We start from the raw sequence: 127913 nt of genomic DNA on the forward strand, positions 1-127913 counted from the left end.
TGCTGTCCCCAAACACAACCCCACCGCCAGGCCTCTGCACCGTGGTTCCATTTCCCTGGAATACTCTTCCTCCCAGTGCCAGATACCTACACGCTTGCTCCCCAGTTTCACTCAGGCCTCTGCTTCAAGAGAGCATGTCACCACTGCAGAGAAGCCCCGGCCGACCTCCCAACCTCCCAACCTCCCAACCTAACCCAGCCACCACCCCCAGCTCTTCACTCTCTAACCCCTGCCCTGCCTTGCTGTCCTTCAGGGCACCTCTGACCACCTGACAGTCCATTCTTCTTTGTTAACCATCTGTCTCCCCCACTAGAATGTGCCACCCCTGGGAGCAGGAGCTTCATCCTGGATCCCGAGGACTAGAACAATGCCCACAACATGGTAGGTACTCAGAAGAATGAAGAAAGGAATCTGGCGCTAAAGCCCTGGCTCTTCTCACTGCCCCAGGACAACCAAGCAAAGAAGACGGATCACTGCATTGAACACACCCCCCTCGGAAATCTGCGCCCCCCGCCCCCCGCCCCCAAGCACGCTCTGAGCGCCGGATCTGAGCCACGGATCACTTTGAATTGTACGTATTTGTGAATGACGATACCTCCCTACCAGAATGGGAGCTCCGGAAGCCCTGAGCCATATGTAGCCCATGACATCTGGCACAGAGTTTGAACAGCATTATGTAAGTCTTTTGTTCACTGGCCAAAGAAGATGAATTTCAAAACCAATGGCAGAAGTTTAATTTCTCTGTTCTTAAACGTAGCAAAGAAACCACCTTCCATTCTGCTACCCTGAAAAATGCCTCAGCCCCATTCCTAAGGAACCAAGCCACAGTCAACCCTTGGAATGCCTTGGGTTCTGAGCTGTGCCAGGGAAAGCTCCTTGCAGAATGGAATTTGCCAACGGAGCCCAGAAAACCTGTGTGAACAGCAGGCAAACTTAAAGGAGCACTTAGTGAAATTGCTTCCTGTTATCTCAGAGAGAAATAGTAGCATGAGAGGCTGGCTTAAGGAGAAAACGCTGGAGTGCAAGAAATAGGGCTGGGCGTCACCCCCGCCCCCGACAAACACCCCCAAAAGCCTCCGAGGGCTGCCCCTCTATCTACAGGCTGTGCCTTGGAGTTGAACCCCTTCTCACTCTCCACTCCCAGCACTCCAGGCCTCGGGTTCCCCAGCATGAGCCCCGTGTCTCGTTCACGCTGTTGCCTTCGTCTGGCATGTCCTTCCCTCCTCTCAGGCAAGTGAAACCCTACCCAATATTCAGGAGCACCGCTCAAATGTGACCTCCTCTGTGAAGTCTTCCTCCACCTCTCCTGTCCTGTCACTCCTTCCTCTGACAGAAAACACTCCGTCCGGAGCTGTGGGTGTCAGCACCGATCCAACCATCTGATCCATCTAAGTGTCAAACCTAAGAAGACAACAGGACATGCCCTCAGGGAACTTATTGTCTAGTGGGGGAGACCAACGCAAAGAAATACATTCATTGCAAGTTGGGGAAAGGGCTAAGAAGGAAGCACGGTTTATTTAGTGAGAGACACCACACAGCCAGGTGGAGATGGGGGGAAACCAGAATGGATGGTTGGGGAAGGCTTCTTGGAAGAGATGACGTTAAACTGGTACCTGATCAATGAGTACGAGTGAGCCAAGCAAAGAGTGGAGAGAAATTTCCAGAGAGAGGGCACAGCACATGTGAAGGTGTCACGGCATGAAAGCGCTTGGCATAACCCAGAACCAAAAGGAGGCCCGGGAGAGCAGCGGGAGGAGAGGAGGCCGGCCTTCTCGGAGGTCCTAACCACTCTGAATCACCGTCCTTCGGTGTTTTTGTCTCTCCCCGCCTCAGAAGGGCTGGAGAGCATTTCACTCCTCTCTGTCTCCCGTGCAGAGCAAGACACCTGGCACTCAACAAGCATTCAACAAGTTCCTGTGGGCTGCACTGTCCCCAGCCACGCGGGTGAGCCACCTCGCTCTCTGCCCGTTGCCCCGCCCCAAAAGCCAGTCCCCCGTCAGCTCGCCTAACCGAAGCACCCGGGGACGGTTTACCACAGGCTGCTGATAGAAACAGAGGATGAAACAGGAGCAGCTGTGAGAGCTACAGTTACGTCCTTGATAAATGCCACCGACAACCCAGTTGGCAGATGTGACCACCGCATAGTCCTTGGAGACCAGATTCTCAGGGTAAAATTCAATCAGATGGCAACTCTAGTACAAAAGGACCTGCCAAAATCACGCGCCCCGAGACAAAATACCAGTGTGAAGTTCAAAACAGTTTCCAAGGTCAACTGTTTTTATTCACAGTACTTCTGATGATGAAATGTATGGGTTTTCTCCCTCCACCCGATAATTAAGTCTCTGATTCTCCAGACACCAAGTGGGTGTCCTACAATTCAATTCAGTACTGACACTAACTCCCAGTATTTAAGGACTCGGTCCCACAAGACTGCCCCCACTTCAGATGCTAGTCCAAAGTCCCAGGTTGCCACCTGTACCTCTGACCAACCAGCTGTAACTGTCGAGGGTTTCCACAGTCCTGTCCTCAGGTTAAATAATTACTAGAATGAATGGCTCACAGAACTCAGGAAAGCACTGTAGCTACTATTACCGGTTTACTATAAAGGATGCAACTCAGGAACATCCAAATGGAAGAAATGCATAGTGCAAGGTTGGGGAAAGAACACGGAGCCTCCGTGCCCTTTTCGGGCATGCCATCCTCCCAGCACCTTCGTGCATTCGCCAACCTGGAAGCGCTCCAAACCCCCATCGTTTAGGGGCTTTTATGGAGGTTCCATTAGGTAGGCACGATTGATTGAATCATTGACTATTGGTGATTAACTCAATCTACAGTTCCTCTCCCCTCCCTGGAGATCAGGTTCCTCTGGCAACCAGCCTCCATCCTGAAGCTATCCATGGGTCACTTTATTAGCATAAGCTCAGGTATGGTTGAAAGGGGCTTGTTAGGAATACCAAAAGGTACTCTTATCACTCAGGAAATTTCAAGAGTTGTAGAAGTTTTGGGGGGATAAAGACCCTACATATTTCTTACTACATCACACAAGGTTTGAGTAGTTTCTTGATTTTTTTTTTTTTTTTAAACAACCCGGAAGATAAGAAGACAACTTGGTGAGTCAGCAGGAATTTCCAAGTTGCCCGGCAACCCTGCCCTGTACCTCCCCTGATATTTAGCCCCTGACCCACCCAGATTTCTGCCACTTTCAAGAACATACTCATAATTCTTCAAATCACACTCTGAACCCTTGCTTTCTGGCTAATGAGTTTTGATCTGTTCTCAACCAATAATTATACAAGCTAAGCTAATCTAACTCATTTTGGAAAGAAAGGGGGCTATAGGGATATTACACATAGTTTGAGGCCATCTTATGAAGAGTTAAGAATCATTTGCCTGATCACATAGGCCACCATCTTCTCTGTGCTCTTTACATTTCTTGTTGGTATATATATTTTTAAAGTCCTCTACTAAATTCTATTCTATAGTAGTTCTCCATGCTTCCCCCTAGTGAGGGTAAAAAAGGACTGCAGATAACTTCCTGTGAAATTCTACTTGTCTGTTACACGAGGCCTTCACAAACGTTGTTCCCTCTTTAAACAAATTCCCTTCCTTACTTTCTTGTCCAGATAACTCCTTGTCCTCTAAATCTCACTTTATGCCATTACTCCAGAAAGCCCTTCCCTTCTTTACTCGCCCAATCTAAATTAGGCCCCTATTACTCTCTCATAATGTCTTATAATATCACTTCACGGCATTTGTCATGATTTGTAATTATACTTTTGTGTGCATTAGGTTACCATTTACCCTGCCTCCCTCCCCATTAAAGCACAAGCTCCATGCAGGCAGGGACCATGTTGCTCACATCTCTATATCCAGTGCCCAGAACAGCATGGCACATAGTAGGTACTCAACATGTATTTGTTAAGTGATTAGCAGATTTTCTATAGAGGCCTAGGGTTTTCTAAACATAATATGCCCAGTACTAGCTTCTAGTTTCTTAGGATACAAATTGTTCATGGTGTCTTCTGAACACAGGGTCCTGTCACAGCAATAACCATATTTTATTATTTTTATTATTTTTTGGCCATACCGCGTGGCTTGTGGGCTCTTAGTTCCCCAACCAGGGATTGAACCCGGACCACGGCAGTGAAAGCATGGAGTCCTAATCACTGGACCACCAGGGAATTTCTAATAACCACATTTTAAAATGTCTGCTCTCATCCACATACTTGAGTACTTGTTGCTTTAAATGTAATGCTAATCCTCCACAATGGCCCTGCCAGGTGGGGATTACTGGCCCTATTTTACAGACAAGGACCCCAAGGTTCAGAGAGGTAAACTAAATTCCTCATAGTCACACAGCTAGTAAGCAGAGGCACAACCAGGATTCAAGCCCAGCTCGGAGTCCACGGTCTGAGCTCCTTCTACTGAGTCCCCACTCCTCAGACAGGGTACATGACCCCCAGGGGGACACGCCAGCAGGCCTGAGCATATGAGAAACCGTAAGACCAACAAGTGGCCCACTTCTGGTATTTTTTCTCTTGATGGTAAATAACATGAAATATTTCTGTGTTAAAAAAAGATATAGGGAGCTTCCCTGGTGGCGCAGTGGTTGAGAATCTGCCTGCCAATGCAGGGGACACGGGTTCGAGCCCTGGTCTGGGAAGATCCCACATGCCGCGGAGCGACTGGGCCCGTGAGCCACAATTACTGAGCCTGCGCGTCTGGAGCCTGTGCTCCGCAACAGGAGAGGCCACGATAGTGAGAGGCCCACGCACCGCGATGAGGAGTGGCCCCCGCTTGCCACAACTAGAGAAAGCCCTCGCACAGAAACAAGGACCCAACACAGCCAAAAATAAATTAATTAATTAATTAAAAAAATAATAATCTGTTAAAAAAAAAGATATACATTTTAAAGTATAATATGTAATAAATTTAAAGAAACATAAAAAACAAAACACAGAAATTAAAAGAAATTTCATGCCTGTCTCAGGAACCTTCATGGAAAAACACGAGAAGCACTCGTCACTCTTTCTTCATTTCATGTCCCTTTACCTCATTGCTATATTTTTAAAATGCCAACATTCCAACTCAATCTTCATTTTCCATTCCCACCCTCCTTTCACTAGAAAAATTCAAATGTTTAAAGAAATTGGCAGTGTGTCAGCCACAGGCAAGTCATTTTCAAAAACGTTAGTCATTTATGAGGACACCTTTTTGTAAGTACAATAAATCTGATTGATTTTTATTACACATCTTAGTTTAGAATCACTTTTACATTCCTAGACAAAGAGATGATACAAATAAATATCAGTTGTAAAATTAGAGCCCCAAGTATTGGCATATTCTTTGTCTAAAGGTAGCCAAAGAGAAGGTCAAGATCAATATTAACTCCAAGGAGCCATAAAGCCCACCGCCTCCTGCCTGCCCCAGGATCACTCCTTTCATAATTAACCTCAAAAGCATTTCATTCAAGAAAAAAGGGTGGGGAGAAGGGGGGCAGATTTCTGAACAGTACAAGACAAAACCTTGCATGACAGACAATAGCCAGGCCCACTCTTCTTATCCAGGTCCCTTTGAGCATTCCGATTATAGCTTTTAGAGAATATTAATAGCCCCCTTTTCGTCCACTGATGGCGCTGAGATGGCCCAAGGCGTTGTTAGCAGTGAGTCTCGACCTCAAGTGGGAAATGTGAGGCAGAACTGATATCCCACGTTAACAGGGAATCGACGCTTCTCAGAAACCTGGCAACGATTCTACATTCAGTGAAGGAGGACTTAACAAGAGTCAGACAGAAGTGGGGCATGGCCCACGCCTGAGCTGCAGAACTCTCTGACGCCCTTGGTCGTGGAGGTGCGGGTGGTGAGATTCAAGCAGCATGCAGGCATTCGACGGAGGACAATCCAATATTAGGGCGGAGTCTTAAGAAAGTGCTTCATGCCTATGATTTGTGGCCTTGGGTTCTGAATTCAGGGGCCTGGGAGACATGGGATTTGAAATCTGAAGCCAGATACATTCCTACCAATCAGAGCAAAAGGGGACCTCACTGAAGGGGGTTGCACACTCCGTCAAACTCCTTCTCTCAGATGAGCCTCTTAGATCCTGTTAGACTTGCTGCCAGACTTCATTAGCTGCTGCTGACTTGAAGGCCCTCAGATGGCTTGGAACATTCTAGCATGACTACAGACATGAAAACCAGGTCCCTCAGTCGACTTGGTAGGCCTACACATTTGGCTCAATTCAGAGCCCAAAGCAGCAGCTTTCCGGTGGCAGCATGACATTCCACTGTCTACTCTATTCGAATATTTCTTGGATCCATTTTGAGAGAAGAAAAGCACCGGAGACTGCTCCGGGACGGGACGGCTTCACCTCCACCCAGGTGTTCTTCTACATCGTTTCACAGACCACCAGATGAACACAGCCAAGTACAAGGCAAGCCTGTTTTCATAATCCTGCCTGTCAACTTGGCTTTCTTCTTTTGCCTTCTTAGAAAAGTTCTATGGTCACTCAACCACCTGTGGTCAGAATAGCCACCTCGAGACATCAGTATTCAGCTACAGTGTTATCTGCAATTTTCAGTTCTCAGATTTGCCAGATGGATATGTTCAGCCTAGAGAATTCAGACTAGCTTCGAGGAAATGTGGTGCAAGAGACAGGTGTAACCGGCAGGTCACCATCTTAGGCTACCCACCTCATTATATGGTTCCTGTTCAAACAGGTGAATTCTTAGTAAATAATAAAGAAGCAGAGTTCGATCCCGAGAAAGATGAGGGATGCCTCCATTATGCTCTGGGAATTGCTGAAAAGGGCCCTGGGTTCAGAAAGAATGGTTATAAAAAGGAGACAAGCTGTCAGACGAAAGAGCTCCATTTGTAGAGCACTAAGACATTGCACTTGGTACCTCCTCTTTCCCACGGGTTCTGATCCAGAAATGTGCCCTGGGAACTGAGCAGCTGAGTTAAAGTATAACTCAAGGCCCACCTGAGTCGCCACCTTCCCGAGGCACCGTGCCAGCAAGGTGCGCCGGTGTGGCTGACTGGGGACGCATATTGTCCCCTCAGGCTTGGCTTGTAGACTCAGACACCCACGTGGGAGCTTCCAGCCTGGATTAATCATTCAACGGGCCGTTAATACAGACAAAGGCAACAACTGCACGGTAGCATATTTCTAAAGTCGGGCAAGTTCTTGGTCTCTCTCTTACAAACACACACGGACACACTGGAAGAACACAGGCACCCTTGTGCTTGCACACCTGCACGCACTTATGAGCTTCTCTTAAGGGGAAATGAGTAACATTCACCTAATGACCAACGTAAAATGAAGCTTTGAGTTTCAATAATACAAAGAACTAAAACTTACAAACCAAACTAGTATATGTAAACGGAAATTCCTAACTCTCTCCTCTGAGCCTATTCGATCGCACAGCCACACCTCGCCACCACCTTTGGCTCTGCCTGAGAAGAGCCACAGTTCTAGGATTAGGTGAGTTTTCTGCTGAAGGCAGGCAAGATTCCTCTGCTTCCATCTGTTATGTCTTCCCTTGCCAATGCACCAAGCCTCTTGACTCTTGACCTGCCTAGTCATCCCAATGCTCTCTATGCAAATATAGAACAAAACGGGGGATGCAAAAGTGCCACTATGTGTCTCGTCCCCCCAGCTCTCGTCCCATCAGAGAAGGCAGAGCCAGCCTCCCTTCTCCCACAGAACAGGCCCACTGCAGAGCATGCTCTGGAGGCAGAGGATGGGCCCAGGCAGGGACGCTCAGAGTATGCGTGAATGGGGAAAATGGTGACAAATGAAGAGTAAAGTGACACGGTGTATGGACATGGCATCAACTTACAGGTTTACGTCTTTGACAAGATGGTCATGGTTTTGAGGTTTTAAAGAAGCTGTTTCCCTAAACTCTCCAAGGAGGCAAAGGGAATGTTATTTCTATTGCCTCTGACATTGAATCCTTCTGGAGCAGAAGTCGGTAGCTTCCTTGGTAAACATTTGCTCCTTCAGCAGATCCCAAAGGGAGATCCACTTCTTACTGAGGGGCATGGACCGTGCCCCTCGGAGGCTTGGCTCCAAATGAGATTTCTCATTTCTACCTACAAAAACAAGCACCTGTTCAAGTTCTAGGGCTTTCGCTTTCCAACCTCAGTATCATTTTATCCTGAGCCTCCAAAGACTTGGCCCTGCAGAGGTGACTCCTGATTCTGCCCTACTGTTCAACAAGAAGGGAGCCCAGTGTAAAGAACAGGCTAGAAAGGAGAGGGGAGAGGGTGGGAGGGCAAGGGAAGGGAGAGGAGAAGGAGGCAAGGGAGAAGGGAAGCAAGGTCACTGGTCATTCTCTTGCTTTCCACTTCGGCTGTCGCACTTTACCTTACCCATGCATTTCTGAGATGCTAATTAAAGGACGGTTCCCAGAGGAGCTGAGTGCCAGATTATGACCAGCATGTTTCAACCAGATTAAGTTGGTTAATCTGCAAAGAGGCCATCGCTTCTCCCCAGGGGAATGGTTCTGAGTTTGGGCTCGAGTCCTCTCTGCAGGTTTTTGCTTGTCTCTTCTCTCAGAAGGCAAACGCTGTTCATACCCTGGGAGAGGAGGAAGTGGGTTTACTTTGGAACCAGCCCCCGAGACTGTGGATAAAGCTGAGATGCGGGGGTTCCTGAGGAAGAGGAGGAGGATCCCGACTTCCTTCCACTTTTAGGCCTGCAAAAGTCAAGCACATATGTACATTACACATCCCGTCTCTGACACAGATCAGATTCCTTTCCCATCAAATGCCATTACATCTCAGGGTGGCCTTGCCTCAGGGGACTTTCAATTGTAAAACCACCAGAGACTGGCACAGCCTGCCCCTCTTCAATGGCCAACACAACCTGCCAACGGAGGAGTGCGATCTCAGGGGAGGGACTCTGATTCTCAGCAATTGTTATTCCATTAAAATCATATTTTGACTGTCTTCTCCAAACTGGTAAAAAATACTAAGTTTGCAAGTAGAATTCACTCCTTTTTTGGTTTTCCACTCAATTATTTTCCTTAAACTTCAAATCCAGAATTTAATAAGATAGAATTTCTAATTTAGCACCAAATTAAATCCTTGGTCATTTAAACTGAGGCTCAGAGCCTGGGTTGTGGATTCAGATAGACCTAGGTTAACTCTGGCTCTGCCACTTACTTCCATGATAAACAAGCACTTTTGCCACCCTCTCCCCTCATTTGTCCTTGTTCAAACATGTTCTGTTCAAACATAGGTCACCAAAAGCCACTCACCTGGCCTTGGGTTTCTTATTTGCAGTGCTTTCAAAGGATGATGCATCCACCTGTATCTCATCTTCATCCTGCAGAGCCGCATCCAATGCAGCCTGGACTTTGGGGGCAATGGCGGGCCCCTCGTAGTCTCTGGTGGTCCGGCTGGGCATGTCCAGCTCCAGCAGCACGATGTTTTCTGCCTGCAGAAGCAGAGCCAAGACCAGCTAGGATGGCCTCCAATCACACAAAGAGAGTTCAAGCAATCTAAACCCAAGAACAGAACCGCAAATTTCATGCTACTCAAAGCCGACCAAGGGCCTGCCTGGAAGAAGTGATGTAGTTTTATAACTTTTTTCCTGGTGCAATTACAGATGATTTTTTATTTTCTTCTCTATGCTTTTCTCTATTTTCCTTTTTAAAACAACAACAACAACAACAACAACAGTGAACATGTATTCTATCCTAAGGGGAATAATCAGGGGAAAAGAATAAATTAAGTAAAACCCATTTATTGTAGACAACGTGAAAATACAAAAAGATACGCAGAAGAAAACAGTAGTCACCAATAATCTCCCCACCTACGGCAGCTTTGATGAACTTTTTGGTTGCAGAGGGAAGGAGGCAGGTATGGTGTATATATGTGGAGGGTGTGTGTGTGGCAGTATACGTGCTTATTACCACATTTTAAAAATCAGACTGGGCCCTGCCTCATAACTGGCCTTGGAGATGGATTCCCTCACTTGATATCCGGTGGTGGGCCTTTACCTAGCTCCTAAATACCAAGTTGAGTGTGAAGAGGGAAGAACACCCATGGTTCCACATCTTCCCCTCTAGCTCCTCCCACGCAGTGGAGGTCAAGCCCCAGGGCCCCAGAGGGGGCACGAGGGGCCCCAGCTGGGAGAAGGTGGGGGAAAGAATGGCGTGGCTCCACTGATCAATTTTACATGTTGAAAAAAAAAAAAATTTTATATGTTGAGATGCGGCGTAACATTTCTCTTAATGGAGCTGGTCCATTGCTAAAAATCATCTGAGAGCCACTGCTTTAAATTCTACCTTTAGATCAAGGTAAGCCCCCTGGAAACCCACATATTTGATTTGTAGGCTTTAAAATCATGTTTTTGGCTTAAGACATGAAATAACCGGCAAGGTATGCACTCTCTGAAACTGCTAGAAAAAAGTTTCTGAGGATTCTGTGTGACACGTCACTCATCTTCCACTACATAAAGCCACACCTAATACATCTTTTTTGCTTTTGTTTTCTTTATGTAAAATAACTCAATGCCAGGAAGAACAGTGCCTGAGGAGCTAACTAATCCTAATCTGTTTTGCTCTGGCTGCTAAGGGAGATTCAAAAACATTTAAAAATTTTTAAGTGAAAATCTTTCATTGTAATACAGGGAATTCCCTGGCGGTCCAGTGGTTAGGACTTGGTGCTTTCATTGCTGTGGTCCAGGTTCGATCCCTGGTCGGGGAACTACGATCCCATAAGCCACGTAGTGCGGCCTAAATAGATAAATAAATAAAAGTCATACCAGTTCCCCATTGATAGTTAGAAAATACAGATAAGCAAAAACAAGAAATTTTAAAATGAGTTCACTTCCATTAACCAGCGACAACCAGTTCACATTTTGATCTACTTCGCACCAGATTTTTTAATTCATATATACACTTCCAGTACCAATTGCTCTATAACTTAAAAACACACGTGTCTCCTGATTCATCCACTTACCAGCTACCTGACCTTTAAGCCACAGGACTGACTGAACAGAGTAGGTGAGAGGGCTCAATCAGAGAAAGCAGCAAAGTGCTGAGTACAGCGCCTGGCACACAGCAAGTGCTTATCAACAGAAGCCTGTACAGTATTTTTATTGTAAAATACGTTTGGGTCATTAAATAGTCATCAATTATGTCACTTCAAATAACTACTTGACTCACATACATTACGTTAAATGGAAGGACCGTCAGCTCTTTAACGCATTTCCATCTCCTGTTACTAGACGTCTACTTTCTTTCCCAACTCCCCGCGAGGCCATTCTGAAGCTCATTATTGGCTACATGGACAGTATGTTTGGACTCTCCTCCTTCCCTCCTGATTTGCTAAATCTCATTCTCTTTTACCTTTTTATTTACTATCATTTGTTATTTATTAATTATATTTATATATTATTTGTTATAATTGTTATTATTAATATAACTGTCCTCAGGTCCCTCTGGAAAGAGGATACAAACTGTGACTTTGCAGACCGGTGCCTAAGGGTTTACATAAATCTAATCTCTTCTAAGAGAGAGGAGAGAGAAACGCGAGTACAATCTTCTCACCCTATATCGAGCCTCTGGACGAATCATCATGGACATTCTTGCGTGCTGGCTCAATGGTCTCTTGTATCCCACAGCTGATACTGGCCGCTTCATCATCTGTTGATTCCTGGAAAGGGACTGTGGTGGTCAAAGCCCTGGCTGGCGCGTGTTCCACAGCCCCAGGATCGGTACTGTGGAACAGAAAACTGAGCCTTCTTTAGCTAGAACCTGAAGCAAGAAACTCCCCGGACTGATGGCTGACATGTAAACGGGGCAGGAGCTGCTTCTATTTTCTGCTGGAGTGGCTTTCTGATTCAAGTGTGAGCATCACGCATCTCTTAAGCTGGAAGGGCCCTGAGTCATTCTCCAGTTCTTAGACAGCAGGCACGAAGCCTAGCTGTAGACACTCTCCACCCCCACAGCCTTGGCAGACATCTCCCATCTTTCCAGCGGAATCCAGATGCAGACTGAGAATCCTTCTCCACATTGCCAGACTGACACGTAAGAGAACACCTATGTACCGCCCCTCCCTTGGCCCAGCACGTTTCACTTGACAGCTGGGGGAGCTGAAAAGCAGGAACTTGGGAAAGGTCATTAGTTCACTGTGATAAAGTCTCCCAATTCCTAATACCATACTCATCACCAAACTTTTACCTCATGGACTTATGGCAGCCACAAAGACCTGCAATTGGTTCCAAGTTTAAATGGATCAAACTGTGTTCTTACCATACCTCTCTGGCCAAGCCCAGCTTATCAACATTCTTTCCCTCCTCCCCACCTTAAAGTCTACTTGAAGTCATTTGTGACTTACTCCAGTCTGGTTATAGGATGTAATTTCCAATGATCTTCCTCTTCATCAAAGAAGGATCTATTCATAATTTTACTTTTTTCTTCCAGAGGGATGAAGTTTTCTATAATAAGATGCCTGTTAAGAGCACACATACACGGGTGAATAGATGGAGAAAGAATACGAATGGGGTGTTGGCTATCTGGTCCCACGTGAAGTAAGTAATAGGTAAGGGTCAAGTCACTCAGCAAACATTTGCTGAGCAGGCACTGTGGGCCTAGCATCATACAAAGAGCTGGGGTACAGACATGAATGACACTTGGTTCTGCCTGAGATAAACACTCTCAGGTATGCTGACAGGTCTGTCCTAGGAATATGGAAAGCTCACTTAGGCCCAAGGAGTAGCAGCTTGAGGAGGTGAAAGGACTAAAGAGGAAGGCAATGCCTGGGCTATGCTGGAGTGAACACGTGCTAAGTGAAGTATTTTGGGAGGGCCACTGGTACTGCTAAGCCAGCTCGTTAACTTCCAAAATGCTGAAAACAGATTAGAAATTAAACTGCCTTCCTCCAATCCTATGCATTGTTGCCCAAGGTGGAGAACTCCACATTCTAACCACCAGAACAAAGAGCAGAACGAGATGGATTTCAGTCCCTTAGACCCCTGAGAATGGAGACCATTCCTGAGAAGAGTCTCTGCCTAAGAAGCACCCAGGGAACATGGCAAACAGTGAAACTGGAACCCACTGGGTTGTGTCTCTCCATGGTGATGACAATCTCCTGCCCCCTCTCTGTGTTCACTCTTTCAAAACCTCAGGACAGAACAATGCCAAAGGGGTGTTAACGTGGGAGGGACACAAAACAAACACCACAGAGGTGTAGGGTGCTATGAGAAACAGGCTGACTCGCTGTTTATTCAAAAGATATTAATTAGAGGGACTTCCCTGGTGGCTCAGTGGTTAAGAATCCGACTGCCAATGCAGGGGATACTGGTTCGAGCCCTGGTTCAGGAAGATCCCACATGCTGCAGAGCAACTAAGCCCGTGCACCACAACTACTGAGCCTACGCTCTAGAGCCTGCAAGCCACAACTACTGAGCCCGTGCGCCACAACTACTGAGCCCGTGCGCCACAACTACTGAAGCCCACGCACCTAGAGCCCGTGCTCTGCAACAAGAGAAGCCACCGCAATGAGAAGCTCACGCACCACACCGAAGACTAGGCCCCACTCCCTGCAACTAGAGAAAGCCCGAGTGCAGCAACAAACACCCAACACAGCCAAAAATATATATATAATAATAATAATAATTTTTTAAAAAGATATTAATAAGAGACATAGCAATGAAAATGGCTTCCTTAAAGACAAAAATATTTTGGAGAGAAGAAATTTTCTCTTTATTTGATATTTAAGAAACTATTTTTTATAACATATATATATATTTTTTTCTTTCTGATTTTAAAGGTCCTATTTATACATTAGAAAATGTAAGAAATACAATTACACACAATTTCACCACCCAGAGATACTCTTATTATTTTGGCATATTTTGTTCTGACCTTTTTTCTAGGTGTACATGCCTAGAAAGAGGACTGACACATACATTTAATTTTAAGGGCTCCTTTCCAAATTTAAAACTTAATCATTAAAAGAATCTCTTTGAAAAGTTCCTCTTTTTTTTTTTTTTTTTTTTGGCCACGCCTCGCGGCATGTAGGATCTTAGTTCCCCGACCAGGGACTGAACCTGTGTCTCCTGGAGTGGAAACGTGTAGTCTTAACCACTGGACCACCAGGGAAGTCCCCTGGAAAGTTCCTCTTTAAAGAAAACTTCGAGCAAATGTGGTGGAAGGACCGATATTAAAAAAACATCATTTTGCAAAACCCCTAATGAAATAATGCAGCCAGACAAAGATCATTGCTGAAACCATTAGCTCAGTGGTTCTCAAGCCAGGCTGCACATCAATAGCAGTTACAATAGTTTAGCCAAACCTCATGAGAGATCAACGGTTCTCAAAGTGTGTTCACCAAACCAGCAGGAGCAACAGCTGGTACTTGTTGTGAATGCAAATGCTCAGGTCCCACCCCAGACATACTGAATCAGATTCTCTGGGTGTGGGGCCCAGCAATCTGCATTTAACAAGCCCTTCGGATGATCTGGTGCCTGCTGAAAGTTTAAGGACCACTGCCCTAGACCAATGAAATTAGAATCTCTTAGCGGGGACACAAGCATCACTATTTTTAAAAACTCCTCAGGTGATTTCGGTGCGCAGCCAAGGTTGAGCACTCACTTTCAGTTAAAGAGAAGTAAGGGAGATAGAGCCACAAGTTAAATGGCACTGTGAAGAAGCAGACTGACAAATCCAGAACGTGGGATGTTTCTTTAGGCTATCTGCCCTAGCCTTTTCAACAAGTCAACTATGAAAAACAGTTTTTAACAGGGAAAAGGATTGCTCCAGATTAAAATAAGCTTAAGAGACATAATAACCAAATGCAATATATGGTTCTTATGTAGACCTTAATATTAATAAACCAAGAAAATCTGAATACGGACAGGGTACGAGAGAAACAATGTTAATTTTGTTAGGTGGAAAGATACCATTACATACGCAAAAATCTATTTTATTTCTTCTACACTACACTAGCAATAAACATTCTGAAAATAAAATTAAGAAAACAATTCCATATACAATAGCATCAAAAAAATAAAATACTTAGGTATAAATCTAACAAAAGAGGTGCAAAGACTGCACTGAAAACTATAAACATTCTTGACAGAAATTAAAGAAGATTTACATAAATGTAAAGACATCCCATGTTCATGGATCAGAATACTTAATACTGTTAAGATGACAATACTCTCCAAATTGATCTATACGGTCAACACAGTCCCTATCAAAATCTCAGCTGGCTTTTTTTGCAAAAATTGAAAAGCCAATCTTAAAGTTTATATGGAAATGTAAGGGACCCTGAATAGCCACAAAGAATCTTGAAAAAGAACAACAAAGTTGGAAGACTCACATTTCCTCATTTCAAAACTTACTACAAAGCTACAGTAATCAAGACAGTGCGGTACTGGCATAAGGACAGACATACAGCTCAATCAAACAATACTGAGAATTCAGAAATAAACCCTTACATTTATGGTCAACTGACTTTCAACAAGGGTGCAAAGACAATGAGAGAAGAGCCTTTGCAACAAATGGTGCTGGAACAACTGGATATCCACATATAAAAGAATGCATTTGGAACCATACCTCAGACTATACAAGAAATTAACTAAAAATGGATCACAGACCTAAATGTAAGACCTAAAACTGTAAGACTCTTGGATAACCTAAGAGAATTGAAAACCTAAGTCCACAATAAAACTTGTATACAAATGTTCATAGCAGCATTATTCATTACAACTAAAAGGTAGAAACAACCCAAATGTCCATCAACTAATGAATGGAAAAAATGTGGAATATCCATACAATACCATATTGTTCAGCCATTAAAAAGAATGAAGTGCTAACATGCTACAACATGGATGACCCCTGAAAGCATGTTAATTGAAAGAAACCAGTCACAAAAGACCACATATTGTATAATTCCATTTATATGAAAGGTCGAGAATAGGCAAATTTATGGAGACAGAAAGTAGACCAGTAGTTATCAGGCTGGGGGAGGCGGTAATGAGGAGTGACTGATAATTGGTACAGGGTTTCTTTGGGTGGGGGCCGGGGGCACACACAGATGTTCTAAAATTAGATTGTGGTGATGACTTTACAACCCTGTAAATGTATTTTTTTAAAATGACTTGTAGGGGGGTTGCCTGGTGGCTTAGTGGTTAGGATTTCGGGCTTTCAGTGCCGTGGCCCAGGTTCAATCCCTAGTCAGGAAACTGAGATCCCACAAGCCACGCAGCATGGCCGGAAAAACAAATGACTTGTATACTTTAAACAGGTGAATTGTATGATATGTGAATTATACCTCAATAAAGCTTTTTTTAAGAAAAGCACTGTGGTCATGTATGTAGGTATATAGGAATAAGATAACATGAGGTAAGATTTGCTTTAAAATATTTTTATGAAAGATAGAGGACAAAAGATTGTTTATCATGGAATCTGGGTGATGGGTATTTGGCTGTTCATTATACCATTCAGAAAATTCTAGTTAATAAAAGATTCCCTTTTATCAATAGATAGAAGCCTTCTTTTTTTTTTTTAATAAATTTATTTATTTATTTATTTATTATTTATTTTTGGCTGTGTTGGGTCTTCGTTTCTGTGCGAGGGCTTTCTCCAGTTGTGGCGAGTGGGGGCCACTCTTCATCACGGTGCACGGGCCTCTCACTGTCACGGCCTCTCCCCTTGCGGAGCACAGGCTCCAGACGCGCAGGCTCAGTAGTTGTGGCACACGGGCTTAGTTGCTCCGCGGCATGTGGGATCTTCCCAGACCAGGGCTCGAACCCGTGTCCCCCGCACTGGCAGGCGGACTCTTAACCACTGCGCCACCAGGGAAGCCCAATAGAAGCCTTCTTTAAAGGCAGGAAGGTAGAGTGGAAAGGAACTTGGAGATCATCTGGTGAAGATGTTCAGTTAACAGATGGGACCCAGAGACAGAAAATAACTTTCTTTGGAATAAACAGAAGACAGACAAGGTGGCAGGAGATGGGGTGGAGAGAAGTAGGGCCCTGTCCTCAGGGGTGTGTTTCTTAGTGAACAAACAGCCACCCAGCAAGTGCTAGGGGAGCCCGGGAAGGTCCAGAGCTTACTTGAGCTTCAGCTCCCTGGTGAGCTCGTTCTGTGTCTGTTCCAGTTCCTGCCGCTCCTTGATGTGCTCTTCTTGGAGGTCATGGATCTCTGCCTTCACTGCCTGAAGCTTGGAGAAGAGCTGGAACCAACAGGAGAGGCAGGTGACGGGGGCAGCCCTCTAGACAACAGAGTTCTCCCTCTGCCCCAAGCCTCAAGGCACCTCTGCCTGGCCTCGCTCCTTTCATACCTTTTTGAGTTTCTTGGTCTTGATGTCCACCTCTTGCTGCAACGAGCTGTACGTCTCTTTCAGTTCCAAGGTCTCCTCGTCGCGGCTTTCCATCTGTTGCTGGATTTCTCTTTCTCGACGTTTCTGAGCAACATCACAAGATTGATCAGTGTGCCTAGAGACAAGGTCTAGACAAGAACATGGGGCTGGGTGCTCCAGATCAGGGTCTCCCGCCAGGAAGGGGTGACACACTTCAGTCCCGTTCCCTTTGAAGAGTCTAATACAAGAGATATTGGCTCCGTCGCATTAACACACCTCACCCCACCCCATTCTCTCCAAAAAGGAATGAAAAGTTACCTGCTCTGCAATTTCCTGCCGTTTCTGCTCCAGGATTTTCTGCTGTTCGTTTGTATGATCTACTATATTTTTTCCTCCAACAAGCAGCTTACTCTCCATGGCCTTTGTGAGGAAAAAGTAGAATCCATCTGATGAGTGGTCTCCCTCAGAACACAGCCCCTCACAGGGAAGCCCATGAAAGATAAAGAGCTCAGGACTGAGCCCAAGGGGATGAACTCTAGGGGAAAATATGGTGTGCTCAGCTGTACCCTTCCCATCACGGGTGGGGCTGAGGCGGCTTCAGTGGGGGCTTTATCTTGGAAACACTGAAGATACAGCTTCCCCAGACATACATGAACTTCAGCTTTCTTTTTAAAAAACACTTTTTTGGTTTGTTTGTACAAAGTATTTGACCCCACTAAGAACCTATGAAGCACCTCCTATGTGCTAGGTACTGAGGATGCAGCTGTAAATACAAATCACAAAGCTGAGAGTCCACTGAGGGCCACAGACAAGTAAGCAGCCTCTTACCCTATGCAGTCAGATCCCATCAGGAGGAAAAGACTGAGTAATAAGGGGAGAGGCACACTGGAGGGAGAGAATTCTGGCTTTTGGAGGGAGTCAGGGAAAGCTTCCTGTCCCAAGGAATTAGCTAAGAAAAAAAATTTTTTTCAGAGGGTAGGGTAGGGAGTGGTGATACATGAAGTTGGCAAAGCAATCAGGGGTCAACTCAAAAACCTCCAAGTCCCGTTAAGGGAGACTAAGCTTGACCCTGAGAACCGCAGGAACCACTGATGTGTCCTTTGAGCGTTAGGGTACAAAATCATATTTGTGTTTTAGAAACAAAACTCCCCTGCGACAGGAAGAATACCTGGAAAAGGGCAGGCTGGGTGGAAGGAGAACAGACAGGAGGCCGTTCTAAGGGTCCAGGCCTGGGCTAGGGCAGTAGTGGCTGGGGAGAGCAGAGTGGATGGGTCCAAGAGGGGCAGAATTCAGAGGCTTAAGGGGGAGGGAGCAGCAGGCAGCAATGGTAACTCTTCGGAGTCCGGCTCGACTGAGAAAAGGCAGGCAGGAGCAGGCTCTGGGTGGCCGTGGGCATCTCCGTGGAAACGTCCAGTAGGCAGAGGCTATCGGGCTGGGATATTAGGAGACAGCTCTGGGCTGACTATATAGACTGCAAGACTTCAGCATTTAGATGGTGGCTGAAGCCAGGGGAAGGATTTGCACCTGAAAAGCATGGACTCCAAAAACCCCACAACCTTGCTTTTAAGAAACTTATACCCCGGCTGCCATGTTTCAGGGAGCGCTTGAAATTTTCCTCTTCTCTCATAACGAAGGGGCTGGACTGATTACTAACCCTCCCCTCACCACACACACCCTTCTGGCTCTAAAATTCTTTTGTCCTGTGATTTTACAGCATCCAGGGATGGAGAAAGACAGATGTAATGTCATTCTCCCATAAATAAAACTTGTAAGAGGTACAGTGACCTTGAGGTGATGCTGAGTCTTGCCACACTTGGCTTCTGAGAGTTGCCCAAATATCCCAGGTTGTTTAAAGGGTCTAGGTGGTTCCTGGGCTTGAATAACAGATGTGATCTTAAAAAACAGCATGGAAATCAAACATGGGCACACCCAGTTACACAAGTGCAGGAGTGAGGAGGGGTGAAGTGACATAATGGAATCCCATAGTAAGCCCCTCCCTGGAACACAGTTACCTCCTAATTGTGTTGTATGTGACTCCATTTTCACACCAGGTCTTGACAGTCTTGGAAAGGACCCCTGCCTCTGAAGTAAAATAGGACCCAGCTCTGTGAAAGGGCTACTATGATGCCACAGATAAAGTACAGCTTCATATGGTAGGGGAAGGGGAAGCAAGAAAGAGATCACTTGTCATTTTTAAATTAATAAACATAGATACATTTTAGAGTAGAAGTTAAAGTTTACACAAATTCCATAAGATAGAACTTCAAAGGAATTTTGGGTTGTGGTCAAGCAGTGGTCTTCCTCAGATTTCCAGAGCTAGCTCTGCGCTCTCTTCTGCCATTAAAGCCCTATGGCAGCCCAGAGTCCAGGCACCTGATGGAATTGTACACTGTGGACAGAAAGAACACTCGACACAAGGGGCGCCTCCACGCTCTAGAATACAATTCAGCCATTGCCACACAGTGGTTGACTGCAAGGGAGCCTCTGGGCGGGGGGTGGTGACGGAACCGTTCTGTATCTTGCTTAATCAGAGACACAGCATATTAACACCACAAGGAGATCTCAGTGTATATCTACCAGATATACAGAAAGTCAAGTCTGCTAATCACAAGTGTTGGTAAGGATGAGGAACAACCAGGAGCCATACCCTTCTGGTAGAGGCTTCAATTCACAGGGCCACGTTAGAAAGTGACACGTCATTGTCTAGTGAAGTTGAAGCTACACGCACCCTAAGTCCTGATGGTGTCAGGCAAGAAACTCTCGCGCACACGTGTTCTCCTGGAGCCAAGTACAAGGAATTCAGGGCAAAAAAAAAAAAAAAAAAAGAAACAGAAACAACCCACACTATCAGGAGAATGGGATACCACGGAATTCTCAGAACAATTATAATGAATGAGTCACAGCTTCAGGCATCAATATGGGTAACTCTCATTAACATAACATTTAGCAAATAAAAGTAGATCGCAGTAGTGGGATTCCATTTATATAAAAGATAAAAATTATGTGAAACTAAAACTATCTTTTATGTAGAGATATATATACACATTTGGGAAAACTATAAAGAAAAGCAAGGAAAGAATAAACACCAAATCCAAGATAACAGTCACCTCTGAGCGGGCGGGGACACAAAGAGCTTGTAAAGCTATGGATGCTGTTCTATTTCTTATACTGGGCCGTGGCGGGGGAGGGGGTACATGGGTGTTAGTCTTATTGCTGTCAAAGAAAAATTGATTTTCTTCATCCAATTCAATTCAACGAATGTTCCTTGGACACTGGGTATCACAAACCCTAAAGAGACACCATCTTTCATATCATTTTTTTGATAAAACAAAAAGATTTGAAAGAAAAAAGACCACGCCTAAGGCAGGGTACAGTACCTTGATTTTGGCGCCCAGCATCTCGGCAGCATCCTTTTCCCGCCGCAGATCCTCCATCTTTTTCTCCTTCTCCTTCAGCAGCCTCATCTTCTCCTCTGCAACCAAGCTGTGGTCCTCTACAATGGCCCGCTTCTCGATCTCCAGTTTTTCTTGCTGTTCCCGCCAGTAATCATCCTTATCATCCCCTTCTTCCTCACCCTCTTCTCCCTCCTCCTCCTCCTCTTCCCCACCCCCACCACCGCCACCACCTTCCCTCCTCTTCTCTCGCCTCTTCCTTCTGCCAATGGACCGTTTTTCTAGCTGGGCCTTGAGCCGAGCAATCTCTTCCTGGAATTCTCGAAGGAGGGCATCCTTAGGGTCCTCATTGACCCTTGGCTTGTTCTTAATGTTCTTGGCACGGTTGGCGTATCTCAGAGTGGTTAGAGTCTCTTCTACGTTGTACGAGGCAGGCCCCACGTTGGCCACCATCACAGTTTTAGCGTTGCCACCGAGAGAATCTTGGAGGAGCCTGGTAAGCTTTGAGTCCCGATATGGGATGTGAGTGCTTTTGCCGTCCACCAGGGCAGAGATGACGTTACCCAAGGCTGAAAGGGACAGGTTGATCTTGGTCGCTTCCTTCAATCTTTCCCCTTGCGCACCGGTCTTGGCCTGCCGTTCGCTGCCAGCAAGATCTACAAGGTTCAATTTCCCTACCCGGATATGGTTTTCGCCATCGAGGCCCACCTCACTGCACTCAATGGTGATGACAAAAATTGCATGCGAACGGGAACTGTGCTCGTTCATGTTGGTAGCACCGACAGAACGGTTCTGGTTCCCCACATTCATCACGTGCTCTATTTCCTTCACGCTCTTGGTGACAAAGGAAGACAGGTCTTTCACGTACACTCCAGTGTCTGGCCTCTCCTTGAGCTCGAGCCTTTTGGTCTGATCCTTTGAGAGCAGATCTCGGATCTCCTCCTGGTAGATCTCTAAGTAAGAAGCCCTGACCAGGTACTGTTGATTCTGGGATCGAGAGATATGGGTGAAGATGTGATCAAACGAGTTAGGGATGACCCCTCTTTTTTCAGGGTCGCCCCGGACTCCTTCCATCGTGTAGGTTTTCCCAGTCCCGGTCTGTCCATAAGCAAAAATCGTCCCATTGAAACCCTGCAGGACGGAGTCCACCAGTGGTCGGAACGTCTCGTCGTAGAGTTCAAACTGCTTGGCGTTCCAGTCGTAGACGGCATCAAAGGTGAAGGTCTTGGGCATTTCATGGGCCACTCCCTTGGGGTTCTTCACCGACACCTGCCCCAGCTTCACGTCCACATCCACCACCTTGTCGTACGAAGCAGCCTTTTCCTTGCCATTCATGGGCCGACAGCGAACCACCACCCGGACTGACTCTGAGCTTTTCAACTTTGACATGATGAGCACTGACCAGGTCGATCTTAAGGGCTATGAATCCAAATTAAGTCTCACGATGCTAGGGTCCTAGGAAAAACAAAACAAAAGTAAGCAAGGACAGTACAGTTGTCACTGGGGGCTGCTGAAAAGCAGATGACACACCCAGGTCACCTCCATCTTGCCAACCTTCTGACAGCCGCACTTAATAACTTCACTACATTGGATATTTCCTCACGGGATCTTAACCAGCTGCAGTGGGAAAAATAAAAGCACTAGTCCACCTATAGTGTTAACTAGCTTGTCCTCCCTTCAACTGATATTTTATCTTATACTACAGGCTGAGGCAGCTGGAAACTTTATAAAAGCCTGGGTAATCTTACATGCTGTGGAACTACTACAACCTCTGCACAGAGCCATTTGGAACTATCTATCTAAATTTAAAATGCACGTCCCTTTTGATCTAGCAGCTGTATTTCTAAGAATTTATCCTACAGATAGAAGGATATCTGTGTTGTGGCATCATTTGTGGTAGCAACAGATTGCAGGCAACCCCAATTCCCATCAAGAGGGGACTGATTAAATAAATTTAATATATTTAATATATACAAATCCTGGAATCCTGGGCAGTTACTAAAAAGAATGTGCTAACCTAAACGCAATCCTAAAACAAGATATGTTGTTAAGTGAAAAACGCAGATGAGGAACAACGTGTATAGTACAGTTTACACACGCATGCTACAATGTAAGTATACATGTAAAAGTGGTAACAGTGGCAGCCTCCGCAGGGGAACTATGGGCCCCGATGACACTCAGAGGTCTAGAGAGAGAAAAATGACATCGACACTCAGAGGTCTAGAGAGAGAAAAACGACTTTTCACAGTACAATTGTTTGTACTGTTTGAATTTCCTATCTTGTACTGATAATACTTTTCCATTCTAAAATCATCAACTATGGCTTGTGCAAAATGTATTCAAATAAACAAGGATGTGGGGTAATACATTACAAAGAAAGCACTTATCCAATCAATAAATTTAATACAATTTGAATGCAAATAAGAAAATAGATGTTAAGAAATGTTTAAATAAAACCAAAAACAGAACTTGATTTGGTGCTGAAAAACTCAGGGAGCAGAAGAAAGTATGATTAAATGGGTCCTTTGGGAAGGGGTAGGGAGCAAGCAGATCAGAGCAAAGAGGTTATGTACAAGGACCTTAAACTCCCGAAAACCTCAGTGCAAGGGTTTTTAAAAAACAGGTAATTCACATGGTTCTTGACTCAAAAGGCCCTTTGGTGACAGATCTCTCTCCTTTACCTGTTCTCCAGCCACCCAGTTCCCTGCTTACAAGGTGAGTGTTATTAGATTTTTATCCTCCTGAACTAGTTTATGTATAACAAGCAAATATGTATTAATACATACTTACCCTTTCCCTTTTTACACAAGTGTAGTATGTTATACACAGTAATATGCAGTGTCCTGCATCTTGCTTTTTCTTCATTAAACAACCTATCTTGGAGTTTGTTCCCCTCAGTAAATGCAGAGCTGCCTTATTCTTTATGACAGCAGCAAAATATCCCTCTGTATGGAAGCATCATTATTTATTTAACCACTACTCTAGCACTTAAGCTGTTTCTGATATTTTACTGTGAAAAACCTAGGACCACACCCTTTCATGTGTGGGAAAATCTATCTGTAAGGATAAATTTCTAGAAGCGCAATTGCTGGATCACAGGATATACGCATTTGTAATTTTAGTAGATACTTGAACAGTAATAACAGGATCCTTTTTAGTTGTGAGAATGACCTATTCTTTGCCAACAAAAGGTGGGAAAATGTGAAGCAGGGATGGGCCACTCTAGGTATATATGCTGCAAGTTAATAAACACAGAGTCAATATGTTCCTCCGTTGGTCTTTCATAAAAACATTGTTCTGCCGCTAAGCGCATGGAAACATGACAAGTTACTTTTCATACTTCTTCTAGTTGTTATATTAATAAAATAATGTTGTCTAGAATGCAGAACCAGAAGACCTCTTACCCTCTCTTCACCCATTTTCTATAAAATCTGTAAAATAGGGGTAATTCTCCTTCGTTTTGGATGCTTGTGAGACTAAAAGCCACTTACAAAGGTGGAAGTACTTTGTGAACTAATATAAAGCTGGATTAAAATGAACTAATACAGTTTCATCCAAAACCCTTGTCACAGGGTCATTTCAGAGATTACTAGTGAGCCCTAATTTTATGCATTAAACATCTCTAACATTTTCTCTTATTCAATTTGTAGTCATCATCCTTAAAAAAAAAATCAGCTGAAATTGAGATCCAAATACCTAATCAGTATTCAATTAGAAGTAAATCTCAAGCCATTTAAAGAAAATTATGTAAAAGGCAGCCCTTCATTGATCACCTTCCAGATGCTACTAGAATTTTGCCAGATGTTTCGAACCAGATGTCAGAATGGCCAGTCTGTTTACTGCGTCTCCTTTTCTTTTCCAGGGGAATGGCCCCCCAAGCTACAGCTGTGGCCGATCCCTTGCCTGTGTCTCTCCCTCCATTTCAGCAGAGGCCTGCAAAAGCTGTCTAGGTGCCAGGCCCGAACCCAGCCCCCTGAGCCTCCTTTGGGGAGGCAGCAGCAGAGCAGGGGATAGTTAGACAAGACCTGAGACTTGAAGGAGTAAGAAACAGAAAGGGGTGGGTGGGGAACGGGTCACTGGAGAGGATCAATTCTTTTACATTACATACCCGGGAAGAGGCCGAGCTGTCCAGCTTTTACCTATCAAAACAATGTGGCCTCAAGCCTGTTTAATAAGAAAAGCCTGCGGCAGGCTTTCTTGCAGATCTTGATGTTCAGATGCTTCTGTTACAGCCGCATATATTTTTAAGCTCTCCAAAACAATAAAAACAAAGGAATGATAATGACCTACAATAATCTTAAAAATCTTTTAAAAAGAAGTAATTCCCAAAGCCTGAGTCCCCTTAATTAAATCTCCTTGATTTGGAACACAGAACAACATTTCTTTTCTGAACTCACAGAGCTCGGCTGAGCTAGTCATGTACTACTGACATATTATTTCAGGAAGATGGACTAATTTAATTTCCTGCCACCAGGGCTTAAAATCTCACCGTGGGTCCTCCTCAAAGGAGAGGGTTTTCTTGGAAGGATGCCCTGATTCTCTTTCTTTACTTTATTACCTTCCTTCTCCTTCTTCTGGTCAGTCTAATTACAGTGATAAATCTTTAAAGGAACTCATGGCATTGCCAGGAAAGAAGGAACCACAGGTCAGCAGTTCAGCATTTTTGTCCTGAATACTTTTTCTGCTAGAACTTGTCATCCCGATGTTAACAACCACCATTTGAATGGCTACTACACGAGAAAAACTGAGTCTTTCCCTAACTTCATCTCTTTTGTCCGCTGAGGAAATCAGTTGCACATTTCTCATGGCAGCCACTCTCTTCCAGAATCTTTGAGGACTTGCCTGGTGGCGCAGTGGTTAAGAATCCGCCTGCCAACGCAGCGGACACAGGTTTGAGCCCTGGTCTGGGAAGCAACGTGCCACGGAGCAACTAAGCCCGTGCGCCACAACTACTGAGCCCACGCACCTAGAGCCCCTACTCCGCAACGGGAGAGGCCACCGCAACGAGAAGCCCGCGCACTGCAGTGAAGAGCAGCCCCCACTCGCTGCAACTGGAGAAGGCCTGCGCGTAGCAACAAAGACCCAACACAGCCAAAAATAAATTAATTAATTAATTAATTTAGAAAAAAAAAGAATCTTACATGTTTGGATTCACGCACTCTCACCTTTGCTAGCTGTCATGGAGTCCACCTCAAATTCTAGAACCAGGTGCAGATTGGATGCTTAGTAACTACTGGCTTCCTATAGAGATTCTAGGATAGAGGTCACAGACTGGTCACATTCTACCTGCCCCCGCACGCCTCAACTAGAGAAAGCCTGCATGCAGCAACGAAGATGCAACGCAGCCAAAAATAAATAAATAAATTTTAAAAAAGAGAGAGAGCAGTGTTGTTAAAAACAAAAAACCTTCCAGCAATTCCACGTCTATATTTGTGTATGTCCTGGTGAAAAACCTTTGCACCTGTGCACAAGGAAACACAGACAAGGATGCTTCCTGCAGCACTGTTAAAATAGTAGAAAAAGAAAAAAAAAAAAAAAAAAGAAAAAAAAAATAGTAGAAAACTGGAAACAACCTAACCATCCATTTATAGAGGAATTGAAAAATAAAATATGGTATATTCATATTACAGATAGTATACTATTCAGTAGTTCAAAGGAATAAATTAGAGCAGGGGTCAGCAAATGACAGCCCACAGGCCAAATCCAGTCCATAGCCTGTTTTTGTAAATAAAGTTTTATTGGAACACAACCATACCCCTTTGTTTACATATCATCTATGTCTGCTTTAGCTATAAAATAGCACAGCTGAGTAGCTGCAGCAGACAGTATGGCCCACAGAACATAAAATATTTACCACCTGATCTTTCACCAAAAAAGTGTGCCAAACCTGAATTAGAGTTATATATATTTACATGGATAAATAAATAGGTTGAGTGGAAAAGCAAGCTGCAGAGTGACAATTATGACTAAAAACTTAGAAAACAATATGGTGCTCATGGATTTGCATTTATGTATACATAAGTATTCCCCAAAATGGGTAGAAGGATATACAACAATTTATGATAGTGGCTGCCCAAATTGGGCAGGGTGAAATGTAGAGAATGGGACAAGAAATGTGAAGAATTTTTCAATTTTATCTGTAATATTTTATCATTTCTCCTAAAGAAAGAGAGAAACAGGGAATGAGACTTGAAGCAACTAAGAGAAAATGTTTAATGACTATCAATTCTGTTTCCTATATTTTTCTCTGAATGTTTAAGATTTCTCGAAAAAGAAAAGAAAAAAGAAAACCAGCAATTTCACATTGAAACAAAAAAACCAGATTTTCTGCTTCTCTGGAATAATGGGAATATCTGACAGCCCAGGCCCCAAGTGGCAGCAATGGGAACTGAGTGACGGCTGCCCCTCTAATGGGCCCGGCCACCCAATCCTCCCCAGCCCACACTCCCTACTGTCTCACACCCAGCATGCTCTGCTCATTTATACTGCCTGCCTGGCTCCTGTAGGCATCCCTGCCCATGACCAAACTCATGTATACATGATCTAATTGAGAAAGGCCTGCCATGCTAGTCCACCTTTTTTTTTTCTTTTTAATATTTATGTATTTATGTATTTATTTATTTATTTGGCTGTGCTGGGTCTTAGTTGTGGCACGAGGGATCTCTGTTGCGGCATGCATGTGGGATCTAGTTCCCTGACCAGGGATCAAACCTGGGCCCGCTGCATTGGGAGCGTGGAGTCTTAACCACTGGACCACCAGGGAAGTCCTAGTCCATCTTTTAAAATGACATTTACCAAGGCTCTGTAATGACATGGAATATGCTTAGAATAAATGAAAAAGCAGTTTACAAAATTGAATGCATGCAATCACAATTGTATAAAAATAAGACACACATCAAAACATTAATAGGGGTCCACTTTGTGTGATGGGACTACATATAGGTGATTTCCCCCGCTCCTTCGACATTTCTATATTTTTCAAATTTTCTGTAACAAGCATGTGGTATCTTCAAACGGGAAAAAATAAAGGTCTGGCAATTCACCAGAAACATCCCTGCAAGGAGGAGCAATCTGCGGGCACACAAAGTGCATACTAATGCATCTTTAATCAATGCACTCCAATGCAATGTCGTCTAAGATCTGACCGAGCAACCAACCACCTGCCAACTGTCTGGCCTAGAGTTCAAGGACTCAGAGTGTCTGAAAGGCAGCCCAAACTATGGATCACAGGGGCCATCAGGAAAGCACTGCCATACTCAGGCAAGAAGATAGAAGTGACTCCCTATTAACCAGCCCAAACCAAGTCCCTGTGCAGGTTTCTCTCAGGGGAAGCAGCTGTTTATACTCTGTATCCAACTCATCACCATCAACACTACTTGTTTCTCAACTGTTGCTAATTGTTTTTTGGGTTTTTTGGGTTTTTTAAAATTATTTATTTATTTATTTATTTATTTATTTATTTATGGCTGTGTCGGGTCTTCATTTCTGTGCGAGGGTTTTCTCTAGTTGCGGCAAGTGGGGGCCACTCTTCATCGCAGTGCGCGGGCCTCTCATTATCGCGGCCTCTCTTGTTGTGGAGCACAGGCTCCAGACGCGCAGGCTCAGTAATTGTGGCTCACGGGCCTAGTTGCTCCGCGGCATGTGGGATCTTCCCCGACCAGGGCTCGAACCCGTGTCCCCTGCATTGGCAGGCAGATTCTCAACCACTGCGCCACCAGGGAAGCCCCTTGCTAACTGTTTTGAAGTATCAGGACTCCTTGTTTGCAAACCCTGAACCAACACCAAGAGAGCAAGTCCAACTCTGGGTCTCTGGTTCCCATGATGGCCAGTTATCAAAATGTGAATTACACAATTTTCAGAACAAGATTATTCATCTCCAGTTGAAAAAATAACATCCCTGTCTGGAGAACTTTTAAAAGGACATGGAATGTATGTTGAGGGACTAGTCCTATATTTGCTTCTATGTACATAAAATATATCTGAAGGGATATGCAAGAGCCAGATAACAACACTGGTTGCCTGTAGGGAAAAGAGCTGGGTGGCTGAAGGCCAAGAGTATAAGGGAGGCTTTGCAGTGTATATCCTTTTATACCTCTTGAATCATGTAAATATATTACCTAGTCAGAAAAATCAAATTAGGGGAGAAAAAAGATGGAAAAAATCTGTAAAATTAACTATATCCAGGTGTTAAAACTCATTTTCTCTTTTCATCTATCCACCATGAATATAATGTAATAAAATGTTTTAACGATGAACAAAGGGCCCTAGTAGTAAAACTACTTGTCTCAACTTCATGGTAAAGCTTCATAAAAGAGCTTCTATGAGGTCTACAGCAATGGAAATCCTTAACTTTCTAATGTCAATGTAGCATGTCACGTAGCCTCAGCCATAAAAGGCATTCAGAGCAAAGATGTCAAAATAACAGACTAATAAAATATATTCTGGGGACTTCCCTGGCGGTCCAGTGGTTTAGACTTCGCCTTCCAATGTAGAGGGTGCGGGTTCGATCCCTGGTTGGGGAGCTAAGATCCTACATGCCTCGCGGCCAAAAAGCCAAAACATAAAACAGAAGCAATACTGTAACAAATTCAATCAACACTTTAAAAATGGTCCACATCAAAAAATAAATAAATAAAATAAAATAAATTTATTTTAGTGTAATATAGTGTAATAACAGGCACTGTTTATAAACACAAGGTCATCTTTTTTTTGTAAGCCAAACAGTTGTGTGAACTGTCTAAACACTTTCAAACTGTCTCTTACAGCACATATGAGAGCCACAGAATCTCAAACTGGCACATATTATTTGAGGGCATCTGAGCAATCAATATCAAAACACTGAAATGCAATACTCAAAATATAATACTCCCTTGAAACGGCAACTCCATTTCTTGGAACTATTTTAAGGCCTTCAGTGAATAACTGAATACATGTGCAAGATGTATGTACACCTTTATGTTTATCTCAGCAGCATCTCTAACCACTTAAATACTCATTGATAAGGGATTGGTTAGATTATGACACATCTCTACAATGGGAAATTATGCAGTCATTAAGAATGGCAATATAGGGCTTCCCTGGTGGTGCAGTGGTTAAGAATTCTCCTGCCGATGCAGGGGAAACGGGTTCGAGCCCTGGTTCGGGAAGATCCCACATGCCGCGGAGCAGCTAAGCCCATGCGCCACAACTACTGAGCCTGGGCTCTGGAGCCTACGAGCCACAGCTACTGAAGCCCGTGCGCCTAGAGCCTGTGCTCTGCAACAAGAGAAGCCACCGCAATGAGAAGCCCGCGCACCGCAACTAAGAGTAGCCCCCACTCGCCGCAAGTAGAGAAAGCCCGCACGCAGCAACGAAGACCCAATGCAGCCAAAAATAAATAAAATAAAATAAAATAAAATAAAATAAAATAAAATAAATAAATTTATATAAAAAAAGCAGGCTACCAAACAGAAGACTTACTATGATGGGGTTTATGTTTACATGTGTACATGCACAAGTGCAGAGAAAGTTGTGAATGAGACAGTGTAAAGTCATGATTCAAAGCATGAACTTTAGTATTCAATGGGTCAGCATTTGAATTTCTGCTCTGCCACTTAGCTATAAAATCTTGAGAAAGTTACACTAAGTCATAGTTTCTTCTACAAAATGGGATTAATAACAACATCTACCATAAAGAACTGATCTAAGGATTATTAAATAAGCTAATAAATGTTAAATGGTTAGCCTAGTGCAAGATGTGTAATAAACACTCAAGAAAGGCAAGCAATATTGATCTCTGGGGGGTGAGCTTGCAAGTGATTGTTTTTGCTTTCTCTGGCCTTCTTGACAGGTGCATGTATTTTGTTTCCTACAATCAAGCAGGGGGATGGCAATAAAGCTATTTTTTCTTTCGGGGAAAAAAGTCTAGTAACTTGGTTTCAGCTTACACGTCTTAGGAAGACAGGCTACTTATCTGGAAAGAAACCTAGAAAGGTCACGGATAAGAAACATGAACAACTAAATGCCTGCTCTGAATTCAAACTGGCGCCCAGCACTCCCTGTCACTTGATGACCCCAACAGGCTAACAAAGAAAGCATTTAACTGATTAAGGGGGAAAAAGAGGCAAAGAAATCCTATTTTGTGAAACATTCATAACATACATTCATAAAAAATATATTCAGGGCTCCCTGGTGGCTCAGTGGTTAAGAATCTGCCTGCCAATGCAGGGGACACAGGTTTGAGCCCTGATCCAGGAAGATCCCACATGCTGCGGAGCAACTAAGCCCATGTGCCACAGCTACTGAGCCTGTGCTCCAGAGCCCGTGAGCCACAACTACTGAGCCCAAGAGCCACAGCTACTGAGCCCAGGTGCCACAACTACTGAAGCCCACACGCCTAGAGCCAGAGCTCCACAACAAGAGAAGCCACCACAATGAGAAGCCGGTGCACTGCAACGGAGAGTAGCCCCCGCTCTCAGCAACTAGGGAAAGCCCGCGCACCGCAACAAAGACCCAACCCAGCCAAAAATAAATTAAAAAAATAAATAAATTTATTTAAAAATATATATATATATTCAAGTCTAGAGGACGCTAATTCAGAATCAATGTGGGTCTGGGGCTTTGTTGTACTCAATAGTCACAACTCATAGTACATTAGGAACTTAATGTATATTCCTCTTCTAATCCTCAAAATCACCTTATGAGGAATAGGTATTAGCCCTATTTTAAAAATAAGGATGGGAGGCTCAGAGAAATTAACTGGCTCAAGGTCACACAGCAATTAAATGGAACAGTCAGGATTCAAAACCAGGTCTGTCTTATTGAAAAACCCTAAACTTATTTTAAACACACAAACACACACATGCGTATACACATGTGTATTAATATATGAATAGATTAATAAAACAATTCAAGTTGTACACACAGTGAACAGGTAAATCTTCCCCCTACCCCTGGGGAGATACTCGAAGCATATGCAAGCATTAATGTATCTATATTGCTTCCCTACCTTTTTTTGTTTTTAAACTCAAGTTTAAGTATAGTATCACCATTCTCTATCTTACTTTATAGATCTTGGGGGCCCCCCACACCCCCACCCCCATCCCCACCTTTTAAGTAGCTGTCTAAATGCCATGGTACAGTTCTCTTATAATGTATTTGATTAGTCCCCTGCTGAGGGAACCTCCGATAGTTTCTGGTCTTTGCTAGTGCAAACAATCCTGCAGTGAATATCCTGAACATATACATTTAGCTACACATGAGGGCTCTTCGTAGGAGCTATTCCTGGATGTGTAAACACTACACATGTTCCTTTTTGACAGAGGGCACCATCCTACCCACTTCCCAGGCTGTACCATTTATCCTCCCACCAACAGTGCACCGACTGCCCACACAACCCCAATATCCGGGGCTCGTGCTCTGAACCACCACGAAGCTATGAAGCTGGAAGAGCCTGCCTGTCAGGAACTTCTCATTCCATGTACTGATTTGGGAAAGAAACGAAACTGTTTCTCTGCTAAACATTTACACTCTGATGTCAGAGACTTAATCAACCAAATACAACATTTGGCCCTTGAGTAGGACCCTTTTTTGGATCTTGATTCAAACAAACCGATTGTTAAAAATGTATGAGACCATCAAGGAAATTTGAACATTCAGGAATGTTAAGGAACGATGATGTTAAGGAATGTTAAGGGATTATTGTTACATTTTTAGGCGTGAAAATGGTATTTTTTAAAGAAGGTTCTTACTCTTAGAGACACACACAAAAGCATTTTCATATAAAGTTTTTTTTTTAACATCTTTATTGGAGTATAATTGCTTTACATTGTTGTATTAGTTTCTGCTGTATAACAAAGTGAATCAGCTATATGCATACATATATCCCCATATCCCCTCCCTCTTGTGTCTCCATCCCACCCCTCTAGGTGGTCACGAAGCACCGAGCTGATCAACCTGTGCTATGCGGCTGCTTCCCACTATCATATAAAGTTATATGCTGTCTGGGACCAAAATAATCAGAGGTGAGGTGGGGTGAGGTGAATAAGAGGTTATAAGTGAAACAGAACTGCCATGTGCTGATAACTGCTGGAGCCGGGTAATGGGTCCATGGTTCATTACACTATTCTATTTTTATGTATGCTTGAGAGTTTCCAAGATGGGGGGGAAAAAAAAAAGATTGCCCTCTGACCAATGCCTTTTAACTGTTAAGAAAATTTTAATTGTGGTTAAAAAAAACCCCACATAATATAAAATGTACCCTCTTAACCGTTTCTAAGTGTACAGTTCAGTAATGATAACGATATTCACATTGTTGTGTAACAGATCTCTAGAACTTTTTCATCTTGCTAAACTGAAACTCTATACCTATCAAATAGCAACTTCCCATTTCCCTGTCTCCCCGACCCCTGGAAACCACCATTCTGCCTCAGGGTTCATCCATGTTGTAGCATGTGGCAAGATCTCTTTTTTTATGAGGCTAAATAACAACCTATTGTGTGTATATACCACATTATCTTTATCCATTGATCTGTCCACAGGCATCTGGGCTACTTGCACCTCTCATCTATTGTGAATATCGCTGTGGTTGATCACAGGTGTACTCAATGACTTGTCCTTTTAATCAGACTGCCATGCAGCTGGGTAGAGAGCCACAGCAAATTCTATATTTAAAAGAGGGAGGTGGCCTGGAATAACAAAAAAGAGATTCAGACACACCTGGGAATGAAACCCAGCCCAACCATTCCCAGCTCTGGGACTCCATGCAAGTTCCTTCAACCAGCTAAGCCTATATCCTCCTCTGCAAAATGGGACTACCACGAATGCCCTGCTCCTTGGGGCTGTGTGAGGATTAGAGGAGGACAAGCATGACAAGGCCTGGCCCACAGGAGGTGCTTCTGCCCTGACCCAATTTACAGGAGAAAAAAACCTGAGACTTGGAGAGAGAAGCAACATGGCAGACTGAGTTAATCAGCAGCAAAGTAAGCAGAAACCAGGGCTACCGGGCTCCAAAGTTCATGGCGTTTTTCCACACCAGCGTGTCCTAAATGTCAGTCATCTGATTGTCTCTTCACAATTTTTGCCATATCCATACACCACCTGTACCATTATTTAGTAAAAATTTTGCTTTAAATCTACTTTAACACTTTTTTTTTTTGTTAATTTATCTTTTTGGCCATGCTGCACGGCTTGCAGGATCTCAGTTCCCTGACCAGGGACTGAAGCCAGGCCACAGCAGTGAAAGCCCAGAATCCTAACCACTAGGCCACCAGGGAACTCCCAAATTTCTTTTTAACAGAAACTTCGTATGACTACCATGAATGGAAAACCAGTATCACTTGTTGTAAATAGAAGGTAACTGTGAAAATAAAGACAAACAACAATGTTACTCAATTCGAACTAGATACTGTAGCTTACCTAAGGCCAGAGGCCTGACCTCTCTTGGTTAGAAAGCCAGTAGAAGGGTGAGATAGGGAGGGTGGGAGGAAGGCTCAAGAGGGAGGGGATATGGGGATATATGTATGCATATGGCTGATTCACTTTGTTGTATAACAGAAACTAACACAGTATTGTGAAGCAGTTATACTCCAAAAAAGATGTATTAAAAAAAAAAAGAAAGTAAGAAAGCCAGTTTAGCATGTGTTAAGAAAGACTGGAACCAAACAAATACTCTCCTTGACATAGTCAAAAGAACCAAAAGAGTTTTGAAGGGAATAACTCTCACCGTGTCGTTCAACATAATTTAGGATGTTGTGTCTGAGTGTCAACTAGTCTCCTGTTCCACCTGGTTTAGCTCCAGAATCTAAGGCCATCCATGTCCCCAAATCAGAGTCCCGTTATCAAGATCCCTGGTGATTGGTGTGTACATTAATGTTGGAGAAGCTGCCCACATATGCTACCTTTATCGTAAACAGTTCCCAAAGTTGATCAAGCAGAATGTCCCATAAATCACAGAATTTGTTTCAGTAATATAACGAGTTAAATACATTAAAAAAAATCCCCTGCCTAAAGTCCACCAGAACTGTCATGGTTCACTGTCCAATTCCATAATGACATGCTCTCACAGCTCATTCAGTGCACAAAACTGATCATGTACATACAATATTACTGGTTAATGTCACCAGCCAACAGTCTGTTTAGAGAATGAAGGGTTTAAATATTAAAGGCTCAGGTTCTGGGTCCTACTCATAGGGAATTCTGTATCAAAAAGAAAAACAGATTAAGAAGAAGCAGCAAAGAAGGCGACAAAAACTATGAAAAGATACCTTATGGCTTGTGAATTATACCTCAATAAAGCTTTTTCTTTTTTTGAAGATATTTTTAGGGTCCTAATCAAATTTTAAGAAGGAAAATGTACAGTTCTCCTTTTCAACTTTTTAAAGTTCTAACTTTCCCCAAACTAATTTATTTAGAATTGTTCTCTTATGAGGCTGAGAGGGAAGCAAAGATATTCACTACAGCACTATATGTGATTATAAAAAGCCAGAAACAATGTCAATGCCCAATGCTAGGGAAAGTTTACTAGCTCATAATTACTAAACATGGAAAAATGGTTATGAAATGTTACGTGAACATTTCCAAATGCAAAATGGGAAATACACTTTGAGAGCAACTACCTAAATAGATAGCTGTGCAAGTGGACAAGTAAGCTGAAACTGAGTCAGGATACCCTTTGCACAGGCAATCCCTCTCCACCAAACTGCACTAATGTCTGCCTTTGCAACTTTATTTAGACACTACCTTGTTAAAAACATTATTTAAGGAGGCTGCCTTTATAATTAAAATTTTTTAACAATGAAAGGATCTAGTTTAAAGAAATCATCAGAAATGTAGACAAAAGTTTATGCAAAGATAATCTTCAAGATGTTCTCTGTAGTATTATTTATAGCATTTAAGTATTGAAACCAGCCTAAATGACAATGACTGGGGAAACAGGTAAGAACTGCACATTCATGAGATAAAATACATTTAGGAATATATTTTCCTTTGGACAGTAAGATGTTTTAACAGTAGTTATTTCTGAGTGAATCTTATTTATTAATCTTTTCAGGGTTTTCCTCAATGGAAATTATTTTTATAATTAAAAAAAAATTCTATTAAAAAATGCTGGCAATTGAAGAAGTAAGGAGGGAAAAATACCATATATTTCTTAGGCTAGAATCTGACCTGCTATTGCAGACAGTGCAAAACCAGTAACTATTTCCACCAAGAACTATCTTCTTGCTGTTATCTTAAGTAACTTGAGCTGACATTTTGTCTTACCTGGATGGAATCTTTTATGATTTACTAGCTAGATTTCTTTGCTTAGGTTATTGAAATGTGTTATAAAGTAATGATTACTGCAGTCCCCTAAGCTGTTGGAGACAGTACTATGAGCTTTAGTTTCTGTGTAATTTATGTCACACACAAAAGCCCCAAAGCAAGCCCTTCCTGAAACCACTGCTGAAAGGGATGTTAAGGACCCCAGAGTGGGTAACGGCATGGCCAGTCTCAGCTCCCAGTAGTCTATTACAATCTCTATTTCACTTGGACTCACTTCCATTTATACACTATGTTCAAATATGACAAAATGCAACTGCTGCAAATATCTTGCCAAAAACTTAAAAATAAAACCACACCCACCACAATTATCACTGGTGCTCTCTAATGCAAACTATGATTTAAATAAATCAGCATACTAAAGATAGATCTGCCTGTGTGTGAAGAGCTCAGTGTCTGCTATCAGTGTGACAAAGTGAGGAGACACAAAGTGTCACCAAGATTAACTGAAACCTTAAACAAGAACATCCCAAGCTGCAATGCAGATGTGTGATGCTGATAAGATGAGCTGATTGTAATGATCTCTGACTGCCAAGAAACAGCTCTAAAAGCCCCACCCAGGAAGGTCTGGGAGAAAGCCCTGCATGAAGTCACCAAGGAAGAGGAAAATATTACCCAACTCAAAGCTGTCTTTCAGGCAGCGCTGGAAGAGCCTTGGAAGATTATCCCACGTCCTTATTTTGCCTATACAGACACTGAGGGCCAGAGAGGCTGAGTTACTTGCCTCGGGTCACACAGCAAGTGGCAGAATTGCTATTAAAATTCATGCCTCCACCCAGATCCCACTGCCTTTTCACACCAGAATTTCCTGTAGTGACACAGGCCTTGACCAAGAAATCTTTCTAAGACTGCAGAGATAAGGGATGTTGAAGGGAAAATAATGAGCCCACATGGCAGACAGGGAAAACTGAGGCTCGACAAAATTGAATCTTTTACAGATTAAAAAAATGGGTAAAAATATTCTTTGGTGACAGAAGGTAGGGTAGTGGTCACCCTTCTGGAGGGAGGTGAGGAAGGCTTCTGGAGTGCTGGTAATGTTCTATATCTTGATCTGGGTGGTGGTATCATGGGTGAGTTCATTTTATGAAAATTCAACAAACTATACAGTTACAATCGTCTAATTTTTCTGCCTGTATCTTATCCTTCAATAAAAACATTACATTAAGGAAAGAAAAAAAAAAACTGAATCTTTTGCAATTAGTCAGCAGGTGGCATACGGCTTTAGCCACCCTCTCCTCACCGGTGCAGATGTTAATCACCAGAATCAAGAAACAGTTCAGGGCCGAATGACTCAGAACACAAGCTCTCAGTTCCTACCTGCTTCATGTTTCAGCCCTGAGTTAGAGCTAAGAAGGATGAGAGGTAGCCTATCTCACAAATCAGATTATCTGTTTGTTGCCTATCAGTGAAGTAATTGACACCCATAGTTATGTTAAAATACCTCAAGGGTTTTTCCCCTGATTTCTTCAAACATTCTATGAAGTCAGTTTCTTTCATCGGCCTTTAAAGTTAGTTACCCAGATACAGAAGAGAAAGAAAGGCTTTTGACAAGACGTCAGGGATGTACTGCCCACCTGAAAAACAGATGAACAAGTGAGTGGTAGGAAGAGCAATGGACTTGGAATCAGCAGACCTGGGTAAGTTATTTGACTTTTCTGTGCCTCTACTTTCCTCTTCTAGAAAATGGGATTCATAACAGTCCTCATGTTACAGGGTTGCTGTGAGGACTAAATGAGACAACATGTGTAAAGTGCTGAAAACAGCACTTGGTTCAATAAATGTTAGCTATTCCTATTACAGGTAGACCTCGGAGATACTGCAGGTTTGGTTCCAGACCACCATAATAAAGCAAATCTTGCAATAAAGCAGGTCACACAAATTTTTTGGTTTCCCAGCGCATATATAAGTAATGTTTACACTATACTGTAGTCTACTGAGTGTGCAAGAGTATTACGTCTAAAGAAACAATGTACATTAATTAATGTACACTAATTAAAAAATACTTTATTGCTAAAAAATGCATCATCTGACAACACAGGGTTGCCATAAACCTTCAAATTGTAAACAAAATGCAGTACTTGTGAAGCACAGTGAAAAAAAAGGTAAGCCTGTACTTTTATTATCATTATCTTTGGCAAGTCCTAGTTTTGCTACTTATTACCAAAGGAGTACATCTCAAGCTTTAATGTACTCAGGAAACACCTGGGGGTCTTGGTAAAATGCAGACTGGCTTATTATATCTAGACTTAGACTCTGCATTTCTAACAAGCTCTCAGGGCACATGGGTGCCTCAGTCATGCAGAACACACTTTGAGTGGCAAGGATCTACCGAACCCAGCACCTATCGGGTGCTTCATATTACTGACCTAAATGAATGACCCCTCAGTAGCTAAATGCTTCATCTGTAAACTGGGGATAATACATATGCCATGTGATCTCAACTGACTGAACATTAGTACACGAGAATGCACAGGAAAGAGCATTCTAAACTGCAAAGAAAGCTACACAAGCAGAGGTGGTAGGACTACCAGTCTTACTATTCGCGATGTTGAATTTACAACATTGTGAAACCTAAATTTACAGGGGCAATTATTAGCATACGTTAAAAGAAGGCTCGAATTCCCTTGCTAGAATTCTAGCAAGAACACAACAGCTTCTCCAGGGATTCCCAAATCAAAAGCTCTGAAACTTTAGAAATGTCATTTGATGGCCAAGAAAGAACCACTTTGGCAGGGAGAGTGTGGCCATTTGAGGCACTAAGCTTCAAGAGTGATTCCATTCTCTCTCACAGAGATGGCCAGCCTCCTCCCAGCCTTCATCAGCCAAGATCTCAAGTCAGGACAGCAATGCCAACAGCATGAGACAGATGGGCACTGCCCTGGCAAAGCCCACACCTGCCACTCCACAAGCTAGCAAAGAGCCAGACTTCGAGAAAAGCAGGGCTTCCGGATGTCCAAGGTGGAGGCTTCAAAAAGATGTACCTGGCTATCTTCCTGCAGTATAAGCAGGGATCTCCTCCCCAGAGGCTATAAGTATGATGTTTACACCTTGTGCCTCTCCTCCAAGGGTTCACAGGGAACCAGAGCTAATTCTTCCACACAGGGCACCTTACCAAAAAGTTCTCTCATTATTTTAGAGGCAGATGGCACCACCAACACCTACCTAATTGCTCAGGCCAAAAACCCAAGAGTCATCTCTGATTCCTCTAGCTCTTCCCCTCAACCACCATCCTGCTGGTTTCACCTCCATGACACATCCCCAATCCATCCTCTTGTACCATCTCCACTGTCACCACCCTAGAAAGCCACCATCACCCCTCACCCGGCCTCCTAACTACTCTCCTGGCTGCCATTCTTACACCCTTAAAATTCACTGGCCACAGGGGCCAAAGTGATTTTTTTAAAAAACAAAAAACAGATCACATCACTCCCCTTCTTAAAGCCTTCAGTGCCTTCCCATTGCTTTTGGAATAAAGTCCCACCTCCTCGCTCTAGCCCACAGGCCCTAGATGACCTGAGGCCTCACTCCCAGCCCAGCCCCACCTTGGCCATCTCACCATTCTCCCCTCCCCCCACCCCAGCCCACCTGCTCCAGCTGCTCTGAGCCTTCTTTCAGTTCCCAGAACTTACCAAGCTTATTCCCACCTCACAGCCTTTACCTTTGCTGTTCCTTCTGCCATATTCTCAAATGTTTGGCCCCTTTCTGGCAGCAAGTCTCAGCAAAAATGTCACCCCCTCAGAGTGGCCTTCTCAGACCACCCAATCAATTGGCAGCATCCCCATGGAGAAGTCACTCTCCATGACATCACTGTTTTATTGTTTGCACAGTACTTATTTCCATCCAAGTGACCTTGTTCATTTATTGGTCTATTTTTCTGCTGCTGCCACTAGAATGGAAGCTGCACGAGAGCAAGGACCTCACCTACCTCTCTACCATCACATCCCCAGGCTAGAACTGGGCCTGACACACACCAGGTGTTCAGCAAATGCTGAATGAATGAAACTGAGGCAATAGAGGTAAGAGCACTGAACTTGGAGTCAGAACGCCTGGAGGCCAGTGTGAAATGGGCCACCTACTAGCAGCCTGGCTTCTCTTACCTCAGGTCCCTTGACTGTAAAATGGGAATCTCAATCTGCACCTTCCCTTCCTTGCAGGGTTACCGATAGACGGAGTGAAGACACGTTTAAGCATTTTTGTAAACCATTAGGCACCATAAAGAGAGCACTGTATTATTAGCCAGCACAAAAGAAGGCTCTTTCTCAGGGATCCATAAATCAGTGGATAAAAGGGCTTAGAGAGCAAGCCAAGGCTTCTAGCCCAGGCACCCAACAGAAGCGTAAGGACACAAGAGATGTGAATCCGAAGCTTTACTCTGAGGAGGGGCAAACACAAGATATGGATTCATTTAAAGACATCAAATTCATTTCAAATGTTAGTAATATGCAAATTAAGCTCTGAGGTCCTTGAAGAATGTGGAGTTGGGGCTGATCTCCACATGCTCCACTGTGCTTGGCATAAAGGGATTTAGTAAACATTTACTGAACTGGGGGTCGGACTACCAAACCTGGCATCCTATCATCAGTTTTCATTTTTCTTTGCAACCCATTCTGGCATGGGATTACAGGTTCCTGGGGCAACCCTGTAATACTGACATTTATATAATACTATGACAGCTACTGTTTTATGCATGCAATGACCCTGTGAGGTTGACAGACCTGGTATCGTCAGCACATGCTTTAATTTATTCATTCACCAACCATAAATAGAATATAAAGTATAATACAGGTGCTATGTTAAGCCCAAATAACAATAGTTAATGTTTACCAAACATGCCAGGCACTTTACATGTATTAGGTGCAAATAAATCCTCATAACAGCCATATATAGTGGATACTATTATTAGCTCCCTTTTACAAATGATGAAACTATAGCACAAAGAGGTAAAGTAAATTGCTCAGTGGCATGCAGCTTGGAAGTGGCCGTCAAGATTTGAACCCAGGCAGCCTGATTCCATGCTTTTAAACCACTAGCATGCAATCAGAATTGTACAATAGCACCGAAAGGGCCTACCAGCTTACTCCTCTCACTTTAAAGAGGAGGGGGCATGGGGACAGAAAAGCCCCTCTTAAACATTCCAACTTTGTTTTGAGGTCCACACTTTGGATGGTATCTATTTAAATGGAGCTTTATGTAAGATCTTGTTTCCTTGCCAGTGGAAGAAAAGCCTCTAGCCAAAGCAGTCAGAAGGAACAAAAGAAGACCCTTGTGGCTTTGTAACAGCTACTGCTGAGAAATCAGAGATATCAGGGTATAGGGAAGAAAATACAGGATTTACCTGGCAATGTGTCCAGCTCCATCACTTAATAGGTATAAAATTCTTAGGCAAGTCATTCACTTTTTCTTAGCCTCAGTTTCCTCATCTTCGAAATGGGGATGACATCACCACCTACCTGGCAAAGTCTATGTGAAGATTAAATGAGATAATATACCTGAAAAGTGCTTCTTAATCATATACAGTTGACCCTCAGTATTTGTAGGGGATTCCAGGAGTCCCTTTGGATACCAAAATCCACGGATGCTCAAGTCCCTTATATATAAAGGTGAAGTACATACCTTCATTGAAAAAAAATCCACATCCACACAGTTCAAACCTGTGTTGTTCAAGGGCCAACCAGACTTGTAAACAGCTATTACTGTTTCAAGCACTTCTCAAAAGACATAAAGATATGAAGACATCTTTGTCTTCTGGAAGGGTCAACAAGGCCTAAGTAGAAAATAAAACCATAACCTCAAACAACTACGAGGACTTGACCCCAGGGTTTCCCCCACCAGGACTACTTTGCAGAAGTCCACACCACCTCTCTTTCTCTGAGCAGAATGGAGAAGTAAAACTGAGGGTGGGGGGGATGTCAACAGGGGGAGGAATATCCATATGAGCTGGTGAACTACACACCTAAATCCTAGCTGTCTCAAAGTCAACCCCTCCAGGAAGCCTTACCCAAACCACCCCTCATGCCTCATAATAGCTTGTTGAGCACTTACTATGTGCCAAACTACTTGACATACCCATCTTACTGGATTCCCACAGTGGTTCATTAACGCATTTCACAGATAAAGAAAAGAAGGCTCAAGGAGATTAACTTGCCCAAGGCCACACAGTTACTAAGTGGAGATGCACAGTCTCAAATTCAGACACTCGGACTTAAAGTTGGACTCTCGGTCCTTCTCCTCCCCATTTAGGGCACTTTCAACATACACGCCTCATAATCTTAACCACTCTGGGCAGCAAGTGTTAGGACCCCATTGGGCAAACAGGTCAACTGAAGCCAAGAGGGGAAGGGACTTGTCCAAGGTCACACAGCGAGCCAGGGGCAGCGCCGAGGTTTGGACCCCAAGCTTTCGCTTCCCCGCCTCCCTCCTGAGCTGGGTCCCAGACTCTGAGCCCTCGCGGCCGGGTCTGGGGGTCGGGCCGCACCCCCGCCCGGGGGAGGAGGGGCGAGGTCGCCCGGACTGCCTGAAGATGCCCAGGAGGCAGGGCAGAAGATGCTCCCGCTCCCGGAGCAGCAAAGCCAGTCGGTGGTGCTGCCCCGGGCCTTCGGGAAGATCCCAGGCGGCGGAAGGATCTGCCCTGCCCGGCGGTCGTTCGCATCGTCGCCGACTCACCTGCAGCCCGAGCCGAAAGCTGGCGGCGGCGGCAGCGGCGGCGGGGGCGGCTGCGAACCGTGGGCTCAGCCATTCCCCGCTGCCCCGGATGGGGAGAGACCGAGGCCGCTCACTTCCTTAGCAACCCGGCTCGGCGACCTACTTCCTTAGCAACCAGTGTCAATTTCAATAACTTTATTGAGACACGAGCGGCGGACATGGAGAGCCGGCAGAGCCAGGCGGGGAGGGGCCGGGCCAGGTATTGGCGCTTAGTAGGTATCCAACAGCCTTCTGTTCTTTCACCCATCTAAGGGGTTATGAGACGAGCGCGACATGGCCTGACAACCACCTGCTAGTATCTCGTCCCTCAGTTTCCCCATGTGTAAAATGGAACGCACTGGCTTACTTGCGCTATTTGACCTTTCCTAAAGCGCTTTCACATCTCAAATTGCTATTGAGATAGCTCCCATTTAGGGCCCACTCGGTCACTCAACCAAAAATTTAGGAATCATTCCTGCCCCTTCCCTCTCTTTCACTCCCCGCCCCCGGCCCCCACATCCAATCAGTCACCATGTCCCTTAGAGTACTCCTCAAATATTTCTCCTATCCACCTTTCTTCATCTCCAGGGCCACCACATCAGGCCAGGCGGAGTCCCCCTCATCTCTAGCCTGCCTGCCATCTCTGGGCTCTGCTTCTACTCTTTTGTCCAGCCCTGACCTGTCAATCTATTTTCCACAAGGTGGCCAAAATGATCATTTTAAAACATAAAACAGATCGTGTCACATTCTGCTTAACACCATTTAATGGACTCCCACTGCTTTTAAAGTCAAACCCAAAGCCCTTACTACTTTCTACAAAATCAATAAAACTCTGTTCCACCCCCATTAGCCTGGAAGGCCAGGTTCCATACCCGCTCCCCACAAGAACTTGACCTGCAGTTACCCACTATGCAGAAGCTCCTGAGAGCAGGATCCCTTTATTCATGGTTACATCTGCCACTCTTGGTCCATAGTAGGTGCTCAATAAATATGTGTTGAATGAATGAATGAATACCTGGGATGCTCTTCCCCACCCCCCAGCCCCTACTTTTGCCTAGTGTGGTAGATATTGCTACTTACTACCCCACATTTTTTTTTCTGGCTCCTGAACACACAACTAGACTACCTTTCCCAGCCTTAACCTGTGGTTCAGACCAAGTTCTGAATATGTGCCATTCTCAGGCCTAGCCCATAAAAACTTCTCATATAATTGTTCATACTGTCTCTGCTTTAATGTGAAGGACTTTAAAGGACTTTGCCTTGAAGTGAAGGACTCCAAGACCCTAGGAGATGGCTGAGTTGCAAGATGGAAGGAATCTGGATCAATGAGACACCCCTTAGAGGACAGCTGTCCAAACTGGACAAGAAAATAAACTTTTATTGGACTTTGCTATTGAGACGAGGAGGCTTTTTGTTACAGCAGTTAGCTGGCCCCAACTAAGATACCTGACTTTGAATCATCCCTTGGGTCCTCATTTACTTCCCTTCACCTGTTAACCCACCCTACTTTCCTACTCAGCATTATTCAATATAGTTAAGTCAATGAATCATGTTTACCCTATAATAACTACAAATTCTGTTTCTACTGAACCAAATAATGTGTGTTTATGTTTTATTTCTTCCACACCTTTTGGTATGTTTTGAGATTGGTAATTACCTCGATTTTTTTTCCCTTTTCCTTAGTTTTCTTTGTAGCTATTCTTATTTTTTTTCTAAATGATCAACAAATCCTTCTGTCTTGAACTTCTCTTAGAAGTTGTATTTAATGGACTGAGCTTCTAATTTTCTCATTGTTTTTCTCTTATTTTCCCTCTTTTCGGCTTTTTTGTTCTACTCTCTGGGAGATTTCCTCAACCTTAGCATCCATTTCTTCTATGGAAGGATTCTGGGCTCACCTTTCAGTCATCAGTATTCCTCTCTGCAGACACTGGTCAAAACTTCCTCCTCCTGTTAAGTCAGTTACTACTTACCCATCTGTCTCTGTCTGCCAAAAGTTTGCTGAAATCTCTGCACTGCTAATGTCTCCCTCCTGTTCTATCCAATTATGGGCTGATACATTTTTTTATTTCTTACTGTCATATAAGCAGGATTCAAGGAGAAAAAAATAAATACATGTCATGTATTCCAGGCCAATCAATACACCATGTTTAACTAGATGCCTTTATTACTTTAAATTTTAAAAAACAGGTACATAAAGGGGTATAAACAGCTAGTTCAGATAAAGGGTATAGAAAACATGGCTCTTAAACATATGAAAAGATGCTCTACTCACTCATATTAAAGGAAACGAAAATTGAAATAACGTTGAAATTTTTTTCACTTATCAGGAAGAAAAAAACTTTTATAAGGCACTGTTGATGAGAGTCTGGTCTTGATTCTGTCCTTAGTAAGCTGTATAAAACTGTGTAGATTAGTAGTAGTAGTGTAGATTTAGTAGAAGTGTAGGGCGATCAATTCATCCTTGTTTGCACAGAACTTTCCCTGTTTTCGAATCAGTCAGAAGTCCCATCTCCCAAGAAAACCTTAGCTGGGCAAACCAGGATGGTTGGTCACCCTAGTATGGGAGGGTAACACTTTGATATATTACCAGTATGTTTCCATTTTCCACCCAACTTAGACATTGAAATATTTATTTCTCAAGGAAGAGTTGTTTCAGGAGAAAGATAGGGAAAGGACTTTCTGAGTTCCAAAATCCTGGAGAGGGGACTCAGGACATGGAGGAAGTCTCGACAAGTCAGAGCAGGGCTTCCAACCTCCAATTCTGGAGATTTGCTAATTTGAGTTAGAAGAGATATAGTGAGAATGCAACAGCGGGGAAAGAGGCCAGTGGGGCTGGGACAAGGGGTCCTGATATGGAGAGATCATGTGAACCACAGCAGAGACCCCTTCCCCCAGAGCAAACTCCAGCCTAGAAACGATCTGATCTAATTCCAGTGAGCGCCATTGTGTCGGTTCATTATAAGCAACAGTAACCAACTCTGGCTGATGATAGCAGAAACAATTTACTAAATGAGAAGTTCAAAAATCATCAGGAAATTTCTAGAAGTGACCAGGAATGACAAGACCAGGTCACGTGAGACCACGTACTACTGAGCTAGTCTGGTGAGGACATCGGATGCCCAGTTTTCACCACAGACATCTGGCCATGAGCACTGTCTCAGCATCATTCTCACCCACCCTCCCCATGAGGATTCCCTGCAGTCCCAGCTTCTTTGTAACCCAAGCTCTGATTGGTCGAGTCTGACTCACATGTCCATCTCATACCTGCAGTGGAAGCTATAAAGGCAAACACCTGGCTTTTTGGCCTCTATGGTGGGAGAAGACCCTGCCTTCATTTACAAAGTGAGAATTCCTTGAACGTAAGAAAAAGGGGTTCTGTTGTTAGGCAAGAAAAAAAATCCCATTATAACCAGACATCCCTTTGCCAAGGAGCTCCATCCATCCTCCTCCTCCTCACTGTCACTCAGTGAGGACACCTCTCCTCAGCAGCAACCATGTCACCCAGTGGCCACCCAGCTGGAATGAAGCCCACTGTGTCATGAAATTTTGCTCAGTCCCCATCTGACTTACCCTGTGAGGGCATCCATTTTAATGGCCAGAAGCATCGTGAATACCCCATGACAGAGGAGAGCACTGGATACCTGGGGGTTTGGGGCAGAAGGGGAGTGAGGAAAGGAATCTGCTGGCACCTATCATGGGTGGGACAGAGTGGAGCCAGCTTGCAGTCTCCTCCCAAACCAGGAGAAAGACAAAACGCAGCCCAGAAACCCATGGATAATTTTATTTTGATCTCACCCAGGGAAGATAACTTCCGATGGACTCCCTACAGGTTTGACAAACGGCAGATGGCTGGCTCCCCATGCAAGAGTAAAATCACCAAATTTCCTTTCTTCTCTGACATTCTAGAGCAGCGCTATCCAACAGATCTTTCCACAGTGATGGAAATATTCTATATTTGATGGTGTCCAATACAGTAGCCATCAGCCATGTAGGGCTATTGAGCACTTGAGATGTGGCTGGTACTACCAAGGAATTGAATTTTGTTTATTCAATTTGAATTCATTTAAGTTTACATGGCCACAAGTGGCTAGTGGCTACCGTATTGGACAGCACAGCTCTGGGATATGAAAAATGACAAGCATGACTGTGGGGTCCAGATGATTTGGGGTTTGCATCCCAGCTCCGCCCCTCACCAGATAGCTGAGTGACCCAGTGCAAGTCACATGATCTCTCTCGGACTCAGTTTCCTCATCTGCGAAATGGGGCTATTAATGCTACTGCTCAGGTTTATTGTGAGGATTAATGGAGATATAGAGTGGGACAGTGCTTGGCACTTAGTAGGTGCTCCAAAAATGGTGAATCTCTTTCCCTCTTTTATTGGGTGAGGACCATGGTGTCCTCCAGGAAAACAATAGTTGCAGTGTAAAGAGTCCTACTGTTTAGGAGAGTTTGGGCTTGGAAATTTAATACCTATTGGGGAAGAGGCTTGGAAAGGGGTCGTGTAAAAAGACAGCAAAGGTAAGTGAAATGAGTCAGACAGAAAAAGACAAATACCATATAACCTCACTTATATGTGGATTCTAAACCAAACAAACAAACAGCAAAACAAAACAAGAACCAAGCTCTGGATATAGAGAAAGGATTGGTGGCTGCCTGAGGCAGGGGGTGGGGAGGTGGATGAAATGGGTGAAGGGAGTTAAATGGTACAAATTTCGAATTATAAAATGAATAAGTCATGGTGATGTAATGTAGAGCATGGTGACTATAGTTACTAATTCTGTGTTGCATATTGGAAAGTGGCTAGGAGAGTGGATCTTGAAAGTACTCATGACAAGATAAAAAATTTTGTAACTATACATGGTGACAGATGTTAACTGGACTTATTTGGTGATCATTTTGTAATATATATAAATATAGAATCATTACATTGCACATCTGAAATTCATATAATGTTATGTTAAGTATATCTCAGTGGAAAAAAAAAAAGAGAGACTGCAAAGTGAATGATTTATTACAATGCAAGGAGGTGGCATCCCAGAGCCCGTTTCAGGAAGAAACGAGATGCTGGGTTTGGACTGAGGCCAAGCACCTGAGACACACTTGATGGGCCTCGCTTGGCTGAGTGCCCAGGTTCAGTATGGATGAGATGCTGGGATCTGAGAGAGGCTCTAAGGGCCAAGAACCAAGCTAGTGCCTTCTAAATTCACATCTTGATGTTTTCTGAAGAAAGCCAGACAGACGTTGGCTGCTAATTGCTTCCTCCTCAGGCACTTAACTGGCTGGACAACCTCAGTGAACCTAGTTCAGTTTTCTGGATCTCATTTCCCTACTTGCCTCCTGCAGGGTTGCTGTGAGAATTCCCCCAGAGAATGGGTGGGAAACTGCTTTCCCAACTGTAAAGCACCGTAAATGGTGGGGGATGAAGAAACAACAATGATGATTAAAATCTCAGAGCCAGAAGGAGGTCGTAGAAGCCTGATGACAGAACCAGTACTAGAATCGACGTCCCAGGATGGGGTTTTGTCTTGTATCTGTCCTCTGTGTTTAGCACAGTGGCTGGCACATGGCAGCACACAACACATGTATTTAAAAACATATATTATCACCATTCACCTTTCAAATTGGCAGATTTTTAAAGCATAATACTCAGTGTTGGCAAGAAAGGAGAGAAGAGCCCTTTCATCCCACTGCTGATGGGATGAAATTGGCACAAATTGTAAGGAAAATTAACATGATGACTAAGAGCCATGTGAGTCAGCCCATACCACTTCTAGGAATCAATTCCAAGAAAATAATGAGAGATGCTCCTAAAGATGTTCATCCCAGCTTCACTTACAACAGGGGACTATTATATCCAACATTAGGGGAATGGATAGATAAACTAAGATATGTCAAAAAGAGGGAATATTATGTTGCCATTGAAAATGTTTTTTGAAGAGCATCGAATGATATGTGGGAATGCTCCAGAAAATATAATGAGGGGAAAAGTAGAATATCTATATACATTAGGAAAACTTTTAATGCTCCATGGTGGTCATCAAGAAACAGTCTCTTAGGCAATCAACAGAACGAAAAAGAAAACTTACAGAAAATATTTGCAAGTCATATATCTGATAAGGGGTTAATGTCCAGAACATATAAAGAACTCCTACAACTCAACAATAAAAGACAAATAACCCAATTAAAAATTGAGCAGGGACTTCCCTGGTGGCACAGTGGTTAAGAATCCGCCTGCCAATGCAGGGGACACAGGTTCAATCCCTGGTCTGGGAAGATCCCACTGCCACGGAGCAACTAAGCCCGTGCGCTCTACTACTGAGCCTTCACTCTGGAGCCCGTGTGCCACAACTACTGAGCCCACGTGCTGCAACTACTGAAGTCCGTGTGCCTAGAGCCTGTGCTCTGCAACAAGAGAAGCCACTGCAATGAGAAGCCCGCACACCAAAACGAAGAGTAGCCCCTGCTCACCACACCTAGAGAAAGCCTGCACGCAGCAATGAAGACCCAACATAGTAAAAAATAAATAATAATAAAAAAATAAAAATATTAAAAAAAAAAATCAGGCAAAGGACTTGAATAGACATTTCCTCAAAGAAGGTATACGAATGATCAACAGACACGTGAAAAGATGCTCAATGCCACTAATCATTAGTGAAATGCAAATCAAGACCACAAATTAAAGAATATAACAAGTGTTGGTCAAGATGTGGAGAAATTAGAATCGTTATGCATTGTTGGTGGAAATGTAAAATTGTGCAGCCTTTCTGGAAAACAGTATTGGGTTCCTCAAAAAATTAAAAATAGAATTAACATATGATCCAGCAATTTCACTTTTGGATACTTACCCAAAAGAACTGAAAGCAGGGTCACAAAGAGGTATTTGTACACCCACGTACATAGCAGCATTATTCACGATAGCCAAAAGGTGGAAGCACCCCAGGTGTCCATGGATGGATGAATGGATAAACAAAATACAGTATAAACATACAATAGAGGGGCTTCCCTGGTGGCGCAGTGGTTGGGAGTCCGCCTGCCAATGCAGGGGACACAGGTGTGAGTCCTGGTCCAGGAAGATCCCACATGCCACGGAGCAACTAAGCCCGTCCGCCACAACTACTGAGCCCACGTGCCACAACCACTGATGCCCATGCCTAGAGCCTGTGCTCTGCAACAAGAGAAGCCACCACAATGAGAAGTCCACGTAATGCAAGGAAGAGTAGCCCCCACTCACCACAACTAGAGAAAGCCCACGCGCGGCAACAAAGACCCAACGCAGCCAAAAATAGTAAATACGTAAATAAATAAATAAATAACATATAATATAATATAATAATATTATTTAGCCTTAAAAAGGAAGGAAATTCTGATACATGCTACAACACGGATGAACCTTGAGAACATTATGCTAAGTGAAGTAAGCCAGTGCAAAAAGGTAAGTACTGTATGATTCCACTTACATAAAGTAGTCAAAAATCAGAGAATGGTGGTTGTCAGGGGCTGGTGAGAGGGGAGAATGGGGAGTTGTTTGATGGGCACAGAGTTTCAGTTTCGCAAGATGAAGAGTTCTGTAGACTGGCTGCACAATAACATGAATGTACTTAACACTACTGAACTGTATATTTAAAAGGGTTAAGATGGTAAATTTTATGTTATGTATATTTTAACCACAGTTTTTTAAAAAAAGAAAAAACAAAGTGGCCTTTGGCTCTTTTCATCCTTCTCCACCGTCCCACGCAAGTTGTTTTCTTGTCCTTGCACTTGTCACCTTGTGGCAAGATGGCTGCTCCAGGCATCACACGCTTACGCCAGCATCTTGCGTGAGAAGAAGCAGGGGCAGAGGCTTCATCCCAATGAGGCTCTGTCTTTCCATCCAGGCGGGGTGAGGCAGCAAACTCACCACCCATGTTTCCTGGCCAGAAGTGGGCCACACGCACACTTCCAGCTGTGTCCAATAAAACCTTCTGCAGTGATGGAAATGTTCTATGTCTGTGCTGTCCAATACTGTAGCCACAGTCACGTGTGGCTTTTGAGGACTTGAAACGTGGCTAGTGCAGCTGAGGAACTACGTGCTAGATTTTATTTTAAAAATTTAATAAATTAATAAATTAATTTGAATTTTAAAAGCCACATGCGGGCAATTGTAACCAAATTAGACAGTGCAGCAATACAAGCTAGAAGGGGGATAAGATGAGCATGAGTGGCCCAGATCAGTCATGATTCCTCTCCCTGGACAGGCTGAACCTTCTCTGAGATTAAGGCAACTCCATCACTACCTACAAACAAAACTGGGGCTTCCCTGGTGGCGCAGTGGTTGGGAGTTCGCCTGCCAATGCAGGGGACGTGGGTTCGAGTCCTGGTCCGGGAAGACCCCACATGCCGCGGAACAGCTGAGTCGCTGCACCACAGCTGCTGAGCCTGTGCTCTGGAGCCTGCGCTCTGGAGCCGGAGCTCCGCAACAGGCGAGGCCACCGCAATGAGAGGCCCATGCACCACAGCAGGGAGTGGCCCCTGCTCGCCTCAACTAGAGAAAGCCCGGGTGCAGCAGCGGAGACCCAGTGCAGCCAAAAATAAAATAAATAAATAAATTAAAAAAAAAAAAACACCCAGAGCCTTTAAAAACAAAACAAAACAAAACTGAAGTTCTGTGAACAAGGGAGAAGGGTGTGTGTATTGAGTAGAAGACCAATAGTATCTGCTACAGGTATGCTACTCTATCTGATCACACATTTGGTTTAGAAATACGTGTGTGTGTGTGTGTGTGTAGGCATAGAAAAAGCTGGAGGGATACCCATCAAATATTTACAATGGTCATTACCTTTGGGTATTGGCATTATAGTTGATTATTTTCTTCTTAACACCTTTTCATATTTTCTAAATTTTATGTAGTAAGCAGGAATTATATTTATTGTGAAAACTAAGTAGCTGCCATTACACACTTATTAGAATGGCCAAAATCCAGAACACTGACAACACCAAATGCTGGTGAAGACAGGAATCAGTGGGAGCTCTCATTCATTGCTGGTGGGAATGCAAAATGAATGGTACAGCCACTTAGGAAGACAGTTTGGCAGTTTTTTACAAAACTAAACATACTCTTACCATACGATCCAGCAATCATGCTCCTTGGTATTTATCCAAAGGAACCGAAAAATTATGTCCACACAAAAACCTGCACACGGATGTTTAAAGCAGCTTTATTAATAATTGCCCAAACTTGGAAGCCACCAAAATGTCCTTCAGTAGGTGAATGAATAAATAAACTGTGGAATATCCAGACAATGGAATATTATTCAGCGCTGAAAAGAAATGCTCGGGACTTCCCTGGTGGTCCAATGGTTAAGAATCCGCCTACCAATACAGGGGATGCGAGTTCGATCCCTGGTCAGAGAACTAAGATCCCACATGTCATGGAGCAACTAAGCCCGTGCACTCTGGAGCCTGCATGCCACAACTAAAGAGCCTGCACGCTGCAGCTACTGAGCCTGTGCACCGCAACAAACGATCCTGCCTGCTTCAACTAAGACCCCATGCAGCCAAATAAATAAATATATATTTTTAAAAATAAATTCATTTATTTATTTATTTTTGGCTGCATTGGGTCTTTGTTGCTGTGCGCGGGCTTTCTCTAGTTGCGGCGAGCAGGGGCTACTCTTTGTTGCGATGCACGGGCTTCTCATTGCGGTGGCTTCTCTTGTTGCGGAGCATGGGCTCTAGGTGCGTGGGTTTCAGTAGTTGTGTTGCACTGGCTCAGTAGTTGTGGCTCATGGGCTCTAGAGAGCAGGCTCAGTAGTTGTGGTGCACGGGCTTAGTTGCTCCGTGGCATGTGGGATCTTCCCGGACCAGGGCTCAAACTCATGTCCCCTGCATTGGCAGGAAGATTCTTAACGACTGCGCCACCAGGCAAGTCCCTAAATAAATATTTTTTAAAAAAAGAAAAAGAAGTGCGCTATCAAGCCATGAAAAGACATGGAGGAAACTTAAATGTGTATTACTAGGTGAAAGAAGCCAATCTGAAAAGGCTACATAATGTATGATTCTAACTATGTGACATTCTGGAAAAGGCAAAAGTATGGAGACAGTAAAAATATCAGTGGCTGCCAGAGGTTAGTGGGGAGGGATGAATATGTAGAGCACAGAGTATTTTTAAAGAAGTGAACATACTCTATTATGACACTATAATGGCAGATATATGTCATTATACATTGTCCAAAACCATAGAATGTACAACAAGAGAGAACCCTACTGTAAACTATGGGCTTTGGGCAATAATGATGTGTCCATGTAGTTCATCAGTTGTAACAAATGTACCACTCTGGTGAGGGATGTTGATGGGGACAGGAGACAACTTTGCTGTGAACCTAAAAGCCTGCTCTAAAAAAAAAAAGTCTTAAAAAATAAACAAACTAAGTAGCTGTTGCGGTCTTAAAGGATATCATTGGCAACCCACCATCCTGGTCCTGGTGATTACAGCTCCTGGGGTGGCCACCACTTGTATGGTCATGAAGGTCTATCGCTTCCCTTTCCCTCCCATGAGCAGCAAGGCTATCTCTGGTGCCCTGGGAACAACCAGATTCAGGCTCTGCACAAAGATGGCATCCGACACAGGGGTGGCCAACCCATTAGAAAATCATTTAGTGAAAGATTGTGGGCAGGGCATCTCTTTAGGAGCAACAAGACACCTGAGGATGGCTAAGATGTAGCATTTGCACTGAGCTAGGATTCTGGAAGCAGGGGGAATCTTGGCTATACCAATTCTGTGTGACCTTGGATAACTTGCTTTCCCTCTCTGAGCCCCAGTTTCTTCATCTACAAATTGGGCGTGACTCCTGCTGTATGACCTTATAGAATTCCTGTGGGAGAGTTGATAATGAAGTGCTATAGTGAAATGCTTCATTACTTAATGGCCCTATGGGAGAAGCAGGGTGATTATTCTAAAGGGCAACTGAAGACTCCATATGAGGATTGGGGAGTGGGGGTAAGGGAGAATCACCAGGTTTGGAGCCAGGCAGATCTTGGTTTGGATCTCAGCTCTGCCACTGACGGTCATGAGGCCTTGAACAAGACACTTGATTGCTCACAGCCAGTGATGAGTATCGAGCCCAAGGAGCATGGTGTGATATCAAAGTTCAGGAACCTGAGAGTCAGTCAGACCTGAATGCAAGACCCAACTCTGCCATTTATCAGCTACATGTGATCTTCTGGCTTTTCCTGAGGAGAATCAGAAGTAAAGAAATTCAAAGGCACATTCTTGACCAGTAAGGAAAGTGGGATCAGGGGATGAAAAGAGAGGGAGCACATAGGTTAAGGAGGGAGACAGATAATCCACAGGTACAAAGTGGTGGCCTAAGGTAAGGAGACCATGGGGAAGGCCACGGGAGAGCTGAAAGGACATTTATGGAGCATTTACAATGAGTCAAGTACATCAATCCTTACAGTCCCCTATTATGAAGGTACTATTATCGTCCCCACCTTACAGGTAGGAAAACTTGCCAAGGTTACATTTTTGTCACATGAACGCAGAGCCCACACTCTATCCTCTGCCTATAGCCAGGTGGCCCCAGCTCATCCCTGCACTTCTCTCAAGTTCTCTGCAAATATTGGGGATGTCTCTATGGCAGCAAGACTTAAAAATAGCCTATTTTCCTCCTCCCCGGCAACTCCCAGATTTGTGGAGAGGAGACACAAACTCATACTGATTTGAGATGAGGCCTGGGAAAGCACATTCAGCACATCACTGACTAGCAAACAGTGATGATTTTCGGTTATCCCTGTCCCTACATCTGCAGATCTGCCCTGCCCGTAACTCTCCAGTGGCTCCCCTTCCCCCAGGCACATAGCTCCGAGGCTCCTCCCACCAACCCTGACAACCTCATTGTTGGCCGTATTTCCCATGTTTCTCTGGCTAGGTTCCATAAACCCACCGGCCTCTCTGTGCCTTTCTTCCAGAGGTCCTTCCCCCCTGGAATGCCCTCTCCCCCGGACCCCTCTTCCCATGCACATATGACAGATCTCTCTTCATATCTGTTCATCACCCTCGACCCCGCCCCAAAATAGGATCCTGCAAACTTCCTCTTTCAGCTGGGTTTTGTCTCAACCTTGCACGAAGGAAAATGCTGTTTGTGCTGGCACCTAAGAGGAAACTGTGAACTGCGCATCTAACAATTAAAACCAAAGTCCCCCTTGAAAACCTTGGAAGTTACCTCAACCACCCTTATCAAAAATTACCTTCATAGGGACTTCCCTGGTGGCGCAGTGGCTAAGAATCCGCCTGCCAATGCAGAGGACACGGGTTCGAACCTTGGTCCGGGAAGATCCCACATGCCACGGAGCAACTAAGCCCGTGCGCCACAGCTACTGAGCTTGCGCTCTAGAGCCTGTGAGCCACAACTACTGAGCCCGCGTGCTATAACTACTGAAGCCTGTGAGCCTAGAGCCTGTGCTCTGCAACAAGAGAAGCCACTGCAGTGAGAAGCCTGTGCACTGCAACGAAGAGTAGCCCCTGCTCGCCGCAACCAGAGAAAGCCTGCACGCAGCAACGAAGACCCAACGCAGTCAAATAAATAAAATAAATAAATAAATTTATAAAACAAACAAACAAAAAATTACCTTCATAGGCACAGCTGGGAACAGCGCATGGAAGCCTGAGAGAGGCCCTCATAATAGTTTAGTTATTTATTGCATTTATTTAGCACTGCATATTCATTTAGAAATATTTGTTTATTATTTATTATTTATAAATTCTTTATTTATTTATAGCTCTGCATTTATTGGGTGTTTCCTTATGCCAGGCACTATGGTAAATACTTTACAGTCTATCTTTCTCTTCACATATCTATGGCTTTAAGAGGTGGGAACTATTATTATCTCCATTTTACAGATGAGAACTGAGGCTTCAAACCATTACCCAGTAAGTGGCAGAACCAGAATCAGTCTGTTGTAATCCAGTTTCAAAGCCCATGACTTTGGTGTCTCTGGGCCCACAAACTGGTGAACTGTGGGAGCATCTGCCTGTAGTTGTGTTTTATCTGGCCTGCTCCATGTTTTAAAAAATAGAGAATTAACTGCCAACATATAAAGACTAGGAGATTTCTCATATCAGTTGGGATTTTCAGCTTCTCTTGAAATATCCAGGGAATTCCCTGGCGGTCCAGTGGTTAGGACTCCGCGCTCTCACTGCCGTGGCTCAGGTTCAATCCCTGGTCGGGGAACTAAGATCCCACAAGACATGCAGGGCGGCCAAAAAAAAAAAAAAGAAAGAAATATACAAAGACTTGGCCACACTTGGCCTGGGTTCCCACATGGCAATAATTGGCTGGGAGGAATAGCAACTGTCCCCCTTAAACAGGATGTGTGCATTCCACTTTGCCATATACTTCCCAGTCACCTGCAGACCTACCTCATTTATTTTTATTGCCTGCCTGGCCCTTGGAAGCATGTGAGTTTGTACTCCTGGGTCCACACTCTCTGATAGCTGTAATTTCCTTGCAGTGTAATGAGCTTCCCATCACTGGAGATGTGCAAACTGAGGCTAGCTGGCTGTTTGGTATGGGTGTTGGAAAGGGATTTCAAGAGGTAGTTGGGGAACTAGATCAGATAATGTATAAAATCCCCTCCAGCCCTGCAATGCCAAATATTTACTTAAGACTTTGCAGCATATATTGTTAAGAACTAACTTCCCCCTTGGTCTCAATTTACTGTTTTAAACTTTCCTTCCCTTCACCTTGGTTTCTTGATCTATTTATATATTTTAATCATATGATTATGCTATATCAATTCTAGTAAGCTTCCTCAAATCCTTTTTGGAACAAGGCATGGGGAACAAACAAATCCAGACATAAATATTTACATAAAGGGCTTGGTTCCAGATACTGAAAAGAAAAAAAAAGAAAAAAGAAAGAATTAAAAATTGTAACAGCAAGTTATCTCAGTTTCACTGAGATGTTTGGGCTCAAGGAGATAAGGACCTAGGACTCTGGGATGCAGCAGCTGTGAGCATGTGCCTAGGTGGTCCCAACCCACTATCTCAGGAAAGGCATTCTCAATGTTTTATTTTCCATTCTCTATTTAAAATAGATTAAAAAAATTTTTTTTAATTTATTTTATTTTTGGCTGCGTTGGGTCTTCGTTGTTGTGTGTGGGCTTTCTCTAGTTGCGGCGAGCAGGGGCTACTCTTCGTTGCGGCGCCCGGGCTTCTCATTGCGGTGGCTTCTCTTGTTGCGAAGCACGGGCTCTAGACATGCAGGCTTCAGTAGCTGTGGCACTTGGGCTCAGTAGTTGTGGCTTGTGAGCTCTAGAGCGCAGGCTCAGTAGTTGTGGCACACGGGCTTAGTTGCTCCGCAGCATGTGGGATCTTCCCGGACCAGGGCTCGAACCTGTGTCCCCTGCACTGGCAGGCAGATTCTTAACCACTGCACCACCAGGGAAGCTCTAAAATAGATTTTAAAATCATATAACTAATTGTGGCAGTTTAAAAAAATTGCTTCAGTTTCCTTAACATTTCTCCCGTCGAGAGGGATAATCTATGTCCTCTTTCCTTGAATCTGAGTAGGCTTGTGGATGATTTAACCAATAGAGTGTGGCAAAGTGACGCTTTGTGACTTCTGAGACTGGGTCATAAAAAGACATGCAGCTTTGCCTGGTTCTCTTGGAATATCTTCTCTCCAAGAGATATTCCTCCTGGGACACAGCTTCCATGCTATGAGAAAGACCAAGCCACCGCGTGGGCCCATTTGTAGGTGTTCCAGTCAGTGGTCCTACCTGAAGCCAACATCCCAGCCATCCAAGCCCAGGCACCACAAATGTAGTCACTCCCAGCTGTTTTCGTCCCCCAACTTAGGCCCTTAGACTCCTTGGAGCAGAGACAAACCAATTCTGCTATGCCCTGTCCACATTCCCAACCCATAGGATCTGTGAGCAGAATAAAAGGATTATTATTTTACACCACTAAATTTGGGGTGCTTTGCTACACAGCAACAGAAAATTTGAACGGCAAACCCAACAAATGATTCAAACTATAAAGAAAAATATAGTGTAAAAATGGTAAGTTCCCTTTCACAACATTTCATTCCGTCTCCCTTCCATAACACTGTTAACAGTGTCAAATGTATCCTTCCAGACCTTTTTCTATACATTTACATATATATATAATAGGAATATGTACATTTTGTGTTTCTTTATTAAGTGCAATTATATGAAAAGGCAACTTGCTTTTTTTCTATTAATAATATATTTCAGTGATCTCTTTAAATATACAAAAGAATTTGAATTGGTGATCTATTCACATACTGCGGTAGGCAGCGTGTAAGATGGCTCTCAGTGACACCCACTGTATTCAAATCCTTGTATAGTCCCTTCCCGCCCTGAACCGACAATGGCTTGTATGGTTAGAATAGGGTTAGAATAGGATATGGCAGAAATGTTGGTGTGTCACTTCTAGGGTTAGTTTTTTTGTTTGTTTTTTTTTTATAAATTTATTTATTTATTATTTATTTTTGGCTGTGTTGGGTCTTCGTTTCTGTGCGAGGGCTTTCTCTAGTTGCAGCGAGCGGGGGCCACTCTTCATCGCGGTGCGCAGGCCTTTCACTATCGCGGCCTCTCTTGTTGCGGAGCACAGGCTCCAGACGCGCAGGCTCAGTAGCTGTGGCTCACGGGCCCAGCTCCTCCGCGGCATGTGGGATCTTCCCAGACCAGGGCTCGAACCCGTGTCCCCTGCATTAGCAGGCAGATTCTCAACCACTGCACCACCAGGGAAGCCCTGAGGTTAGTTTTTAAAAGGCACTGAAGCTTCCATCTTGATCTCTTGGATCTGGGGAAAACAGCTGCCACATCAAGAGCAGCCCTATGGAAATGCCTACCTGGGGAATAATTGAGGCTTCCTGCCAATAGTCAGTGAGGAACTGAGGCCTCCTGCCAATAGCCATGTGAGTGCACCATCTTGGAAGGAGACCCTTCAGCCCTAGTCAAGACTTCAGCTGACTACAGCCCAGGCTGACATCTTGACTATAACTTCATGAGAGACCCTGAGGCAGAACCACTCAGCTAAGCTGATTCCAGATTCCTTATGCTCAGAAACTGGGTGAGGTAATAAATGTTTGTTGTTTTCAGCTGCTGAGTTTTAGGGTCATTTTTTCACACCAACAGATAACTAGTACAAGAGGTTTGAAATTTTTAAAAATAAGAAAAAGAATATAGCAAAAGCTCTTTGTCACTCCTACCTCTAAACACCTGGTCCCCCATCCTCTCCCATCTCCCCCAGCTAACTTATAGAAAGCCCTTGGGAAGCATTAGATTTATTATCTGGGATACAGAAGCAGATCTCTTCTTGGCTCCTCTTATAGATCATCTGACCCAAGAAAGGCTGCAGCAATATGGCATTCCCTTTCAGCAGCTGTAAAATCATGCCCTTCTTTCTCCACAGGAACTGGGCCTCTTCAGCCTTGATGCCACCTTTCCCTGCCAAGCCCTCAGTCTCCCACGAGCGTCCCCACATCCTATCTCAGGTCTGGGGGTGGGGGATTCCCCTCCTTGCACACCAGTGGAAAACATTACCTGGCCTTTTTCTTCAACCCATAGAAATCAGAAATCAACCACTCACCTCCCAACATGTAGTCTCAGCCTAGTCCCTGGGCTTCTGTGCCCACCCTTCATCTTGCCCCAGCCTGGCATCCTCACCCTGGACTGCCCAGTCTGCTCCCAAGATATCGCTCAGGCTGATCCCTCTGCCCTGAATGCTCCGCCCCCAACCCACCCTTCTGAAAAGAGCCACGTATCTTTGAGACTCAACCCAGGGGCCATCTCTGTGAAGCTTCCCCAAACATCCTCACACGCCTCCTTGCTTCCAACCCGGCCCCCCCCGTCAGTCCACGGTCCACTCGACAGCCAGGAGGATGGGCGCAAAACCTGAGGTACTGCTTACTTCCAGTGAGCTGGAGAAACCGTCTCCACCCTGCCTCTGCTGCTGAATGCAGCTCCAAACCCTGGACAGAAGGCATTGAGCAGCTCTTGAGGGCTCAGAAAAGTCAGCAGTAGCAGGCAGATTGGGGAAGACCAGCAATCAAAGTACCACCAAACTGGCAGTGAGTTTACACTTTTTTTCCCCCTCTGTATTCCTTGGGCTCTCTCAATGCAGTTCCAAACCTAGAAGTGGACATCAGCATGACAGAGAGAGTGTCAGGAGAAACCCTCTAGTTCTAGCTCCAGAAACAGGAAAGAGGTCTCCTAACACTCAGAAAGACTGGGCGGGGGTGGGGGGGTGGGGGTGGGGGTGGGATTCCTATTTCCTTTCTTTTCTCCGTTTTCTTGTGTCCTAGGCCCCAGGCCATCCATGGGGGCGGAGATGGTGGCAGGTGCCTCCAGGAGCCTGAAACTATGAGGAAAGGGAAACTTCCTCTCTAACTGGAGGAGCTGTGGTCCTGAGATGTTGGGATGAACCCCTACTGACTTTCAGTTGTGGGAAATGCACATCAGGGTCAGGTAAATAAAGTCCCAGGGAGACAGCACTGAGGGAGGAGTTTGGGAAAGTGGCCCTGTAAAGTTATCTATGGGCTTCTGGGCTCACCTGCTAGCGGCATATCAGTGGATCTCACCTAAACAGCTTACCACAGACTTTGAGAATTGAATCATGAGAGGCCTGAGCTCCAGACTGGCCCATGAGTGGCACGCAAACAGAGCAGATGCACATGGCACCGCTGAGGGTTTGAAAACAGGATTGGCACTGGAGCCAAACCCACTGAAGGCAGGTGGAGCTGAACCCACTTTGCCAACTGCCTGCTAAGACAAATATATCAATATCTCCATGAGATTTAAGTGAGACCCATTGCTCATAACATAATATTCAAAATGTCCAGGACAATTTACCTGCAATACAAAGAAGCAGGAAAGTCTCAACTCACATGGGAAAAGTCAATGAAAAGATGCCAACACCAAGATGTTGGAATGATCTGAAAAAGACCTTAAAGCAGCTGTTACAAAAATACTCCAAGGGGGAAAAAAAAAAAAAAACTCCAAGGAGAGAATGGGGAGTATTTAATGGGTATGGTTTTAGTTTGGAAAGAAGAAAAAGTTCTGGAGATGGGTAAGTGGTGATGGTTGCACAACAATGTGAGTATACTTAACGTCCCTGAACTATACTTAAACGTGGTTAAAGTGGTAAATCTTATGTATGCTTTACCATAATTAAAAAAAAATACTCCATGTAGTAAGGATGAAGATTCTGGGCTTTCTCTAGCTTTTTCATAATAGACTATCTCAAATGGAAATTTTAGAACTGAAACGTACAACAACTGAAATTAAAAACTCAATGGATGGGCTAAACAGCAGAATGGAGATGTCACAGGAAAAAAAAATATCTGTGGACTTGAAAGCACAGCAGTTGAAATTACCCAATCTGAACAACAGAAAAAAAATAAACAGGGTCCATGAGACCTGTGGTACAATATCAAAAGGTCATCAGAGAAGCAGAAGGATGGGAGAAAGAGTACAGTGCATGAATGTTTATAGCAGCTCTATTCATAATCCACACTTCCCAATTGGAAATAACCCCTTTAATGGATAAATCAATAAACAAACTGTGGTATATCCATACAAAGCAATGCAGCTCAGCAATACAAAGAGATGAGCTATTAATACTTGCAGCAACCTAGATGAGTCTCAGTGGCATTATTCTGAGTGAAAGAAGCCAGTTTCAGAGGTTGATGTACTACTGTACAGTTCCTTTTATGACATTCTCAAAGACAAAACTATAGTGATAGATCAGCGGTTACCACAGGTTAAGGGTGGGAAGAGCGTGTCACTACAAAGGGAAACAGGAGGGTTTTTTGAAAGGTGATGGAACTGTTCTGCATCCTGTTTGTGGTGGTGGTTACGCAAATCTACACGTGTTAAAATTCGTAGAACTATACACCAAAAAGAAGTACATTTTACTGTATGTTAATTAAAATAAAACAAAATAAAACTTGTGGTAGTCAGTCTCAAGCTGGCTCACAGAGATCCTCACTGCCTTGTATTTATGCCCTTGTGTAGCCCCCTCTCACATTGAATAGGGCTGGCCGGTGGGACAAATAAAAATGGCAGAAGCGACAGTGTATGACTTCTGAAGCTGGGTCATAAAAGACACTGCAGCTTCTGTCTTGGTCTCTTGAGTCACCCACTCTGAGGGAAGCCGGCAACAATGCTCTGAGGACACCCAAACAAGCCTGTGGAGAGGAGCTGAGGCCTCCCACCAACAGCCAACCCCAACTCGCCAGCCACACAAGTGGGCCACCTTGGAGATGGAGCCTCCAGCCACAGTCAAGCCTTCAGATGAGTGCAGCCCTGGCCAATATCTCACTGCAACCTCATGAGAGACCAGGACGGCTCAGCCAAGTTGCTCCCAAATTGCTGACCCACACAGAAGCTGTGAGAGAGAATATATGATTATTGTTGCTTTAAGAGACTACATTTTGGGGGCTTCCTTGGTGGCGCAGTGGTTAAGAATCTGCCTGCCAATGCAGGGGACATGGGTTCGAGCCCTGGTCCAGGAAGATCCCACATGTCGCAGCGCAACTAAGCCCGTGTGCCACAACTACTGAGCCTGCACTGTAGAGCCCGCAAGCCACAACTACTGAAGCCTGTGTGCCACAACTACTGAAGCCCACGCACCTAGAGCCCATGCTCTGCAACAAGAGAAGCCACCACAATGAGAAGCCGGCACACCGCAACAAAGAGTAGCCCCCGCTCTCAGCAACTAGAGAAAACCCGCGTGCAGCAGCGAAGACCCAATGCAGCCAAAAATTAAATAAATGAATAAATAAATAAGTTTATTAAAAAAAAAAGAGACTACATTTTGGATTACTTGTTATATAGCAATAAGTAACTACAATCCCGAGATATAGGTCAGATCATGTCGCTCCCCTGCTCAAGATCTCCCAGTGGCTTCTCACCTCACTCACATAAAAACCAGAAGTGAGGTCCACTCTGATCTGGCCCATGCCCCCCTCATACCTCACCCCCTTCCCCTCCTCCCTGTCCCTCAAACATGCCAGGCTAACCCCCACTCCAGGCCTTCTGCATTTGCTGTTCCTTCTGCCTGGAATGCTCTTCCCAGGTATCCACACACTCACTCACCTCCTGCAGGTTTCCGCTCAAATGCCACCTGGACACAGAGGCCTTCCCTGACCACCTCAGCCACTCTCCTTCCCTTTACCCTATTTCATTCTCCTTCATGGTCTTCATCATCTCCTCACACTGTATATATTTTTTCCTTAGCTGTTTCTCCCCCACTAGAAAGCAAGCTCCATGACAGGAGGGACTCAATTCATAATGGTTCAATGGTTTAATTTGTATTCCCATTTTACAGATGAGGACACTGAGTCCCAGTGATTACACACTAGATTAATGTTAAGGTAGGCTGTGCACCCAAGTCTTGGGACTCCAAACCTAGTGCCTTTTCTATAGAATTACCCAATCCAAAGCCCTCATTTTCTAGTTGAAGTGGAAACAAGAGTTCAGAGAGGGCTGGGGACTTTCCTGCCACAAAGAGACAGTTCTCTGTACTCTCCCCTTGTATATCACTGGCCTACTCCTCAGAAGCTTAATCCCCCAGAGGCAGGAGCGGTTCTTTCCCGCCAGCCCATCTCCCAAGTGGGCTGAGTGCTCAGCTCCTGTTCGCTCACTGGCAATGGCTGGGAGAAGATGGTCTCACTGTGAGCTAACACAGCACTGAAATGCCAAGGAGAGAAGTAAAGGAAGTTTACAGCAGGCGGCGCCTGGCAGGGCTGCTGTAGCCCCAGTAAATCTTAACCCCTATATCTGGGGCCCTCGTGATAGTTGCAAAACATTTTCATGCACTTTGGAATCTCTCTGGCAGCCCCATGCCAGCTGTTCATGGATGAAGAAACTGAGCCTCAGAAAGATGCTTGTGCAATTTCATGAAATAATAACACTGTTATCATCAAGCATGTATGATGTGCCAGGTACTATGGCAATAGTAGTTCCTTAAATTCTCACAATGACCCTACAAAGTAGGATGAAGTTATATCACATACGGGTTTAACAAATTAGGGCAGAAAGAGAGTAAATTTTGTCTTTATACTTTGGGACCTGACTTTAAAGTAAGATAGACTCAACTGAAGACATTATTTCCATTTGACAGATGCAAAAACTGAGGCTCAGATAGGCTAATAACTTGATTGAGTCACACATCAGTTAGTGGCTGAGTTGGGATTCAAACTCAAATCTCCTCGACTGTGTAGAGCCAGCACAATGCAGCACCAGGACAGAAATCAAAGTGTTTAGACCCAAGATAAGTGGCTTCTCCCTAAGCCACATGAAAAACCAATGAAACCAGACAGTGTAGGGAACAGGCATTATGCCAGGGAGGGTGAATTGGCACAAGCTCTTTGGAGGGCAGTGTGGCCATGCCAATCGAAGTGACAAATGTACACACCATTTTGACTCACCAATGCCACTGTCAGAAACCTATCCTACTTATGTATTTGCACATATGGGAAATGGCACCTGTTCCATGTTTTTCATTGTGGCTTTGCTCCTGATGGCCGAAAACATCAAACTTAAATGTCTCAAAAAGGTTAAATGCCCCTCTCCCGACAGCCCCATGGGTCTTACTTATTCTGAGGGTCTGCGGGGCCTGGCATAAAGATAAGGCTGAGTGAGAGTCTCCTAAACTTCATCTTCATAATTCACACCATATCATTTACTTAATATTTTCTCTAAATCAAATCACTTTTTGTAAGCTAAATTACTTAAAAGGAAACTTTAAATCACGTCTGTAATTGAAAACATACGAAGTATCCAAAAAATAAATATAGTGAAAGCAAAACAGTGTTACTAAATTCTAGATAGCTAACTCTGACTCCAGGTCTGCTCTCTCTGTTACCAGGATGGATTAGCAGGTGGTAGAGGACTTAATGACCTGCTGGCACCAAACTGAGACTTTCTCTTTGGCATTGCTAGCAGGGCTGAGAAAACGCTGAAAAGACAATTCTCTCCTTCTGCTAGTGCCCTGGGCCTCCTAAACCATCTTGTACACTGTTAAGAGAGGGGAAATAGCCCCCATGCTACAGAGAATGGATGTGTCACCAGTTTTGTTTTGTTTTAACAAATTTATTTATTTATTTATTTATGGCTGCGTTGGGTCTTCGTGTGCGCAGACTTTCTCTAGTTGCGGCGAGCGGGGGCTACTCTTTGTTGCGGTGCGTGGGCTTATTGCGGTGGCTTCTCTTGTTGCACAGCACGGGTTCTAGGCGCGCCGGCTTCAGTAGTTGTGGCACGTGGGCTCAGTAGTTGTGGCTCACGGGCTCTAGAGCACAGGCTCAGTAGTTGTGGCGCACGGGCTTAGTTGCTCCTTGGCATGTAGGATCTTCCCGGACCAGGGCTCGAACCCATGTTCCCTGCATTGGCAGGCGGATTCTTAACCACTGTGCCACCAGGGAAGTCCCAACCAGTTTTTTTTAGAGGTGGATCTTTAAAGAGGGATGGGGTGTCCTCCCAGGCTTCCCTCTGCCCCTTGGGTGGGCATCAGTCCCCACTTCTGCTGAGTCACTGCTTGTGGGGAAGGAGGTAGTTTCTGGGAAATGCCTTTTGTTCCTTCCCTTCCCACTCTTTACCTGGTTGGGCTTGGCATCCTGGGCTGATGATCCATGTCGGATTAGCTGTAAAAACAAACCAAACCTGCTCGTCCTTAAAGATGTTATTTCAAGGGAAAGTTCCCAATCCTGAAATAAACCAGGTTTCAAGTAAGAATTTGAATTAATCCTGACAATGGTAATCCAGAGAGCAGGATTTGCCTTCAGGCTATGGGTTTTTTCTGTCAACCCCACTAAGGATAAAGAGAAAATTGAAGCAAGGGATCTTTATTTTCAGGCCAGGGAAAGATTATTATCATTGCTATTATTACCATTAAGCTTCCTTGAAGTGAACAGAATGTGGACATGAGAGCTCAGCTTTCTTCCGTCCTCTATCCCGTCTCACCTTCCTTGCCCCCTTCCTGTCCACTCCCTTCCATACTTCTGGAGGACCTATAAGGACAGCATTTTCCCAGCTTTGGTTCCTTTGAACACCAGTTTCTCCATTTCTGCCTCATCCACAACCCACCTCTACTGGTAGTTACTTTTTAAAAAATGTAATTCCCGTCGTTTTGCTTAGGTAAGTTTGGCCCCATCCTAAAACAATGAGATCCATTAACTGAAGGGCTTGACTATCTAGCTGTATGTTTCCCCCAGTGCACAAAAAAGAGAAAAAAGTCAATGTTGCAACACGAACTGAGCACTACTGGGCACCTCGCACAGCCACGCCGCTGACCACGCTTGGTGGAAACTTCGAGGAGTGCCAGGGAGGCACCTCAGGGAAGGCCCTCCGTAAGTGCTTGCTGGCTGACCACAGGGCGCCATCCCCACAGCCTTGTTATCAGTGGTGCTCAAACTTTAGCTGCTGGAGAGCTTGTTAAAAGATTCCTGGGCTGCATCCGCGGAGACTCTGATTCAGCAGGTCTCGGGTGGGGCCTAGGAGCCTGCATTTCTAGCAAGTTGCCCCAGATGATGTCGATGTTGCTGGTCCAAGGACCACAATTTAAGTAGGTCTTGGGCTACTGGGCATCACAATCGCTTGTAGGTGCTTCTTAAGATGCAGATTCTTGGGCACTGCACACCAGACATTGATTCCTCAGGCCTGGGTGGGTGCCCGGAATCTGACATATCAACCAGCACTCCAAGGAGCCTCCAGAGACCACCATTATTAACACCTGGAACTCGCAGGTGAGGTGGAGAGGTGAGTGGCCCGCATCAAGGTCACTCTGCAGTCAGGGACAGCTCCTCCTCCCCTCTGCTTGGGCCTAAACCTCAGAGCATTCTGGACTTCCCTCTCCTCTCCTAACCCCACTTCAGTGTGTCAGCAAACCCTACAGGCTCTTCCTTTGAAACATTCAGATTTTCTTGAAAAGTCTCCAGCACATGGACTTGGGAATGAGACAGTAAATGAAACAAGGCTGGTGAAACGCTGAGGATTGTTGAAACTGAGTGTTCATTTTATTACTCACAATTTTTATGTATATTTGAATTTTTTCCAAAAAAAAGTTTTTACTTTTAAGTCCTGATCTAACAAATCCACTTCTGGGAATATATCTTAATGAAAATTTTAGATATAGAAAAAGACTTACAAATAAAAATATTTTCCAAATAATAGCAGTGAAAAATTGGGAACATACTAAGTTCTCATAATAGGACAACAATAAGCTATGGGACACCCCTCAGTGGAATTTTATATCATTAAAAACATTTATTCAGGCCATGTACCAACATGGAAAACATGATATACTATTAAGTGAAAAACAGGACATTAAATTGTAACTACTGCATGATTAAAACTATGCAAAGACTTATATCTTTAAAAAAGACTGACATTTTAAAATGATTTTATACATGCAGAATCTGACCACTTCCCACCACCTTCAAGGCAATGACCTTTGCCTAAGCCCCATCGTCTCTCTCGCCTGCATCCTTGTGACAGCCCCACATTGGTCTCCCTGCTGCTACCCTGCCTCCTTCCCATCTCTTCTCCACGTGGCAGCCAGAGAGGCCCTTCAAAAATGTAAATCAGGGCTTCCCTGGTGGCGCAGTGGTTAAGAATCCGCCTGACAATGCAGGGAACACGGGTTCGAGCCCTGGTCCGGGAAGATCCCACATGCCGCGGAGCAACTAAGCCCATGTGCCACGACTACTGAGCCTGCGCTCTAGAGCCTGCGAGCCACAACTACTGAGCCCTGGCGCCACAACTATTGAAGCCCGCGCACCCTAGAGCCCACTCGCTGCAACTACTGAGCCCACGTGCTGTGACTACTGAAGCCCGCGCACCTAGAGCCTGTGCTCCTCAACAAGAGAAGCCGCCGCAATTAGAAGCCTGCGCACCGCAACGAAGAGAAACTCCCGCTTGCCGCAACTAGAGAAAGCCCACACGCAGCAACGAAGACCCAACGTAGCCAAAAATAATTAAAAAAAAAAAAAAAAATTCTGAAAAAAAAATTCTGCCCTGCGCAGAAGTTCCTACTTCCCAGGGCTGAGGTGGGGGCTAAACCAGAGAATGTCCACAAAGCACTTAGCAAGCACAGTGCCTGGCACAAAGGAGGCATGCAACGAGAGGCAGTCAAATTATCAACAGCCATGTATTTGCCCTTGTCTCTTTCAAGTTTACAACCGGCTCTTATACATGCTTTATCTGATTGGGGTTGTTCAACAACCCCGTCAGTTTTATCACCATTTTATAGGTGAGGAAACTGGGTCAAAGGAATAAAGTACTCGCCTACAAAACACACTGAATCTGACTACAACTCCAGCGCCCTGACCTCCAGAGACATGAGGATTTGGCCGGCCCATTAGAGCCCCAGACTCTAAGGCGTGTGCCTAGTGTGGGGCAGCAAATGACACCAGGCAGAAAGCCACACGCCCCCAACCGCCGGATGGAGGCAGGGGCTCCCACGTCCCACAGTGAGGCTCGTGAACAAGTCTGAACAGATAAACCATCTCTCAGAGTCCACCCAGGATTTAAAACATTTCCCCCAGACGGAAAATTCAAACGCCCTTTCTGTACAGTTTCTCCTACTAAGAGTTGGGCGGCAGCTCTAAGCAGCGAATGCCACCTTTGGTGTTTGAGATCCTTGTTGCCCTGCAGCCTCTGATTCAGTCTGCCATGAAAACAAAGCATCTCTTTCCAAAGGTCACCCAAGGGACACCGCTGCATGAAGCTCTGGGCCTGGCTCTCATCAGTCTCCTCTACCTTACCAGGATTGACTGTGGCCTTCTGAGGGAGGCCAGATGGCGGGGAAGTAATCGGCAGGTGTTAGACATGAATTTTAGAACCACAAGGCCAAAAAATCAGACTCTCAGGAGTCATGGATTTTTACAACTACAGCATCTGAGAGACAAAGAAACTTATGACTGTAACACCTTAAGCCTCATGGGCTTGGCTGAGATTATACTGGATGAGATGGGCAAAAAAACCTGGGAATCCAATGGCTCTTGGGTACTGAGCATCTTTGATCTGGTCAGAGGCTTAGTGAACACTCCCTCGTGAGAATATAGTCTGAGGGTTCCAGCTGCAGGAGGAAGGCTGGGAGGACAGGCCTTGGATAGCAGCTTAATGGCAAAATTCTACAACCAGGTCCCTTGGGACATGAGATCAGAAGAGGAAACTTCAGAAGGATCCTGCCAGGCAGCAAGCCCTGGCCCTGGTGAGGTGTTATGAAACCCTGATGGTGCCAGGTTTGTGGCAGGCCACCAACTACCAAGAGACTTTGAGAGCAATACCATGATGGCCTGGCTTGATGGCAGGTGCTCCTTGCCGGGAATGTGCTGGGGGAGCAGCACTTAGCCGTCTTCGGGGCACTGACAGCACTGTGATTGATAACTTCTATTTGCATAGTGTGTACAATGGAGAAGAGTGTTTGTGCCCCAAACCTTGGCGATGGCCTAGGAAAGGGGGGCTGACAATGGCTCTGGCCAGGCAGCGGGGATGAGTCTGAGGGCCACTTTGGGGGTCATCTGGAAAAGCGATCAATACACCCACCCACCCCTGGCCTTATCCACATTCTGTTAAGGTCACTTCAGGTACCTATGTTAATGAACTTCACTGATTTTTTAAAATGAGGGAGAGTTCTAGGGGAGTCATGACCTTGTATCAAAACTATAAAAATCTCTCTCTCTATATATAAAAAAATATCTCCGAATAGAGTTCAGCATCCCAGGCTGCTCAGAGCAGGGCAGACCAAAAGACAGAGGTTGGACTGCTTTGCTGGTGTGAGAAATTCCCAGGAGAAGCAGCAGGGAGCACATGAGAAAGGGAGATGGTCTGGCTACTAGAAGCTTGGAAGTCCCGTGCCCTGGGAGATGGACTGTCTTCCTCCTACTCCAGGAAGTCCCTGGTACTTTTTTCTGTTCTCTGATCCTTGGGGATCAATCCTGGGAGCACCTCTGGCTGCCAGGCCTGGCTGGAGGGAACAACTCAGACAGGCGGTATGCTCCAGGTCGGATCAGAACTCATCCCGCAGCTGAGGGGGACTGTCCATGCCGAAGAAGGAGGACTGCCTCCCCTGGAGGTCCCGTTCCCGCTTCACAAAGGCAGTGAAGGAGGAGACACAGTTGCCAATAAAGTGGTCAGCTTGGCCGAGGATGTACAGGTCGATCTGGGCCACCTCAGGATTCAGACTCACCACCTTCACCTGCAGGAGGAAGGGCAGGGTGTTTTAGCCAGGGTGCAGGCCTAAGTGGCCAGCTCAGCCAAGGCCTGCAGCCACCGGCCACCTTCTTTCCCTGTGCTGAAGTCACAGACAGACAAGGAGGCGTACAGAGGATTAAAATGTAGGGTCGGGGCACCTGAGAGAAGTGCTGCCCAGCAGCTGCCTTAGCCCCTCAGCTCCAGACACACCACTCATTCACACTCTGCCTTTGCTTGTTGGTTCCCTCTGTCGGGAATGCCTTTTCCCACCCATCACAGTCCTGACCATACTCTCAAGGTTCAGCTCAAGGTCACCTGAGGGGCTTGGCTTCTCCCACCACACCGCGATCTGACCAAAGCGCACCCCACCCACTTGGTTCTGCTGCCTGGATGCCTCCAAGACTTGCGTCCTGTCCAATCTATCCCCAAGGTATTCCCCAGAGGTGAACCCTTCTCTTGATGGATTACTACTCCCTGGCCAGTCACCATAATCTCTTCTCCTCCAGGTCTACTCACCAAAGGAAAGTAGCCAAAGGAAACTTTTTCAGATTCCCCTACCCTCCTACTCCTCCCTCTACCCCAAGCTGAGCACCCTTAACTGGTGTCCTACTGCTCTTCAGATAAAGATGACAAATCTTGAATGTGGCCTATAAGGCCTGTTCAGCTACCTCTCCACCTTGAGCTCCAGCCACTACACCAGTCTCCCTTCCACCTCAGGACCTTTGCACATGCTCTTCTGTCTGGAGTGCTTGTCACTTTGCTCGGTTAACTCCTACTTAACTCTCACCCTGCAGCTCAAGTCACACCTCCTTGGGGAAGCCCTCCCTGGCTCCCCCATCTAGTCCAGGCTCCTCTGCTCTACACTCTCACAGAACCACGTTCTTTTACTTCGTAGTACACATCTCAGTTTGTAGCTTTCACTCCTTAGTGATTCTCTGGCTAACGTCTGTTTCCTGCACCTGACTGGGGCTGGGGCTGTGTCAGTTTGCTTGTCGCTGCTGGCTGGGGTCTGCCTCAGTATGCATCTGTTGACTGGACAAGTGAGTGAATGAGCCTCCACACCCAAGCCTGGCCCTCTCGTGTGGCGTATCTTATAATTCTTTGCAAGTCTCTTTTCCTGAGTTTAGACTGTGAGCCCTGGAGGGCAGCACCACGTCTTATTTATCAGTATCACCGGCTCAGCACTGGCCCAGCTTAACAGATGAGCAAGGCTTAGGTCAAGAGGAAGGGTGGGTTGAGCCCATGGAGAAGGGGGCTGAGTGGTGGAAAAGGGCAAGAACAGTGGCACAGGAACAGGAAATAGAAAATGGCAAGAAGCTCAAGGTATAACAAACACACCAACTCTAGAAACTCACAAAAAAACTCCCTGGGACTCTCCAAATGGGGGTGTGGGCAGAGTTGGGGCTGAAAGTGCTTTGCTGTCACACAGAGATTTCTGATGTAACAAAAATCATCATCTTGCTATTTGGATGGCAGCATAAAAATAATAGCAGCTTAACCATGGCCAAAATCCCCTGAACAATTCCACCCACGCCCTGAAACTTACCCGCTCTGTGTCATGCCCACTAAAATGAGCTCCGAGACCTCCTGGGTAAATTCTATTCCTTCATGGGACTTTGGTTTCCTTAGTTATAAAACGCAGGGGTTGGGTTAGAGGCGCTCCAAGGTCTCCGGGCTCTGATATTCTTCTACAAAGCGGGTGGGTGGGGACCAGAATGCTCTGACTCGGCACTTCCTCTACAAGCCGGTAAAAGAGAGAAAGGGAGCCCCTCGACATAAAGCCAAGGGCACCCACTGCTAGAAAGCGGATGTCTGTCTTTTAAGGTCTGCACAAGCATTTAGGGCCTTCATTCACTCAAAAGTCTTATTGAACGTTCACTATTAACTCCGTCATTTTATCGATACCTACTTACTTATTACCTATTCTTCACTCATACAGTAACAAGCCTGTTCTATTATTTACTCATATACTGAACACCTACTATTCACCACCTCTTCAATCATTTACTAAGCACAAAAGAGCCTTCCTTGTATTCATCAACCACCTACTTCTACTATCAATGACAGCTAACTTTATTCAGCACTTATGTTTTACCGGACCTGTTTTAATTTCTTTATATTTGATCTTCACAATTACACTATGAGATGTAGGCACTACTCTCAGTCCCATTTTATTGATGAGGAAACAGAAGCACAGACAAGTAAAGTAACTTGTGCAAGGCTGCACAGTGAGTAGAGCCCAAGTCCTCTGGCTCCAGAGTCCATGTTCTTAATCCCTCTGCTGCACTGGACCCCTACCAAGGGCCCACTCTTTATGGCCTTATTCACCAAACATTTACCAAGTGTCTACCACGTGTCAGGCACTGTCCTAGACACTGGAATGGCAAGGCGGGGTCTCAGCCCTGGAGGAGGTCAAAGCAACAGGCTACACCCTGAGGAGTAGAATGCTGAGTCCACCTTGGATCCTGCTTTCAAGGAGTCACAACTGGGAAGGAATAAGACCTGTTTCTACCCTAGTTTCACACTCTAGAAGGTGTCTCAGGAGGAGATGTGATAAAGTGCTGTGACAGCTCCCAGTAGGGATCCATTAGCGACAGGAGTGGAGGGAAATCTGCGGTGCACCTGTGGAGGTGTCTGAGCTGGGGTTTAAAGAAGGGTAGGAACTGGAAGGGAACCTGATGTTCAAGTAAAAGCCTGGTGGTGGGAGGACGTGAAGCATGAGGTGGGAGCGGGCAGACCACCCTGGTGCTTCCTTTGATTCCCTTCCTGCTGCCCTCCCACCAGGCCCACGCCCCACGTGTACCTTCCCTTTGAAGAGCTGCTGGATCTCGGGTACATAACTCTCAGAGTCAGTGGCAATGTAGACCGACTGGGCGTTCAGCGCCGTCACCCAGAGCTTCAGGGCGCGCCTGATTTCCTTTAGGTCGGGGAGGCACATGGTCATGGTGAGCGGGGCGGCGGTGTGGCGGCTGTAGCCCACGCACTGCGGGGAGGCCATGAAGTGGGCGCCGGCGGTCCCGTCCTTCAGCATGGCGCACGCATTCTTCTGTGGGGCGGGTGGGGACACAGCTAAAGACGGCCACCGCCCGCAACCCCAGAAGCAAGAGCCAGGAAGGGGAAAAAGGCAGGCAATACAGGAGGAGCGCAACTATTTTTTTTTTTTAAAGCACTGAGGGAAGAGGGAAATGCATCAAAACAGTTAACGGTGGTTATTTCTGGGTAGTGGGATATTGGCTTTTCACAATTTTTTTTTCTTGGTATAACTGCACTATCTGGGACTTCCAGCAGAATTCTGAACTGTGGTGGTGACGATGGGCAGCCTTGTCTGATTTCTAACTTCAGTGGGAACACTTCTGATAGCTCCCAAGAAGTATGTGTTTGCTGTGGGTTGCGGAGAGATAGCCTTTATCAAGGTAAGGTGGGTCCCTTGTATTCCTGGTTGGTTAAGAGTTGTTTTTCTTTTTTAAATCATAAATGACTGTTGACTTTTTATCAAGTGCTTTCTTGGCCTCCATTGAGATGATTATATGATTTTTCTTCTTTGGGTGTTAATATAGTGAATTTCACTGCATTCCTGGGATAAATTTTACTTGTTTGTGTTGTGTGTTCTTTAATATGCTACTGGATTTTACTTGGTAATATTTTACTTAGGATCTGGGCATCTATGTTCTGTATGAGAATGGGCTGTACTTTCCTGAGTTGACCTTATCTGAGTTTGGTATTAGCATTATGCTAGCTTTATAAAAAAAAAAAGCATCTTATATCTTCTTATGTTCTAGGGAAGCATAAATGGGAACTATCTGAAACCACTGACAAAATACTCTGGGCCTGGCTCCTTTACTTTGTGGAAGGGGGCAGGAAGGGGGGCAGGAAGGGAATCTAGTGGGTAAATGTGTGATTTCTTCCTCAATTGACATTGAATGAATTTTGATCTACTTTCTATACTTTTCAGTATTTTTCAAGTTTTCAACGATGAGTATTTCTCACATACACACATATATATCTTCTTCTGTAAACTAAGGAGATTGTCTACATTACTCCAGTTATTTTCACAGGGAGGATAACCTGATGAGTTTTCTGCACATTTAAGCAGCTGCCAAATTTGGAGGATGACATCTTCATTTCTTGGGAGCCCCACCCAACCTCCAGAGCTTGTTTTTCAACAAGGAGTCTACTGGCGAAACACTGAGCTGGGACAGAGGACTGTGGGCTGTGGGGCTCTTTCTGGCTTGCTGTCTGACCCAGAGCCTAGCTTGATACCTCAGTTTATCCATCTGTGAAATGAGGATAAAAATGGCAACTGTTAAAATGAAAACTGCCAAGCAAGCGCTCCGGAGCCACATTTCTGACGTGTCTGCGGTGGAATCGTGGGGCACAGTCCCGTGAACTTGGCCAAGTGAGACCTCTCTGCCCTGGCTAGGATGTGGTGCAATGGGTTCAGTGTTCCACTCCCACAGACATGGGCCCTGCTCAGAGATGTGTCCATCCCGGCCACGAGGGGAAGGGGGAAGTTACCCAGTCGGAGCCAATGCGCAGGTGGATGCCCACATAGGGCCGGATGAGGTGGGCACGGATCTGGGCCTCCCCTGTCCTCACCATCTCATCTGACCACACCATGTACTTCTGGAGCGGCCTATGCTCCTCCAAGACAGGGAACTGGGCCGGGGCCCCTGGCAGGGCAAGCACTGGATGTTCCTCTGGAGAAAATCTAGGCATGAGACAGAAGGAGAAGAAATCAGACAGAGAGCGCACAGCGAGTCCAGCCGCCACCCCCAAGGGAGAAAGGACGGCGTTGCACCATGCCCCAGAGACCCTGCGGAGGGGCCCCTGCAACATGCAAGAAGCACGAGAGGTTGTGAAACCCCAACGGGCTGATAAGAGACCTTGGCGGCGGCAAGAGGCACAGTATGCAATACTGTCCCGCCACATGGAATTTACAACCCTCTTTGATTGTTTAACAATTAAAACTTTACAGTAGAGCATTCCAACCTTTTGTATGTCATGCTGGCTTCCAATCTGTGGTGTGGTAATTCACTCCAGGTTGGGGTGTCTAGACTGAGTCTTTGCCATTTTACCCACACAGTGGGATCGGGAAGTGCAGCTGCTGACAGGTCACACTCCCAGGGAATGTGTACGCTGGATGAGACCATTCACTCAACATTTAACACGTTATCTATGGATTGCCTACTATGTGCTGGGGGCCAAGGGAGAATGAGACAGGCATGGTCCCTGCTCTCATGGAAAACACTAGAGGTCTGTAGATGCCCCCCACATACCCTGCCGAAGGCTCTCCCTCCCCCTTGTTCACAACGCACCTTGTAATTATTTTACCCCTGAGTCCAGAAAAGTCTGCTGGACTCAGGCTTCTGAAGTCAGTATCTCCGCGTGCCTAGAACAGTACATGTAAGAGCTCAGTAAAGATCTGTTGACTGAATAGAGTGAGGAGCAAACCTGTGCTCCCTCATTAGCTAAGCCCAGACTATATTTCAGCAACATGAAATGCCCCGCTCTTCCATAAGCTTGCAATGCACTTGCAAACTCCTGATCTCTGCAGACTTCTCCCCTCTACCTGGTATGCCTTCCCTCTGCCAGCCAAAATCCTTTTCCTAAAATTATGAAATAGGTACAGGCACTCTGGAAAACAGTCTGGCAGTTTCTTATAAAACTAGACATGCAATTACGATATGACCCAGCAACTGTACTCTTGGGCATTTATCCCAGAGAAATGGAAACCTATGTTCACACATGAACCAGTATGCGAATGTTCACAGCAGCTTTTTTCATAATAGTCAAAAACTGGAAACAACTCAGACGTCGTTTAACAAGTGGCTGGTTAAACAAACTGCAGTACATCCACACCACAGAGCACTATTGCAATAAGGAACCGGCTACTGATACAGGGAACAACTTGGATGGATCTCAAGGGAATTATGCTGAGTGAAAAAAGTCAGCCTCAAAAGGTCACATACTGTATGATTTCGTTTATATAACGTCTGTGAAATGACAAAGTTGAGAAAAAAGTAATGGAGATGGGATTAGTGGTTGCCAAGGGGCTAGGGTGTGTGTGTGTGTGTGTGTGTGTGTGTGTGTTTAGGGAGGTGGGTGTGGTTATAAACTGGCCACACAAGGACCTTTGTGATGTTAGAACTGTTTGATATCTTAACTGTGGTGATAGATACACGAACATACACACGTGATAAAATTGAATAGAACTAAGTATACACACACACAGAAGTGAGTACAAGTAACACTGGGGAAATTTGAATAAGATGGATGGACTGTACCAATGTCAATATCCTGGTTGTGATACTGTGCTATAGTTTCGCAAAATGTTAACATTGGGGGAAACTGGGTAAAGGGTACATGGGATCTCTCTCTATTAATTCTTACAAGTGCATGTGAACCTACAGTTATCTCAGTAGAAATTTCAAGGAAAATTTATTAAAAATTTCAGAGCATACAGGATAATACAGAAAATAATTTAACAGTCCACAGAGCTGTGACCCAAATTAGCAAATATTAACACTTTACTTTGTTTCAGATTTTAAAAAATATACACCTGAATAAAAGCTCTACCCTATGATCTCTTTCCCGCTTCCTCCTCTTTCCAGAAGATACTGTGGTTTTATGCACGATTACACTTTACTATTTATATTAAAAGGTATTATTCTGTGTGCTCTTTACACAGTGCAATGGCAAAAGCATGGACTGTCAAGCCAGGTGACCTTGTTCTAATGTTGACTATGCCACTTACTAACTCGGGCAGGTGACTTAACCATTCTGTGCCTCAGTTTCCTTATCTGTATAATAGAGCTGATAATAGTTCCCACTTCATAGGGCTGTTGAGAAGATCAAATAGATTAATATAAGTATAGCATTTAGCACAGCGCTTGGCACGTAGAAAGCTCTCAGAAAATTCTCTCACCATCACCACCATCATCATCATCATATTGCATGTAACCTATTTCAACTTTTAAAAAATTCAACTCAGGGACTTCCCTGGTAGCGCAGTGGTTAAGAATCTGCCTGCCAATGCAGGGGACACAGGTTCGATCCCTGGTCTGGGAAGATCCCACATGCTGCGGAGCAACTAAGCCCGAGCGCCACAACTACTGAGCCTGCACTCTAGAGCCCGCGTGCCACAACTACTGAAGCTTGCGTGCCTAGACCCCGTGCTCCGCAACAAAGAGGAGCCACTGCAGTGAGAAGCCCGTGCACCATGACGAAGAGTAGCCCCCACTTGCCACAACTAGAGGAAGCCTGCGCGCAGCAATGAAGACCCAACGCAGCCAAAAATAAATAAAATAAATAAATTTATTTAAGAAAAGTCAACTCTGTTTTAGAGATTTGGCCATGTTGATGGCGTGGATCATGTGATCGTGTTAATGTCTCTTTAAGTTTTCCATTTGCACGAATAAACTGCAGTTTACCTATCTAGTCCCCTCCGCTGGTCAGTGAGGCTGTTTCCAATCTTTCCCCATACGACAGTGCTGCAATGGACATGCCACTCTTTCTTCACACCCAACCAAACACCTCGCTCCACAAACGCCTTCCAAAGTTCCAAGACCAGTTGCCGCTCCCAAGCCTCAGCTCCTAGGAGAGGGCTCTGTCCCACCTCTCCTTTGCTGCCTTCTGCACACTGATGTGCTCAATAACCACCTTCCCCGGCCACTGCCATGAGGGTAGGCCCCCAGCACTCTTGTTCACCATGATTCCTACACACACTGGTGCAAGGCCTGTGCCAAGTAAGCCACAAGCAAGTGTTCATGGACTGCTTGGCTCTATCTAATCCTCATCTTGTCAGACTTTACATGTACATACATGTGACAGGCAATGTTCCATTTACTTTGTGTACATTAACTCATTGGATCCTCTTAAGAGCCCCGTGAGGTAAGTACTACTGTTAGTCTCACTTCACAGATGAGGAAATTGAGACACAGAAAGGTTAAGTAGCATGCTCATGGTCACACAGCTAGGAACTGGTGGAGCAGGGATTTGAAACCAGGCAATCTCCTCCAGAACCTTTGTTCTTAACTACTATACCTCACTCCCAGCTCCCCCACCCAGTCAATAAGCACCTCAAAAGCTGAGTCTGTGGCTTATTCTTCTGATTCCCAGCCTAGGCACAGGCCTCAACACATAGTAGGTACAATAAATATGTTTAGAGTGAATGAATGAGAATTCAGGGATCTCACCAGAAAGACCAGATCAGGTTGTCAGGGGTTAGAGGAAGAAGTGAATAGTAACTGAGTACCTACTATGGGCCAGGCCCTCAGCTAAGCGACTTTCATAGGCCACCTTAAAGGGTTTCAAATGGAAAGCAAAGCTGTGATCTCCCAGGGGGCTGGAACATTAGGATAAAATCAGGATCTGCTCCCTCCTTGACCTCTTAGAAAGTACCTGCTGTTGACCTTTGGTGAATTCCAAATCTGGAATATCCATCCCCTCTACCTGGATCTGGATCAGCACACATAGCTGTCCCAGTGCAACGCCAGCTCTGACATGACAAGCAGCAAGAGGCCGAGACGGATGTGCTCATTTGCTCCCAATGAGGAAGGAGAGTGCTGTTTGGAAAGAAAGCTTGACCAGGTCCATCTGTTCACAGCCCTGATGGCTGACCCTAAGTCAGGCCCTTAGCCTGGTCACTGCCCAGCTGAAGAAGGCACACTTTCCTGCTGCTGGGTGCAGTGAACCTCTGGGGTTCTTCACCCACCACCACACGGACGCTACTGAGATCCCCCTACCAAGCTGGGGTTTCTCCATGCACAGCACCCGCATGTGTGCCCAGGATACACCAGTGGATGGACACTATGCTGAGTGCAGAGGATGCAGGGACATGAACGAGGCAGAGTCTAGTTCTCAATGTCCCTGACATGAAGAACTACCTTTCCCTGCAGCTCTTTGCATGCCTGGCTTCTTCTCATCCTTCAGGTCTCAGCCCTGCCGATTACATGTCACCTGTTTATGTCCTCCCAAGGAGGCTGCAGCCTGGGAGAATGATAAGCCACGTGCTCAAATACCTGTTGCCTTCATGCCAAGAGAATGGTTCAGCATGATGGTTCATAGCCTTCCAACAGTGAATGTGCAATAAATAATAAATGTCTGTTCAATTAAATCTCCATCGGGGTATTCACAGACTCAGAACCAGCAGAGCTGGAAAGATCCTCAGTGGGAAATCACTTAGTGGGGAGAAATAACTCTTATTCTCTTTTCCTAGAAGCCAGTTTTCAGCTGGACACATAGAAGCCCCAAAAAAGACATTTCTCAGTACTTCTTGTAGCTAGGTATGGCCACATGTCTAAGTACTGGCCAATGAGCTGGTGTAAGCAAGCTATGAGGAAGGCTCCTTAAAAAGGTGAGGATGTGCCCTTCTTCTGCCCCTTTTGTCCTTCCAGCTACCTGGGGCTTCATGAGTCATCTTGGCCCATGAGGTGAGACTAAGGATAAAAGCCAGTACTGGGGGAATACCTTGGCGGTCCAGTGGTTAGGATTCCACGCTTCCACTGCAGGGGGCAGGGGTTTGATCCCTGGTTGGGGAACTAAGATCCCGCATGCCGTGCAGTGTGGCCAAAAAAAAAAAAAAAAAAAGCCAGTACTGGGAAGGCTGAGCAGAGATGGGAGCCTAATTCCTAGACACAAGGGAGCTGCCCTGCAGCTGTGGGTTGCACAGCCCAGTCCTTTTTTACTTAAGAAAACAATGAACTTTTATCTTGCTAGTCTGCTGTTATTTGGGGTTTTCTGTTACATGTAGCTAAGTTAAACCTGGTACACCCGGACCTGCGGCCACCAGCACTTTTAGCTGATATACAAGAGGGTTACTGGTTGAAGGCAGTGGGGGAGGGGAACCGAGCAGTTCCAACTTGGCCCCCGTTGCCGCCCCCACAGCACTACAGCGCTTCTCCAGAACTCTAAAACTCAAAGAACAGTTTGAAAGTGACCGATCTTGCTCAGTCCCTTCATTTTATAGATAGAGCACTGTGGCCAGAGAAGGGAAGCAATCTGCAGTTACACAGTGAGCCAGGGAAGCGGCTGACCCTTTCTAATGCCATTCTCCCTACACCCATGCCCCTGCCCCCAAAGGACAATTTTCTACAGCAAGAAAGTGTCCACTATTTAAGAAAATGTTTAAAATACTTAAACTCTCAAAACTCACCCCTGCAAACACTCACAGGATTCTTATCAGACTGCTTCACCAGGGCCTACAAAGCCCTGCACAGTCTGACCCCTGCCCACTTCTCCAATCTCCTGTTCTATATGGCAGGTTAATTCAAGTCTCCTCCCATTGGGTGGGCTCTATGTTCCCTCCCAATAGCATTTGGCAGAGGTAACGGTGTCCCGGTTGCCAGGCCCAGGCTTTAGGGGGCCAGCAGCTTCCACCTTCTGCCTCTTGGAGCACGCACTCCCTGGATGCACCCTCTCAGAACCCAGCTGCCACGCTGTCCGAAGTCCAAGCCACACGGAGAGGTCAAGAGTATACATGCCGGCCGACTGCCCCAGCTGAGCTCCCAGATGACAGCCAGCACCACCTGCCAGCCATGAGTGAGCCCTCTTGGACGTGCAGCCCAGTTGAGCCTTCAGATGACTCCAGTCCCAGCCGACAGCTGACTGCAGCCATGTGAGACCACAAGCAAGAAGTGCCCAGCTAACCCAAGTGTCCATCAACAGATGAATGGATACCCCACACACATACCCTACCCAACACACTCCACTGGCATCGAGTGGAATACACACCAGTTAACCATTTTTTGAAATCTCATGCTTTTACATGTTTAGAACTGATCCTGCCAATGATATTTACTAACCTGATAAATCAATTACTCCTCAGAAAAGATAGTTAATTACTCAATTACAAACTATATGTCATAATTTCATTTTAAGTTAATATGTATAGGTATACATTGTATATGTACATAAAAATACACCCATTTTGGAGGGTGGAAGTATACATATCAAAATTCTAATAGTTTTTTGGAGGGATGATGGGATTATGAGTAAATTTAATTTTCTTATTAAAAAAACAAAAAAAACCCACCAAATGTGGTGGGTATTCCAAAGAGTATTCATCTTAAGAAATTAGATGTTTAACATGGATTGGAACTTTGTACAGTTGGGATTCCATAAAGAAAATGGAAAAACAAAAGCGAAACCAAAGACGTGCCCTGCTAAGCCCAGTCGACCCACAGAAATCTGAGCAATCATTCTAAATTGTTGTTGAGCTACTGAGTGTTAGAGTGGTTTATTACACCGTGGTGGACGACGGGAACACCCTACCCTTCTCCTCCTGAAATGCTCCACGCCAGCCACTCTGGCCTTTCTGCCCCTTGACCACACCAAGCTTGTCCTGCCTCAGAGCTTGCAATGTCCCCACCATGAAGAACTATCTTTCCCTCCAGCTCTTGGCATGGCTGGCTCATTCTTCAGATCTGTTATGGACTAAATGTTTGTGCCCCCCCACCCCATCAATTCATATGTTGAAGCCCCAACTCCCAACGTGATAGTATTAGGAAGTGGGCCTTTTGGGGGCAGTTACATTTTGATGGTCATGAGGGTAGAGCCCTCGTGATGAGATTAGTGCCCTTATAAGAGACCAGAGAGCTTGCTCTCTCTCCAACATGTGAGGATACAGTAAGAGGCAGCACCTGCAAGCCAAGGAGTCCTTACTAGAACCTGACCACGCTGGCACCGTGATCTCAGACATCCCAGCCTACAAAAGTATGAGAAATAAATGTCTGTTGTTTAAGCCCCCCAGTCTGTGGTATTTTGTTATAGCAGTCCAAGCTGACAAAGACAAGGTCTTTGCCTGCCAATCACACGTCACCTGCTTATGTCCCTCACAGCACTATGTCTTCTGGGACTATCTTATGTACAAATGTATTCACTGTCTCCCCTGTTAGACTCAGCTCCATCAGGGCAGGGGCCTTATCTGCTTTATTCTTGCCTGTCCCCCCAGCATCCACGCCAGTGCTTGACACTCTGGCGGTGCTTCTTACATGTGTGTGGAAGGAAGGCAGCTGCCCAGGTGGTCCTAACTCTCTCCAACTGCCTCCAGGGACCTCATCTTCCCCACTAGTCTTCCTTTCCCAAAAATTTGGTTGTAAGGCACAAGCTTCCCCAAGCCCTTACACAATTCCTACAACTCAATGAACTGAAGCAAGACCATGGGGCCGTGAACAAGTGTGCCAGCAACATTGTCCGACTGATGCATCCAGGCAGCCCTGTCCCTTCTCTTCCAACCAGGACGGTGTGCTTTTTGGAATTTGCTCTTAGAGCTGCTTTTAGAGCTGGTGTCATGTTTTTTTTCCCCCTTGGCATTTTAGAGGCAAATCTCCATCCTTTGAGGACAGGTCTGCCGTCTGGCAATAGCTCTGGGTCATTCAGAGCTGAACGGGGAGAACCAAGCAGGTGATCAAATGGGAATCAACAATTCCCTATCTGGGATCAACAATGAGGGGGATTAGACTCTGCCAGGACTGAGTATCCTCAGTAGCTCATGATCTAGCTCTGAAGGCAAGTCCCTAATAGGAATTGGCAGCTATTAAAGGCACAGCTCTTTTCTCCACAGGGATGAAGAATGGGTGCTCTGGAGTCAGGCTGCCTGGATTCAGATCCCAGCTCTGCCACTTCAAGCTGCAGGACCTCAGGGAAGTGACTTCACTTCTCTCTGTCTCAATTTCCTTACCTGTAAAGCAGAGATGGCAATAACACTTGTCCCCCAGACTCATGGAAGCATTAAATGAGCTATTACCTTAGAAGACTTAGGGAGTGAAGATTTAGAACAGCAACTGGCACAAGTAAGCCCTAAATAAATATTAGTTCTTATTACCTATGAAAGCCTTACACACAGACCCCTGCTGCCCAGTCAATAGCTGCATTACCTTGGGCAAGTTATTTAGCCTTACTGAGCTCAGTTTCTTCACCTGTCAAACGGGAATTGATCATAATACCCATTTCATGAAATTTCTCAAAGACTTAAATAAAATAAAGCATGTGAATAATAGTAACAGGTAACACTGACTGGCCCTCTACTACGTGCCATGTGATTTATATTGGAGGCAGATACCATAGTGCTCCTTCCATTAAACTAAGGAGGAAACTCAGGCCAGACAGCTGGAGTGGCTCACTCAGGGTCATCTGAGAAAGAGGTAGGGCTGGGTCAGAGCTCCGGGCCGTCTTATCCTGAGCCTGTGCTCGTTCCTCTGCATCAGTCTATCTTTGTCTTACTAAATGCCAAGTGCTGGGACCCCACAAGAATTCATAAGCCCCTCATGGTTCCTAACCCAGGTCTGATGTCTAAGCCCACGCTCTTTCTTGCCACACTATAGCATCAGGGGCAAATGTACTATGTTAGTGTCATCATTATATCTAGACTGTAGCCAGCTGAAGGCTGAGACTGGGTCTTCCTCATTTTTATGCATCACCTCTGGCCTTTGAGCACTATGTCTCTTACGTGACAGATGCTCTATAAATATTTCACAGCCTGTGCCTATGCCCTGCTAACCTATTTTTTTTTTTTTAATAGGGCTTACTGGAGCACAATTAATAAAGCACATCCAATTATTATCAGGATGACATCATTTCTCTGTCTGCACCTGAAGCTGTTTTTCTCTAGAAGCAGCTTCCAATTTTCACCTTGTGAAGAGGAAGGTAACAGGGGAGTGATTCTCACGCCTAGAGGAGGAAATCGAGACTCATGTGACTGCACAATAGTCTTTTTATGACATCCTTTATTCGCTGATAAACTCTTGCTCAACTTTGTGGCAGGTCAACGTCCCACTGTGTCAGGCGTTGAGATGGGAACAGATCACATAGGATCCCAAGTTCAACAGACAGAACAGCTGCACCTTTGGTCTCATACATCAGGGTGTGGTAGAGGGGAAGAGGGCCAGGAAGGCGCTGAATGCCCATGGGCCCCCCACCTCTCCCCTAATCCCAGCAATGCTGCCCCCTCCACATACCTCTGGATCCACTGGTCTTTGTAGGAGGCGCTGAAGGAAATGCCTGCAAAAAGCTCAGACCTGTTGAAACTCACATGAAACTGATCCCAAAATGGGCCAAAGGGGTTTCCTTCCTAGAGAAAGAGAGTGGGCAAAGGCTTACTGAGCGGGAGGGAAAGCCAGTTGGGGATGGGGCCAAGGAACTGTGGATGGGGGAACCCTGGGCGATTTGACTCAGGCTGAAATACTCTCATAGGACGGGCCAGTAGGAATATCACTTCGTAATTTCTGGGCTGGGTGCTGAGGAGGGCAGCTCGGCCTCCAGTCTGGTTTTCAGCGGGCAACGTTCACCACAATATCTGAAGGAGTCTTTCTTGCTCGTGTGCCATATGCCGCTGACCCTGCAGCATTGGTGGGGGTCTGGGGAGGAAGTCAACCCTGGATTTGGGACCATGGACTAAGAGCACCAAGAGACCTTCAAGACCCAGCTAATCCAATGCCCTTATTTTCAAGATGGAAACCAGGACCCAGACAAGGTAAGACACTTGCTCAAGCTCACAGAGCAAGTGAGGGCAATATTGGGGCTGTAAGCAAGGTCTCCTTTCTCAAATTTCCAACCACCCTCCTCAGACTTTAGCATAAGCACTGAAACACATGTTGGGGATTGTCTTATTCCCCAAGTGCCAGAAATTTACAAACTTCTACTGATAAATATGACAGCTTCTCATTTACGTGCTGAGAGACAAGAAAGTATACAAGTTAGGAGGGTGGACAATGGAGCCATATTACCACAACTTATTTGCTATTATGATTTTGGGCAAAATATTAAACCTCTCTTTGTTGCATTCAGTGTCCTCTCTATAAAATGGGGTATTAATAGTACTTTCCTCACAGAACAGTTTAAGGATTAAGTGGGATAATATGTGGAAAGCTCTTAACATGGTACCTGGCGTGTAGTAAGTGCTATGTGAGTATTAGTGATTATTACTGATGTGGCACTTTACAGTTTACAAGCACTCTTACACCTGGCCCTCATTGATACTTTATGAGCAAGACACAGCAGGGACTGGTGTCTTTACTTTGTAGGTAGAAATAAAGGCTCAGAGGAAGCAAAGTCCTCTGCCCAAAGTGACACTGCTGACAAATGCCAGAAATGGGACTTAAATCTCCATCTTTCTACTCTAGGCCCTTCTGGTGCCTTCCCCCACGTACTGCTATCGCACAGTGTCTCAGGGGCCTAGAGGACCTGGAACAGGCAGAAAGGGTCTCCCAGACCCACAGGACCCACCTTCATGGGGCATGTCTTCTTATCAGGGCTTCGCTGGGCTGCCACCTCAAAGCAGTATGCCACCCGTTTCTCAGGGGGCCAGTGAGTAGGTGCCAGCTTCTCCATGAAGTCCTCCAGGCTGATGACCCGATGGTAGGCTTGGAGGGGCTCCAGCTTGAAGTACTTCTGGTAGGACACATGGAGCTACAGGAAAAGTGGGGAAAAGGAGGGGGCGAGGGTCCCTCCTCAGTATCCTAGTGGCTGTTTCAAAGACATTCATTAAAACCGTATACTGAAAAAAAAAAAAACAACAAAAAAAAACCGTATACTGTAAGACCCAGACAGCTTGGACTACATGCCAGTAAACAACTTTTGATAAAAGACACCAAAGTTAGAACGGAGGCTGGGAGAAGACATCTGCAAACTAAAGAACAAACAGTAATATACCTCATATTCAAAAATGCCTGCTGATTTATAAGAAAAAAGACAAATGATGCAAGAGAAAACATGGGCAAAGGATAGGAGTGAGCAACTCACAGCAAAGGGAACCCAAATAGCCAACACACTCAAAAGATGTGCAAGCTCACGAGAATTAGGAAAAAGAAAATTACAATGCCAACAAGACACCACTTCTTACCCATGAGACCAGCAAAAATTTAAAAGCTTAACTCTAATTACTGGAAAAGATACGGCTGATAGTAGAAGTCTACATTTTGGAACAACTACTTTGGAGTGTAACCCCTTACAAGCATCTAATAGAATTTTAAATGTGCCCTCTACCTCTAGGTATTTGCCTTAGAGAATCCTGCCCTTTGTACCAAGAGATGGATAAAAGGATGCTCAGTGCCACAATGGAAGTAGTACAGGAAAAAACTTGGAAGGAGTCATACCAAAAGACACTAAATCCATGATAGTGGTTGCCTCTGGGGGTGGGGGAGGGACTAGAAGTAGCCTCGAGCCAAGACACACAATCTTTTAACGACTTTATCTATAAACTTTTATTTCTTTTATTAACAAAAAGAAAACATGAAGCAAAGATGAGAAAGTGTTAATGCTTATCATTTCTAGTGGCAGATACATGGATGGTGATTATAGTAATCTCTGCATTTTTCTGGACTTAAGAAAATTTCTTAGAACACCATGAAATAAAATTTAGACTTTATCCTATAGGTCAGAGTTCCCAAGCATGTTCCACTAGTTCAGGTGGGTAAAGGGTTCTGCAATAAAAAGGCTCCAGAAATAAACAGGCCTGGAAAATGCTATGTTAGCAGGTTTCTTTACGACAGGACTTCTCAGGGCCTTTAATATGCTAACATGCATTTTGAATCTCCAAATTTGGGGGGAATGAGGAATTGAGAACACAATTTCCCAAACTGACTTAACCACTGCACCATTCCTGCACGAGCCGTTGATGTTCCAATGAACAGACTTCGAGAACCTTAATTATTAGCAACAAGGTCTTGCTGAAGGATTTTAAGCAGAAATAATATGAGATCTGCTTTCTTGAAAGATCACTCTGGCGGCAGAAGAGAGAATGTACTAATGGTAAGATTAGAGGAAGGAGAGGAATTAGGAGGCTACTGCAATGGTCCTTTAGTTTGTTCAAGTATTCATTCAACATGTATTTTTGTTTTGTTTTGTATGCTTTGTTTTGTTTCAACATATATTTTTGAGCATCTCCAAAAGTCTGAGAGATGGGGAAGCATGGACAGGTTAAAAAATGTAAAGGGAGGTGAAGTACAGAGTAAAGGGAAGCATTTAGGATGACTTCTAGGTTCCTGGCCCAGGTGAATGGAGGTGACATAAACTAAGGCTGGAAATATAGGTGGTTACACAGGTTTGAGGGGAAAGTTCTGGCTTTGTGAACTTCAGATTATCTGTGGGTCATCCAAGGTAGACCCAAAAGCATAGGAGTTAGAAACACGAGGCCTGTGGTCAGAGGAGAGTCTGGGCCATGGATAAATTTGGGAGGTACATGGAGAAGAGTGAAAGCCCAAGAGTCAACAGAAACTTATAGCAAAGCAAATAATGGTAATAAAAGCAACTAATATTTACTGAGTGCTGGGTTAGCGCCAGGTGCTGTACTCAACATGTTTCATAGACTTGATCATCTAATTGTAAGAGGTAGGAATACAACCATCTCCAGTTTATTTATGAAGAAACCCAGGTGGACAGAATCTAGGTAACTCACCTGAAGTCACACAGCTAATAAGCAAACAGAAAGAGGAGACACATCAACATTTAAACAGTGGGTGGGGAGAGAGGAGCCCCTGATGCAGCGCAAAGAGGAAATTGTGGATAGGTTGGGCTGAAGCAGGAACAGGCTGTGTCTTGGAAACCAGGGCAGTAGGAAGTGCAAGAAGGAGAGAGGCACACGGGGCCACGTGCCACCGGGAGGTCAGTTGAGATAAAGACTGAGAAATGACTCCTGGATTTGGCAATTCTGAGGTCCTTCGTGGCCTCTGTGAGAACAGTCCCAGTGGGGAAGGGGAGCCCAACTGGGGTAGGTTGAGTAACCCGTAGAAAGCAAGAAGTGGAGACTCTGAAAGACTCCTAGCTGAGAAGGCAAGGTGAGAGAAGGCAAGCAAACCAGAGGGAGACCAATGGCCAGGTCTAAACTATAACAGTGAGTACAAAAAGTCAGAGCATCAACAGCTCCCGGTTACTAAGGACCCCCTGCATCCTAAGCACTTTCAATTGATGGCCTCAGCTGATTCTAAGAGGGAGGCATTCCACAATCACTATCTCACTGAGGGAGGTAGCAACAATTATTACCAGCCTATTTTAAAGATGAGGAAACTGAGGCACAAAGAGGTCAAGTACCCTGCCCAGGCTATACGGCTAGTAAGTGGCCAAGCCAGGCTATGATCTCAGGTACTCTGGCTTTTAACCTTTCTAAATACAGGCATGTGCAGGAAAAAATAAAACCTACGTTTTAGGCTGTAAGAATGAAATACAGTGTTTTGTACATACTAAACATAATTTTTTGAAGTTTATTAAAAACTTTCAAAGTCAATTCACTAAATATTAATTCAATTCCTACTGCCAGGCCCCTGGAGTTACACTGTGAACAATGACAGACACAGGACTTGTGGAAGACATAAAGAACATGCAAGAAATTAGATGATGCTGGGCTTCCCATGCTAAGGGACCCCTTGATGAGGTGAGAGGCAGTGCTGGAGCCAGACTGCTCCAGTTTGTGGCCCCGGACATGTTATTAACCAGCTTGTGCCTCTGTTTCTCCTTCAGAACTGATAATAGCAACCATCACCTCTGACCAATGGGTGGGACCAAACAAGGCTGGAAACGGAGTCTGGAGGTTCAGGTCACAGGCTCTGGAGTCAGAGAGACATGGGCTTGAATTCCAATCTACTACTCACAAGCTGTGTGAGCGTGGGTAAGTCACCTAACCTCTCTAAACCCATTTCCTCAGAGGGATGTGATGGGAAGGAAAAGAGCTAATCCTGATGCAATGCTCAGAAAGAGTGCCTGGCAGACAACAGGTGCTGGATAAATGTTAGCCAGTTAGCCAGGGAAGACAGTTCTGGGTGGGGGGGTAGGGCAAACTCAGAGGGGTGGGAGGTGAAGCCTACAGAAAGACTTGGGGTCAAGCAGAGGTGAGCAGGATTGGGGAAAGGTGGACAAGGGTCAACAGCAGGAGGTACTCACATTGGTGAAAGGAGGCTTGTGATGCTGGTACTCAATCCAAGGAGGTACAGCCAGGGTGCGGTTCAACAGCTTTGCAAATGCCAGGGAGCCCAAGAAATGATCAGCCTGGTTCCCAAAGCGCCCTGGATGGTATATTGCAGGTGAAGTGAGGACTAGGGCGTCGAGGGCTTGGGGCATGCAAGGCTCAGAAAGGATGCAGAGCCAGGAGTGTGGAGGGCCAGGACACCAAGGAGAGCCAGGGGACCTGGCAGCATGGGATCAAGTCTGGACTCCTGGGTCTGACGGTCAAGGCCCTTCAGGCCCTGCCTCTTCTGCCTCAGCCACTCCAGGTTCTTTGCTGTTTCCCAAACATGCTCTACACTTCCCATCCCCACCCCATGCCTTTGCTCTTGCTGTTCCATCAGCCAGGAGTGACCTTCTACTTCTATTTCCTCCCATCTGCATGTGAAGGGGTAACTCCAATGCCTCACTCACCGGGATCCTTTCACTACCTCTCTGCCATATTCAGTTCCCCTCCTCTGCCTCCCACCTTGGATATGAGTTACTTGTGGTTCTTCACTCTTCCTAGAATGTCCTTTCCCATTTCCCGGCCTTTGGCTGTTTCCTCAGCCTGTGAATGCCTCAGGTGCAAGGTCCCTGTCTGACTCTTTCTGTTATCCCCAGCATGGCATCCATTCCTTCATTCCACAAAGATTGTTGAGAGGCCACAATGTGTCAGGCTCTCTGCTAGGTGCTAGGACACAGGAGTGAGCAAGAAGGACAAGGTCTCTGCCTTCAAGGCATTCACAATCCAGGTAGGGGGACAGTAAACATATAAACAAATATACAGTGATAAATTTTGATAAGTTCAAAAAAGAAGTGAAAAAAGTTTGGTGATGGAGAACAATGAGGAGGAGATTATTTGGGTTGAGGTCAGTGAAGTCTTTTCTGGTGACATTTAAGCTGTGGCCTGAGGATGGGAAGGAGTTGGTCTGGCACAAGGCAAGAGGAGGGTGTTCCCGGCAGAGGGAAGAGCACGGGCTGCAGGACCTGCGTATGTGTAAGGAACGGAAAAGGATAACTGTGCCTGCAGCTGCAGGGTCTGGGGAGAAGGGTGTGGTGGAGATGATGCGCAGAGGGCCACATCATCATGGTTAGGAGTGTGGAGGATTTTAGGAAGAAATAACTTTAACAGTGACGATCCACCACTCCCATTTAAATTGCACCCCTCAGCCAGCTTTTAGATTCTCCCTTACCCTGCTCTATTTTATTTTCCCATAGCACTCATCCATAAATACTATGCGGTTACTTATTTTTTATATTTATCTTTTATGGGCTGTCTTTCCCAACTAAAATGAAGGCTCTACAAGGGCATGGGGCTTTCTGTCTTATCACCACCGTATCCCTGGAGCAGAGAACAGGGCTGGGCACATAGTAGGTGCCCTATAAATATGTGTTGAATGAATGAAAGAATCGCCCAGAGCCAGCGTTGGGTCAGTGACATCAAGTTCTGCCCCACTAACTCCATTTACTGGACTCGGGGCTGGCTTAGGCCTTGTGCAAGACACATCGTAACCTCTCCCGGCCTCAGTTTTCTCATCTGCCAAACGGAAGGTTGGACACAGAGGTCCCCTCAGTGCCCTTGCAACTGGGGCAGAAAGGCAAGGAGCAGGCCCTGCCCCGCGCTGGGGTCCTTTCCTGGACCTGTCAAAGCGTCTCTGGGCGCCTCAGAGAAATGGCTTCTCCTCTCTGGGCCTCAGTTTCCCCATTTGGACAGAAGGCTCGGGAGGCCTTACCCATGCATGGGCAGTAGAGCAGGTAACCCGCCGGGTCCCAGGAGCCCACAGGCAGCCCCGGGAACAGCAGAAGCAGCAGCAGGAGAGACACACGCGGCGGCAGGGGCGACGATGCCCACGCGGCGGCTCCCATATCGGCCCCAGAGCCAGGGCGCTCCGCGGCTCGGAGGCGGGGAGGGAAGGAAGGGCGCGAGCATCCGCCCCGCTCCCGTCAGCCCCCGCGCGCCGCCCGCGCGCCGCCCCGGCCGCTCTAGCTGGCGGGCAGGCGGGACCATAGAGAGCCCGCGGCACCGCCCCCTCCACGGGCCGAGCGCCCGCTCGCGCGGCTCCCACAATGCACCGCACAATGGCCCGACCGCCGCCACTACCGGGGCCTGAGCGGGCCTGGCGGAGCCCGAGCGCGGCCCGGCCCGCAGCGCGGGGCCCGGAGCGCGGTGAGTGTGGGCGAGGGCCCCGGGGGACGGCGGGGAGCGGGGCGGGAGGCAGTCTCGCTGCGCCCGCGCGCCCGGCACCCGGCGCGGCAGCGCCCCTCATCTCTGGCCCCTCAGCGCGGTCGCCCACACCCCCGACCCGAGGGCCCCTCTGCGCCATTCCGGCCCAGATAGGCCCCAGGGTGACGAAAACTTTCCCCGGACCCTATACCTGAGTCTGGGGGACCTGAAGAAACCCCGCTGGCCCCCTCCCTTCCGAGACGTGGAGCCTCAGCCCTGGGGGGGGGGGTCCCCCACTCCCGACCCCCCAGGCTCCCTGGAGACCCAGATAACGCGCTGCTGACCTTACCAGGGACCCGGGTCTGGGGGACGCAGATAAGCTGCACCTGCTCTCTCCTCTCAGACACGCCTACCCGGACCCATATAACCCCCTTTCCTGCTCCAAATAGTTCGCTTTTTCTCCTCTGTTTCATTTCCCAGAACCACATAACCCCTTTTGAGGCTTCCCCCAATTATTTGGTTCTGGGGAACCCAGATAATTTCTACCCATAGTTCCCTCCTCGGCGATCGTACTCCCAAACTCTAGACAGCTTCCACCCGGTACCATTTTGAGACTCTTGAAATTCAGGGAATTCGCTTTTATCTTCAGCCCCTTTAACCCTCCAGCCCGTGTAATCCATCCCCCACCCCCCACCGTCTCTCTTTCTTTGCGGAGGGTGGGGTGGTGGTCTCTTAGGGATCGAGATAACTTGCTCCTCCCTCCCTTCCATTCCTGAGACCTCCTCCAGACTTCTTCCTGAATTTCTGTCCCTGGTCTGGCAGCCGTCTACCCCAAGCCCTCCCAGCCCAGGGGCGTTTAACCTTTCCCCCCATGCAGTATGCTGGTCTACAAACGAACCAGGAGACAGGCTGTCCCCTGCAAATCCTGTCCTGGCCCCATCTCGGTGGGGGAAAGGGGCTTGTAAGGTGCAAGATAAGGGGACATCGGGTGTGGGGAGTTGGTACTTTCACCGGCAAGTGTTCCTGTGTCCTGGCGTGCGTGTTTTCCCACCTGTCTGCCTGGGACTCTGAAAGAGTCTGGCCTGGGGTTGCTAACCCTACCGCCCAATGTGAGGCCACGGGATTGGGGGGGGGGGTGTCTAATCAGGTTTCCTCTTTGTGAAAATGGGGCTGTTGTGAGTTGCAGCCATTTGCTCAAGGCCTCCTTAGGAGGGGGAGGCAGCGGGAATCAGAGGAAATAATGAATCAAAAGGACTCCAAAAAGGGTCCATCTACACCGATAGAAGAACTAGCAGCCTCTGTTAATCCTGTTTGATGTCTCCTGGAATGATGCAAGTCATTGAGACGCTCCAGCCTCCCTGTAATTTAATTCTCCCCCCACTCTGGAGTGTATGTGTGTTTGTGTGTGTGTTTTGGGGGGGCAGCTATACCCATTTCCCCCTTTCCTTCTCACCGTTCTCCAGTCAGTCAGTGTGTCTTTTGGATTTGTTTCTGATGCCCAGGTCAGGACCTGTTTTTTATCTCTATTTATAATTTCCCAGTTGCTATTTTGGGTTCTGCTTAAGGGAAGATTGTGTCCACCGCAAGGAAAGTTCCTGGGTGTGTTTCCTCCTCGGCAGGTGTTGAATTGAGTTCTTCAGATCCCCAAGTAGCTCTTGGGCAGCAGGGATAAAAGCTATTTTAGGGTAGTCACTGAAGTGGAGCTGTTAATCCTCTGTGGGTCTCTCTAGTTAAGAACACTTACAGATTAACCCTTTCCTTGGTGCAGGGGCGCTATTTCTCAACAGTTTTGGGGGGAGGTTTGAGAGAATTCAACTGTGGCAGCAGAAGGTGGGAACATGCAACTCAATACAAAGGCAAAGATAATAGCTGCCTTTTGTTGGGTACTTAAAGCAAGCCAAGCCCTGTGCTGAGCCCTTTGCATACCTGACTAAAATAATCCTTACAACAAGCCTGTGAGGTAAGTATTTTTAGTTTTACAGATGAGGAAACAGGCTAATAATGGAGAAAGAACGCAGTTTCTATAGAGATGATGTAACACCATAAAAACTATAGTTTCATCAGAGGGCAGCAGGCATCATGGCACACAACAGAGGACAGACAGACGAGGAAGCGATTTGTCTCCTTTAAAGGCTTCCAAAGAGGGCCATACAGAGTTTTTAGCAAGCATTTGTATTTGGGGTATGGGGCCTTAATAATAAAGGAGATTCCTACAGTGAGGGAACTCTGGCCCAGGATATGGTGCTGGAGGAAGATAAAGTAAGGGGGACTGGCTCCAGGGGATGTGCTGAGGGTTAATTGTGAGGGAAAAGGGGAAGGCTGCATTCTGGGGAGATGTTGGGAAGGGAAGGAAACTCACTCTGAGGCCTGAGAAGACTCATCTAGGGAGAAAAAAAAAAGTAGTACTATTCAGGCCCCGTGCGGAAAAGAGGGAGACACAATTTAGACCTCAGAGACAGCACTGTTTGTATTTACACGTTTTATGTCAGACATTTCAAGAGTGTTTCACTGAATCTTCCATGAGAATTTTATAGGTAAGGAGAACAAATGTCTGTTTTAGAAATTGAGGAAACTGAGGTTCAGAGAAACTACGTAACCTGCCCATGGTTTCACAGCCAGTAAGTGGCAGTCTTCTGATAGCAAGTCCAAGGTTCTTTCCACAATACCTCCCTCTTCAGATCAGGCGCCAGAAGGAATCTTAGGATGAAAATATACCGAGTTATACCAGTAACTGGGAGGGATTGATTGTGTTTGTTTTATGGGAACAGGTTCTGTCAGCTTCTGTAGTTGTTAAGGTTAGAGTATGAGACCTGAAGAGCAGCTTTGAAAGAGAAGCAGAAATTTTTCACAGTTTTGCAGAGGAAGATGTCTGAAGGAATAGGCCTTCGGATAATGTGGGAGAGGCCCAGGAATCTTCCTGGATGAAAGGAGTTTGCAGACAAGGGACAGAGGGAGAAAAACTAGATTTCCAGAAGGGTTCCTAAGGTAACACTAAAGCCATAGCCCCATTAAGTGTAAATCAAGGCAAGCACATGGCTGCTGCCTTCCTCCTTTGGTTCTGTCAGTACAACCTTGAGAGCTCTTCTTAGCCACCATCAACCTCTTTCCTAGAAGCCCATTACTCACTCTTCCAGCAGCAGCATACTAAACTGCTGTGTCTTGTTTGTGCTTGTTCAGGAGAACAGATGAGGTGGACGTGTGGGAGGTGGGGGACGTACTGTTCTCTTTCTGAGTTTGCGTGGAATTTCCAAGGCTAGGCTCCTCTCTCACATCAGCCAAAGTGATGTGACTTGCTTCCCTCTGGCTGCCATTCCCAACTTTCCAGAGGCTGAGGTGCATGATTTCACATATTGAGGGGGGGGGTGGTGCAGAATTTGACTTTGAAGGTGGGGGAAATTCCCTCCAAACTAGATGTTCAAATTCGTGCTCGCTCTCTACCCAATTCCAAGCTGCCTAGTAATCGCTGGTATTATAAACAGGTAATTCCACCCTTTGGAAGAAGGAGGGGACTTAAACAATGAAAGCCAGACATCAGAGGCCTTTGAGGTTTATCGTGAAGCAGGCAAATATGCCATGATGACTCGAAGGCTCAAGCGGGACTAGTTTTTAGTGCTAACACGTGACTCATGCAAAATGCAGCCACCTTTGTGCAGATCTTTCTAGGCAAATCTCCACTCGTGATAGGGAGATGTTTATCATATTACATTGCAGTGTTTCTTCAACAAGAGGAATGGTTCCTGAACAGGACGTAGCTTATGTTAATGATGAGCAAAGCTCTCTCGGGCATAAACCCGCTGATCCCATCATCTCGTTCACGGCCAGCCTGTTGGTTGAATGGTCACTGTAAGCAGCAGGTGCTAATGAGCTGAGCAAGCATTCTTTGGCCCACAGCTAGTTTGTGCAATTGGAGCCCTCCCCAGATTCTCATGGACAATCCCCAGATACCCCTTTTGCTCCCTTCACATGGAAAAGCCTCATGACCAAATTTTGGCATGACCTCTTCAAAGGAAATCCCCCTGTTATAGCAAGTTGCATTGGGGTTGGTAATCTTGTGTGATGAGCTTGTGAGTGTGAATGTGGCTCTGTTGTCCCCCTTTTGAGAATCAGTACGGTAATGCCCTTTCTCTCTTCCTCTGAGTTGAGTCAGGAAAGAAGTTGTGTCACCTTTGCTCCCCCGCCCCACTCCACAACCCAGTAGAAAGCATCAGACTTCAAGATATTGGCTCCCTACTTTGGAACTCAGTTTAAACCAGAACTTCCTGAGCATGTTAGCCAATAAGAATCCACTTGCATTCAATGACTGATTTACTCATCTAAAAGAAAGTTGAAAGTCCTTTTCTAGATGTTAGGTGTATGGAGATGAAAAAGATGTGATCTGAACTCTCAAAGAATCAGAGTTTGGTGATGGAGTCTAAGTTCTAATGCAGGTGTGTTACTTGCTCATAATGGAGACATTCCCGTGTTCTATGAGGGTCTTTGGGACCCTCAACACCACTCAACACCTTGCGTGTTCGACGGGCTTTGCTAAAGAAGTATGGTTTGGGCCCTGAGACCAAGAGACCCAGAGTGGTGGTTGAGGGCGGGACAAGACTAGTACTGGTTTAGTGGAAATGCTGAGTCTGCTGTTGCCTTCCTCAGACAGAACCTCTTGATGTCGATATGCTGCTAAGAAACACATCTGGCGCAGGGGCTGACTCTCCAGGGTGTAAATTTCCTAAGTAATGGCTTCTTCTTTCTCCTCTGATGCCTTTTGGGCATTTTATTGCTCCTTAGCACCTCTATGAGGAGAATTGTAGAAAGTGAGGAGGAGGTAGGGTGAAGAGGAGGAGGAGGTGCTGCTATTCCTAAATTTAGTGGAAAGGATGTAAAAGTGAAGTTAGAAGGGAAAGTCTGGAGTTTAGGGCTTTTACTTCCTCTGATTATCCTGTTTTCCTATTAGCCTAGGTGGTACTTGTAATAATAGTTACCACTAAGCACTTACTAGGTGCCCAGCCTTCTGCTGAATGCTTTATATTTATTATCTCATTTAATCCTCAAAAGATCCTTATGATGTAGGAGATTATTAAGCCCATTTTGTAAATGAGGGAACAGATCAGGGAAGTAAGTAATTGGCTGAAAGTCACATGGCTTCTAAGTGGAAGGGCTGGGATGGAACGGGGATCTCTCTGCCTCCAGAGCCCATGTTTTCATGGTATTGGGCTCCCTAACACCAGGTGTTCTGATGTTTCAGGTGAAGAGATTGTTTTCTGAAGGCTGCGTTGGAGGCTGTGACAGAGCACAGAGCCCTGTGGAGCTGATGGGGAGGCTTTCTCAATAACATGGCCCTTCGCCATTAGCCTTGCCATGACCACATTTTTCACCAGCGTCCCCCCCTGGATTCAAGATGCAAAGCAGGAGGAGGAAGTGGGCTGGAAACTAGTTCCCAGGCCTCGGGGCCGGGAGGCGGACAGTCAAGTGAAGTGCCAATGTGAAATCTCGGGGACACCCTTCTCAAATGGGGAGAAGCTGAGGCCTCAGAGCCTCCCCCATCCAGAGCAGAGACCGTATAGCTGCCCTCAGCTGCACTGTGGCAAGGCGTTTGCCTCCAAGTACAAGCTGTATAGGTAGGTGATACTCCCATACCTCTTCCTGCCCTGAGGTTTCCAGAGGATGAAGCCAGAGAGACTCCACTGAGTGTGGGACTTTATCTGTGGCAGAAGAGTAGAGGTTAATTTGTCCCATAAGTGTACCCTGAACGTCAACCGTTTGAGGTCACTCACTGCAAAATAATGGTGGTATTTTTTATTCAAACACTAGAATCTGATGGGTACAATATCAGATAGCCATGAACAAACTAGATAGAATTTTTTTTTTTCAATACAGGTATACCTCATTGTATTGCACTTCACTTTATTGTACTTCTCAGATACTGCGTTTTTTACAAATTGAAGGTTTGTGGCAACTCCCAGTCAAGAAAGTTGGCCCAGTTTTCCAACAGCATTTGCTCACTTCATGTCTCTGTGTCATGTTTTGGTAATTCTCACAAAAAAAGAATATAGCTTGCTGAAGGCTCAGATGATAGCTAGCATTTTTTAGCAATAAAGTATTTGTTAATTAAGTATATACATTGGTTTTTTTAGACATAATGCTATTGCACACTTAATAGACCACAGTATAGTGTAAACATAACTTTTATATGCACTAGGAAACCAAAAAATTCATGTGACTCCTATTATTGTGATGTTCACTTTATCGCAGTGGTCTGGAACCAAACCTGCAATATCTCCGAGGTGTGCCTGTGCTACTTTCCCCACCTATGTCAGGTAATGGTCAGAATATTAGCCCCAAATTAGGAATCAGTTTTAGAAGTTTAGAAGGAAAAGGAGACCCTCAGGTCCAATCTGTAAATTTTAAAGTGCAGGCTCAGAGTGGAGAAGTAACTTACCCAAGGTCTATAGCTTCTTAGGTCCTGCAGTGCCTCTTCTACTGAACTAGCATGCCACTCAGATGATTACTTATGTCTCTGTAGAGTCCCTGGTGTCCTCTGGGTTGGAAGATTGCCTGAAACTTCTAAGCCCAAGAACCCCTACTTAAAGTGAAATGGAATGTGAAAGCCCTGGTGTAAAGCAGATAATGACAGAGCAGCTTTGAAGGGAGGGGGGCCTGCTCAGACGTAATTTTGATTTTATCCTTGCCTTTCCATCAGAGGACCATGAACATGCCCTTTACCAATAATGTAGACTTCCTTATGCACAGTCATTCATCTCTTGACTATTATTTATTGAGCTCCTGCCACATACCAGGCACAGTGTTCAGTGATACGGACAGAACAGTGAGCCAGACAGATGGGGGTGCTGGCCCTCCTTGAGTTTACTGTCTAATAGCAGGGACAGACAGTAAATGAGTAAATACAAGAACAAGATGACCACAGAAAGCCTCAGTTCCTTATCTGGAAAACAGTTGATAGGAAGGAACTAAAACAGGTAACAGGGTAGCGTGTGGCCAGGATTGCCCTCATGACAGTTCTGTGGTCCTCAGGAATGCTTTGATTCTGTGTGCTCCTCTGTCTTAGGTGGGTTCCAGTTGGGGCTGTCCTCTTAGACTTTCTTAGTGACAGTCTGAGTGTCAGTGGGAGGCTACAGGAAAGGTCCTGGGCCAGGAGACAGGAGCCTTGACTCCACCCATAGTCACTGTATTTTAGGTGAATTACTAAACCTCTCTGGGCCTTAGTTTCCTCACCTTCAAAATGAGGGAAGTAGACTGTGGATCACTCAGCATCTCCCTCTCATACGTTTTCATGGCAGTTGTGTCACAGGAGGTTAATAGTAACCCTGATAGGTGTGAGCACTCACACATAGCATGAGGGTAATGGGTACGATTGATACGAATCACTGGGTGCTGTGCTAGAGACAGCAGTGGCATACCTAAGTGAACCCGGGTCTCAAGAAGGTCTGTGTTTAAATTCAGCCTCTGCCACTTACTGACTGGTGGGTGGGGCTGCCCTGTGCTTCAGCCTCTTAGGGAGAACAAGGTTAATCACACAGCTCACACAGGGCTTGCAAACCGTGGGACCCCCAAGTCTTGCTGAGTTGATTCTGAATGTACTGTGGAGCTCTGGATTGCAGTTCCTGGATTCTGAGCTGCTTTCCAGCCAGAAAGGAGCAGGAGCAAACCAAGGGACACTGAGGTGCCGTATCACAAAAAAACACTTGTTTAAATGTTGCTGCTGTGCTTGCTTCGGCAGTACATATACTAAAATTAAATGTTGCTGCTTTGTGTGGCAAACAGTTTAAATGGTACCAGTGGGCATGCAGTGAAAAATGAATTGTCACACTCGAAGCCACTATTCTCCTCCCCAAAGGCAGTTTCTTGTGTATCCTTGTTGAGACATTCAAACGTGTATTCCCTTCCTTTTTTATTTTCACAGGGGATTGTATTACACACACTATACTGAACTTCCTTTTTTGACTTGGCTCCCTATATCTTCGGATATTGTTCCAGATCAGGAAGTTTAGATATATTTCATTCTCCCTTTATTGTGTCATTTAAATTTTTGTAAATACACTTTTTTTTGCAAAGCAAATGCATTCAAAATTCAAAAGGTATATAATGAAAATTCTCCATCACACCCATAAAAGCTGCCCATTTCTTCTCCCTATAGGTAGCCAATGTTGTCAGTTTCTTGTGTAGCCTTCCAGAAATATTTTAAGCTTATACAAGCAAACATACATATATCTTCCCTCTTTTCATATGTATAGTACCATTCCATAGGGACTATTCTGTCTCATAGGTTTTTTCGACTTAAGTGTATCTAGGAGCTTGTTACCTGTGGTACATATAAAGCTGCCATTATTTTAAAAAGTTGAGTTGGGAATTCTCTGGTGGTCCAGTGGTTAGGACTCTGCACTTTCACTGCTGAGGGCCCAGGTTCGATCCCTGATCAGGGAACTAAGATCCCACAAGCCTCATGGCCAGAAAAAAAAAAAAAGTTGAGTCATTTTATGGACTTAGAATAACTTAATCAGTTCCCTATTGATGGACATTTAGATTGTTCCTGATTTTTTGCTACTAAAATCAGTGCTGCAAAGAATAGCAGTACACGTGATTTTGCAGGTGGTCAAGGATATCTATAGAATACAGTTGGCATGGTATTCCATTCCATTGCATGGCTGTACCATAATTTTTGTGTCTAGTTGCCTGTTAGTGGACATCTCAGTTGTCTAGCCAGCCCTTGTGATCTCATTTCTTTCTCCTGTCCTCCATCCCTGTCTCCAGGCACATGGCCACTCACTCAGCCCAGAAACCCCACCAGTGCATGTACTGTGATAAGATGTTTCACCGCAAGGATCATCTGCGGAACCACCTGCAGACGCATGACCCCAACAAAGAGGCCCTCCACTGTTCTGAGTGCGGTAAGAATTACAATACGAAGCTGGGCTACCGGCGCCACCTGGCCATGCATGCCGCCAGCAGTGGTGACCTCAGCTGCAAGGTGTGCCTGCAGACCTTCGAGAGTACCCAGGCCCTGCTAGAGCACCTGAAGGCCCACTCACGCCGGGTAGCAGGTGGTGCCAAGGAGAAGAAGCACCCCTGTGACCACTGTGACCGGCGGTTCTATACTCGTAAGGATGTGCGGCGGCACCTGGTGGTCCACACAGGCCGGAAAGACTTCCTGTGCCAGTACTGTGCCCAGCGATTTGGCCGCAAAGACCACCTGACACGTCATGTCAAGAAGAGTCACTCGCAAGAGCTGCTCAAGATCAAGACAGAGCCAGTGGACATGTTAGGCCTACTCAGCTGCAGCTCCACAGTCAACGTGAAGGAAGAGCTGAGCCCTGTGCTGTGCATGGCCTCTCGGGACGTGATGGGGGCCAAGGCCTTCCCTGGCATGTTGCCCATGGGCATGTATGGTGCCCACATCCCTACCATGCCCAGTGCGGGCGTGCCACACTCCCTGGTGCACAACACGCTGCCCATGGGTATGAGCTACCCTCTGGAGTCCTCACCTATCTCTTCCCCAGCTCAGCTTCCTCCAAAATACCAGCTTGGATCTACCTCATACTTGCCCGACAAATTGCCCAAAGTGGAGGTGGATAGTTTTCTGGCGGAGCTTCCTGGAAGCCTGTCTCTCTCATCCGCTGAACCCCAGCCCGCCTCACCTCAGCCGGCGGCAGCTGCGGCCCTCCTAGATGAAGCACTGCTCACCAAGAGCCCCGCCAACCTCTCTGAGGCCCTCTGCGCTGCTAATGTGGACTTCTCCCACTTACTGGGCTTTCTTCCTCTCAACCTGCCCCCGTGTAACCCGCCCGGGGCCACAGGAGGCCTGGTCATGGGCTACTCCCAGGCCGAGGCGCAGCCCCTGCTCACCACTTTGCAAGCTCAGCCTCAAGATTCCCCGGGAGCTGGGGGACCGCTGAACTTTGGGCCTCTGCACTCCTTGCCTCCTGTCTTCACCTCTGGCCTGAGCACCACCACCCTGCCTCGTTTCCACCAGGCATTCCAGTAGCCCCAAGGAGGACCTCAGCTCAGTCTTGGCTCTGTCAGGGAGTCTCAGTATCTACCCCATATGCATCCCCCATGAAGGCAGCTGAGCTTTCAGAGCTGAGTTCAAAAAGAAAAAATTCCAGTATCTGTATGGAGCACTTGGTTTGGGGGTTGGGCTCCAGGATCAGTTCCAGGAGGAGCCTTGAGCCCCAACCCCATGAAAAGATGTCATTCAATAGGACTTCAGGTATTTTTACTTTTTTTTTTTTTTTTTTTTTTTAAATCTGAATCGGGAGCCACACCTAGCCCTCTCCCTCTCCAAAGCATCAGAACCTCCTTCTCTTTGGAGAAGGGAGAGGTCTCTTGGAGACACAGAGGGTTTTACTTTGGATGACCTCGAGAGAAATAGCCCAAGAAGCCCGTCTTCTGGTCCCAGCCTGCAGACCCCACAGCAGTTGGTTAGGCCCTGCTGCAGAGGGTCCATCGCCTGCTTCCAACCAACAGGCAGGAGAGAGGGCCTCTGTTCTTCCCCATCACCTCCATCCCTCCTGTCCTAGCACCTCCATTTTCAGTGTTTTCCAGCAACGGTACCGTTTACACAGTCGCCTCTGACACACCATTTCACCTCCCTTGCTGAGCTGTATAGCCTTAGAATGATTGCAGTGAACATTGTTTACACACCGTGAATCCATTCCCACCAGTCCATTCCAGTTGGCACCATTCGGAACCATTTGGTACCTGGTGTTAACTGGAGCCCTGTTTACAAGGCGGAGTCGGGTCTCACTGACTTCTCTTCACTTGAGGTCATATTTTTCCCCTGTGGGGAAATAAACTGACTTTGGACTGCTTCAGTCTCTGCCATCTTCCATGACTGTGTCTGTTCCTGCCTTCCTCGGCAGAGTCCACAGGAGACAGGCAAGAAGATTGGAGCAGTTTTCTCACAGGTCTGCAATTCTGTTTTTCTCCAAGTACATCATGACCCCCTCATCCTCCTTTTGAACTGGAGAGGGGAAGAAATGATAAGGCATGCCCACTTCCATCACCCCCTGCCCCAATTCTCTAATCCCCACCCTGAATGTCATGAGCTTTTATCATTAGTCTTGGAACGAGGGACTCCGGTTCTAGGCTGGTGTGGATAGCAAAGGAGAGGGTGAGACCTCATTTGTCTCCTGTCTCTTTTCCAGGAAGTTGTGGAATTGTTGGAAGAAGAGTTTTCAGAAAGTTAGGACTGGGCAGATAGTTGAGTCCTAATCTCTGGGTGTACATCATTGCCTCCCATACCAAACTTTTTTCTTCTCCACAGTGTTCCTCCTCTCTCTTCCACTTTGCAGTCCCGTGGACTCAGGCCCACTGTGCCTAGGCTTCTCTGCTCTCCATCAAAGAACTTCCATCTTCCTTTTGTGGCCCCTCTCACTTTTGCCCCCAGTACTCAGCAAGTTTCTTGCAACAAATGATTAGTTCTTCTCTTCTGACTTGTGGGGCTCCCTGCCACAGACAGCACAGCTTTTGCCCAGCTGAACCCCATCCCTGCTTCATCTCAGTTCTGCATGGGCTTCGCTCTTCCCACTCGTGGAAGGGAGGCAGCTCAGGGACCACCAGTGTGGGGCCCTCTTGAGACACTTCCACTCTGATTCAGAAACACACTCCTACCTCTTTACTGTTAACTCCTACAGATGCAGCCAGCAGTTTCTGGGCGCTTCTCTCAGCAGGTGCCTCATACTGGCTTCTCCACTAGGGTTTCAGGACAAACTACCAAGGAACTGCCTCAGCCTCTTCCCAGTCCTCCCCCGCCCCCTTCTGTCTAGAAATCACTTTGGTTTATCATCAGGAACTGAGCAGGTCCAAGACCCAGGCTTCTGCTTCAGCCCAGGCCAGTACTCTTCCTTTGAGGTGAAAGCCTTAAAATGTTGCTCCCTGGCTCTTGATTGGAAGCAATGTGGAGTGAATAAGCATGTTTTAATTTAGGCAGGCTAGTTTGGGATACCTTTTTTAAAAAAAAGACAAAACCAGATATAAAGGTGTCTGGCAAGATTAGAATCAGAGTAGGTGATTTGCTTCTAAAAATTAGTTTCAGTGAGTCCCAGAGACTAATTAAGGTTTACTTTTAAAAGCGTCCCCTTGGTACGCAGCCACCTCCTGCATGCTGTGCATGTTATTGGGACTCGTACATAGGAAATGGTATGTGAGCATCCAAACAGGACTCTGCTGCCATTCTCCTTGTCGTCTCTGATCTTCATCACTAGACCCAGCAACCCTCACCCCTCCCTGCCACCTTCCCTGCACCTTTCGGTTACAGAGGCAAATGGGCCTCTGGCCACAGGATATAAAGTCTTGGGCTGTTAGAAGAGTCCCCTCCTCTTTGCCTGCTCTTTCCTGTCCCTTCCTTGAATACTCTCCCCCATTAGTGATGCTGGGAAACTCATAGGACAGGCAAAGCAACTATTTAAAACCTTGTAACTGGGGCCTTGCCCCTCCTCCCCTCACTTCTTCCTTCCGTCCTGTTCCTCTTTTCTTCTTCCTTCAATGCCCTTCCCACCCACAAGGAATTTTCCTATCACTGTGAACTTTGCTGGTGCAGAGGAACATCTGCCTTCACCTTTTTTTTTTTTTTTTTTGGGCCATAGACACCCAGCTGTTTCTTAAACCTCCCCAAAATTTAAAAAAAAGGAAAAAAAAGAGTCCATATTGGCCTGGTTGTTCAAAGGATAAGAATAGCTTTATCCTACTCAGTACCAAACCCACTTCAGTACCCTTACTGAGGCCATGAGAGCCTAGGGGTTTCTGCCCAGGACAGGAGCCATGGCATGTTGGCAGAGACCAAACGGGGACCAGGAAAAGGGGTGATGTTCCCTTCCCCCACCACCTCCAACCTCTGTCAGCATGAGCTGCCCTGAACAGTGGCAGGCAACTCCCCCTCTGCACAGTAGCTGGTCAGGGTTGAGTGCAGTCCTGGGGGCCAGGGGATAGCATGCCCAGTTGTGTCAGCTCAGAGAATCTGTGCACATCTTAGAGAGGTGAGAGGTAGGGAAAGGAATAACAATTGAGTTTTTTTTCCCTCACCCTTTTACAATGGCATTTTGTTAATGGAAATCTGGGAAGCAGGTGTGATTACTTCTTTTGCTCGTAGATATTGTCCTAAGTTGAAATTCTCTCACTGCCCTAAACTTTCCCCTAGTAGCCCTTTAAGTCCCTACCCCCCTTCTTTTTGGTAGCTGTTTTCTCCACCCCTCTCTCCACCTCCTCTCTTATCTAGGAGCTGTTTTTAAGCACGATTTTTTTTTTAACAGTTTATATTGTACAGGATCAATATTTTGCTTTTTAACAAGGATATTTATGTAATAAGAAACTTTGCCTTAGGCAGGTGTTGGCCAGAAAAGTCCAGATTCCTCTGGGACCCCACCCTGGCCTCTCCTGGAACTCTGAACCTGCTGTGGAAGGAATTGGCTGTAACCTCACCACTGGAGAGTAGGGTCTGTGGCGAGGGAAAGGGGTGTACTGGTTCTGACAGGAGAAGGATCCACCATCATAATCTAGTGCCTCTATGGAGGGGTTTGGAAGAAGCGTTCCAGTTCAGTTTCTTCGGATGTAAGCTTACTTCCTTAGCGGATTCTCCCCATAGTGCACCTCTCCACCTCCTACTATTCGGCACTAGAACTGAAACACCACTTCTCATACACCTCCCTCCCTCCTTCCCAGTGGTCAAGGCTTTGGAGCCACTCTTTCGTAACGCCAGATTATTTAAAGAGAAAAATACAAGACAAAACCTTCTAGCACTTTGTACACACAGTGAATAACCTCTTGGAGTATTTTTGGCTTTATATAAAACAAGGTTTTTAATTGTAAAATATAAGTGCCATTAGAAAATGCACAGGGCCTATCTTTGTTAAAGTAGATTTTTCAATGTTTTGCAGAATTACATTTTCAAAAAAAAGTTTTTATAATGAAGTTGTTTATTAAAAACTTCTGAATGATGTGTTTGGAAGTTGTGAACCTGTTTGATTGGAAAGGGGTAGGAGAGAGCCTGAAGAAGAATTGGAATCCAGACATCTTTAGCATCCAAGGGGATGATGAGTATAGGGCAGACAGTAACAACCCTTCACATTAGCACCTACAAACTTTGCACTTTGAAATTAAAGATCTTTGAGGTAAGTGGCATCATGCCACCACTTAATAATCTTGGGTGCAAGAGTCAGAAAAACCAAATTGGCTTAAACGGTGAAATTTCATGTCACTGAAAATGCCGGATGGAGTGCAGTCTTGAGGTTAATATTGATCCAGCAACTCAAACGTGGTTGGCCTTAGCATTCCTGTTTTTGCCCTATCTTGTGCAGTTGTGACTTCATCCTCCAGCCCTTCAAAATGGTTTGTCCCTTTGTGTAGGAGAAGAATGCTGCCATAATTCCAATCATTTTCACACAGTGCTGACCACAAATGGAGAGGGACCCTTTCTGGGCTCTCAAAGGAGAGAGGAGTCCTTTATTCACGGAAGCCTCAGTAAGTGTCTCCTGTCTCATTGGCCATGATGGCATTCTGTGCCATCCCAAAACCAGTCACTATAGGCCAGTGATGACAAGGCTGAGACAAGGGTTGGAGTAGTTTCTCAAAGGAAATTTGGGGTACTGTTAGGATGAGGAATGGATGCTTGTTGTCCAAGAAAAAAATGTCATCCATTGCCCAAGGTGCACAGCTGGTAAGTGACAGAGCTAGGACCTAAACTTGACCACACTTGTGCCTACCCATTTGGTTCAGACAGACTCTTGAAAGGCTATTATGGCTTCACCTGTTGTTGCTTGGCCAGTCTCCAGTGAAGGTAGTCATCACTATTCTGGGCCCCATCCCTTGTGCTGAGATCCTCCTGTCCAGGGCTCATACCGAGCTTGCTTTTCTGTGGTCTGGAGCCAGTGTTCATAGCCAAGCAGTGCAAATCACTCCAGAGACCAGCCCAAGAGGTTATGGGACGTTAAGTGTTAATGTGTGTAACAGGTGCTTTACGTACAAAGGCAGTGGGCTGGCTCTTCATCTCTTTGGCCTTCTGTTTACTTGACTGTCCACCCCAGTGGGTCGGATCCCTGCTAGGGCCCCAAGAGAATCCACCTTGCCCTCTAGGGGATGCGTACCCATGAGTGGGTCTGGGGACTCAAAGCTATCTTTTCCATTGGATGGGAGGAAGCTGAAGGCCTTCTGGAGGAGGTGGCAAGGACTTCCAGGTGAGCGGGTGGGGTATTGGGTGTATTGACCTCCATGGGCCACAAGTTTGGGAGCTGAGATCACAGGAGTGAAGGTGCACTTGCAGGATCAGGGCTGCAGGGGCTGGTCCATCTAGGCTCTTAACTATCTGTGCACAGACCCTGCACTTCAGACTAGAGTTCACATTTATGAAATGTCTGGAGCAGAGAAAGGGGTAGCCCCTAGGCCTAGGACGAGGTGAAGCCATGTCCACCCTTCAGCCTGTCAGCCCAGGAAGATCCAGCTCGTTCAGGGAAACCAGGCAGAGGCCCACTTGCTTCCTGGTTGGCAGCATTTGGGACCTTCCCTTGCCCCTAGATCCTTCTACTCAGACCTTGTTTCTTCCTTTTTCCACAAATATTTTGAGCACCTCCGTGTGCCTGACAATTACTATGCAAGTTTCAGTCTAGTCAGCTTCTGCAAGGGATACCTCTTGAGTCCTCTGCATATGCCTGAGTAATTTATCCTGTGAAAGCTGCCCCAAAGCCACAGTCAAGTGTGGGCACCAGCCGACTCCCACCTGTCCACTGCAGATGGGGGGAACAGTAATTGCCTGGCGTGGTGGCTGTGGGGTTGGGCCTGATCCTGGGCGCCTGCTCAGAGCTGTTCGCTGCTTGGTACACACCTGCACTTCACCCCATTTCCACCGCCGACTCCCAGTTCTGTCTGGGCACCCGCAGTCGCATCCCCACCGGGCAGCCCCCTGCCACTCCACCAGTCGCCTAGTCTCAAGACAGCCGGGGAACCCTTGCGAATCACTCCGGGAAAGGGTGGGGGCGCAAGGGGCGGGGCGAGCCCTGTAGGAGAAAATCGGGCCTCCCTGCCTACTACCCGCGGTCCCGCTGGGGTCGCTGCCAGCCACCCAGCCGCCCCTCTCGCTGAGCCCGCAGTGTCGCCCGCGCGCCCCGAGCCCCTCCAGGCCGGAGGCTCCCGCAGGTGATGGCGGACGAGGGTGCGGGGGGCCTGGAAACCGCCGCGCGCCCGGTCACCGCGTCTGGGGCCCAAGAGGCTGGGGGTCGCGGGTATTCCGACCCCGCAGCCCGCCCAGGGACCGCCCTGCCTGCCAGGGAAGGCCGGGAAGCGGCCTCCGCGGCCACTGGCCTGAGCCCAGAAAACGGTCTTTTCGGGGACGGGGCCCCAGAAACCTGTGGCGCAGAAGAGTGGGAGGCTCGGGCTGGAGCCGGCGGGAAGGCAGAGGAAGTGACGACTGGGGAGGGCGCCATCTTCATGGAGGAGGCGGAGCGGGAGGTGGGGAAGCAGCATGTGGGACAGGAGATGGAGGTGGCCGAGAAGCTGGTGCAGGGGGAGAAGCTGGAGGTGGGAGCGGAGGCGCAGCAAGGCCCGGGGCCCCTGAACTTTGGTGGCCCAGTTGTGGACCCGCTGGAAGCCATCCAGTGGGAGCTGGAGGCCGTGAGTGCCCAGGCGGACAGGGCCTACCTGCGGCTGGAGCGCAGGTTTGGGCGCATGCACCGGTTGCACCTAGCCCGAAGGAGCTTCATCCTCCAGAATATTCCTGGCTTCTGGGTCACCGCCTTCCTGAACCACCCGCAGCTGTCAGGCATGATCAGCCCCCGAGGCGAAGACATGCTCTGCTACCTGATGAATTTGGAGGTGAGGGAGCACAGGCACGCCAGGACGGGCTGCAAGTTCAAGTTCAGTTTTTGGAGCAGCCCCTACTTCCGGAACAAGGTGATAGTGAAGAAGTATGAGTGCAGATCCTCAGGCCGGGTGGTGTCAATCGCAAGTCGCATTCGCTGGCACTGGGGCCAGGAACCTCCAACTCTGGTACACAGGAACCGGGACACCATCCGCAGCTTCTTCAGCTGGTTCTCAACAGCACAGCCTCGCGGAGGCCGACAGGGTTGCCCAGATTATTAAAGAGGACCTGTGGCCCAACCCCCTGCAGTACTACCTGCTCTGGGATAGGCCCCACAGAGCCAGGCAAGGCCTAGCAAGGTGGCCCACAGAGGCCCCTCCTAGGCCCTATGGGTTCCAGTCTGGCTAAGTCCTGCCCTGCGACCTGGCCCCTATGCAAGACTCCTTTCTGCCTCCTGGGGACCTGTGCTTAGGCCAGCCATGGCAGTCGGCTGTCTGCTTTCTGTTCCGTGTACTCTGAGCCCTTTGGACTTCAGTGGACTCAGCTCCGAGATTGTGGCCTTCATGGCCACGCTCTTCTGTTTCCATGTAGGCTCCATGCATCACATGACTGTCACATGCCACAGTGTCTACCCAAGCACCCAGCGCTGTGGACAGGTACTACCATCATCTTCATGGCCTGGACCTGTCTGATCATGGCCTTCCACCCATTTTTTACATGGGCACCCACAGGTCATCACTAGGAGGACCAGTGCCTCTTTGAGGCCTACTCCTTCAAGGCCACAGCATGCCGGGCTTCATATTTATGCTGACCCCACACCTGTCTGTGGCATGGTGAGTCTTGTCACCCAAGAGGAAGTGGGTGCACTTGGTCAGCCAGACTTGGACATTCCAGGACCTCAGGGCCACAGGCCAGGCTAGTGGACTGTTGAGCATCTAGCAGAATGGGCATGGGGTGAGGTCAAGGACATGAAGCAGTGGGCAATGCATTCTTTGTGATCACACTGCTCTTCTTACCCCTGTGCTGGTCCTACCTCCCGACCTGCTACTGACTTGTGACGGTCTGTGTCCTACCTGTGTCTGGTCATCGCCCTTCTCGTGAGTTTCACCCACGTTCCCAGCGACCTTGTTGCCTGCTCCCAGGTCTATAAGGACCTCAAGAACTGCCTGTGAACCCAGGTGGGCCACCTGCCAATGCACAAGAGTTCCCAAACCCCCAGGAACTCTGCCACACTGGCATATCTGGGCATGCACTTAAGGCAGGGGCAGTAATGGGGTCCCTTCCAGAAGCCTGCCTTCCTGAGCTCCAGTCACTGGACTCACACAGAACCCAACTCCACTGTCTCCACTTGTTTTTAGGCTGCCAGCATGGGGGCGCTGGAGAGGGGGTGTTTCTGGTCATGAGGCCTTTCTCCACCTGCCGAGAGCTCACATGTTTCTTTTTATTTTCTCTAAAGTGATAGCTCAGAAACAAAATAACTGAAGAAGCAGGGTTTTTTACAAACAGCTGAGGAGACAGGCTTTCTTGTTGAATTTGCCTCTCTGATTGTCTCCAGAGAGGGAGGGTTGTCCTGTAGCTTGCCGGAGCTCTCTTTGCCCCCTCTGCTCCAGTGCCCTGCCCCCCTCAGCAAGGGGGGACAGCACAGGGCCCCTGAGCAGAGACACCAGGAGCTCTGGGCCCGCAGGGAAAGCACATTGTTTTGTTTCGTGCTGTGTTCTTGGAGACTAACTTTAGCTCCAACTCTACTTTCTTCTCCTTTCGCCGGGTCCAAACCCTCATGGGATCCTGTTGGTACAGGAGCTTAGCTGTGCCCCCCTCCTAAGACCCCCTAAGACAGTTTTCTGGGGCTGTCTCCATCTCATTTTGGGGGAGTGACCATACCCAGGCCCCTTCCCATGGAAGGCCTTGTCTTCTGCTCCCGAGGACCTGGGGAGGCCTTGACACAAAATAAAGGGGGGGGGGGCTGCTCTCGGCAGGGGAGTGCAAGAGAAGTTGGAGCCAGCTGGGAAGACAGGGATGGAGGAGGGCCTGCGAGGTGCAGGGAGGGGAGCCCCTGAATCTTCCTAACTTTTTTGATTCACCAATTGATCTTTTAAGTTTTTAAAATTTTTTTCCTTTTATTTTTTTAAATTTATTTTTATTTGATTATTCCAGTTTCTAAAAATTTTGATGGTCAACCCTATTGAGGAAATTTGTAGATTTTTTTTAACATCTTTATTGCAGTATAATTGCTTTACAATGGTGTGTTAGTTTCTGCTTTATAACAAAGTGAATCAGCTATACATATACATATATCCCCATATCTCCTCCCTCTTGTGCCTCCCTCCCACCCTCCCTATCCCACCCCTCTAGGTGGTCACAAAGCACCGAGATGATCTCCCTGTGCTATGCAGCTGCTTCCCACTAGCTATCTAGTGGGATATATATGTCCATGCCACTCTCTCACTTCGTGCCAGCTTACCATTCCCACTCCCCACGTCCTCAAGTCCATTCTTTATGTCTGCGTGTAGATTTTTTTTTTAATTAATTTTTTATTGGAGTATGGTTGCTTTACAATGTTGTGTTAGCCTCCACTGCACAACAAAATGAATCAGCCATACACATACAGATATCCCCTCCCTTTTGGACTTCCCTCCCATTTAGGTTACCACGGTGCATTAGGTAGAGTTCCCTGTGCTATACTGTATGTTCCCATCAGTTGTCTATTTTATACATAGTATCAATAATGTATATGTGTCAATCTCAGTCTCCCAATTCCTCCCACCCCACCCCTTTCCCCCTTGGTATCCATACATTTGTTCTCTACGTCTGTGTCTATTTCTGCTTTGCAGATAAGATCATCTATACCATTTTTCTAGATTCCACATATATGTGTTATTATACGATATTTGCTTTTCCCTTTCTGACTTACTTTACTTTGTATGGCACTCTCTAGGTCCATCCATGACTCTACAAATGATCCATTTTTATTCCTTTTTATGGCTGAGTAATATTCCATTGTATATATGTACCACAACTTCTTTATCCATTCGTCTGTCGATTGGCATTTAGGTTGCTTCCATGTCCTGGCTATTGTAAGTAGTGCTTCAGTGAACATTGGGATGCAAGTGTTTTTTTGAATTATGGTTTTCTCTGGGTATATGCCCAGTAGTAAGATTGTTGGGTCATATGGTAGTTCTATTTTTAGTTCTTTAAGGAACCTCCATACTGTTTTCCATAGTGGCTGTATCAATGTACATTCCTGCCAACAGTGTATGAGGGTTCCCTTTTCTCCACACCCTCTCCAGCATTTATTGTTTGTAGATTTTTTAAAATAAATTTTAATTAATTAATTAATTTTTGGCTGCGTTGGGTCTTTGTTGCTATGCGCAGGCTTTCTCTAGTTGCAGCGAGCGGGGGCCACTCTTCGTTGTGGTGTGCGGGCTTCTCATTGCGGTGGCTTCTCTTGTTGCAGAGCATGGGCTTAGTTGCTCTGTGGCATGTGGGATCTTCCTGGACCAGGGCTGGAACCTGTGTGCCCTAAATTGGCAGGTGGATTCTTTACCACTGCGCCACTGGGGAAACCCTGTTTGTAGATTTTTTTTTGGAGATTTTTTGATGATGGCTGTTCTGACCGGTGTGAGGTGATACCTCACTGTAGTTTTGATTTGCATTTCTCTAATAATTAGTGATGTTGAGCATCTTTTCATGTGTTTGTTTTTAGGTCTTCTGCCCATTTTTTGATTGGGTTGTTTGCTTTTTTGATGTTGAGCTGCATGAGCTGCTTGTATATTTTGGAGATTAATCCTTTGTCAGTTGCTTCCTTTGCAAATATTTTCTCCCATTCTGAGGGTTGTCTTTTCATCTTGTTTATGGTTTCCTTTGCTGTGCAAAAGCTTTTAAGTTTCATTAGGTCCCATTTGTTTATTTTTTTATTTTTTCTTCATATTTTATTATTTATTTATTTATTTATTTTTTGGCTGTGTTGGGTCTTCGTTTCTGTGCGAGGGCTTTCTCTAGTCGTGGCAAGCGGGGGCCACTCTTCATCGCGGTGTGTGGGCCTCTCACTATTGCGGCCTCTCTTGTTGCGGAGCACAGGCTCCAGTCGTGCAGGCTCAGTAGTTGTGGCTCACAGGCCTAGTTGCTCTGTGGCATGTGGGATCTTCCCAGACCAGGGCTCGAACCCGTGTCCCCTGCATTGGCAGGCAGATTCTCAACCACTGCGCCACCAGGGAAACCCTATTTTTGTTTTAATTTTCATTACTCTAGGAGGTGGGTCAAAAAAGATGTTGCTGTGATTTATGTTGAAGAGTGTTCTGCCTGTGTTTTCCTCTAAGAGTTTTATAGTGTCTGGTCTTACATTTAGGTCTTTAACCCATTTTGAGTTTATTTTTGAGTATGGTGTTAGGGAGTGTTCTAATTTCATTTTTTTTACATGTAGCTCTCCAGTTTTCCCAGCACCACTTATTGAAGAGGCTGTCTTTTCTCCATTGTATATTTTTGCCTCCTTTGTCATAGATTAGGTGACCATAGGTGTGTGGGTTTATCTCTGGGCTTTCTTTTTTTTAAATATTAATTAATTTTTATTTTTGGCTGCGTTGAGTCCTTGTTGCTGCGTGCGGGCTTTCTTTTAGTTGCAGTTAGTGGGGGCTACTCTTCGTTGCGGTGCGTGGGCTTCTCATTGTGGTGGCTTCTCTTGTTGCGGAACACAGGCTCTAGGCACGTGGGCTTCAGTAGTTGTGGCATATGGGCTCTAGAGTGCAGGCTCAGTAGTTGTGGCACACGGGCTCTAGAGCACAGGCTCAGTAGTTGTGGCGCACAGGCTTAGTTGCTCCGTGGCATGTGGGATCTTCCCAGACCAGGGCTTGAACCCATGTCCCCTGCATTGGCAGGCAGATTCTTAACCGCTGCGCTACCAGGGAAGCCCCTATCTCTGGGCTTTGTTCTAATTCTGTGAAAGATGACATTGGTAATTTGATAGGGATTGCAATGAATCTGTAGATTGCTTTGGGTAGTATAGTCATTTTCACAGTATTGATTTTTCCAATCCAAGAATATGGTATATCTTTCCATCTGTTTGTGTTGTCTTTGATTTCTTTCAAGAGTGTCTTATAGTTTTCTGCATACAGGTCTTTTGCCTCCTTAGGTAGGTTTATTCCTAGGTATTTTATTCTTTTTGTTGCAGGGGTAAATGGAATTGTTTCCTTAATTTCTCTTTCTGCCCTTTCATTGTTAGTGTACAGGAATGCAAGAGATTTCTGTGTATTAATTTTGTATCCTGCAACTTTACCAAATTCATTGATTAGCTCTAGTAGTTTTCTGGTGACATCTTTTTAAATTAGAAGAACTCATAACAGAACACTACAATTTTAGAAGTTCCCTCAATCCAGGTGTGACTTTGGGTATGTAGAAAGTTAATGCTCTGTTTTTCATTTCGCTGCTTTGTTTGTTTTTGTTTTGTTTTGTTTTGTTTTGGTCGTGCAGTATGCAGGATCTTAGTTCCCCAACCAGGGATCGAACCCATGCCCCCTGCAGTGGAAGCGTGGAGTCCTAACCACTGGACCACCAGGGAAGTCCCTCATTTCGCTGTTTTTAAGTCAGCCCCGATGCATCCCCTTCTCCATTTCCATCCACTGGGGAAATTGAGCTGTCCAGGCCTGCTTGTTGCTTTTAGCTGAGAACATTTACCAAGAATATCAGTGTAATTTTTCTACACCATTTGGAAACTTACGTGGCTATTCATGATTGTTATTAAGTTGTTGTGGCTGTTAATATAACCCTGAACTTAGAAGTAGTTTGAATAAGGTTGTTTTGTAGGACTTAAGACTAGAAATTGTTACCATATTCTGTGAGGATAACCTCCGAAAAGAAATCTGTAACTCTGATGGTCTTGATGACCTGTGTCCCAGTGGTGGTGTTGTAATGACATCGCTGTAACTGACATCACTGCTTCTAGACAGAGAAACAGTCATGAGGTGGCTTTGTCCAGTCAGAAGAGGATTCATGGCACTTTGTCTTCCCTTGCATGATGAAAAAATAAAAACTTTTCAGTCTGGGGGGAAAAAACCCACCTCAGATCATGTTACTCCCCCATCCAAAACCCTCCATTGGCAGAAAAAAAATCCTAATTCCTTATTGTGGCTGACAGATTCCAGCATTTTCTGGTCCCTGCCGACATCTCCCCTCGATCTCCCTTCACTTCCCCCATGCTCGCCTCTAAGCTGCTCCTTAAACACGCTAAGCACATTCCGACCTTGGGGCTTTCGCACTTGCTTTTCTGGCCCCCAAACGCTTCTCCCGAGGCCCTTCCTGGCCAGCCTGTCTAAAGTCATTCTCTGCCCCTCGGCATTGCTTCTCCCCTTCTCTTCCTGATTGCCTCCATGGCACGTGTAACTCTGAAGTGATCTTCGTTTTCTTCTTTTCCTCTCCCATCTAACATGTGTCAGGCGGACAGGGACCTCTCAGTCTGCTGCTTTGCCCCACGTGTGCCTCAAAAATTACTTGTGTAAAATGGATGACTTTAGCCAAATGTGTCAGAGTATTGTGCTCTGCCCTGCCAACATGGTTGCTGCCCAAAGGATTTCAGTTGGGCAGAGAAGTGTGGGGACAATGAAGGGTGACCATGTAATTTGTCTTTAGCTAGAACACATCTGGGAGTGAAAGGGACGCTACTAATAATTACACCAGGACAAGAGGTCTAACTGGTACATAACAGTCACCCCAAAGAGACAGAACCCAGCTAAGTCCAGCTTGGCATACAGCTCTTCCCAGCTGTGTATGATGTGGGATCAGAGGGTGGAGACTTCTCTGAAGCCGGGACGCTGGAGCTGGGCTTTGAAAAAATGGGCGGTAGTTTAGAAAGTGGGCCTGAAAAAGGAAATTCCTGGCAGAGCAAACAGTGTGACCAGAGGCGCTGGGATAGAAAATGCATGATGTGTTTAGGGCACAACATGTGCCCTGCGTGTGGCTGCTTGGAAGAGGCAAGGCTAGATGGGTAGGTTCAGGCCATTTTCTGGAAATAGGACCTCTGAATGCAAAGCCAAAGCATTGTCCTGTGGATAGTGGCGAGGGGTATCAGATGTGGTTCAGAGGTGGGAGAGCTCATGGGGCAGCTGGAGGCAAGGCAGGGGTCAGTGACTGCAACTCCCGCTCTCCAGTACCTTCAGTTTGAACCTTTTCCATCTGTCCAGGCTGCAGCTCTTCCAGGAAGCCCTCCATGATTGCCCTAGCCCACAACAATCTCTGCCACCTCCCAAGTAGACTGAGAACCCAAAATTGGCACACCAGTGCCTGGCTGGGCTGCACCCTCTGGGGTTCTCTTTTGTGCTAAACACCTGTCCCAGATGCTCCCAGGGGCATCAGGGTGAGCCTGAAGTGGAGGCAGCCTGGCGATTCTGGAAGCCAGTGCCCCATGTGGTTTGCCTGCCCTGCGCCTGGTGTTTGGCAGGTGCACTTTGGCTCCTGCAGCCCAAATTGGGGCCCAGCTGCATCCTACACGTCCTTAGGCCTTCGACAGTGGTGCTTACCCAGACAGGTGCTCACTTGATCTTTCTGCTGCATGGCCAACAGCACACTTCCTTCATGCCGTGACTGGCCTCGGCGAGGGGCCTTGGCAACTGTGGGTCTTGGCGCTCTTCTGGGGCCTGAGTCTCGTCCTCAGAACCCACTCCTGCTTGCTCATTTATTCGGGTCCTGAGTCATTTGTTTATCCACACCTCTTAGCGTCCTCTGTACCGGGCATTGGGGGCGCAAGATGACTCTATTCAGGTTTCTGCCCTCAGTGAGCTCAAGAGCCTGAAAACAGTGATAATAACCCCTGACATTTAGTGAACACCTACTGTGTACAGGGAGCTCACATGGATACAGCAGCCAGAGTGGTTCTTTAAACCTCTGTCGGGTCATGTCTTTCCTCTGCTCCAAACCCTCCAACGGCTCCAATCGCACACAAGAGGGAAAGCCACCGTGCTCCTCGTGGCCTGCAAGACCCTCAAGATCTGACCTTATCACCTCTCCAACTTCATCTCCTACATCTGTCCCTCCAGATCGCTTTCCAGTGACACCAAACTCCTGTTAGTCTTCAAACCTGGCTCAAAACTTTGCGTGCACTTCCCTCACCTGGAACCTTCTTCTCCTGATACCTGCACGGCTGACTCCTCGATTCATTAAGGTTTCTCAGCTCATCTGTTACAGTTTCACCTCCTGAGGGAGGCCGTCTGTGACCACCCTTTCCGAAAAACACCCTGACACTCTTCCTCCCGGTTCTCTGATTTGGATTTTGTTATAGCACTGACAACCGCTTACGTTAGATTGCATATGGATTTATTGATCTGCCGTTTCCTCTGCACTCATGGGGACTTTGTCTTATTCACTGCTGAATACCCCTCACCTAGAATAGCACCTGGCACAGTTGGGGGCTCAGGAACTCTTTGACGAATGAAACCTTCACACCCTCGAGGTTCAGGAGGCTCTCACAGGTGGGCAAGGGGAAGACGATCTCTAAGGATAGGAACTCTGTATGGCCCGAGGCAGCCATTTTCCAGGCACTCTCTGGAGTTGAGGCGATGTCTCTGGGCCCATTCCTGGTCCCTCCTACAGAGATATGGCCGCCTGGCTTACACATGCTCCAAGGGTGGAGGAAGGAGTTCAGGGCGAGGAGGGTCTTCCTGCTCTGGTGTGACAGACACGAGCCTGTGCTCTCAGAGGTCTGCCCTGTTCTGTTGTCCTGGGAAGGAACTTTGGACAAGTTCTTTTCAATCAGAAAGAATCTGTCTAGAAACTATAGCAATTAGTTGTTACCTATCACCGCCCTGATTACAGCTTAGGGGACTTTGATATTTTCTTCCAAGGACATGATTTCAGCACAGAAATTCAAGTATCTCTGATATCCGCTTGCCCTTGCTTAGCAGGAGAACTAAATGCTAACTTGGGCCAGTGAACTTTGAGGCTCCCACCTCACAGTGAACTTTGAGGCTCCCACCATCAGAGCTGACTCAGGACCTCAAGGGCAGGGGCTGGGGTGGAGCAGGCAGTAGCCAGAAGGCTGATAGGCCGGCATGCTCTTGATTCCCCGCTGTGTGGCCTTGGACACATCTTTTCATGGCTCTCAGCCCCAGTTTCTCACCTAAAGGAAAACTCAGAAATTCTTTAGCGGGAGGAAAAAGTCCCTTCAGGTGTCTCCCCCTCCCCATAAGCCTCCAGCCCTCCAGGTGGCCAGCTCAGTAACAATGCTTTTGGTTGCATCTAACAGAAACTCTAATTGACTTGAACGAGATTTTTTCCCCTTATGTGAACATCCAGAGGTCAGATGGGCTTTGGGGCTGTTTGATTCAGCAGCTCAATGATGTCTGCAAAGACTTGGGCCTCCTTCTCTGATCTGCCATCCTTCCTGTTGGTTCCATTCTCGGGTTGGTACCAAGATGGTAGCAGTAGTTCCAAGGGTAACTTTGGGATATGGCAACTACAGAGAAGGCAGATTGTGTCTTCCCATGACTTGCTTAAAATGGAAGAAAACTTTCCCAGAAGCCACTTTAGACTTTCTGAGTTCTGCATCTAATCGGCTAGAACTGGGTAACATGTCTGCTCTTGAATCAGTTATTGGTGAGGGGGAGCATGGTACCGTGACTTGCTTGGACCAAACATCAGGGATAAAATGGATGTCTGTCCACAATGTCCAGTGGGATGGTTAAGACTGTCATCTCTAGGAGCTACAGTTATAATTCAGCTCTCCTGTGGGACCCCCTAGATGGCACTTTCACCCTGCAGTGGCCCTCAGGGTTAGAGGGGGCTGACTTCTGGGCTAGCACAGGTTCAATTGCACAGTTTCTGGGCCTAGAGCGTTCTAAGGTGCAGCCAAGTCACTGCCAAACTTAGATTGCTAGGAATTAGGCCCTTTAGACTCACCATTCGTGGGTGAGGAGGGAGTAACTGATTGAGCAGCTACCGTGAGTGATCCATTCATGTAACAGGACTCACACAGCCCTTCACAGAGACCCCGTGATCTTACAGGTTAAAAAAGGGAGCAGCAGAGACTTCTGTTTTTAGCCAAGATGAAATAACAGGTAAGATTTATCCTCCCACCTGAAACTACCAGAAAAACTAAACAAAATACATGAAACAGTGGTTTACAAGGCTTTGGACATTGATCAATAAAGGACAGTAATCCCAGACAGATGGGAAACAAGTGAGGTAAGGCCTGTGACTGCCTAGCTCACTGCCTTGAGAGAGTTTTCAGGCTGCAGCATAAGGAGGGGGACTGAAGTAGAGCCGAGTGCACTCCCTGAGATGGTGCTGAGAGTCTGGAGACCAATGTAACAAGAGTTCAGAAATGGCCAAAAGATCTGAATGGACATTTTTCCAAAGAAGACAAACAGATGGCCAACAGATACATGAAAAGATGCTCAATATCATTAATCATCAGGAAAATGCAAGTCAAAAACCACGATGAGATATCACTTCACACCTGTTAGAATGGCTATTATCAAAAAGACAAGAAGTATTGGTGAGGATGTGGAGAAAAGGGAAACTGTGTGCACTGTTGGTAGGAATGTAAATTGGTGCAGCCTCTATGGAAAACAATATGGAGATTTCCTCAAAAAATTAAAAATAGAACTACCATATGATCCAGCAGTTCTACTTCTGGGTATTTATCCAAAGAAAATGAAAACACTAACTCAAAAAGATGCACCCCTATGTTCCCTGCAGCATTATTTACAATAGCCAAGATATGGAAACAACCTAGGTGTCCATCGATGGATGAAGAGATGAAGAAATTGTGGTATATATACACAATGGAATATTATCCAGCCATAAAAAATGAAATCTCAGCATTTGCAACAATATGGTTGGACACTGAGGACATTATGCTAAGTGAAATAAGTCAGAGAAAGACAAATACCATATGATCTCTCTTGTAGGTGGAATCTAAAAAAAGAAAAACAAACTCATAAATACAGAGAACAGATTGGTGGTTGCCAGAGGTGCAGGGGGTGGGAGAAATGGGTAAAGGGGATTAAAAGGTAAAAAGAAAACGGAGGAGAGAAGGGGAGGGGGGACGAGAGAGAGAGAGTTCGTCAGAGAGAATACCTGAGAGCCAGAGAGAGCTGCACAAGGAGAAACCCCTGGAGATCTGCATAGGGTCCCCTGAGGTATTCATTAGCATACTGATCAGCACAAGTGTGCGAGGAAACTACCTGAGGCCAAGTAAAGAACCAACAGGAAGAATGAAAGGGAATAGTCCTTAGTGCTCACATGAGTGGGGAATAGTGTCTATTCCCACCAGCCATGGCACTGGGGAGAATGTCATGGTATATACGGGAGAATACTCAGAAAGGTCTTGCCTCGATAGTGGCCAATAATTAGCCCTAGAAAAAGCACTGCTCTGGAATTGCCTAAAAAAATCTATGAGTAAGACCCAAAAGGATTAAACTGTTTCCAAGTAACTTAACTGTCCCAGAACACAGCTCAGGAGGATTTACAGGATTACAAAAATATCCAGCCCTTAACAAGGTGAAACTTACAACATCTGGCATTCAATCAAAGACCATCAAGCCTATAAAGTGGCAGGCAATATGATCCACAATGAGGAAAATAAACAATCAAAACCAACCCACAACTGAAATAGATGTTAAAATGAGCAGAGAGAGGCTTCCCTCGTGGCGCAGTGGTTAAGAATCCACCTGCCAATACAGGGGACACGGGTTCAGAGTAACCCTAACCTAACACAAGCCACAACTAAGACCTAGTGCAGCCAAAATAAATAAATATTTTAAAATAATAAAAAAAATTTTTTTTAATTTTTAAAATGGGTAAAGGACCTAAATAGACATTTCTCCAAAGAAGACATACAAATAGCCAATAAGTACTGAAAAGATGCTCAACATCACAAATTATTAGGTAAATGCAAATCAAAAACACGAGATACCACTTCACATTCACTAGGATTAATGGGTATTTTCTTTTTTTAAAATAAATTTATTTATTTATTTATTTTTGGTTGCGTTGGGTCTCTGTTGCGCGTGGGCTTTCTCTAGTTGCAGCAAGTGGGGGCTACTCTTTGTTGCAGTGTGCGGACTTCTCATCGCGATGGCTTGTTGCAGAGCACGGGCTCTAGGTGCACGGGCTTCAGTAGTTGTGGCACACGGGCTCAGTAGTTGTGGCTCGTGGGCTCTAGAGCGCAGGCTCAGTAGTTGTGGCACACGGGCTTAGTTGCTCTGCAGCATGTGGGATCTTCCCGGACCAGGGCTCGAACCTGTGTCCCCTGCATTGGCAGGCGGATTCTTAACCACTGCGCCACCAGGGAAGTCCCAGGATGGGTATTTTCAAAACAACAGAAAATAACAAGTATTGGTGAGGATGTAAAGAAACTGAAATTTTCATGCATAGCTGGTGGGAATGTAAATGATACAGCCACTGTGGATAACAGGATGGTGGCTTCTCAAAAAAAGATTAAACATAAAATTACCATAAGATCCAGCAATTCCACTCCTAGGTATATACCCAAAATAACTGAAAGCAGGGACTTGAACAGATATTTGTACACCAATGTTTACAGCAGCATTATCCACAATAGCCAAAAGGTAAAAACAACCCAAATGTTCACTGGTGGGTGAATGGATAAGCAAAACGTAGTATATACATATAATGGGATATTAAACCTTAAAGGAGTGAAATTCTGACATATGCTACAATGTGAATGAACCTTGAAGACACAGTAAGTAAGCCAGACACAAAAGGACAAATATGTCTGATCCCACTAGAGTAGTCAAGTTCATAGAAGCAGAAACTAGAATAGTGGTTACCAGAGGCTGGGGGGAGAAAAGAACAGGGAGTTAGTGTTTTTTGTTTTTTTTAATAGCTACTTTATTTATTTATTTATTTTTGGCTGTGTTGGGTCTTCGGTTCGTGCGAGGGCTTTCTCTAGTTGCGGCAAGTGGGGGCCACTCTTCATCGCGGTGCGGGGACCGCTCTTCATCGCGGTGCGCGGGCCTTTCACTATCACGGCCCCTCCCGTTGCGGGGCACAGGCTCCAGACGCGCAGGCTCAGTAGTTGTGGCTCACGGGCCCAGCTGCTCCGTGGCATGTGGGATCTTCCCAGACCAGGGCTCGAACCCATGTCCCCTGCATTAGCAGGCAGATTCTCAACCACTGCACCACCAGGGAAGCCCAGGGAGTTAGTGTTTAATGCATAAACAGAGTTTCAGTTTGGGATGATGAAAAAGTTCTGGAGATGGCTGGTGACCACACATTTGTTGCACAAATTATGTTGCACAATTTGTGAGTCTAGTTAATGCTTCTGAATTGTACACTTTAAAACAGTTAAAATGGTAAATTTTATGTATACTTTACACAATAAAAAGTTAGGTAGAAATATGGAATATATATTAAAAAAAAGACCTAAATCAAATTGCTAGAGGTGAAAAAGACAATATCTGAGATGAAAACCAGTGGATTAGTGGCAGAGTAGACATGGTAGAAGATCAGTGAACTTAAAGGAACAGTAATAGAAACTATCCAAAGTGAAACACAGAAAAAAGAATTAATGAAATGAGCATCAGTGGATGGGACATCAGTGGTGAAACAACTTCAAGTAGTCTAACCTATGGGTAATCAGAATCACAGAGGAAAGTGGGGGGGAGAAAAAATATTTGAAGAAATAGTGACCTAAAAACTTTCCAATCTTACTGTAAACACACAGTTCTAAGAAGCTCAATGTACCCTAAACATAAGAAATATGAAGAAAACTATACCAAGGCATCCATAATCAAATAGATCAAAAACCACTGACATAGTAAAAGCAGTCATAGAGAAAAGACTTGTTACATACAGAGGGGACAAAGAGAAGGATATCAACTCTGTTATTGGAAGCAACGCAAGCAGTAAGACAGTAGACTAACATCTTTAAAGTATTAGGAAACAAATAACTTGCCAACCTAGAATTCTATACCCAGCAAAAATATCTTTCAATAACAAAGCTAAAATTGAAACATTTTGGACATACAAAAACTGAAAGGGGACTTCCCTGGTGGTCTAGTGGTTAAGACTCCATGCTTCCACTGCAGGGGGCATAGGCTTGATCCCTGGTTGGGGAACTAAGGTCCTGCATGCCATGTGGCGAAAAAAAAAAAAAAAAAAAAAGCTGAAAGAGTTCATCATCAGCAGATCCTCACTACAAGAAATATTAAAGGATATTAAAAGATGTCTTTTTTTTTTTTTTTTTTTTTTAAATTTTATTTATTTATTTATTTATTTATTTATGGCTGTGTTGGGTCTTCGTTTCTGTGTGAGGGCTTTCTCCAGTTGTGGCAAGTGGGGGCCACTCTTCATCACGGTGCGCAGGCCTCTCACCACCGCGGCCCCTCCCATTGCGGAGCACAGGCTCCAGACGCGCAGGCTCAGTAGTTGTGGCTCACGGGCCTAGTCCGCTCCGCGGCATGCGGGATCTTCCCAGACCAGGGCTCGAACCCGTGTCCCCTGCATTGGCAGGCAGACTCTCAACCACTGCGCCACCAGGGAAGCCCTAAAAGATGTCTTTTAGGCAGATGGAAAGTCATACCAGATGGAAATTTGGGTCTACACAAAGCAATGAAGACCACTGGAAATAATAACTACCTGGGTACATAGGTAAGATTTTTTATTACTTAAGCTCTCAAAAGACAACTGTTTAAAAAAAAAAAAGACAACTGTTTAAATAAAGATAGCAACAGTATATTGTGGGGTTTATAACATATGTAAAAGTAAAAAAAGGAGTGACAATCAAAATATAAAGGCTGGTAATGGAGAAATGGAAGTATACTATGGTATGGTTCTTATACTGTATGTGAAGTGGTATAATATCACTTGAAGGTAGACTGTGATAAGTTAAAGATATACACTAGAAACCCTAATTACTGAAATATCAAAAAAAAAAGTTACAGTCAATAAGCCCATGAAGGAAATTAAAATGCAAAGCAAACTTAATTTGTCCAAAAGAAGGCAGAAAAAGAGGAAAAAAGGAAACAACAAATGGGGAAAATAGCAAACAAATGGCAAGATGATGGACTTAAACTCAGCCAAATCAAGAATTGTATTAGGGACTTCCCTGGTGGTGCAGTGGTTAAGAATCTACCTGCCAATGGAGGGGACACAGGTTCGAGCCCTGCTCTGGGAAGAACCCACATGCCGCGGAGCAACGAAGCCCGTGTGCCACAACCCTGAGCCTGTGCTCTAGAGCCTGCGAGCCACAACTACTGAGCCCCTGTGCCACAACTCCTGAAGTCCACACACCTAGAGCCTGTGTTCCACAACAAGAGAAGCCACCACAATGAGAAGCCCATGTGCCTCAACAAAGAGTAGCCCCTGTTTGCCACAACTAGAGAAACCCTGTGTGCAGCAACAAAGACCCAATGCAGCAAGCAAGAAAGAAAGAAAGAAAGAAAAGACGAAATAAAGAATCATATTAAATGTAAATGATTTAAACACTCCAATTAAAAAGCAGAGATTGTAAGACTGGATAAAAAGCAAAACCAGGGCTTCCCTGGTGGCGCAGTGGTTGAGAATCCGCCTGCCAATGCAGGGGACACGGGTTCGAGCCCTGCTCTGGGAAGATCCCACATGCCGCAGAGCAACTAGGCCCGTGAGCCACAACTACTGAGCCTGCGCATCTGGAGCCTGTGCTCCGCAACAAGAGAGGCCGCGACAGTGAAAGGCCTGCGCACCGCGATGAAGAGTGGCCCCTGCTTGCCGCAACTAGAGAAAGCCCTCGCACAGAAACGAAGACCCAATACAGCAAAAATAAACAAATAAACTTGAAAAAAGGCCACAAGCAAAATTAAAAAAAAAAAAAAAAAAAAAGCAAAACCAAACTATATGCTGCCTATAAGAAACACACTTTAAATATAAAAATACAAATAGGCTAAAAGTAAAAGAATGGAAAAAGACATACTGTGCTAACTAACATTAGTTAAAAGAAAGAAGTGGGATTGGCTGTATTAATACCAAAGTAGATTTCTGGGGATGAATTCATCCAAAGAACAATATGAACCTAACAGAGTTTCAAAATACATATAGCAAAAACAGAACTGCAAGGAGAAATATACAAATCTACAATTACAGTTAGAGATTTCAATACTCCTCTCTCAATCACTGGTAAAACAAGCAGGCAGAAAATAAGCAAGCACATCATAGACTTGAACAACACTATCAACCAACTTGACCTAATTGACATTTATATAACACTACACTCAAAAACAGCTGAATACTCATTCTTTTCAAGTGTACATGGAATATTTACCAAGACAGACCATATTTTGGGCCATAAAACAAGTCTTAATAAATTCGAAAGAATTCAAGTCATACAAAGTCTCTGTCCATTATGGTCTCTGTCCACAATAGAATTAAATTAGAAATCAATAACAGAAATATCCTTGAAAAAAAATCCCCCAATATTTGGACACTAAATAACATACTTCTAAATAACACATGAATCAAACAAGTAATCAAATGGAAATTAGAAAGTATCTTGGACTGAATGACAATGAACACACAACATATCAGTATTTCTGGGATCTTGCTAAGGCAGTATTTAGGAAGAAATTTATGAACACCTATTTTAGAAAAAAAAAAAGACCTCAAATAAATGACCTCAGCTTCCACCTTAAGAAACTAGAAGAGAGCAAATTAAAGAGAGATGTCCACTCGCACCATTCAGCACTGTATTCGAGGCTGTAGCCAGTGCAAGACAACATGATCATCTATGTAGAATTCTGAAGGAATATACAAAAGACAAAACAAAACAAAACAAACAAAAAAACCCCCCCAAAACAGCTACAAGAACTAATACGTGAATTTAGCAAGGTTTTAGGATATAAGATCAATATATAAAACTCAGTTGTGGGGCTTCCCTGGTGGCACAGTGGTTAAGAATCCGCCTGCCAATGCAGGGGACACGGGTTCGAGCCCTGGTCCGGGAAGATCCCACATGCCGCAGAGCAACAAAGCCCATGCGTCACAACTACTGAGCCTGTGCTCTAGAGCCTGCGAGCCACAACTACTGAGCCCATACGCCTAGAGCCCGTGCTCCACAAGAGAAGACACCATGAGAAGCCCGTGCACCACAACAAAGAGTAGTCCCTGCTTGCCACAACTAGAGAAAGCCTGCACACAGCAACAAAGACCCAGTGCAGCCAAAAAAAATAAACTCAATTATATTTCTATTGCTAGCAATGAAAAAATTAGAAATTAAAAAACACCATTTTTAATGGCATCAAAAGTATGAAATAGGAATAAATCTGACAAAAAGCTGTGAAAGACCTATACACTGAAGACTGCAAAATATGGTTGAGAGAAATTAAATGGAGAGATATAAGTTGTTCACAGCTCAGAAGACTCAACATTAAGATGTCAATTCTTCCCAAATTGATCTATAGATTTAACAGAATCTCAATTGAAATTACAGCAAGTGTGGACTTCCCTGGTGGTCCAGTGGGTAAGACTCCGAGCTCCCAATACAGGGGGCCTGGGTTCGATCCCTGGTCAGGGAACTAGATCCCGCATGCATGCTGCAGCTAAGAGTCTGCATGCCACAACTAAACAAAGATCCTGTGAGCTGCAACTAAGACCCAGTGCAGCCTAAATAAATAAATAATTAAAAAAAAAAAAGAAATTACAGCAGGTGTTTTTGTGGAAATTGACAAGATGATTTTAAAATTCATATGTAAATCAAAGGGCCTAAAAATGCTGAAAAAGAACAAAATTGGAGGGCTAACAACACCTGATTCTAAGAATTATTATAAAGCTACAGTAATAAAAAGTGTGGCATTGGCATAAAGATGGACAGAACAATGGAACAGAATGGAAATTCCAGAAATAAATCCACACACAGGTGGGCAACTGATTTTTGTCAAAGACACAAAAGAGAAAAGATAAGCTTTTCAAGAAATGGTAAAAAAAAAACAAAACAAACTTGGATCCATATGTTGCACCTATACTAAAATCGCCTCAAAATGGATCACAGATCTAAACACAAAACCTAAAACTATGAAACTTCTAAAAGAAAACATAGGAGAAAAATCACTGTAACCTTGAGTTAGGCAAAGATGTCTTAGATATGACACCCTAACCCAAATCCATGAAAGAATGAATTGATAATTGGACTCTTTCAAAATTAAAAATTTCTGCTCTTTAAAAGACACTATTAAGAGAAGGAAAACACTAGCCACAAACTGGGAGAAAATCTTTGCAAAGCATATATCTGATAACGGACTTGTATGCAGAATACATAAAGAACTCTCAAAACTTAATTTAAAAAAACAAGCAACTCATTAAAAAATGGGCAAAGGATTTGAACAGACATTTCATCAAAGAAGATATATGGCTGACAGATAAGCACATGAAAAGGTGCTCAATAAAAGTTGTCACTAGGGATATGTAAATTGAAATCACAGTGAGACATTATTTTGCACCTGTTAGAATGGCTGAAATTAAAAAGATTAACCACAGGAAGTGTCAGAACGTGGAGCAACTGGAACTCTTATATACTGCTGATGGGAATGTGAAATTATAGATACAACCACCTTGGAAAAGAGCTTGGCAGTTTAAACATTACCACCATCATATGATCCAGCCATTTCACTGCTTCACTTATTCACAGCAACTTTATTTGTAATAGCCAAAAACTTGAGACACAAATGTCGGTCAATATATAAGTAGATAAACAAATGATGGTATAGCCATACAATGGGATTTCATATACTCTGAAATATAGAGGAATGAACTACTGATATACATAACAATGTGGATTAATCTCAAAATAGTTATGCTGAATGAAAAAAGACAAAAAAAGCATACATATGATTTCATTTATATAAAGCCCTAGGAAAGGTAAACTAATCTATAGTGACAGAAAACAGGAATGGTGAGAGGCTAGAGGCCAGGATTACAAAGGACATGAGGAAACTTGAGTCGATGAATATGTTCACTATCTTGATTGTGGTGATGGTTTCATGATATATATATATATATATATATATATATGTCAAAACATGGGACTTCCCCGGTGGTCCAGTGGTTAAGACTCCACGCTTCCACTGCAGGGGTTGCGGGTTTGAGCTCTGGTTGGGGAACTAAGATCCCACATGCTGCACGGCACAGCCAAAAAATAAATAAATAAATTGTATACACACACACACACATACATCAGAACATATCAAATTGTGTAGTTTCTGTCAATTATAATTTATATTAAAAATATAAACATAAATACACATTCTCTTTTTTAAAATACACATTCTTTTAAAAAAGCAGCTATAGTAGTGGTTGGAAGAACAGGTCTTGGAGTCTGGCTGCTTCAGTTGAGTACTACTCCAGCACTCACTTGCCATGGGATGCCCCCAGCAGGCTACCTGAACTACTGGTGCCTGTTACCTCCTCTGTAAAAGGGGGCTAATAACGGAACATGCCTCAGAAGATCATATTCAAGATTAAATGGGCTAACACATGGAAAGTGTTTGTAACAGCGTCTGGAACACAGGAAGTATCCCATGAATGGCAACCAGCACCTTTCTCACTGAGGTTTGGCATTGGAGTGGGTGGGTCTATCAGGCAAATGTTGCTTTTGTTTGCTGTGCATACCCTACAGTGGTTAACTGTTCTTTCATCACCCATTCCACGTGACTCTGGTGGGCTGAAATTCACAGTATCCAGTACACTTGGGGTATGCAGCCTGTAATAGGACTCTATCCCCCAGGATGTAGTGATTGGTCCAAGATGTATGAACAGTAACCCAAGCCGGGCCCATCAGAGACCTTTCCTAGGATTTATCTATATTGAGTATCCTGACGTAAGGAGATGTCTTTCTTTTTCTTCTGGGCTTTCTAAACTGGCTAATTTAAGCGTAGAGTGATCTGTGCCATGCTCTCCCTGCCTCCCCCATAGGAAAGAAGACTGTTGACAATGGGACAAATGGTACAGAGAAAAGCACAGTGGAGACAGGGAGAATCTTAAGACTATCCTTTGTGCCCCTGGATCCATCCAGACCTGAAGCCAAATCACTCCTTTCCTTGCTGACTTATGAGCTAGTCAATCCTCCTTGGGGCTTTAGGCTGTGTGACCCATTTCCACTGCCTGCAACTGAAGGTGTCTTACATGACAGAGAGGTGAAGTGAGTTAGCAGCAAAATATTGGAGCTGGGAATCATTTAAAAACCAGG

The 127913-nt window shown here is 45.6% G+C and overlaps 4 protein-coding genes across 6 annotated transcripts; 2 read left to right on the forward strand and 2 right to left on the reverse strand.

Annotated features, from left to right (window-relative positions):
- Positions 1 to 5211: 5211 nt before the first annotated feature.
- KIF3B (kinesin family member 3B) lies at positions 5212 to 42777 on the reverse strand. Of its 2 annotated transcripts, XM_059896548.1 has the most exons (10): positions 42672 to 42777; positions 41344 to 41468; positions 20697 to 22166; positions 17638 to 17739; positions 17302 to 17424; positions 17075 to 17193; positions 12349 to 12462; positions 11559 to 11664; positions 9261 to 9439; positions 5212 to 8696 (listed from the first exon to the last, which is right to left on the reverse strand). In XM_059896548.1, exons 3-10 carry the CDS (start codon positions 22098 to 22100, stop codon positions 8600 to 8602), a joined length of 2244 nt encoding a protein of 747 aa, XP_059752531.1. In that variant the 5' UTR covers positions 22101 to 22166; positions 41344 to 41468; positions 42672 to 42777; the 3' UTR covers positions 5212 to 8599. The 2 variants fall into 2 exon arrangements, with proteins under 2 accessions (XP_059752531.1, XP_059752530.1); XM_059896547.1 differs by lacking the exon at positions 41344 to 41468.
- A 21992-nt stretch (positions 42778 to 64769) lies between these two features.
- On the reverse strand, positions 64770 to 90745 carry POFUT1 (protein O-fucosyltransferase 1). The gene is made up of 8 exons (XM_059896609.1): positions 90536 to 90745; positions 88761 to 88882; positions 85113 to 85295; positions 83846 to 83958; positions 74406 to 74598; positions 72694 to 72936; positions 65294 to 69894; positions 64770 to 65077 (listed from the first exon to the last, which is right to left on the reverse strand). Exons 1-7 carry the CDS (start codon positions 90666 to 90668, stop codon positions 69706 to 69708), a joined length of 1176 nt encoding a protein of 391 aa, XP_059752592.1. The 5' UTR covers positions 90669 to 90745; the 3' UTR covers positions 64770 to 65077; positions 65294 to 69705.
- A 135-nt stretch (positions 90746 to 90880) lies between these two features.
- Positions 90881 to 104902, forward strand: PLAGL2 (PLAG1 like zinc finger 2). 2 transcript variants are annotated; one of them, XM_059897764.1, is made up of 3 exons: positions 90889 to 90969; positions 96197 to 96569; positions 99721 to 104902. In XM_059897764.1, exons 2-3 carry the CDS (start codon positions 96310 to 96312, stop codon positions 100949 to 100951), a joined length of 1491 nt encoding a protein of 496 aa, XP_059753747.1. In that variant the 5' UTR covers positions 90889 to 90969; positions 96197 to 96309; the 3' UTR covers positions 100952 to 104902. The 2 variants fall into 2 exon arrangements, with proteins under 2 accessions (XP_059753748.1, XP_059753747.1); XM_059897765.1 differs by lacking the exon at positions 96197 to 96569 and having other exon boundaries at positions 90881 to 90969.
- Positions 104903 to 106969: 2067 nt separating this feature from the next.
- On the forward strand, positions 106970 to 109748 carry LOC132348574 (putative testis-specific Y-encoded-like protein 3). The gene is given in 2 exon segments (XM_059896202.1): positions 106970 to 107988; positions 107990 to 109748. Coding segments are annotated over 2 exon segments (1065 nt in total). The 5' UTR covers positions 106970 to 107094; the 3' UTR covers positions 108161 to 109748.
- The last annotated feature ends 18165 nt before the right edge of the window (positions 109749 to 127913 follow it).

The sequence above is a fragment of the Balaenoptera ricei genome, chromosome 15 (genome assembly GCF_028023285.1).
Source record: "Balaenoptera ricei isolate mBalRic1 chromosome 15, mBalRic1.hap2, whole genome shotgun sequence".
Taxonomy (NCBI): domain Eukaryota; kingdom Metazoa; phylum Chordata; class Mammalia; order Artiodactyla; family Balaenopteridae; genus Balaenoptera; species Balaenoptera ricei.

Bases quoted from the DNA above. Each gene is read 5' to 3' on its own strand.
- PLAGL2 (XM_059897764.1), top strand. From the start codon at position 96,310: ATGACCACATTTTTCACCAGCGTCCCCCCCTGGATTCAAGATGCAAAG. The intron at 96,570-99,720 runs GTAGGTGATACT...CCCTGTCTCCAG, and splicing joins TCCAAGTACAAGCTGTATAG to GCACATGGCCACTCACTCAG.
- POFUT1 (XM_059896609.1), bottom strand. From the start codon at position 90,668: ATGGGAGCCGCCGCGTGGGCATCGTCGCCCCTGCCGCCGCGTGTGTCT. The intron at 85,296-88,760 runs GTGAGTACCTCC...CTTTTCCTGTAG, and splicing joins ACAAGCCTCCTTTCACCAAT to CTCCATGTGTCCTACCAGAA. The intron at 83,959-85,112 runs GTGGGTCCTGTG...CTCTTTCTCTAG, and splicing joins AGAAGACATGCCCCATGAAG to GAAGGAAACCCCTTTGGCCC.
- KIF3B (XM_059896547.1), bottom strand. From the start codon at position 22,100: ATGTCAAAGTTGAAAAGCTCAGAGTCAGTCCGGGTGGTGGTTCGCTGT. The intron at 17,425-17,637 runs GTAACTTTTCAT...GATGTTGCTCAG, and splicing joins GGCAGGAAATTGCAGAGCAG to AAACGTCGAGAAAGAGAAAT. The intron at 12,463-17,074 runs GTAAGCTCTGGA...TGCTCTTAACAG, and splicing joins ACCAGGGAGCTGAAGCTCAA to GCATCTTATTATAGAAAACT.